The sequence below is a fragment of the Marmota monax genome, unplaced genomic scaffold (assembly GCF_021218885.2).
Source record: "Marmota monax isolate L192 unplaced genomic scaffold, Marmota_monax_Labrador192_F-V1.1 WCK01_AAM20220418_F8-fsc00177, whole genome shotgun sequence".
NCBI lineage: Eukaryota > Metazoa > Chordata > Mammalia > Rodentia > Sciuridae > Marmota > Marmota monax.
In genome coordinates, this window is record NW_026694922.1 from 1 (window position 1) to 121,078 (window position 121,078).

The 121,078-nt window shown below is 36.4% G+C and overlaps 1 long non-coding RNA gene across 5 annotated transcripts; it reads right to left on the minus strand.

Moving 5' to 3' along the window:
* Positions 1–6: 6 nt before the first annotated feature.
* LOC124081130 (uncharacterized) lies at positions 7–102,476 on the minus strand. Of its 5 annotated transcripts, XR_009225210.1 has the most exons (7): positions 102,462–102,476; positions 101,996–102,073; positions 91,227–91,301; positions 18,801–18,853; positions 8,485–8,569; positions 1,437–1,526; positions 7–1,008 (listed from the first exon to the last, which is right to left on the minus strand). It is a non-coding gene; the product is annotated as an uncharacterized LOC124081130 (long non-coding RNA). The 5 variants fall into 5 exon arrangements; XR_009225212.1 differs by lacking the exon at positions 91,227–91,301; XR_009225209.1 differs by lacking the exons at positions 91,227–91,301; positions 101,996–102,073; positions 102,462–102,476 and adding exons at positions 29,087–29,178; positions 83,934–84,127.
* Positions 102,477–121,078: the final 18,602 nt, after the last annotated feature.

Here is a 121,078-nt window from a genome sequence, read left to right on the forward strand (position 1 = left end):
AAAAAGAGATTAGATTAGATTAGATAACACATACTAAGAAAATGGCAGCCACTGACTCATGGTAAATCAAAGAGGATTTGGGTAACTTTTGGACTGGTAAGTAAAATAAATAAAAGTGACAGATCTCAAAGAACCACAAAATGAAAACCAAAACACAATCTGAATGGGATATAATACTGACCTCTTATTAGGTGTTATAATATATTTCTCTGCGCTAGCACTGACATGCAGAAAACCACAATACTAGCAAATGAAGAATGCATTTGTTTTGTGCAAGTACAACTTTTGTGCCTCTGTGGGTTTCATTTAAATCTACTAATGACAGCAGTACACTGAAAGATCCAGTTCACTGAAAAGACCCTCATAATTGAAAAAGGGTAAGTATACCCTTGAGAATTCCTTTTCTTCGGTAATATATGGTCCATTATGCAAATAAACATTGCACTTAACATCTATACTTATACCACTTAGGAGCCATTAGAGTAATTTCATCCTATAATGAGTCTTCAGTGAGCTCAAAGCACATATCATCTGACATTAAGGCCCAGGAAATTAACTCAACTGAAGTAGTTGGTAACTACTAACAATTGAGGAATAAAAGCTTATTCAGACTCTGTACTTTTATAAAGCTTAACATAAGGCATTACTTAGTGCAAATTATTCAGTTTTAACTAAACATTGAACACCTCAGCTGACAACTAAATACATCATTTTAAATAAGGCATAAGAATTGCTGACTAACTAAATGTCCTTCGAGTGCAAAACAGAGAAAAGCAGAGCACACAATGCTTGCACACACCCAAATCTTGTATGTCTCTGAGTACATTACAAAGTTTTTTCAACTTAAACTTTCTATGTCTACCTTAGAGATAGTAGTTAGTAATCACTTACATTAACAAGAGACTCCTTGAACTTGATGTGAAGTCTATAATTTGAAAGGGCAATGATGGCATCCTCAGCACGACCCACATACTCTGTGCTCTCTCCATGAAGTTCAAGGAAAGGAACCTTCAAAATGAAGAAACTCTTCAGAGTTCTGAAGCAATTAAGGCCAAGTCTTTAAACAAAGGTCGGGTGAATAGATAAATAGATAATAGATAAATAGATAAACTTGGATGACAGTGGTCCATTTAAAGAGGATGCACTGTCATCCAAGTTTAAAGTGCAGTACATAAGTAAAGAGGACGAGATTATACCCACCTAATTCAAATATAATTATTCAAATCCTGGACTCCTAAAGGAATGATAGAGAACATCATCTCAAATAATGAATTCTAAGAACATAAGTCTTGCTAGAATGGTTTCCAGCTTGCATTTCTATAGGTATGGCTTAAAAAAAAATATGTTTATAAGTCCATCCCTTTAATCCATTAGCTCTGCTACATCATTACTATGATGCTAAATACATATTACAATCCAAAGTGGCCTATGATTACCTGAAGATTCTCATCCTCCCGAATCAGCTGCTTCCTGGGAAAGATCTGATTGGCCTGAATGCACTCAAGACTGTGCCGAGTCTCTTCATCCTAAAAAAACCAAAAATTTTAAAATAAATAACTTCAAAAACTGCTAGTTATCTATACTTAGTTTTTCTGCCATGTCTTCTCACATAATCACAGTAAGAGCCCAATGACCAAGGCAAATAGGCAAAAAAATGCAAGAAAAAAAAATATTAATTCCCCAAACTGTTCCATCAACATATTAACTGCTACTATGGTTTGGATAAGTGTCCTCCAAAGGTCCATATGTTAAAGGGCTGGCCACCAGTCTGTGGTGCTACTGGGAGGTGGTGGTACCTTTAAAAGGTGGGGCCTAGTGAGAGGAAGTTGTGACAAAGTGGGATCTGCCATTGAAGGAGATATTGGGACTCCAGCCTTTGTGTCACCTTTGATTTTTATGTGAAATTTTCATCAATCGAATCTTGAAAGAATATTTAAGAAAAAGTAAGAACTAAATTTCCCAAATTTGAAACATGTATGAATACCAGCCCTAATTTACTCTGCCCTATATTCCCAAATAAATCTATTTCTGTTAAGGAAATTTCAAAAGAGAACAGAAACTTCTCATCTAAAATGCACTACAATTTAATTCACATTTTAAAAAGTAATGTTACAGGAAGACCCAAAAGAAATGTAATCTGTTAGAAAGCCTGACTCAAAATGATAGTGAAATCTGTTTACACAGATTTTTGAGGAGGGAGGGGAGCAGTGTTGGGAGTTGAACCCAGGACTTCATACATACATACATTTTTTTTTTAACACAACCATTTTTAAAACAGCAAAAACCACATCATGTTCAACTTATAACCACTATTTACTGAACATTTAGCACATGCTACTTATCACAATGTTACAAATCTCCTCGGGGTGGGCGGGGGGAGTATAAACAATACTTAGGATTAGAGTTGCTGTTAAATAAAACCATAAGATTACACTACTTTTATCAGTGTGGTTCTTCAAGTGAAGTCTGCAGATTCTATGAGGTCAAAACCACCTTCACAATAATATTAAGGCATTATCTGCCTTTTTCCTACTGTGTTGACACTTGTTTTAATACTGTAAAAAGAATAAGCAGGGTAAACTGAGCACCTTAGCACAATCAAGGCAGACATACCAATTTAACTAAAAATGACCTTGGAAAAGGCAGGAGAAAATTATATGAGATATTATGGTTGCTTCAAGGAAAAATATCTATGTGACTTTCAATTAACAATGAACTAGCCATTTTTTATGCACAATTTTTAATTGAAAGAATAACTAATGGACAAATTGTGGAAATTAAGACTTGGCCATATGGCAGATCTTTTTTCCAAATGACAATATATTTTTTATGCAAAAATTACAATACTGGAAAACCTGTCATCTGCCACCATGAATTTGATAGCTTTCCAATACTCAAAAATTTTGTGATAAAATCAGTGTGTGATATATCAAATATGTTTTAAAAATTCACTATATGTCAACAGTTGAAAGACCTGCATTGCATAATGAACCTATTATTTTCCTAATGACCAATGTATGATATTTTAAATCATGCATGGATAAAAGTGCAAGATAAGGGCTGGAGTTCAGGGGTAAAGTGCTTGCCTAGCACATACAATGCCCTGGTTTTGATCCCCAGAACCACACACCTGCCAAAAAATTACAAGACAGATCAAAAACAGTTAAAATAGAACAAAGAGGTTCACTTATAGTTTTAGATTCACCACTGCAACTAAATTAAGGAACTACCACTTGTCAAGTTTTGGTGTAGTATTAAAAGAAAATACATGTGATTATCTAAAACACTTCTAAAATATTCTTCGCTTTTCTACTTACTTACATATGGCTGAATTTTCCTCACATTTGAAATAAAACATATTTTAATAGATTGAATGTGAGAGTAGATATGAGAATGTGTCATCTGTTAAACCAAGCATTAAAGAGATCAGAAATATTACACAATTTTTGGATAAGAAGTTATTTTTAATTAAAAATATTTATATTGCCATGTAATTTCATACTTTTAAATGAATTTATAAGCATTTGAGAGATTTCTCAGCTTTAATTTCTATTACAGTAAACACAGCAAACATAACCCACATAAACAAGCCCTCTTGGGAGTCCTTAATAATTTATCAATGTAAAAAGAGATGCTGAGACCAAAGGGTTTCAGAGCTGCTATTCCAGACTGCACTCTAATACTAAGTAACAATTAAAGCTGTATAATTTGAAAAGCCGAACTTGTCCCAAAACTATTCTCCTATTGTTAATCCATGACAGAAAAAGCCACTCAGAATTTAACAATGACCTCAACCATCATTCTAGCAATCTTTGCTACAAACTGACTAAACCATTTTATTTTGAGACATGAGCTTTTTAAGGGCCTTTTAAAAAGATTGATATTTAAAATTTTTAAATAGCTTCAAATTATAAAATATAATTTTACAAATGGTTTATAAAATGCTATGAAAAATTATGAAACTTCCATTTAGTATTAAAAAAATTAAATATACTTTTATTATTATTATAAAAAAATTATTTCCCTAGGATTACAAGCATCCCAGGATAATTGTTAAGAAACTGTTACTGATAATCAAACAATTTTAAAAGCAAAATTATAAAAAAAAACAAACAACTTTTGTTTCTTATGTAGCCAAAATAAAAATGTTTTATGAGGGCTGGGGTTGTTGGTAACGTGCTTGCCTAGTATGTGTGAGGCACTGGGTTCCATTCTCAGCACCACATATAAAAAAATAAATGAATAAAGGTCCATCAATAACTAATAAATTTTTTTAAAAAAATAATTAAGTGATGCACTTTAATAAGGCTAATATGACAGAGCTTAGTGGTCTCGGAAAGAGTAATTACCTAAAGTGTACTAAAGTCTGTAAATGGCTCCACTCCTATAAACACCAAAATAACTTGTTAGATGAAAAATGTTGAATTATGTCCCATCTGATTCAAATGTATGATATGTCAAGGTCATTATACTGTCATGTGTAACTAATTAAAACAAATAAAAAAATAATACCAAAAAAATGTTGTGTTGATCTGTACTATATTATGCCTTTCCACTCATTTCGTTTGAAGTCAATTAATGAGTGAAAGAACAGGGGGAAGTGATTTTTTTAAAAAAGAACCCACTTTTCTACCATAAGTACTGGCTTTAAAAAAAAATCCTACTTTCATTATTAAAAGGTATCTCTTAACTTAAAGAAGGCTAAATGTTTACATTTAAAGGGAATAAAAGGAAAAGAGAGAGAATCCTGAATCAAGAAAAATGTTCTCATGAACCAACAGGGAATAGGTAGGAAATGCTATAAAAGAGGGAGAGGGGACAGCTTTTAAAAATTCTTACCTGAAAGTACACTTTAAACATACCTTCTCAGCATCACATTAACTGGCTTTTTAACTCACATAAATGTATAAGGCCTAAACTTTTACTGTCTTTAAGATCATTTTACAGAGGCACTCATTATTTCTTTATGTGATTCCTTGACGCAGTTTTCCACTGACCCTCAAAACAGCTCAGAATTGAAATAATGTAGCAGGCTTTTTAAAAAGAGAAAGAAAAGGAAAAAGGAAAAAAAGGGAAAGAGAAGCCATTTACCTATTCATTCTTGCTAGCACACTCACTTTGGTGCTAATCCAGACTAACGTACCTAACCAAAGTAGCTACTGAACACTGAAAGAAAATTGTTTTCAACATATGAGAACTGACAATTAAGCCAGCAAGACAAGAACATGAAGTACTTATTTTCAGTTAAATCAAATAAATGCTCTTTTTAAAAAATACTGCCTCAGCTCATATTACCTATAAGGCTTCAGAAAAATGTCCCCCTGGGTTGGGGTTGTAGCTCAGTGGTAGAGTACTTGCCTGGCAAGTGTGAGGCACTGAGTTCGATTCTCAGCACCACATATAAATAAATGAATAAAATAAAGCTCCATCAACCTCTAAAAAAATATTTAAAAAAAAGAAAGAAAAATGTCCCCCTTTATACAGAACTGCATTTAACCTCAAAGATTTAATTAACATTAGGACCAACTAACTGCCTAATTTTATTATAGTCTCTGTGATTTTACAGGTATAAAAGGAAACCCAACTTGACACAGTTAATAGGGAGGGAAACTGGGAAGAGGCAGAACTGGAAAGTAGTGGTGTGATAAAAAGCTGGGAACAGATTTTGCTTAGGCTATATGCACTTATTCATTAGTATTAAAGAATGCATTCCACATTGTTGATTTCCTGGTATTACTCAGGAATGCCAGGTGATGTAGAATCTGGTATTTCTTTGGCTCTACCTAGCTCTGTAAAGTTAGCAGGGTCACTTGCAAAATCCCAAAAAAGGATCAGTCAACCACAGTTTCAGGCCAGTTTCTGCTACTGGCTAAATTATGCAGGTAAGAAAGTTAAGTACATACTTCAGAGGAGAAGTCAACATTAAATATAAATATTTAAAACACATAAGAGAAGACTGCTGACCAATTAAGTCCTATGAACTAAATCTATATATATAGCGTTCATGTTCAAAAAATGTAAAAGTAATCACCGGTCTTCTTACTGTCAGTATTGTCCATACACTATTCTTGGAGCTAGTATTTATAGTCATTGAAAATATATTTCCCTTGCTATAATCCTTGAAATTTGGTCAAAACAATTCAAAGGGCTAGGAAGCACAGAGTAGGAATCAGATAAAACAAGTAGCCATAAACTGATAGTTACTGCAACTGATATGAGAGTTCACTACAAATTCTTTCCTCATATAGTCTATGCTTAAGATTTTCCATACTGAAAATAAAAATATCTTTTCATAATGCCTGGTCTCTCAAAGAGACTTAAATATCATTTTAGATCTTTTAAGATTACAAGAGGCAGGAGAGGATGTTACCTTCAGATTACTACAGAAATATACATCAAAAACAAAATTCAATGCTCCTTTCTTACACAAAACTAAGGATTAAGGACATATAATCTGAATGTTAAAATAATATGGTATATTAAATATATACCATATGAGTGGATCAAAGGCTCAATAACTTGCAACATATTATGTAGCTAGTAAAATGATCTTTAGGAATCCAGTAAATCAACATGGGAAAACGTTTAATGCATTGAATGAAATGAGCAAAAGACTTCATTATGTTATTGTAACTATATATGTAGATATATGAATGACAAGGACTACTTAGGAAAACATACAACCATAAGTTCTGGTGGTAGAATTACAAATGGGAATTTTTAAAAAATTTTATTATAATGTTTTATGTGGGGGCAGGATGCACCACGGTCAAGCTGTTCCCCAACAATCACATAGAGGTGTCTCCAGAGCGTTTCTGCAGCACAGGGGCAGGAAGTACACAAGGAAGATAGTTGGGCACCAAAGAGATCCCAGCAGCACCAAGAACAGGACCATGCTATTTGTTTCTAGCTATGTGGTATAAGATGAAGGACAAAGTCTCCATATAGAACAGATCTGCTTTCATAAGCCCATAATTTGACAAACATTAGCATTGGCATAGCATACCATATAAATACAAGGCAAACACTTTTTTCAATTCATTAAAAACTGAGACCCAGCACCACAAAAAAAAAAAAAAAAAAAAAAAAACTGAGACAGTAGCAGGGTCCATATCATACAACGGTTTTGGGGTATTGTGAGCAAGAAGAGCATCAAATGATTTACTTTCAAGGATTATTCTGGCTAGTGAATCTAGGTAGGGAATAGTTTAGACTATTGGGAATGAGAAAGAAACAATAGTAAAATAAAATGTAGTCTAGAGAATTAACAGTAAAAGTTCATCAATGTTTGGGTACAAGAAATTAGAAAGTTGTAATGCCCACAAACTAAGAAAAAAAGAGTTTACCTTTAAGAAGGGAACAATTACCTTTCTCCTCTTTTTCGTATGACATTTCTGCACAACTACCTTTTTTGTTTTGTTTTACTATGTTTTTAATTTTAAAAGCATTTTCCATACACATCCCTAATGAAGCTTGAAATTAACATGGTCTTTTCAATTCCTTTTTTGTGCACCAGCATAAAACAGTTTGGATCTAGGAAACACCATAAGGTAGAAACAGGACAATATTACAGAGAATCATTTTTCTCTTAAGATCTGAAGTGCTGTTTATATGTCCTCAAGATTAATAAAAATGTAGTTGGCTTGTTGCTCCATCTTCTCTGCCTTCCCTGGACCCTAAATGGTCCAGAAATCACTGAACTGTCCATGATATGTTCTTTTCAGTCAAAGATTCAAGCAGGGGAATGCAGATCTGCTGCCCTACTACCGAACCAAAATACTGCTTTGAAGAGACATAGATAGGCTGGGGATGTAACCCAGCGGTTGAGCACTTGCCAAGCATGTGCTAAACCCCGGGTCCAATATCTAGTACTACTGAAGGGCAAGAAAGGAGGGTCGGGGGGAAAGAGAGCAAGACTCATAGGAAATATAGGGAATTGCTTTGTGAGGTAACGCATGTTAACTAGCTCAATGTAGCCATTCCACAATATATACACACTTCAAAGAACATTGCACACAATATACATAATTTTGTCAATTAAAAAAAGTAAAGACTATTCAGATGAAAAAATCATTGTCACTATATCCTACTTCCTAGAAATTTCTTTTTCTCTCTTTTCTTTTTTCTTCTTTTGGTACTGAGGATTGGGCCCAGAGCCTTGGGCTACTATTGAGCTATACTCCAGCCCAGTTTCCTAGAAAAGGAATGAAAAACCTAGAGTCCAGGAACCATATGTTATTCTTTGGTTCCATTCACTAGCTGATTTAAAATGAGACTTAGTGTCCAGGTCACAGAATTCAAGTTAAGAGAAATGAGACTGCTCCATACACTGGAGTACCCTATCATTACTAATAATAAAAGAGAGATTCTAGGGGAAAGAAAAATGATTTCTAACAAAAACAGAAATGGGTAAGTATGGATTAGTGTTCAGCTGAATTGTAAGAATTGAGTTCAACTCCAATTTTCTTATTTCCTTATACTTACCATGACAGGAGGCCCAGATTAGGAGGAGAGATCCCCGTCCCTTCTTCGGTGTCTGGCAAAGCTCTTCTTTCTCTTATGCTGAGATCTTTTATTTAAAAGAGAGAGAGAGAAAGAGAAAAAGAGCAAAATTGGCAATAGTTTTCCCCTAATTGGTATATCCTAATTAAAGGGACTGCACATATACAAACTAAAAAACTGAACAGAATCACTCAAGAAAAAGTTGAATGTCACCCTGTCAGTTCTCACTAGTCAATTCCAAACTTGATAATGCCTTTGTAAAAATATTTCTGGACTTAACCTAGTTCTGAAAAAAAAAAGTAGCAAATGCTAACATTCTTACACTGATAGTTGTTTAAAAAAAAAAAAAAGGCTAAACCTTGGATGAAAGTAATAATTAAAATCAACCTGCAAATGAGAAAACAATATTCTTATAATTTTCAGAATGTTTGCTTCCCATAGACAGAAGATCCATACAAACATAATTAGCAAGCAAAATATGAACAACCTGTTTGTTATTCCAATATTCTATACTCACCTGTGCTAATACTTCCTATCTATCTATCTATCTATCTATCTATCTATCTATCTATCTATTTATTTTTGGAGTGACAGGGAATTGAGCCCAGACTGTTCTCTCACCAAGCTATACCATTACCCCTTTTTATTTTTTGAGATGGGGCCTTGCCAAGTTGCCCAAGCTGGCCTCAAATTTGTAATCCTGGCTCTTGGGGAGGATCTCCCGTGTACTACAGTGCCCAGCTCCTCTTACCTGTTTTATTAAGAACAAAAAAGAGAAAGGGGAAGAATACCCTACTAGAAATGCAAAGATAGGCTATTAAAGTATTATCTTAAGTTGTTTTTTTCTTTGAATAGATTAGTCTCATGTAATTCTGATTTGCTAAAGTTCAAAAAACAGAGGCTATCCTGGTTAATATTCAATATAAACCATATAAGACAGTGTAAATGACAAAACAGAGGACAGTGTAAATGACAGAACAGGGGACATCAAAGAAATAGCAGGGTCCATATCATACAACGGTTTTGGGGTATTGTGAGCAAGAAGAGCATCAAATGATTTACTTTCAAGGATTACTCTGGCTAGTGAATCTAGGTAGGGAATAGTTTAGACTATTGGGAATGAGAAAGAAACAAAGGAAGAAACAGTTGGAAGGTAACTGCAATGATCCAGCCAAGAGACAAGGTAATAGTAATGGAAATGGTGGGATGTTGCTAGATTCTGGATATACTTTGCAAGTATCATCTTCAGGATTTGAGCTCATGAATTAAATGTAAAAGAAAAGGAAGTCAATTTTTTTTTTTTTTTTGCCCCAGCAACTGAAAGCAAGGATTTACTGATGGGGAACATCCATGCAAAGACGGGAGTGAAGAAACAAAGGAGAATCATAAGTTCTATTTCAGACGTATTACATTTGAGATGCCCAAATATCCAGTTGAAAATGCCAAGTAAAGTGCTAGATAAACCAGACTAGAGATCTAAAAGATGGAAGTCGGAAATATTAATATAAATGTGGGAGACATTAGTGTGTGAACAGCATTTAAGCTGTATAAGTATAAAGAGAGGCCATGAAGATCAAGGACAGGAGCTTGATATAATCCATTGTTTAGAGAAAAGACCACAGGGTTCAGTAATAAGCCAAGTCACAGTCATCATTCTTGACATTCCTTCAAACCCACACCAAATCTTTGTGATTTGATAATGACCCAAATTGGCATAAAATTATTTCCTTTGTTCACTCCAATAAATATACTCAATACCTACTATATTCCAGGCATTGCTAGGCTTTAGAAAGACAACTGTGCATAAAAAGTCAAGAAGCGGTCTTCCTCAAGAGAAACAAACAGGATCTAATGTTAAGTAGTTAGCTGATAAATGCTACAAAGAAAACAGAGTTAAGGGTAAGAAATAACAGAATATGGTACTTGAAATAGGAAGTAAAGATGTTGTAAGAGGGAAACTGTTAGAATTAAAAAGGAGAGAGGTATTATGCACAGTGGCCTACACCTATAAACTCAGCAACTCAGGAGGTTGAGGTGGGAGGACTGCAAGTTTGAAATCAACCTCAGCAACTTAGTGAGCCATAAAAAAAACCAATGAGCCAGATGTGGTTGTGCACGCCTGTAATCCCAGCACTCGGGAGGTTAAGGCAAGAGGATCGCAAATTCAAAGCCAGCCTCAGCAAAAAAGCCAGGCACGGGGCTGGGGATGTGGCTCAAGCGGTAGCGCGCTCGCCTGGCATGCGTGCGGCCCGGGTTCGATCCTCAGCACCACATACAAAGAAAGATGTTGTGTCCGCCGAGAAATAAAAAAATAAAAAATAAAATATATATATATATAAAAAAAAAGATAACCTAAATAAAAAAAAAAAAAGCCAGGCACTAAGTAACTCAGTGAGACCCTGTCTCTAAATAAAATACAAAATAGGGCTGGGGATGTGGCTCTGTGGTCAAGTGCCCCTGAATTCAATCCCTGGTACCCCCACAAAAAATAATTATGAAATTCTATCATTTGCATTAATATGGATCAAACACAGGACATTACTTTAAGTGAAATAATTCTGACACAAAAAAAGACAAATAATGCATATTCTCACTTACACGTAGACTCTAACAAGTTGATCTCCAAGAAACAGACAATAGAATAATGGCTAACAGAGCCTAAAAGGTGAGGGAGAGAGGAGAGAGGATGGTTAACAGGTATACAGAGGTAAAACTAGATAGGAGGAGGAATAACTTCTAATGCTCTATAGCACCATATGGTAATTGTGGTCAACAACAGTTGATTATATCAAAATAAAGGATTTAGAACACACAAAGTTCCCCCCCACAAAGAAATGATTAATGTCTGAGGTGATAAATGTCAATAATAAGTCTGATCTGATCATTACATATTGCATACATGTACTGAAATATCACACTGTGCAGACTATACTCCATAAATATGTTCAATTACTATGTGTCAATTTAAAAATACATACGTTGAGACTGTTATAGAGAAACATTTTAAAGAATTGAAGTTCTGGACATCACAAAACCAAATTTATTGTTTATACAATAAACACCAATGTGCACTCTGTGTCTGTGTGTGTGTGTGTGTCGAGGGGGGGGGGTAATATAGATTGAACCCAGGCTAAGCAAGCACTCTATCATTAGGCTACATCCCTAGCCCCACCTACCCACCCACCCCCCTTTTAATTTTTATTATGAGACATGGTCTTGCTATGTTGCCTAAGCTAACCTAGAACTTGCAATCCTCCTGCCTCTACTTCCCAAGTGGCTGGGACTACAGGCTTGCACCACAACACCCAGCACATTTAGTGTCCTTTAAGGTTTATTTTCTTCCCCAGAAAAAAATGCACAGAAAACTCATACAGGCATCACAGAGTAAGATGACCAGCTGAACTGTACTCATCTAGTGACAATTCACTAAAATTAAAATTCCAATTACAAAGTAAATTGTTGTAAGAATTGTAATGCATTCTTCTGTCATATATAAATAAAATAAAAAAGTAAACTGCTGATCAGCAGTTACATCATATACACATATGCTAACTTTACAGTTAAGGCTAAATTTTTAGTAAGCATGGAAATAATCACAATGAAGATCTGCCACTTAGCATTAAAAGACTAAATCAATTTAAAAAGTCTTCATCCAGAAGTGATGCCTTTGATTTCTGTACCAAATAAAGACTTTGAAAACAGCGTACTACACTGCAGGCAGTCAAAAATTACCCAAGAACCTATGTCAGATAGTTTGATATGTACTGGTTCTTACACTAATGCAGTTTTTGTTCCAATGACAGACAGAGAGAGATAATAATTACAAAGTGTGTTAAATGTGATGAAGGAAACAATTAGGATGCTGAGACAGAGAATGAATAAGAAGATCCAAGAGACTACATCAGAAAAGCTTGCTTGGATGTGGGGGGGTCAAACTTCTGGTATAGATAACGGCACAGTATTCCAGAAAGACTGACATATTTAAAGAACTAAAAGGAAGAAATCATTCTAGCTAAAATATATTGAATCAGAGTGAAAGTAGCCCAATTTAAAGTTGAAATGTATAAGGAAAAGATCATGTAAAGATTATATTCCAAGCACAACAGGATACCATTTACAGTTTTAAACAGAAGAGTGACATGAAGATCATGCTGACTATTGTGTGGTGAATGGATTAAAAGACGGAAAGAATAAAGAAGACAATCGGGAACAATTACTGGAAGAGGATGGTGTTTTGATTTAGAAGAGTGGAAGTACAGACAGAAGAAAGACAAAGATCTGAAAGGTATTTTGGAGTATAAAAACATAACAAAGGTAAAAACATGGATGTAGGAGTTAAGGGAGAGTGGAGAATTTACAATTCAAGAAAGAAAATAAGTAGATAAGGTAAAATCAGAAAATCGGAAGTGCTGCTTTAAGAATTTGAGAAAAATTTAAAATTGCCATAGGAATTCCAAATTCACAAGTAAAAGCCAAGATCATGGGTAAGTCTGCAACCAATCTGAATTAAGAAGTTTTTAAAGGTTCCTTTTAAAACTACAAAGAACAGTCATGAACAATCCTTAGGAAATATTCAAGGGTCATTGCAACACCTCACTTGCATAACTTGGGCCGCATTGTGGTAGTTATACTTTCACCACAAAAGAAAGAAGTTGAATCATTACTGTTAGTCTGATAAACAATTAAGACATGTGAATTTGCTTAGGTCTAATAGTAATGGATGGTCCATGTAAGAAATTTTAAAAATAGCTATAAAAGGTAAACAAATACCCTCTTATGATGCTGGTGGGAATATAAAATGGTACAGCCTCTTTGGAAAATAGCCTCATATTTCCTCAAACAATAAAACAGATTTACCAATTGACCCAGCAATAGCATTCCTAGTATTTATCTGAGAAAACAAAAAAGTATGAACACATAAGAACTTATACATACATGTTCTCAGCAACATTACCGAAATAACCAAAAGGTGGAAACTATTTGTTCAACTATATGAACATTTGGATTAACAAAATGGTATCCAAACAATGGATTATTGTTCAGTCTTAGAAAGGAATGAAATATTGATAAACTTTGAACACATGATAAAAGAAGCCAAACACAAAAGACTACATGCCATAGCAGGATTATGTTTACATGAAATGTCTAGAACAAGGAAATTATACAGAGATAGAAAATTAATTACTATTTGCTTAGGGCTGGGAGAGATGGAGGGCAAGAGACAGTGACAGCTAAGGGATATGAAGTTTCTTTTCTGAAGTGATGAAAATGTTCTAAAATAGGCAAGTGATGGCTACAGAATTTTGTGAATACACTAGAGTCACTGAATCCTATACTCTACATGGTGAACTACACAGTATGTGAATCTTCCCCCCCAATCCCACAAACCATCTTGGGAATCAAACCCAGGGATTCTCTACCACTGAGCTACATTTCCAGCGCTTTTCCATTTTTACTTTTAAGACAAGGTCTCACTAAACTTCCCAGACAGATCCCAAACTGGCAATCTTCCTGTCTTATCCTCCAAAGTAGCTGGGACTATAGAACCACACTCGCCAGAATTATATTTTAATAACTGCTTCTTTTTTTTTTTTTTTTTTTTTAATATTTATTTATTTATTTTTAGTTTTCGGCGGACACAACATCTTTGTTTTATGTGGTGCTGAGGATCGAACCCGGGCCGCACGCATGCCAGGCAAGCGCGCTACCGCTTGAGCCACATCCCCAGCCCTAATAACTGCTTCTTAAAAATCAAGAAGTTTGGGGCTGGGGTTATGGTTCAGTGGTAGAGCACTCATCTCACACGTGCGAGACCCTGGGTTCAATCCTCAGCACCACATAAGAATAAATAAGTGAAATAAAGATACTGTGTACAACTACAAGTAAAAAATGAATATTAAAAAAAAAAAAAAAAAACCAAGGCTGGGGATGTGGCTCAAGTGGTGGCGCGCTCGCCTAGCATGTGGGGCACTGGATTCAATTCTCAGCACCACAGAAAAATAAAGATATTGTGTCCACTTAAAACTAAAAAATAAATATTAAAAAAGAAGTTCCCTTCTCGTTGTTGCTCCTCAGTTCACCTACACCTATTTATAACTACTTTTAACTACTTGATACTTTCATCCAGATAATTCTGTATGCATATAAAAAAATACAATCTATTCCAAAAAGGGGGATGGAGGGAATGCCATTCTGTTCTTTAATTTCTTCCATTAATATATAGCAAATCCCTCCTGCGTCAGTATGTGTTTTTCGATGGCAGCTCAGTATTCCATCATATCCTAATATGAAACAGTATAATCACATAAACTGGTGAGATATTTAGGTTGTTTCCATCTTTTATTTTCAAATACTTATTTTTTAGTTGTAGTTGGACACAATACCTTTATTTCACTTATTTATTTTTATGTGGTGCTGAGGATCGAACCCAGGGTCTCGAACATGCGAGGTGAGCGCTCCACCACTGAACCACAAAGCCAGCCTCTCCCCATCTTTTCATTATCACCAAAAGAGGCACAACAACCATTCACAACTAAATTCCAATCAAGTCACTATTTCTGTAGCCTTGATTCTTAAAAAAATGAATTTACTAGATGAAAAGATCTAAACTTTGTATGGAGAAGGATGCACAAGAGTTATTATTGCCAAAGACTGCATATACTTACTCTTCATCCACACAGTCAACAACTTGGTAGAAGTTTTAAGTCCTCTGTAATTTTAAAAGTTAAGAATAACCAAAAGCATCACCTGTATTCATCGTGAAGCATGTTCATATGTATACAGGAAAATGATAAAAAGATTGTTAACAATGGTTATCCCTTTAGGAAATAGTAAGAACAGAGACTTAGGTTTCATACTTTTATACATTTACATTTATCATTAGGAAAACAAAATTTTCCTCTAAAGTTTTTAAAAAAGAAACTCAAAATAACTATTTAATAAAAGGTTATCATTTAACTGATGACAGAGTGTGAAGATAATGACCTCAAGAAAAAGCAATTAAGTCTGTAAAGCAATGGCTCTGAGGGCAGGTAAGATACAAGTCCTGATTCTGCCATATACAGGTTGAGTATCCCTTATTCAAAATGTATGGAACCACAAGTGTTTGAGATTTCAGAATTTTTCTGATTTTGGAGCATATCAAACTTCCAGATTAGGTCTGCTCAACCTGTTCTAACTCAATGACCTTGAAGGCAAGTCATGATACTTCTTTTACACATGAAGAAACTGAAGTGCAAACGATAGAAATAAAAGCTACATAAAGAGTTGTAAGGACCAAAGGATATGATATATATGATATGCTCAATATTAGTGCCATTTAATTATATGTACATTTAAAATTAATACTGTTTACATGCAATCCTATATATGAAATAGTTCTATCTAAAGATTGTACTTCATTAAATAAAATATTCCATTATAAAACAAATAACATGGACAGGACAATTCCCAAGTATCTTTATCCACACATATTTGTATATGTGTACACAGTTATTTTCTTTGAACCTTAAAGGGTTGCATATACTACCATGTTTATTTAATTCTTACTACTTTCAGTGTATATTTCTCAAAAGCAAAGAAAATCTTTTGTATAACCATAGCACTAGTTTTCAAATTCAGAAAATTTAACACTGACATAACACTTTAATCCACCACCTCTATTTTACTTTCTTTTTTTAATATTTTATTTTTGAATTGTAGTTGGACACAATACCTTTATTTTATTTTTACATGGTGCTGAGGATCGAACCCAGGGCCTTGCATGTGCTAGGCGAGTGCTCTGCCACTGAGCCACAATCCCAGCCCTCTATTCTACTTTCATCAATTTATCTAATTATATCTTTTATAGCAAATCTGCACATTCCTCCTGCCCCTGTAAAGGATCCATTCCAGAATCACATTGGATCCATTTGTCATATGTCTGGTCTCCTTTTATCTGAGGCACATATTAATTAATTAATTAATTTTGGAGGGAGTACCAGGGATTGAACTCAGGAACACATAACTGCTGAGCCACATTCCCAGCCCTATTTTGTATTATTTAGAGATAGGGTCTCTCCGAATTGCTTAGTGCCTCGCCATTTCCAAGGCTGGCTTTGAACTCAAAATCCTCCTGCCTCAGCCTCCCAAACTGCTGGGATTCTATAAATCCAAGCAACATTTCTGAAATCACCTATAGAATGGGCGGCCAAACCCAGTATTCATTGTTTTGTAAATGTCTTTGATGTTTTTCTGTAGATTGATTTTAAAGTTAAAAACAAATAAACATTTACATTATGATACTGTAAATATTAAACACTGAAAACCAACCAATATCTTAGAATTATACTTCTTTTTCTAAAAAGAAACCCTTTCTCTATAAAGCAACCCCTTTAAACAAATGAAGGACAAGATTCCTATCCCAAGCATCAAGTTCAAATTTCTCTTTTCTTAATATATGTATGCGAATTTGACAGTGGTAACTCACAGGCTTCTCTGAGTTCCAGCAACAGTACCCATTCCAGGATTCAATTAACAGAAATCTTTATGAAACTGTTATTTCAAGCATTTTTTTAAATATATATTTATTTTTTAGTTATAGATGGACACAATATCTTTATTTTATTTGTATGTGGTGCTGGGGATCGAATCCAATGCAAGCGCTTTACCTCTGAGCCACAGCCCCAACCCCAATTTCAAGCATTTTTAAAGAAGAAATTACTCAATTCCTCACTTAAAAACAAAAATTCACACTTGCAAACGGTAACAATTCAACCAAATAAGATACTGAGCAACTTGGACTACAAAGACATTGATTCTATACTGTATAATACTTGCAAAGAAAGAACCACAGTAAACTAAACCAAAGGTTATGATACCCAATTTCTACTCAAACCAATCTATTCTCCTCCCTCCTTACCAAAATCAAAACTCTAATCAAGAGGGATTTAGAGTGAGAAGGCACTAGTATCCAGGACTTGGGTGAGAAGTATATAAACTGATAATGCAAACACAAAGTTAGTGCTTGCCTTTTGGCATTTGTAGTTCTGAGGAGCTGACAGATGTAACTAATAAAGCAGAGTATGAGAAGAGATAAAGAAATATAATTCCATGGTAATGCAAAAGACAGAAAGATTCTGACCTGGGCATTCAAGGAGGGCTTTGTAGAAGACTTGAGCTTTTAATTATTGAACCAGCAAGATTTTTTTTTTTTTGGTACCAGGGATTGCACTCAGCAACACTCAACCACTGAGTCCCATCCTCAGTTCTATTTTTTTTAAGAGAGAGAGAGAGAGAGAGAATTTTTAATATTTATTTTTCAGTTTAAGGTGGACACAACATCTTTATTTTATTTTTATATGGTGCTGAGGATCGCGAACCCAGAGCCCTGCGCATGCCAGACAAGCGCGTTACCGCTTGAGCCACATCCCCAGCCCCTATTTTGTATTTCACTGAGTTGCTTAGGGCCTCACTGTTGCTGGCTTTGAACTTGTGATCCTCCTGCCTCAGCCTCCCGAGCTGCTGGGATTACAGGCATGCGACACGATGCCCAGCCAAACCAGCAAGATCTTGAACTATGAGACAAAGATTGAACAGAAATGGTACATATAGCAGGAAAAAAAACAAAACTGAACACTGAACAGTATTAAAAAGACAGGAAGTAGGCAAGTGTGTTTATAACAAGAGTCATCCGAGGTACACAGGGAAGAAGTTATTAGCTATAGAACATTTGTTCAAATCCATCTCTAAAGAGCCCTACATGCCATGCTAAGGAGTTGGATCCATGTTCTAGGGCAATGATAAGCCAAGACAATGGTTTGGATTTAATAACTTAAAAGCAAAGCACAACTTTTCAATGAAAGGGAATTATAATTCCCTAAATTAAACAGATTTATAAGGCTATAATAAAGATACAGTAAGGGACAGATACCGCCGGCTTAATATCCACACTGGAGAAAGATCTAGAAAAATCTTTAGAACTTGTTTTTCTAATTAAACTTCACACTTGTACTACTACCTCTAGTATTAAGAGGCATTAATTATCATATAAATATATACCAATTTTAAGAAAATTCAAAGAATCAAGTTTTCAATTTTAAAACTCCAGATTGGTAAGGGCTGTTTATTTTAGAAGAAATACTTGCTGCAACTCATTAACTTTCAATTTAAAAACAAATTTCCAGGCACAGAACATTACCACAATTACATATGGAAAAAGTAACTCTCCCTGTATCCTAGTGAAGGAAAAATAAAATAAAAATTACACACACACACACACACACACATACACACACACACCACGGGGGGGTATAACTTACCAAATGAAGTTTGTACTGAGAACTTTTTCTATCAGAAGGTTTCACAAGGAAATCTGCAAAAGAAACACATTTTATAATGACAAATATTTTAAAAATCAAGATAGATTTCACTACCAGATTTTTCTGTACAAGTTAGAACATATGATGGATTTTTCTTGCTGCAATAAAGACTGTTCAGAAAACACTCTTTATTGCAGCAAATAACCACAAATTTTATAATATTTAAATCACAGAATTAAGACCCAGCCAGGCCTTCGCATGCCTTCTGCAACAGTAGAAATACACAAAAAAGAGCTTTCCAGGAACCTCCTATTTTAGGGCATTTCTTCAGTCAAGAAAGGATCATTTCTGACAGCTTGTCAGGGAAATCTCCGCAACTTAAAAGAACAGGTACGTTAAAACTAAGGTCACAGCTACTCTGGTTTGGACTTCCTAAAGTTTTTGGTACATATAATTGCCTTCTACCAATGAATCTTTTTTAAGAAAAAAGAAAGGGGCACAAAGAATTTGTTCTCTACTAGGCAACAATTCTGACCTTTACAGAAATAAAAGACCTAATTGACCTAATTCCTTTGTGATTATTTCAATATTTATAGACACAATTCTTTTGACATGATGGTTCAAGTGACATGAAGTCATATATGTGAAGAAGAATGTAATGAATATTGAAACTCTAAAGAATCAGAAAAAGAACTATTTCATTAGAAAATGAGGGTGGAATTCAAGGAAGCTAGCCAGCTATGTACGATATTCTAGTAACCTCCCAAGAAGATATATGTCCATCAGATAATTAGGGTTGTGACTCGGTGTGATGGTGCACACTTGTAATCCCAGAGGCTTGGGAGGCTGAGAGAGGAGGACTGGGGGTTCAAAGGCAGCCTCAGCAAAAGCTAGGTACTAAGCAACACAGTGAGATGCTGTCTCTAAGTAAAGTACAAAAAAGGGATGGGGATGTGACTAGTGGTCAAGTGCTCCTGAGTTCAATCCCCAGTACCTCCCCCCCCTGCAAAAAAAAAAGATAATTGGGGTTGTGGGGTGGGATTAAATTCAACACAAAATCACTATATCTATTCTAAGAATTATCTGACATGTTTTAGAAATTACTTATTCTGTCAGAAATATGTTCATTAAGTGTTCATGTAAAATTTCCACATGAAATTCCAAGAAATGAACCAAATAAAAAGATTCAACGAAAAGGCTGAGACAGGTAGGCTTCAATTACAGCAAAGAATCTTCTTCCCAATAACCAAAATCAAACATCTTCTTGACTGGAAATAAGCATATCACTGTGAAACACCACCAGCAAAATACATTGCCCATGTCTCTAAGGACTATTTGTCACATAAGGGCCATGAGTCTAAAAGAAGCTCGGTGGGAGAGAAGCGTGAGGCCCTGGGTTTGATCCCCAGTACCACATAAAAATAAACAAATAAATTAAAGGCATTCTGTCCATCTACAAAAAGAAAAAAAAAAAGGTGACGAGCGCCTTCCTATGATAAAAGTCAGATGTACCTCAAAGTAGTTATGTTTGGGGGCCTTGAACATAATCTTAATTTTAGAGCTAGAGAATTTAATATGGTTATGTTGGGTGAGGTAGGGGTTAATTAACTCTTAAAGTTACTCTTAAGTTCCATCACAAAGGAATACAAAAATTAAATCCTTCTGGCCAGATGCAGTAGCCAGCAGCTCCAGAGGCCAAGGCAGGAGGATTGCGAGTTCAAAGCCAGCCTCAGCAAAAGCAAGGCACTGAGAAACTCAATGAGACCCTGTCTCTAAATAAAATACAAAATAGGCTGTGGCAAAGTGGTCAAGTGACCCTGAGTTCAATTCCCAGTACCCAAAATAAAATAAATCATTCTGAAGCTATCTGAATTAAGATGTAAGCTTTTTACCATTACATATTACACCATATGAATATGATTTTATCTATTGTAAGAGATAACCCTAAAGAATAAAAATCAACATAGTTGAATATTAAATACTATGACACGAGATATTATCACACAGTTTGATCAGAGAAAGAAACCTAACACAATATACTCAATGAACTCTCTTTCTGGAAGATAATGAGGTTGACTATGAAAGTCACAGAGGCCCTGAGAAGGCCAAGAAGGAATGGACAAATTTAGTATCTACTCAGTATAGTTTGTGATTACCTATGTGCCATCTACTAGCTTCAACAAGGGCAAAGAAGTACACCAATCTGGATGATTTATATAATCTTTTGAAGCCATTACATTTTTTAAAGAATTTAACCTTTTTTTTTTATTTGCTTTTATGTGGTGCTGAGGATCTGACCTAGTGCCTCACCCATGCTAGGCAAGCGTTCTATCACAGAGCCACAACTCCAGCCCCAACTTTTTAAAAAAATTTTTAAGTTATTGATAGAAATAAATGAATAAATAAAGATCTATGTGGTGCTGAGAATCAAACCCAGTGCCTCACACATGCCAGGCAAGTGTGCTACCACTGAGCCACAGCCACAGCCCCAACTTTTTAAAAAACATAAAAACTAATCAGTAAATATAAACAAGGGTCCCTCTCCTGAGAGAACCTACTCTCTCCCTTTACTGTGTCCCCTTCTCTCCTTTCCTATCCTTTCTAATAAACTCATGCCTATTATTCTGAAAAAATAAATAAAACAGGAAAAACTAAAACAAAGGCCAGGCATCCTAAAATGTTTGGGGGGATGGGAGAGGGGGACAGTGGAGAACTTTTTTTTTTTTTAACTGAAATACATTTTGAAAAATGGAGTAATTTTCAAATAGCCCTGTCACTTTTCAAATGCAGGATATTAAGAGTTCAAAACTTTAAGAAGGCAAGCAACATTAAATAATTTTAAAATAATCTTATTTACTGTGGATATGAAAACAAATGGATCTTCTTGCACATGCACTGAATAGTTAAAAAAAAAAAAAAGAGAACAGATTTGGAACACACCTTGAGTGTGGAGGCAATACTAAATAGTAAATCCGGGAATATTAAATTTTAAGAAATGATTTTACAGCAAGGCACAGTGACATAGACCTTAGTCCCAGCTACTTTAGAGGTTAAGATGGGATCACTTGAGCCCAAAAGTTCAGAACCATCCTGGTCAACATAGCTAGATCTTATGTAAAAATAAATAAATAAATAAATTTTTTAAAAGATTAAAAAAAAAAAAAAAGAGCTTTACAACTGCCACTGGAAGGGATAATTTTTTTCTTTTTTCCTTATTTATGTCTGTTAACTTTTTAGATATTCAAAACTAGGATACCTGTAGTAGGTTGGGTAGGATTATCCTTGGTGGAGAGATGATTTAATCATTGGCATTAAGTCAAACACAAGCATTTATCATCTGGGTAAAGCAACTGTGGCTTAAACTTATTCCCTCAAACTCAAGTTTCCTAAAAACCTTTACTGCTTAAGACAAGTATAACTAAAAATACAAACAAGGAGAAAATCAAAAACATTAATGCATTCACCTACTATGCTTAAGTGGTGAAGATTCATGCATTCAACAAATATTTTTGGATGGGAGGTACTACTCCAGACACTGGTGATGCAGCAATGAACAAAATTTAAGTTCTAATCCTTCCACAGCTGCCATTTTACTATCAACTATGATCTCACAGGCATGATTGTTCACAGTTTGACTTTTTCCCCTATTTATACTTTGAAAACAATAAAACAAATTGGCAGTATTTAGTTCAATATGTAACTTTATGATCAGTGTACTACATTTTTCTGCCAGCTGTGGGACACAGATAAGCAGTTAAAACATTATCATTTCCTAAACAAAAAACTACTTCCCTCTCTGGGGCAGGGGCGGAGGTTGGGGGGGCTTATCAAGTTGTCAGAATCAGCTAGACTTCATGTTATAATCACCTTTCTGTACCAAAAGAAACTATAGTGGTACCAAGACTCTTAAACCACTAACATTTATGATAATGTCACTATAATAAGCATAAGCTCGTGGAGCACAATGGCACATACCTATTCTATAATCTCACTTAGTTGAGAGGCTGAAGCAGGATGACTGCAAATTCAAAGTCAATCTTAGCAACTTTACAAGACCCCATCTCAAAATAAAATTATAAGGGTTGCAGGGGCTGGAGTTGTGGCTCAGTGGTAGAGCATTTGCCTAGCATGTGTGAGGCACTGGATTCGATCCTCAGCACCACATAAAAATAAAAATATTGTGTCCATCTACAACTAAAAAAAAAAAATTTTTGAATTAAAAGGGTTGGGGATGTAGCTCAGTGATAGTTGCTGGACTAGCATGCACAAGGCCCTGGATTTAAAAAAGGTAAAAGCTTTGTTTCAACAGATAATAACCAGAAGATCAATTCTGTCTGGTTCTGTACTGCATTAGTGGTGGCCTTTGGCCCACTTCTCATTTACATAAATGGACTTTTTTTTATATATAAAATGTGGAAGAGGTTCTGAACACATTCCTCAAAGAAGGCTCTGCAAGAAAGAGAATTTCAAAGTCAGCTGGTAATCAATGTTTAAGGTCATTTTTCTTCATTTAGCCACTGAAATGCTAGCAAAAGTTTTTCCAAATGTGAACCCCAAAACATGAGAAATTAAACACAAAGTGATCATTGTGCTCTGATATTTTTAGACATTAAGATACTTCACAACACCTTATTGTTTTTCACATCAAGAAATAGGAAGGGGGAAGCCCCTCGTTATCAGAAAAGATTAGCTATGATGAATTCAATAATAACTGGGTACCCTTTAAAACAATTTCACAACCACTTCTCTTTAAACTTAATCCTCATGGCAGGGGCAGGTGAGGGGACATATCAAGCATATATGATGACTTGATCACCAAAACAGATTAAAAAAAAATTGTATGTGATTGGTTTTAAAGTGGGGAGGGTTAAGAATTTTAATTTCATTCTTTGTACTAAGGATTGAACCCAGGGGCGCTTAATGTGGGGATGAATCACATTCCCAGTCATCCCTCCCCACCTTTGTATTTTATTTAGAGACACGATCTTGATGAGTTGCTTAGGGCCTTGCTAAATTGCCGAGGCTGGCTTTGAACCTACGATCCTCCTACCTCAGCCTCCTGAACTGTCAGTATTACAGGTATGTGCCACTGCACCACGCAAGAATTTTTTTAAATTTAAGAAAGAATATTAAGATAGTATATTCTGACTTGCTCTTTATAATCACTTCCATGTATAACAGGTTCACTTCATACTTGAACTCAAATATATTAAACTATTAATAGGATTATAAGTAAGTTATATAAATAAACCATGATGTTATTTTCTAACTGCATGTCCAGAAGAAAGAACATGGGGTAGGCCTCATTTTACTTAATTAAAAGTCTAATTTTGTAAGGCAGTATTTTAAGTTCACCATCTAAAATAAAGAAATGTTCCCTATCTCCTAGAAGAAGAAGTTAAAACCTTTAGATCAAAAGGAAATATTTAAGTCTTGGTTAATTAAGAAAAAAGATAGGAAATTCAGCAATCACTATAAGTTGAATTAAAAGGCAAGCAGATATGTACAACCATAATGCACCAATTTTAAAATGTGGAGGAAAAAAAACAAGCAAGATCAGAGTGCCAGAGGTAATTCAATACTTGTAATTGCTATGGAAAGATCAGAAAGACTAGCCACAAGCACTGGAAAAAGGTTTCCTGACTTTTGTTCCTTTTACTAATTCCAAAGTCTACTGTGGGAAGGCAAATTCCTGTACACTCATTAATGTCCTGTTACCTGTTCTCAGTTAATCACTGATGAAGAGGAAAGAAATAATTGTGGTTCACAAGCCCTCCCTCTTTCCTCCCTACCTTGATCCAAATCAGAATCCTCACTAGCAATGCAGAGATCAAATCTTTTTTATTCAAATTATAGAAATTCACAGAAACTTAATATTTCTCATTATAATCTTACAATGACTTCTGCCCTCTCTTAACATATATTTAACACTAAACCACTAAATCTGTACTTTTAACACTAGGAGGCAGGATGGACAAAGTTTGAATTTTCTTGGATTAAAAAACCAAAATGACCACTTCCGATGAAAATAAGTCATTTTATAGACTCTCAAAAAAAAAAAAAAGTTTCTTGCTAAGGTGTAAATTAAGAGCTCCTTTGTTCTTTTGTACTCAACAGACAAAAATTAACCAATGAGATAGGTAATAAACACCAAAAATTTGAATTTTTTTTTAAAGAAAGTCAACTAAAACCCTAGGCAAAATTTATGATTAAAAACATATCAGGGCTGAGGATATACTCACTTGGCAGAGTGCTTGCCTCACATGCACAAGGCCCTGGGTTCCATCTCCAGTAACACACACACACACACACACACACAAAATCAATGTCATATTGAAACCTAACAAATTTACACTGCTCATACCAATATGCTTTGGTTCTGAATTCTGCCATAAAGTAACAAAATAATCTCCAAACCCCACTCAACGTTCCCCTTTCATCTCAGTTAACAGGTTTCTTTTCCAGAAAGATAACCTAATCTGAAAGTCAGCTTGCCTTAGGAACTCAAAAGTATGCCTGTGTATAAATAAGCATGTATTTCCTATTTTGCCTAGATATCAGCAGTTGTCTATTTTGTTGAGATAGTAAACATCAGTTTAGGAAAAATTTGGAAGGAAACTACACTTGAAAAATAGCTATCAGTACCCCACACCTAACCAATCTATACATTGTTTATGGGTATATAAATATCTTAGTAGGCATGCTAATGTTCCTCTCTTTTTTTTGGTAAACAAACAGACTCTTAAAAGTTGTGGCTCCTTCTAGTGGGTTTTATGCAGAGAAATAGGCATCAAAATGAACAAGGACCTGAAAGCTGAATGAAAATGCAGAGTCATCCTTTAAACACATGATTTAACATCAAAAAGAAAAAACATTTCAATTTTTAAACACTGTTATCACAATTAAAAACTACAGGGTCTGGGGCTGTGGCTCAGTGGTAGAGCACTTGCCCAGCATGTGTGAGGCACTGGGTTGGATTCTTAGCACCGCATATATAAATGAATAAAATAAAGGTCCACTGACAACTAAAAGGTATTGAATTAAAAAAAAAAAAAAAAAAACAATTATACACCTCCACCCATCCAGGAACTAATTCAAAGAGGAAAAACAAAATTCAAAACACAAAGGCTGTGTGAAATGAAAAGTGCCTACCTACTCTTTTACTAAATAAAATTTATACTCTGGAAATTATGTAGGGGGCTACTCTTATTTCTGAAAATAAGCCAATAAAAACTCAACCTTAAGTAGCCACATACCACAGTGCAGGATCTGTTTACATAGTGAACTCAAATACTCTGGGTGCTGGGGATCAAACCCTGGACCCCGAGAATGCTAGGCCAGTGTTCTATCACAGAGCTACATCCCCAGTCCTCAAGTGGGCTTTCTCAACAGTTCTCCTTAGATAATTAAATAGGCAAGAGACAGAAACTGTCAACCTAAATACCATCTTCAACTCAATACATTCCTAGAAAAAGACCCACCCTTTTAAACTAGCAATATTTATCTCATGTAAACAGAAGGATACAAGTAACTGCCATCTATACACAGGAAAAAGTTAAAAAGAAGAATTCATCAACATAAGAAAAGGAAGGCAAAATACTAAATTAAGCAAGGGCTAATAAAAAAGTTGGTAAGTGGGCTGGTGGGGTGGCTCAGTGGCAGAGCGCCTGCCTCGCACATGTGAGGCAATGGATTCGATCCTCAGCACCACATAAAAATAAACAAAAAATTAAATAAATAAAGATTCATCTATACTTTAAAAATAAATAAACAAGTTGGTAAATACAAGGGATTTCTCTCTTGTGCTTTTAAATAACCACACTTAATTCAAGGAAATTCCAAAAAGCCTAGGTTCAAGCTGAAGACAAAAACCAAACTTTGACTTTAAAAACATTCTTAAACCATCATTTTGTTTAATCCATTAACCTGAAAGAAGGGAGCTTAAAAAAAGAAAAAAAAGTCTACTAGTTAAATCATTTACGTTCATACTAAACATTTAACTACTGGTAAAAGAGCTTCAATAAGATCAATAACTTCTCAAATATTCAGTTTCAAGAGAATTTTTTCTACTCACATAGAGTAATCTGAGTATACTGTTCATACAGAAAAAACATAAATACTATTTAATTGTTTACAGAATTGGAATTTGTATTTCCAATAGTCATATGAACATAACTACTGGTAATATCACATGTTCCTAAGTCAACCTGAGCCTCTTCTTATGTTTCCTGAATTTTCCAACATGAAAAGTTTGTCAAAGGAGATTATATCTGAAAGCACAGAAAAGAATAAAATTCAGTTCTCTATTAAACATCATTCCTATGATTGAACATATTATATACTACTTCTGTTTTTAGTCAAGACACACACACACACACACATAGAAATAAAAGAATCTTAAGAATTTATGCTTCTTTTCTGATGATTTACATCCAACAGTTTCCTGACTTACATTTAAGCTAAATCCTACATTCTATAGTTATTTTTTTCAATAGAAATACTCTATTACTATTTGCTTCCATGTTGTGGTAAACATGCCACTGGTGATATCTGAGATAATTTAAATGGAACATCAGCAAACCCTTTAAAAGAAAAAAAACTATATATTTAGGCAAATGAACACTGAAAAAAATTCTACATTTTATTGAATCTGAGATGTCACTGAATTCAAAACACCATTAAATTCTTACTCCACTAAGGAAGAAAAAATTCGCCATTTCAACTCCAACCATTTGTAAGATGTATTCCCTTTGGGTATACAGATACTGCAAAAAAAAAAAAAAAAACATGTAACTTATATAGTAGTGAGAGGTTTAGAGGACACTGTTCTATATGCTAACACAAATTCTTCGGATATAGAAACTGCTATAACTGTATTTCCTCAGGATGCTTTCTGTGTTCCTTCTTTTATCTACATGAGACCTATTTTTCCAGCCCATTAACTATCAAAAAATCACTCATAAGCAGGCCTGACTGGGTCACATGTGTGTCAAGTCTTCCCTCACAATTTTCTCTTGAGATTTTTAGCTACCAAAGAGCTCCCCACAGAACAATTCTCCTCTAGGCTGTCAACCTAGCACCTCCAACTACATATTTCCTAAACAGAATACATATCCTGCCTCTCTTCCCTACAAAAATTACCTTTCCCACATAGTGGAACGAGATGGACATCATTACCCTAGGTACACATATGATTGCACAAATGGTGCGTCTCTACACTGTGTACAACCAGAGAATTGAAATGTTGCGCTCCATTTGTATAGGATGGATTGAAATGCATTCTGCTCTCATGTACAAATAAGTAGAATAAAAATAATAATTTTAAAAATTAACCTTTCCCACTGGGATTCAGTCATTCTAGCTCTTCCAGGCTAGAAACCATTTGACTCTACTTCCAATAAAATCTGATACCAATTTCCACTGCTTTCTTTGAAATGTTCAATTTATAATTTCCATCTCACCAATTTCTATGTCACCACTCATTACCACTTGGTCTAAACAAATTGATTCTCAAACATTGTTGAATTAAATTTAATGACAGCTTAACTACCATTACAACTGAACTTACAACGAAACTGGTTCTGATTAATTCTTCTTTTAACATCACCTAACATATCTTGTCAGTAGAAATTTCTCTAAAGAGTCCCTTCTTTAAAACATGACCTATGGCATATCCAGATTGACCATGAGGCTGCTTTAAAATTTTTTACCCATGAGCTTTTCTCAATGCTATTACTTTTGCCTGATTTATACATCCTACTTTATTCTCATGAATAAGTCCTTATAATACTTCAATTCTTGACTTGAAAACTACCATCCCTACAAAAGCTTCCCTGCAGAGTTCACTATGGAAATTCAATAGAATTCATTTTGTTTATAAGACTTACTACATATTATCATAATTATTTACATTTCTATCTGTCCCACTTAGATAGAAAATGACCTGTCTAGAATGCAATCTAACTCAATATTTGAATCCAAGGGCATAGTGCTATTTCTTAAACATGAGGTATAGTAGATAAAAAAGAGCACAGATTCTGGCATCAAGATGGTTTGGGATGTGAATTATGGTTCCAAAATTTACTTATGTCACTTTGGGAAATTCATTGAGTTTTCTCACCTGTGAAATAGAGATAATATTATAACACAGAGTTATTACATTAATGTCTTCAAATCAATGATTAATGAATATAATTCTATTGAAGAAGAATAACTCTTTTCATATAAAAATAAAGATTTAGGCAAATAATAGAAATTAAAATTAACAAGGGCCTCTATTAACCTACCCATTCAACAGATGTCTCAGACACTCCCACTGTCCATTTAAAGTCTCTAGGTTCTAGATTGTACCATAAATTCTTTCTTCACATAGAATAAGCTGTCAGGAAAGATTAGTTAAGTTTCCATTATTCATTATAAACTTTAAAAGTCCAAAATAATGAGATAATATGTAATTTGTTGAAGCAAAAATTTTAGTCATAGGTATCCAAGGCCAAATAAGATATCACTTAACCAAGTAAGCCAAGCAACATTAACCACTATTCTCTACACATTCTCAATTAACTCTCAGGGTATTGTAGTATTCTTATAATATTTGCCACAATCCACAACAAGATCTCCCCCAATAAAGGACCTTCCCTTTCAGCAACAAGGTCTTCCTCAAATAAGGATCTTACTCTTCTCTAGGACATTCTATGTTCATTCCAAATTCCTTGCCATTGTTTATGCTATTTCCTATATACCCAGACTGCCTTTTCTCTACCAACCAGATTTTCATACCTCTTCTAGTATCCCAAGCCACTAAACTTTTACTGTAATTTTGCAGGTACATATGATTTAGCATTCTTATCTTTATTCTCCCTCATTCTTTTTCCCTCCCCACCTCCAACCCAAACAACTACAAGCTCCCTCAAGAGGTATGCAAGATGATTAATTAATGAAATAATATTTAGCCTTCTTTAAGAGTTCTAGGATAGATATTCAAAATTCCTCTCATACACAATTAAAAATACCTATAAACCAGGCATGGTGGCTCATACTTGTAATCCTGGCAACTCAGGAGGTTGAAAGGAGGATCAAAATTCAAGACCAACTTAGTGAGGCCCTAAGCAACTAAGGGAGACCCTGTCTCAAAGTAAAAAAAAAAAAAAAAAATTAAAAGGGTTGGGAAGGCTCAATGGTAGAGTACACCTGGGTTCAATTTCTTGTTTAAAAAAAAAAAACTAGAGATATAGGTGCTGGGAGAAGTAGGACACAATTATAATTCTAGGGGGCAATTTAGCAAGACCCTGACTCAAAATAAAAAATTTTAAAAGATTTTTTTAAAGACTGGGGAGGTAGTCCATTGCTAGTAAAACATCCCTGGGTTCAATTCCCCAGTACTATTTTAAAAAATAAAAATAAGGGGCTGGGATTGTGGCTCAGCGGTAGAGCACTTGCCTAGCATGTGCAAGGCCCCTGGGTTCGATCCTTAGCATCACATAAAAAAAAATAAATAAATAAAATAAAGATATTGTGTCCAACTACAACTAAAAAATAAAATATTTTAAAAAATAAAAATAAGAAGCAGCTACAGGTGAAAATTCTCATCATAATCCATAGAACTGGAGAGCTTTCTTTCTTTAAATATATTTTTAGTTGTAGATGAACAATACCTTTATGACTTTTATTTACTTTTAAGTGGTGCTGAGGATAGAACCCAGTGCCTCATGTGTGAAGCAAGCGCTTCACTACTGAGCCACAACCTCAGTCTCAGAAATGGAGTGCTTTCTACTTTTCATGTTCTAGCATTAAGCCAATAGATAATATATGATCATAATTAAAAATAAACTATCATTTCTCTAATATGCCTAAAGATTTTAAGAAATGGAAACCAGGCTGAAATGTTAGTCCTCATCTTTTTTTCAGTAGTGGCTTAAAAAAAAAAAAAAACTGTCCTAACTAGTATTAATAAAATACCATTTTTATAAGGATGGCCTTTGTAAAGATAAAAATACTTTTTTAAAACAAAGATATAGAATATGAAAGTTACTAAAGTAACAGCAAGATGGTGGTCTTATTCCTCTCTAAACTCTATGAAGCCACCATATAAAATTAGAAGGCCTTACAATCTTGCTCTGATTAGACCATTCCTTTTTATGTTCCACTCTTTGGGCAACAAATTTGCTTCAGCTCAAAAAATGACTTCCGCTGGGCATGCTGGTGCACACTTGTAATCCCAGTGGTTCAGGAGACTGAGGGAGGAGGATCAGCCTCAGCAATGTAGTGAGGACCTGAGCAACTTCGCAAGACTGTCCCAAAATAAAAAATAAAAAGGGCTAAGGATGTGACTCAGTGGTTAAGTCCCCCTGGGTTCAATCCCTGATACCCCACCACCACCAAATAATAATAATAATAATAAGACTTCCTGTCCCTATCCTTTCTCAATCTTCCTTGAATTGACAAAGGACTATAGTCTCTTTCAACTTAAGACAACTTTTCAATCTTATGTATTTATTTAATGCTTTCTGGTAACTGGCAGAGAACCTGAAAGGTACTATATCCACATGAATAACTGACTCCACAGCATCAGAAAGCATAGTAATCCATGATATGCTAGCCCCCACAAAAAATAATTTATATCTACTAAGTTTTTTTAAATATAAAAAATACACTTTTATAAGAACAGAGACAAAAACACTCCCAATCAAGCAACACACAAGCTTAATTTCACATTAACAATCCGAGTGTAACCAGCTATAAAACTCGTATTATTGGCAGTTACCTTTTATTAAGCACTTCCCAATGTCAAGCACTCTTGAAAGGCTTTTCTCTCTCTCTCTCTCTCTCTCTCTCTCTCTCTCTCTCTCTCTCTCTCTCTCACACACACACACACACACACACACATATATTATAATATGTGTTATATTCCCATATTTAACCCCACAATAATCCTATAGGGTAGTGTTCCTTATTTACTATTTTCAGCTGAAAAAAATATACAGAAGGAAGTAAGTTTCCTGCCCACATCAGCTAAGTAGAAAAACAAGAACTCAAACACAGGCATTCTGGTTCCATAATTTATATTGTAAACTCATTCTATTCCATACCACTCTCATTAAGTAAGTTCACTGTTTTGGCTAACCTTGACATTAAGTAATACTGCTCACAGAGAAAAGCAAATAGGAAGCCCTTAAATATTGACTATAAATTTCTTATACACACACACACACACACGCATATATATATATAATGTATGTACACTACATATATTATATATATGTATATGGTAGTTGGATACAATACCTTTATTTTATTTATCCATTTTTATGTGTTGCTGAGGATCAAACCTAGCACTTTGCACATGCTAGGCGAGCGCTCTACCACTAAGCTTCAACGCCAGACCCTACATGTCCTACTTTTATTTATACAGATTCATTCTCCCACAAAACAAGATTTTCATCAATAATTTACTATCATCCAAAGTATACTATTTACTATCTATCTTCCTAAAATCCTATACTCTTTACAATCCCTTCTCATTTGTCAGATAATTCTGAACTAATTCCAAGAGCTGACTAATTATCTGTGAACGTAATGAATATAGTCCCTATTTTATCATCTATATCACTGATAAGAGGATTAAATAATAGAGAGTCAAAATGTAATCCTTTTATAAAACTAACCCATATCTTTCTCCCACCCATCTGAAAAAAAAAAAAACAGTAACAATGAAAGTCACATACTGTTATGTTTGGACTATTTAGCAATAAGGTATATTTTCATCCTTATGGATGAGCATGCTGCTATCAATAATTAAAACCTTTCCTAAAGTAAAAACATATCCATTGCTTGTCTCTGTTGCACAGATATGTTACCATTATAAGATATGAGGTCAAACAAATTGTATTTCAAAGTTATATGGTTTATTATTTCACCTTTAAGGTCCTAAAAAATTTATCATTTAACCAGATATCTTTTTCCAAAAACTTTATTAAGAAATAACTGACAAACTGCACATATTTAGAGTGTACATATTTCCATGTTTAAACTGTGGTAAAACATGTCTAATATTTACAATTTTAAACTATACACTTAAAAATGGTTAAAAGTTTTAAGTACATTCACACCACTGTGTAACCACTGCCCCTATCCTATTTCCAGAACTTTTTCATCATCCCAAAGTGCAACTCTACACCCATTAAATTATAACTTCACATTATTTCTTCCTCAGTTCCTGGTAACCACCATTCTACTTTGTTTCTATGAATTAGTCTATTCTAAGCTTGTCAAATAAGTGAACTAATAGTATTTGTTCCTTTACATCTTTAGCTTTCAGCATTATTTTCAAGGTTCCTCTATATGTAGCATGTATCCGCATTACATTCTTTTTTCAGACTGAGTATTATTCCATCCCAAAAAAATATACCACATTTTGTTGGTTAATTCACCTGCTGATGGACATTTAGGTTCTACCTTTTGGTTACTTTGAATAATCCTATGAACAATGGTGTCCAAAAATCTGTTTGAGTTACTGATTTCCCTTCTTACGTTACCCATACCAAGAAGTGGAATTGCTGAATAATTATTTTACCTATATTTTAACTATGTTGTTTTCTATTGTTGAACTGTAGTTCTTTATGTAGAATAGATATTAATTTCTTGTTAGATACATTAAAAAACATAATTTGCAAATATTTCCTCTTTTGATTTGCCTTTTCACTCTATTAAGTACCTGGTGATGCACACAAGTTTCTAATTTTGATGAAGTTCAATTATTTTTTTCTTTTGTTGACTGTTTCTGGTGTTATATCCAAGAAATCATTGCCAAGTGCAATGTCATGGCAATTTTCCCCTATTTTATCCTAAGAATTTTATAGTTTTAGCTCTTGTATTTAGGTATTTGATTCTAATTACCCAGCTACCTTTAAAAGCCCACATACCATGCTTTCAAACAGGTGAGACTTACTAGAATTTGTTATAGAAAGAGACAGGAAGGTATGTATACAAAGATGTTAAATTTTGTTCTATTTATGATTTTTAAATGGAAAAAGGTAAATCTCTATATTAAGACAATGGAATATTATACCCTTCCAAACAAAGGAGTGGGAAATGACCCAGGTTAACCAAATCATAACCTATTCCCTTGACCATATCACCCAGAAGGGAACCAATCAGAATCCTTCTCTTCTAGAACTATGGTTCCCCAGTTGTGCACTAAGGCACACTGGGATACTACAGTAATTTCACAGGGACATTACAGGACTGCATTAATTTTTTAGGGAAAGAGCAATAATTGACATCTACTGGATGATACAAACTACATCTGAGGTAATTCACAGTTTCAAAATTAGCTCACAAAACATTCTTTTCAATAATATCATTTCCTTGAGAAGCTGGGTTTTTAGTAGCTGATCTGATAAAAAGCAAGTACCCCGTAAAATCAATGTGGAACAAGAGACTGAAGTACTATTGTCCAATATGATTCCAAGGATATAGAATTTGTACAATATCCAACAGGCACACCAATGAAAAATTTTTGTTTCAAAATATGTGTATTAATTTTTCAAATAGCTGTTATTAGAATATGAATATTTAAGTTGTTTAGGCCTCACTACTTAATAAAAGGAACTACTAGTTATTTCTTTGGTTTAGTGATGCCACTGAAACAATTAGACACTAGGAGGAAGAAGAGAATTTGAACTGTACATCACAAACCAGGAGAAGCCTGAAAGAATGGCACCAATGCCCTGAGAGATGCAAACCTATCATATTTGAGACACTACACCTCCACTTCTAGTCCTCAAGAATCCCAAGCTGCCTGTTTCAGTTCTTCTTTCAATTATGTAAGATGTTTCAGTATGGTGCCAATAAATCCATCATTTCCCCTTTGGTTTATATGTTGAAGCTCTTGAGTTTGTCATCAATAACAAAGTCCTGAAAAACAAACCATATCTGAATCAAATGTATCGGGTTTTATAAAAACAACCAGAGACAGGATTAGAAAATTACTGTAATTCCAATACAAATCTTTGTTTACTATTTTCTGTATCAACTAAACACAGGATACTTTTCCTATCTGAATGCATCACAAATTTTAGTTTTTAAAGTTATAGAATTTTTGACAAAAATACTCATTTGAATAAATTTTTATAACCACGGTAATGTAAGTTATAAATTATTTTCTCCTTACACTAACATTAGAAATCAGGATTGGGGGGTAGGACAGTGGTAAGAGTGCTCACCTAGCATGTTCAAGGGTTCAATACCTGGGTTTGATACCCAGCACAGAAACACAGAAAAATAAATGAAAAGAAGAAAATTAGGCAATATTCTAAATGATCCAGAATTCTAATCTACTCAAAAATTATAGCTTCAAAGAACAAAAACAAATGAAACATTCTATGATACAAATATTAAAAGAAGTCATATATTTTCTTAACATTTAAACAACTCATTTCCAGAAATAAATTTATGTGAATACTGTATTGACTTTATGGAGAAATCTGCTATCATTATAATTCACACACAGTGACTTCAGCAATGAGCATACTTTATATATAGTCCATTCATTTTAACTGATGATCATTCATTTTAACTGATGATCACTCATTGTAAATTATGACTGAAATAAAACTGTATTTAACAAGTACAAGTAAACATGTCTAAAAATGAGAAAACTAAATCAGAAATCTACCAATTAAAAATACAATTACAACTAATCTAAGAGTTTGTACAGATTTACTAACAATACAGTTTTATTAGGATGAAAAGTAACTTCTTAGCTAGCTAATATGTCACAAATCTACTCTTCTGATATTCCACCTGGTCACACTAGCTTAAAAAAAAAAAATCCTAACAATTAACTTACTCTTTATGTCCATCTTGAAGAACACAATCTACCATTTTGCTTCCCTACAGTATCCATATTCATTTTTATCCTGTGTGTTCATATTCCTTGTTCAAAAAAAGTTGAAATTTCTCTAACTGATCTGAGACACTTTGTATGTATTCAGGTATTTGGCACTCCTCTGTAACATCAAGTGTAAATGTTTTACCCCCATAACTTATATTTGACTGTATTTATATTCCCCCTAGACAAATGCTTATGTTTATGGAGCACTGTTTATAATTAATTGCCTACTTATATTATTTAAATAGTTAAAATTTAAACATTTAAAAAAACCTTCCCTAAGAGTAACTGTAATCTTATATGAGACTGACTAAAATTTCTAGGGTGAAATATACAGGTCAGTGTTTTAAAGTTAAATAGACATCTCTGAAGACTATCATTAATACATATTTAAACCTCCCCAAGAAGGAAACTGGGTTATTCAACCTATTGGGTTGTAAAAGTTCCTACAGGTCTAAAGATGAAGAAAGAAAGAGAAACAAACATTAGACATTTACTTGAGAGAAAAAAATAGATGGAGAACAGAATTCAGTAATCTGGATTATGTTTGAGGTAAAGCAACTGGGGTTTGTAAACAGTCCATTAGTGTCTTTATCTGTCAGGCAAGAAGAAAAGGGGGGAAATTAGAGTAGGAAGTGAAGAAAGAAGGGAAAATCCAGCTCCCAGGGGAAAAAAAATAGAATAAACTGATCTTTTTATCATGTTATCTATGCACAAATTTAGGTTAATCATTTCTCCCTCCCCAATGCAAACTATGAGTTTCCTAGTTATCCAATAAACCTCTGCTTTTAATCTTCTCCATGCATTTAAATCAGTTCATACTGAACTACTTTTATAAACGTTGTAACCCTAATGCTTTGACAACCTATTTTCTAAATTATTCCTATGCTATCCAATAAGCAGATATAAGGGCCCCTCCTAGTTTCTTTAAAATTTTACTTTCAGAGTCTGGGGTTGTGGCTCAGCAGTAGAGTGCTCACCTAGCATGTGCGAGGCCCTGGGTTTGATCCTCAGAACCACATCAAAATAAATAAACAAAAATAAAGTATTGTGTCCAACTACAACTAAAAAGTAAATATTTTTTAAAAATTCTAATTTCATTTTGAGATTTCATGTAACCTGAACAGAAAAATAATTTGTCAAACATTATTATAAAATATTTTGGGTTACCACTGGAGTGAAATGGCAATTTTCAGTAGATTCATTCCATTTTCATTCCAGCACTGCTGCATGTTTCTCCTGCTTCCATTCTTTACCTAGTGCTTCTCAACCGAGTAATAGAAGGATAAAGCCGCTTTTCAATTCACTATAAAACTAATATTATATAAGTTGAAATATCTTTGATCTCAGGATGAAGTCAAAAAATACACTTGGTCAATATTTCACAGACTACCTAAACAATACACTTCGACCTCTAACATATCCATTTACACAACCCTGACACCAGTGTATCTTATAACTGGAGGTAACTCTCTTAAACTCTACCCAAGTAGTTAAAAGCTCAATTTTTCACTGAAATTCATACACACAAATCTCATTACAGAATTCCAAGCAGAAAGCCAAAATATTGGTTATAACACTTCCAACAAAACCAAAGTACAGGCTAAATATCCCATACCCGAAATGCTTAGGAGCAAACATGTTTCAGATCCTGGAGTTTTTCCGAAATTGGAATATTTACATAGGCTTTACTATTTGAACATCCCTAATCTGAAAATTAAAAATCTGAAATACTCTCCTATCTGAAATGCCAGCAAAGTGTCAAACTTCAGAGCATTTTGGTTTCAGATTTGAGATTCTCAGTCTAAATCAAATCGGCACTCCTGTGGAGGACAAGATGCTGAATTTTAAAAATCAAATATATTTTAGAATACATATTTTAATATATATTAAAAATATATATTTTCTTAAAAACAAAGATCTGCTGGGCATAGAGGCACATGCCTGTAATCCCAGCAGCTCAGGAGGCTGAGGCAGCAAGTTCACAAGTTCAAAACCAGCCTCAGTAACTTAGTGAGGCCCTAAGCAACTTAGCAAGACCCTGCGTCTCAAAATAAAAAATAAAAAAGGGCTGGAGACCTGGCTCAGCGGCTAAGCACCCCTGAGTTTAATCCCCAGTACACCAAAAAAAGAAGAAAAAAAAAATTCTATGAGACAGTAAGCTCTTACAAAAAATCAAATTCTTGATATATGGAAGGAGAAAACCCTACTCAGGCAAGTTCATCACAAGGTAATACTAAAATCTTCCCAGATTTTCAAAAATTTAAAATATTGAAGATAGCAAGTGTTTATGATGATGTGAACCAAGAAGAATTCTTTTTTAAAATATTTTAAATATTTATTTTTTAGTTGTACACAATACCTTTATTTTGTTTATTTATTTTTATGTGGTGCTGAAGACTGAACCCAGGGCCTCATGCATGCAGGGTGGGCACTCTACCCCTGAGCCACAACCCCAGTCCAAGAAGAATTCTTATATACTGCCATTGGAAATGTGAATTAACAAAACACTTTGGGAACCAACAAAACATGAAAGTTAAAGATAGATAAATACTGCAGTCTCGGACTGGGGTTGTAGCTCAGTGGTAGAGCACGAGCCTAGCACATGCAAGTCCCTGGGTTCAATCCTCAGCACCGCATAAAAATAAATAAATAAAAGTACTGTGCCTAACTACAAGTAAAAAAATTAATATTTTTTTTAAAAAAAGAGAAATACTGCAGTCTGGCAACTCTGTTCCTCAATAATACACTGAGAATTTACATGAATATTTATAGCAGCAAACCTAGAAACATCCCAAATGTCCAACAACAATAACATTAACAATGTGTACTATACGTTGTATCTCAATGGTAGAGCACTTGCCTAGCATGTGTGAGGCACTGGGTTCAATTCTCAGCACTGCAAATAAATAAATAAGAAATATTGACAGCTAATTTTTAAAAAAAAAAAAAAAAAACTAGAGCAATATGCAACAACCCATAGACACATGAAAAAGAAAAATATATACAGTATGTTTTTGTTCAAAAACAAGAAAAACTCCTCTTTGTTAGGGATGTACACAAGGGTAACAATACAAATAAAAGCTAATGATTAAAAAAAACACTAAGGACAATAGTAACTACTAAAAGAGTAAGAGAGATGATTTACAAAGAACAGAGATGGGTTAGTCTTCTTCTGATTGCTTGGCAGTGACATAAGTATTCACTTCAGAATCGTGCACTACACTGTACATCTGCATTTCATGCATTTTATGTTACACTTCACTATAAAAAGTGTTCTAAAAAAGACAACTTGGGAAAAGAAATAAATGCATGGGAATGATAACGAGTTTGTGATGGCATAAGTTTTGGAGCAAGGGAAAGATATTTAAAGGCTTCAACCAATTCTAGAAGAAGAACAGGGTTTAATTGGTTGGAAGAGGGAAAAAAGCAAATTGACTTTCAAGGCAACAAAGCAAAGCAGTTCCCAAAACTTTAATATGCCACAGAAGTAAGAAATGGTGCCTCATTTCCAAAAGTCATATTGCCAGAAGCCACAGATTTCCTAAGGATAATAGGATTCTTTTGTAAGAACATAAATACTATCCTCCTCCAACTCAGTTCAATATCTCCCAATGCATTCTGTATCTCCTTATGGGTTATAAAGAAAAGACAGCAAACTCAAGATTTTTTGTCCCACAGTGATCAGAAACATGACTTCAAGTGAGGATACATGGTGTAGAATAACGGTGTAGAATAAAACATCACAAAATTAACATACAAGTCAGAAAAAAAATTTTTTTTACCTGAAACAACAAGTTCTCATGGTAAACAGGATACATATATGAAGATAAATACATTAATGCCTGCCTTCTCTGACAAGCTCATCTTGCTGAACACACTTCTCTCCAAGACGTCAGGCAAAATTCCTTAGAAGAGCTGAAACCATTACTAACTTTTACATTTATAGGTACTAAAAACAGTGGCAAAGGTAAACAAGAAAAACACTTATGGGCTGGGGCTGTAGCTCAGTGATAGAACATCCGTCTCACATGTGTGAGGCACTGCGTTTGATCCTCAGCACCACATTAAAAAAATGAGTAAATAAAGATATTGTGTCCATCTACAACTAAAAATATAAATATATTCTTAAAAAGAAAAGAAAAACACACTTATCTTTGGGCTCACAAATGAATAAAATCGTATTCTCCTTAGATATAACTAGAAGTACATGTATGATTACCAATCAGAGACTGATTTCAGAGAGGCCTTAGACCTACTGAAGCATCGATCCAGCAGAGAATGATGCCAAATTAAGAAGTATCAACTAAAAAACAAGCTTTTGAGAATGTATACCATCATTCAATGACTTTAAATCCTTTATATATACTTATGAAATACATTTTGATGTCTACTTGAGATCAAGAATTATATGTAGTAATATGATTCACCTACTTTATATCCTACGGACTAGCTTTTTATTTAAAAAAAATTAAACGTTATTTGAAAGAAAAAAGTAAACAAGCACAAAAAGGAGAGAACAAAGAGCTCCTGAGCCTCAGAACTATGATCAAAGACAGTGGATGTCTTGGTACTCAGCAGGCATTCAACTGATACTCACAGCCATTTAATGTGCCAGGAGCTGGGGATATTGCTCAGTAGTATAGTGATTGTCTAGTCTGCAGAAGGCCCTAGGTTCAAACACAAAAAAAAGGTTAAAAAAAAAAAAAAGGGCTGGGGATGTGGCTCAAGAGGTAACGCGCTCACCTGGCATGCGCGGGGCGCTAGGTTCGATCCTCAGCACCACATAAAAATAAAATAAAGATGTTGTGTCCACTGAAAACTAAAAAATAAATATTAAAAAATTCTCTCTCTCTTATCTTTTTAAAAAAAAAGTCAACATCCTCCAAAGAAATATGATTCAGCACTGCTAAGGATCTTAAAATTGCAAATCCAATTGAGATACAAGATAAAGCTAAAACATTAGTAGAAATGACTACCAAGATGATATAGAAAAAAGAAATAACAAAAGCTTAATCTAATATCAAAACTTAAACAACAACAACAACAAAAAAAAAACCTCAACTCAAAATGGATCAAAGACCATAGAATTTAGACCTGAGACTATACAAGTCCTAGGAAAAAAACATAGCATCAACACTCTAAAGTTCAGGAAATAATGCCATGACTTAATAAGTGTAACAGCATCAAATTAACAAGCTTCTGTACAGCAAAGGAAACAATAAGGAATGTGAAGAGAACCTACAGAATAGGAGAGAAACCTTTGCTAGCTACAATGACAAAGGATTAATATCTAAAATATAGAGACAGCTCAAAAAACTTTACATCAAAAAAAATAAATAACCTACTTAATAGGCAAATGAATTAAACATACTTTTCTAAAGAAATACAAATGGCCAACAAATATGTTGAAAAAATGTTCAACATCATTAGCAATTAGAGAAATGAAAATCTAAAACTACATTGAAATTTCATCTCATACCAGTCAGGATGGCAGTCATCAAGAATAAAATAATAAATACTAGAGAGACTGGAGAAAAAAAGAACACTTTTACACCATTGGTAGGACTGTAGATTAGTAAAACCACTATGGAAATCAATGTGGAGACTCCTCAAAAGACTAGGCATGGAACCAACATATGCCCAGCTAAACCACTTTTCAGTATTTATCATGAAGAATTAAAGTCATCTTACTACAGTGATACATGCATACCCGTGTTTACAGCAGCACAATTCATAATACCCAAACTATGGAATCAGACTAGGTATGCATAAACAGAAGAATGAATAAAGAAAATGTGGTATATGTACACAATGGAGCTTTATTTGGCCATAAAGAAAAATGAAAATGTCACTTGCAGGGAAATGGATGGGACCAGACACTATAATGTTAAGTGAAGTTAAACTCAGAAGGTCAAGTCTTATGTTTTCTCTTATATGCAGAAGCTACAGAGGGAAAAGGGAAACAAAGATGGAATAAATCTCATAAAAATCAAAAGAGAGATGGGTAGACAAAAGGGACCGATGGGTAAGAGGTGGGGAGGGAAGGAGAGCAGAAGTGCTGGGAAATGATATTGGCCAAATTATATTGTTATATTGTGTGCCTGCACAAATATGTAACAATAAATCCCCTCATCTACAACAACAAGGCGCCAATAAAAAATGTAGTGAAGCCGGGCAAGGTGGCACACACCTGTACTCCCAGCAGCTCAAGAGGCTGAGGAAGGAGGATCTTGAGTTCAAAGCCAGCCTCAGCAACTTAGCGAGGCCCTGAGCAACTCGGTGAGACCCTGTCTCTAATAAAATATTTAAAAAGGGGTGCTGGGGATGTGGCTCAAGGTTAAGCACCTCTGAGTTCCATCCCTAGTACCAAAAGAGTGGGGGGGGGGATATGGATTAAGGTCTTTTTTATTAATATTTATTTTTTAGTTGTAGTTGGACACAACACCTTTATTTATTTATTTTTATGTGATGCTGAGGATCGAACCCAGGACCTCGCACGTGCAAGGCAAGCGCTCTACCGCTGAGCCACAACCCAGCTCAAGGTCTTTTTTTTATATTTTTTAATATATATTTTTTTAGTTGTAGGTGGACACAATACCTTTATTTTTATGCAGTGCTAAGGATCAAACCCAGTGCCTCACATGTGCCAAAAAAGCACTCTACTCCCAACCCACAGCCCCAGCCCCCACTTTTTTTTTTGAACCCTGTTATAGACAAATACTAGAAAAGATGTGCTCTCAGTTCTTTTTCTGATACTCAGTATCCTGAAAATTAGCTCAGCTTTGGGAGAGCCCACAGGTTAGAAGCCTGAGTAGTATCAATTCTCAACAGAGAAACCCATGTAGTTACCAACAACATGGGTAAATAAAGCCTGGTGTCAATTAATTATTTTTGCGTAAATTATTGTCCTCTGTAAATCTTGGTCATTTAAAAAAAATTGACAAGATTTGTTTATATACAGCAGGGAAAACAATCCAAGACAGACATCACTTTCTAGCTACTCTTCTTAGAGCCTGTTTATTTCAACAGCTAAGACAATCTAATCTAGTGGGAGAAAGTCAGGAAATCAGGTTTTTCATTAAACTTTGAGGCTCACCATCCTAAGCTGGCATCTAGTACAGGAAAAAACGCCAAGGAAGGAAGGAAGTCTATTTGCCCTGCATTACTGGGCTGTAAGTTTATGTTGTTATGGGCACCAGCACAATAGAGCAAAAGTAAGAGCAAGGAAGTAGAAGCTGACTGGAGAAGATAATTTAGTCCATGTGACCAGCATATTAATAAGACTGAAACTACCTAAAAGTTCCTAAGCATACCCAAATAATTTGACTTTTCCCAAAAATTAACTACTGGATTAGGGTTGGTACTGTAAAAATAATACACAGGTTAAGGGGTCTTTCGTTTTTATCTAATCTAATCTTGGTCCACATTACAAGTACAGGCTTACAAAATAGAAAGAGATACCAACCTATCTAAAGGATTTCAGAATGGATAGCTGATTTGGTCTATATCTTCTGAACTTTTCTTCTGGAGAAAAAAGTATTCTAGAAAATAGTAAACTTCATCAGAAATGCAAATTATTTTACAAAAGTCAGGACTTAAGGCATGATCCCCCAATTTACTTTATTCTACTCCCCACAATTTATGAAATTATATTACTCCTATTCTTTACATCTTTAGTCTTGTGGAAGAATATGATTTCCTCTTTTACTCTGCATTATCACTTCACTTTCTGTTGTTTTAAAGCATTCCTGAGGAATTCTAGTGTTCAGAAACTGAAGACATACACTAGTATTTTAAATAATCTTGTCTTATAAGATACTTGCACAGCTTTAGAGTCAGCCTACCTGCCTCAAAACTCAATTCAGGCACTTATTAGTTTTGCAAAGTTGCTAAGTCACTTTTTCTTTTTCATGATTCCAATGGCAACAGTATCTCATAATGTTGCAAGGAATAAGTGAGCCGATATCCACATATTTTAGCTATTGCTACTATTGCCCTGTTGTGGATCAGTAACTAGTTAAACTATACACTTTGTAGGTATCCTTTTTGAGCTCTCAAAACAAATATAATCATCCCCCTTAACAGCCTAATTGTAGAATCAATAATTAAAAGCCTTTTAAAAAGTGTTTATTGTAGAAGAATCAACTTCTAACTTCACATGAGAACTACAGCTAAAATATACATAGAAATGCATATAAAAACTATGTAAATACTATAATACATATGCTTAATAAAACCTATTCTAAATAAACAAAGATTACTTTGTTAATCAAAATCAAACTCCAAATAAATATCATTATGCTTTAACTTTAGTTTAAATCTAGTATTTACTAAATTATGTACCAATCACTGGGCTATGTACTTTACACACAGTATCTCATTTAATCCTCATAGGGTTGTTGAGGTAGGTGCTACTTATCCCCATATCACAGAAGAGGCTTCAGCTTTCCAAAGAATCAAGTAACGTGACCAAGGTCATAAAGTTAGTATGTTTCTAGATTCTTATATATCAAAAAAAAAAAAAAAAAAAAACTCCCCAAGATGTGAAAATATTACCTGCATGCCCTACTTTCCCTCTAAACCAATGACAGGATCTTTTCAAATTCTCCAAATATTATAATCTATAACAAAATTTTAAAACTTAGACATGAAGGAAAAGAGATTATTGTTATCAGTTTTACATTAAAATGTAAATGTGACAAGGGAAAATACCAGAATTTATACATATAAGAGGAAAAACGGGTTCTGAAATATTCAGACAGGGTACCACCTTCAAGTACTTTAATACAAATACTAAACATACTAAAAATTCTGATGGCATATCTGAGGTACTATGTGAAATATTTTGCCAACTCTGAGGAATATCTAACATTTAAATTAAACTATAAAAAAACATAAAGAGGGACTGAGGTTGGGACTCAGTAGCAGAGCACTTGCCTAGCTCGTGTGAGGCACTGGGTTTGATCTTTAGCATGACATACTAAAATAAACAAATAAAATAAAGGTATGTTGTCCACCTACAACTACCAAAAAAAAAATTAAAACAAAAACAATAAAGAAGTAGCTATGATTATATAAGAGAATGTCTTTATTCTTAATAAATATATGTTCAAATAATTACAGAAAAAGGACACAGTGCCTCCAACTTATTCAGGAGACAAAAATGGAGAGAAATGCATAGGAAACAAAATGCAAGCAACTGGTGAAGAGCACTGGGAGGTCCTTGTATTATTTCTGTAACTTATACTAAATTTTAAATTGGACTCTAGCAAAAACTTTTTTTAACCTGAAACAAATATGACAGAAGGTAAATATTTGTTAAATTAAGTTATAGATAGGTACATGAACATTCATTACATCACATTATCTTTTTCATTATTTTCCTTATGATAAAGAAAATCCAAATGATAAAAAACTTTATACTCTAGTTCCAGTAAAATATACTCTGACCATGAGGAATGTTACTTAGGATGATGCTATTCATCATATGAATTATAATTTGCCTTCCTCTGATTGTAATTTTACTAATAGGTTAGGTAAGCCCCTATTTACAACTGAAAAAAAGAAATATCCTGAAAAAGACTTTACTATAAACTGAAAACCGAAAACCAAAGGTTTTATCATGATAGAAGACAACAGTATGTTCTGACTAAGAAAGAGTGAGAGGAAATCTAAGAATCATTCTGTATCCTAATATGGATATAATTACATGCCTCTAAACATATGTAAAATGATACACAAAAGGTTTTACTTTAAGAATACTAAACTTTGTGGATATTACATCACATTATTGTGCATAAGTACTTAAAAAACATAGAACTTCTTGGTTCAAATCCCAAAATCTACAATTCAATAAACTGAAATAGATTATATGAGCACTCAGATTTATAACCAGTCCTTGTAATTCTCGTCAACCTATCTCTGAGTTTTGGGGGGTTTGTTTCATTTTGGTTTTAGAATCATCATTTCAGACTTTTGAGTAGGAGGCATACAGTAAGATCAAGGTACTTGCAAGGAAGAATGAAGAATTGGCTGTCAAGAGTTCTGACCTAATAACATGAAATCTTGATAAATCTGTAAAATTAACTGTCTTACAAAAGATCTAGAAGTGTCCACCAACAGTTGAATGGATAGAGAAAATGCAATGTGTATATATACAATAGAATTGTATTTTAACCTTAAAAAAAAAAAAATACTCAGCCAGGCACAGTGGCTTATACCTATAATCCATGTGACTCAGGAGGATTGCAAATTTGAGGCCAGCCTTAGCAATTTAGCAAGGTTCTAAGCAACTCAGTGAGACCCTATCTCAAAATAAAAAATAAAAAGGGCTGTGGATGTAGCTCAGTGATAAAGCACCCGTGGGTTTAATCCGTGGTACAATTTTTTAGAAAAGAAAGAGTGAGAGAAGGAGGAGATGAGAAGAGGAGAGGAGAGGAGAAAAGGCTAGGATTACAGGGGTGGGCCACCATCCCCAGCTGCCACATGATCTTAATCCTGAAATTTTAAAAAGTTATCACAGAAGGAACAAGTAGAATGGTGTTTACTAAAAGTTTAGGTGATTAGGAAGGAGAGGCAGATGGAAGATGTTGGTCAAAGGCTATAAAATTCTAGTTAGTTAAAAAAAAAATCTAGTTAGATAGGAGTTTTGGGGTTTTTTTTGTTTGTTTGCTTGTTTTGTTTTGTTTTTTAATGTCCTGAATGGGCAAATATATAGAAACTGAAAGTAGGTAAGTAGTTGCTTGGGGCCAGGAAAGGGTAGAGTACCTGGAAGGAAACACAGTCACTACTAATGGTTACAGAGTTTCATTTTTGGACAATAAAAATCCTAAAGTTGTGGTGATATCTTTCCAATGCAGCAAACAAACTAGAAACCACTGGCTTTTACATTTTGAATTGGTGATATATTAATATATTATTTGTGAATTACATCTCAATAAAGATATTTTCAAGGGAGGGTGCTAGGAATCAAGTTGGACATACTCCTCCTCTCCTTCACTGCCTCAGTCACATTCTGGGCAAAAAATAAAAATAAAGGTCCCTTAGTGCCCTTGGGGAAGACTATAGGAATAGAGCATTATGTTTTAAAAACATAGCTTTGGCCAAAACTTATTACAACATCACTTTGAATGTTGTCCTTTGTTCAAATATACAATATATACAGGGAAAATATAAGCCTAAAATGTATTTAATGGTTAAATAACCATGAAACTAACTTTTTCAAGGCAAGTATGGAAATGGATAGAGGTAGATTATTTCTGCTATCTTCCTTCCCCTGTCCTATATCTCATTTCAGAGATTCACTGTTAACCTTGTTATGTCAGTATTTCTACTGCAGAATTTAACACAAAAATTTCATCTAATAGTGAAGTAAGATTACCAAGCCACCATTCAGAAACAACTCTTAACTAAGAAAATTCAAGATTTAAACCAATAATTCTTAAAGTTAATAATTTTTAGTTTATGTTCTTAATAACAAACAATATAATCACAAACCCAGAAGTTGTTATAAAAGATCTGGAAATAAATATTTCTATTAAATTCTGTAAGAAGGGAAAAAAAAAACTAACCCATGGCAACAAGGAGATCACATCAGTAATTCACTGGGGCAGGAGGGAGAAATGATAGCCAATGGGCACCTGGAACCTGTTAGCAGTGATGGGAATATTCTGTATCTTGACTGGGCAATGATTTTACAAGTGTATACATCTCTCAAAAAAAGTTAGGTGAATGTTGTTATATACAAATTTACATTAATAAAGTTCACTTGAAAAAGTAAAAATATGCAGATACAAATCAAGCTTCAAAATATTATCAGGAAATTAAATATTAAGAAACAAATTCGGGCCTGGGGTTGTGGCTCAGTAGTACAGCCCTTGCCTAGCATGCATGATGCAGTGGGTTCAATCCTCAGCACCACATAAAAATAAAAAGAAATAAAATAAAGGTATTGTGTCCATCTACAACTAATTTTATGTGTGTGTGTGTATGTGTATATATTTTTTTAAAGAAAGAAACAAATTCAATGAATTTAACTTAAATTAAAAGGCAATCTGTATGGAGCCCAGTGTTTCTCCCAGAGTCATTTGGCCCTCAACTATTTGCCCAACTATAGTAGAAGCATTTCAGTCAAAATATAAACCTTTCCTTTAAGCATTAGAATACTTTTAAAATGATGTCTGGGAAAATACCAAATGCACACTTTTCTAACCCATCCACAAGAAAATAATCTGAAGTATATCCATTAAAAATTTTCATCTGTTCCATGACAAAGGAAAAATACTCAAAAAAGTCAAAAGAATACTGGGGAATGATACTGGTCATATATAATGTGCATGTATAAATATGTAACAACAAATGCCACCATTATAATTATAATGCACCAATGACAGGATTTCATCCTTTCTTATAACCAAATAAAATTCTATTATGTACTCATATATCATATTTTCTTTATCTAGTCATCAGTTGATGGACACTTAGGCAGATTCCATTTCTTAGCTATTATGAATAATGCTGCAAGGAATGTGAGATTGCTATACACTTTCATTCCTTTTGGATAGGTTAACCCATAGTGGGACTGCTGGATCTTGTAGTAGTTCAATTAATTTTCTGAGGAATCCCTATACTGTTTTCCATAATGGCTGTGGTTCCAGGCTCAGAAAGACAAATACTGCATCATTTCATTTATATATGGAATCTAGAAAAAGTGATCTCAAAGTTGAGAGTAGAAAAGAATAGCAGTTACTAGAGGCAGGGGAGAGAAAAGGAGAGATGAAGAAAGGCTGGTCAGTAGGCACTACAATACAGTAAGACAACAGAAATAAATCCTGGTGTTGTACTGCTCAGTAGGGTGGCTACAGAAAACAATATTATACTGTGCACTTCAAAAATTCTAGAAGACTTAAAAAAATGCTAGAAGAAAGATTTGAAACATTTTTGCCACAAAGAAATGTCAAATATTTAAGCACATAGATAAACTTACCCTAACTGAACAAAACACAGCATATATATATATATATATATATATATATATATATATATAAACATCACATGGTAACTCATAAATATATGTGCAATTTTACTTGACAACTTAAAAAAATAGTTTCTAAAACCACTAAATATAGTTGGGCATGGTGGCACACACTTGTTGTCCCAGGTACTCATGAGGGCAAGGCATCAGGATAGCAGGAGTTCAAGGTCAAGGCCAGCCTGAGCAACACAGCAAAACCCCAAACTAAAAAATGGGACTACGCCTGGGAATGTAGCTCAATGGTAGAGCAAGCACTTGCCCAGCATACAATTTCCAGTACCAACCAAAAAAAAAAATTTTTTTTTAAATATTCTTAGCCAAGCATAGTAGTAGTACAGATCTGTAATCCCAGATACTCAGGAGATTAAGGCAAAAGGATCCTGAGTTCAAGGCCAGCCTGGCAACAAGTAGAGACCACCATATTAAAAAAAAAAAAAAAAAAAGAAGAAGAAAAAGAAAAGATACACATTTATTAAGCATTCAAAAAAAATAAAAACAAAGTTGAATAACACACTTTCCAATTTCAAAACTTATTACAAAAGACAGCAATCAAGACAATGTGGTGCTAATATAAGAATAGACATGGATCAAGGGAATAGAAGTCCAGAAACAAACCCTTACATATATGGTCAACTGACTTCTTACAGGAATGCTAAGATAGCTCAATAAGAATCATCCCATTTTGGTTTTTTTTCAACAAGTGATGAATAACATAAAATTAAAAACCATTATATAAGGGGCTGGGGATGTGGCTCAAGGGGTAGCCCGCTCGCCTGGCATGTGCGGGGCGCTGGGTTCGATCCTCAGCACCACATAAAAGTAAAATAAAGATTTTGTGTCCACAGAAAACTAAAAAATATTTAAAAATTTTTTTTAAATTACAGAAGAGCAATATATGAACAAAAACTTTTTAACTTTTATAAGAAAACACAAGTAAATTTTTTAAATTTTTTATTTATATATGACAGCGAAATGCATTACAATTCTTATTACACATATAGAGCACAATTTTTCATATCTCTGGTTGTACACAAAGTATATTCACACCAATTCTTGCCTTCATACATGTACTTTGGATAATAATGATCATCACATTCCACCATCATTTATAACCCCATGCCCCCTCCCTTACCCTCCAATCCCTCTGCCCTATCTAGAGTTTGTCTATTCCTCCCATGCTCCCTCTCCCTACCCCACTATAAATCAGCCTCATTATATCAGAGAAAACATTTGGCATTTGGTTTTTTGGAACTAACTTCACTTAGCATTATCTTCTCTAACTCCATCTATTTACCTGCAAATGCCATGATTTTATTCTCTTTTATTGCTGAATAATATTCCATCGTGTATTTTATATATGCCACATTTTTTTATCCATTCATCTATTGAAGGGCATCTAGGTTGGCTCCACAGTTTAGTATTGTGAACTGTGCTGCTATAAACACTGATGTGGCTATGTCCCTGTAGTATGCTGTAGAAAACAGGAGTAAATATTTATGACCTTGGATTCAGCAATGGTTTCTAAGATATAAAACCAAAAGGGCAAGATACAGAAAAAATAGATAAATGGATTTCATTAAAATTGTTTTTGTGCTCCAAAGGTCATAATCAAGACAAAGGAAAAGTCCACCCAAGGGTAAAGTTTTGGGGTTTTTGTTTTGGGGGATTTTTTGTTTGTTTTGTTTTGGGGTACTGGGGACTGAACCCAGGAGTGTTTAACCACTGAGCTACATCCCCAGCACCACACCACCACTCCTTTTTTTTTTTTGAAACAGGGCCTTGATAAGTTGCTGAGACTTTGAATTTGTGATCCTTCTGCCTCAACCTCCAGGCTTGGACCACAGTGTCTGGCAAGCATTTTTGTCTATAATAAATAACTCCTAAGACTCAACAATAATGTTTCAAAGTTTCCAATTAAAATATAAGCTAATGATCTATACAGACATTTTTCCAAAGAAGATATACAAATGGCCATAATCATTAAGGAATTATAACTCAAAACCACAAATGGGATATTTCAAAACCACTAGGATGGCTAGAGTCAAAAAAGACAAATAGGGCTGGAGATACAGTTCACTGATAGAGGGGTCAACCCCAGTATTACCAAACAAAAAAAAAAAAAAGTTTTGATTTAAAAAAATGTAGTCAAGGATACAGAGAAATTAGAACCCTAATATATTGCTGATAAGACTCTGAAATGGTATAGCTCCATTGTAGAAAAAAGTCTGGTAGCTCTTCAAAAAAATTAAATGTATAATTACCATATGACCCAGTAATTTCAACCCTAGATATATACCCAAAATAACCAACAATGTGTGTTCACACAAAAACGTGTACATAAGGTTCATAAAAACAATACTCATAATAGTAAAAGAGTAGAAATAGCCAATAAATGAATAAACAATGTGGTATATTGATAAAATGGAATATTATTAATCAGACCTTAAAAGCAATGAAGTACTGACAAAACACTTCCACATGGATGAATCTTACAACATTATTCTAAGTGAAAGGACAGACAGAAAAGGTCACATACTGTATAATTTCATTTACATGAACTATCCTAAACAGATAAATCCATAGAAACAAAAGCTCAATTTGTGGCTACCAATGATAGAGAGGTAGTAAACTGGAGTAACTAGCATGGAACATTTGGGGAGTTCTAAAATCAGTAATGATAACTGCAGAGCTCTGAACATACTAAAAAAAATTATATTTTCTTAAATAAAAACAAAAAAGTAGTATTTTTACATTCTTAACTTTTTTCCTTTTCTTAAAAAACAGAATTTACCCCTTTGAAGTGTGTTTGCAATTATCAAGGCTCACAACACCTTGAACCTCCATATTTAAACAAAACAGGAGACACAAAGTTACATCAGCTTCCAAAAACATCAACAAACTAAAGAGGAACTGGGGATGTAGCTGTAGTACAGCATGCACAAGACTCTGGGCTTGATTCCTAGCATGACAAAAAAAAGGAAAAGGGACAAATGTTAAGCCTATTCCTAAGAAAACCAAATCAATGATAAACATCGTATGATAACCAAATAAAATCTAGCAATTCTATTCATGATACAAAACTATAAAAGGGGGAGCTGGGGATACACACACACACACGAAATTAAGAAAACAATTCCATGTACAATAGAATCAAAAAGAATAAACATTTAGGTATAAACTTACTGAAGAAGCAAAAAACTAATTCATTTATAACTATGAAATGCTGCCCAAAATTGAATATACAAATAAATGGAAAGATAACCATATGAAGATGTCAATACTATCCAAAGTGAAATACAAGCCCTATCAAAATTTCAATCATGGGCTGGGTTGTAATAGAGTGCTCAGTGATAGAGTGCTTGCCTAGCAAGTGTGAGGCACTGGGTTCAACTGTCAGCATCACATATAATAAAAATGAAGGTTCATCCACAAATAAAAAAAAGTACATATTTTTAAAATTTTTTCAATCATTTCATTTTTTTGCAGAAATAGATAATTTCATCCTAAAATTTATATAGAATTTTCAAGGACTCTATATAGCCAAAACAACCATGAAGATCAAGAACAATGTTAGAGAATTCATGTTTCTTGATTTCAAAATATACTAAAGCTACAGGTCAGTCAGTCAAGTAGTATTGAGGTAAATAGAGTCCTTGCTCATGTTAGGCAGCTGTTCTAGGTTCCCTCCCCAGCACCACAAAAAAGTAAAATAAAACCAAACCAAAAAACAGTGTGAAAGGTAGTGTAGACATATAAACAAATGGAATAAAGTATAAAGTCCAGAAATAAACACTTATACAGTAGTCCCCCTTGCCCAGTTCACTTTCTGTGGTTTCAGTTACCTGAGGTCAACCACAGTATGAAAATATTAAATATTAATATTAAAATTCCAGAAACAATTCACAAGTTTTAAATTGCATACTATTCTGAATATTATAATGAAATGTCATTTCTTTTTTTTCTTTTTTTCAGAATATCATTCTGTCCCAGGACATGAATCATCCCTTTGTCCAGCACATGCACTATTTATCCTTCAGTTAATTAAGAGCTATGTCAACCATCAAATCAACTATTGCAGTATCACAGTACTTGTGTTCAAGTAACTCTTATTCATAGATGAACACTCACAAAGACTGTCATTCACCTCACTTCATCTCATCACAGGTACTGCATCATCTCACACCATGACAGGAAAGATTAGTACAGTATAGGAAGAAAACCACACTTCAGTATACTGTTATTAACTGTTCTATTTTATTATTATCAGTAATCCCTTACTGTAGCTGTTTTATAAATTATCATACAATTTTGCACAAAATAGGTAAAAACAATGTAAATACAGGGTTTTGTACTATCCACAGTTCCAGGCATCCACAGGTCTTGGAACATCCTATCCATGGATAAAAGTGACTACTAGGGCTGGGGATGTGGCTCAAGCGGTAGCGCACTCGCCTGGCATGCGTGCGGCCCGGGTTCGATCCTCAGCACCACATACAAACGAAGATATTGTGTCTGCCGATAACTAAAAAATAAATATTAAAAAATTCTCTCTCTCAAAAAAAAAAAAGTGACTACTATATGATCAAACTATTTTTAACAAAGATACCAAGACTATTTGGTATTAAACAATCTTTTCAATAGTCCAGGAAAATTGCATGTGCCTAAACACAAGAATAAAGTTGAACACTTCCCTTACACCAAATACATAAAATAAATCAAAATGATCAAAGACATAAGCATAAGAGCTAAAAATTTTAAAACTCTTATAAAGAAACAGAGGAGGGGCTAAAGTTGTGGCTCAGTGGTAAAGCGCTTGTCTTGCATGCATGAGGCCCTGGGTTGGATTCTCAGCACCACATAAATAAATAAAAGGTATTTGTGGTCATCTAAAAATTTAAAAAAAGAAAGAAATGGGGAAAGCTTCATGACACTGCATTTAGTAATGATTTCTTGAGTATGACAACCAAAGACAAAATACTGTAATAAAAGTAAAATACTGTAACAAGAGTTATATGAATATGGTTTCTTCTCTTCTTGTTCTTATCCTTCCTGTCATGATATGAGCTGATACAATGTCTGTGTCACGAGATGAAGAGAGGTAAATGATAGGTTTTTGTGATGTAATGTTAGGCTATAGGTAAAGGTTACTGGAACATAAGCACTGTGATACTGCAACAGTTGATTTGCTGGTTGACATGACTATTAAGTGACTAAAGGACAAAGAAAAATAAACTATTACTATCTCACAATGAAAACCTTTAGTGTCTCAAAGAGCACTATCACAGAATACAAAGGCAACTCCACAGGAGAAAATATGTATCTGATAAAGGATTAATATCCAGAATATAGTTTAAAATAACTCATCAACAACAAATACAACTCAAAAGTGGACAAAGTACTTTGTTATGGACTTTGTGCCCCCTCAAATTTCAAATGTTGAAGCCCTAATCCCTAATGTGACAATATATTTAGAGGTAAAATCTTTAGTTACAATAAAGATCATCCAGTTGAGTCCTGATTCAACAGGATTATTAAGTTTATCAGAGATGCCAGAAAGCTTGCTCTCCAAGAAGAAAGCCTGACCAAAAACTGAATATTGTCAGAACATTAATCTAGAACTTTTCAGCCTCCAGAACTAAGAGAGAATAAAGTTGTTGTTTAAGCCACCCAGCCTGCAGTATTTTGTTTTGGTAGCCTGGAAAACTAGCATAGATTTAAACAGGCATTTTTCAAAGATATACAAAATGCCAATATGTGCCAGAAAAGATGTTCAACACCACCAGTCATCAGAGTCACGCAAATCAAAACCACAATGGGATACTACTTCCCATCCATTAGGATTGCTACTTTTTTTAAAAAAATTAAGGATTTTTAAAAATGTTGGCTAGGATATTAAAAAAAACTGCACACTGCTGGTAGAAATGTAAACTACAGTCACTATGGAAATGACAAGGATATTTCTCAAAAAATTAAACACAGAATAACCATATGATTCAGCAATTCCACTTCTGGGTATATACCCAAAAGAAATAAAATCAGGAACTTGAATAGATATTTGTAACTGGATGTTCATAACACCATTATTCCCAATGGCTAAATGGTTTCAAGTATCCATCAATGGATGAATAAAGAAACAAAATGTGGTACATATAATAGGTACTATTCAGTCTTTAAAAGAAGGGTAATTCTGACCCATGTCACAATATAGATAAATCTTGAAAACTTTAGGCTAAGTGAAATAAGCCAGTCACAAAACAACAGATACTCTAGGTTTCCACTTATACTGAGATACTTACAGTAGTGAAGTAGTGAAAATGTGAATGGTGGTTGCCAGAGATGAGTGGCAGGGGAGAACAGGCAATTAGAGTTTAATGAGTCCAGAGTTTTAGTTGAAAAGGATGAAAAAGTTCTGAAAATGGATGGTGGCGAGAGTTGTACAACAATTGAATGTACTTACAGAACTATACACTTGAAAAAACATAAGTGAATTAAGAATTTTGGGAAATAAATGAGCAATCCATTAAAAAAATAATAAAATGCTAAGCATTCTCAAAAGAAACTCCCCAAGTGACAAACTGAATATTCATTAAGATATTATAACATTTTTTAAAAAGATATTATAAATTATTACAGGCTACCCAAGCACCTCAAAAAAATAAATAAAAGAGACACCAGAAATTACTAAATTTCTGGGGCTGGGATTGTGGCTCAGCAGTAGAGCACTCACCCAGCATGCACAAGTCGCTGGGTTCAATCCTCAGCACCACATAAAAATAAATAAAGGTATGGTGTGCAACTAAAATATTAAAAAAAAAAAAAAAGAATTCCTAAATTTCTAAGGTTTGTGTGTGCAAGCATGCATGTGTGCTAAGGATTAAATCTAAGGCCTTACGCATCCTTATGCATCCTAAGCATGCCCTCTACCTCTAGGCTATATCCCAAACCAACCCTCTAAGCTTTAAAAAAAAAAAAAACCACTTTAAAATAAGCAAAACTGATGGACTGATGATGCAGCTCAGTGGAAGAGTGCTTGCTCAGCATAAACCAAGACCCAGACTCAATCCTCAGCACTGCAAGAAAAAAAAGGCAGCAAAACCTTAAGAAATTAAGCAGCCATTCAGATATGTTCAAAGAAGACTTTTTTTGTGTGGGGAGGGTACTGAGGATTGAACTTAGGGGCACTCAATCACTGAGCCACATCCCCAGCCCTTCTGGCCTCAAAGAAGACTATTAAAAGGCAAAGGAAAATTAGAAGGAAAAGCAAAATCCTAAAGCTTACCTTTGTATTTTGTTAGTATCAATCTTTAGGCCAAATGTGAGTTAACCCTATGCTTTACATGATGTTTGAGCAATTTCTACTCTATAGACAATTATTTATATATAGTTTAAAAAAAAAGCTGAGTCATTGGTGCATGCCTATAGTACTGTCAAATTTGGGAAGCTAAGACAGGAAGATCACAAGATGTCAGAGGCCATCTCAAAATAAATAATAAAAAGGGTTTGGGATGTGGCTCAGTAGTAGAGCACCCCTGGTCTCAACCTTCAGTACTGCAAAAGAAAAAAAAAATTTTTTTTTAAAGCTTTGTAGTGTGTGGTGGCCTGTAACCCCAGGAGCTTGGGAGGCAGAAGGATGGCAAGTTCAAAGTCAGCTTCAGCAACTTAACAAGACCCTAAGCAACTTAGTAAGACCCCATCTCAAAATAAAAAATTAAAGGCTGGGGATGTGACTCCGTGGTAGAGATTCTCTTCTTCCCCATTCAAAAAGTTTAAATATTTTTTACAAGTTTCTATATCAACCATATCATTTTTGTTATGTACATGCCCCAACAAATATAATACAACATTCAAATATTCTAAATACCAGTAATCTTTCAGGTACCAAAACTGAATACACAAATTTAGCAAGATACTGTTTATTAAAATTCCATATCCAGCTGGGTGCAGAGGCACATTTATAATCCAAGCAGCTTGGGAGGCTGAGGCTGGAGGATCACAAGTTCAAAGCCAGCCTTAGCAACTTAGTGAGGCTCTAAGCAACTCAGCAAGACCCCTTCTTTAAATAAAACATTAAAAAGGGCTGGAGATGTTAAGCTCCCCTGGGTTCAATCCCCAGAACCACCCCAAAAAAACAAAATCCACATCCATCTAGACTTCAACTTAAGCACCTTGTGTTCCTAGAGTCTTTAATCTCAGCCATGAATTTTCTGTTAGGCTTATTTTTTTATATAGTGTGCAAAATGTTCTCTCTAGCCATACATGGTTTAACTAGCAGAAATGATTCACTTTAATTAGCACAATATGCAATGACCTAATAATTTTTTTAGCTAATAATAAAAAAACTAATGTGTTCATAACTTATCTGATTAATTTTTATTTTTATTTTTTGGGGGGTGTGCTGGGAATTGAACCCAAGGGTGCTTTACCACTGAACTACATCCCCAGTCCTTTTTTTTATTTTTTATATATTTTTAGTTGTAGATGAACACAATAACTTTATTTTATTTTACTTTTATGTGCTTCACATGCAAGGCAAGCGCTCCCCCACTGACCCTACAACCCCAGCTACAACCTCAGCTCCCTTTTTATTTTTTTAAATGATTTTTTGTAGTTGTAGATGGACAGAATGCCTTTATTTTGTTATGTGGCACTAAAGATCAAACCCAGTGCTTCTCATGTGCTAAGCAACCACTCTGCCACTGAACCACAACCCTGGCCCAACCCCTTTTTATTTGTTGAGACAGGGTCTCACTAAGCTTCAGAGGCTGGCCTTGAACTTGTGATCCTCCTTCTGAGTCACTGGGATTATAGGCATGTGATACCACATCCAGATGATTAAATTCTTAACTTCCTTACTCTTAAAAATAAAAAATAAAGAAGTGTGGGGTATGGAGGCACATGCCAGTAATCCCAGCAACTTGGGAGGCTGAGGCAGGAGAATAGAAAGTTCAAGACATGCGTCAGGATCTCAGCAAGGCCCTACTCAAAAATTAAAAATTAAAAGGGCTAGAGATGTGGTTAAGCCCTGGGTTCAGTCCCAGGTACCAAATAATAATAATAATAATAATAATAATAATAATAATAATAATAATAAAAGAGTAAAATGTACATATATGGTCATCATCTAACATCCTAGTACAGTTAGATATTTCAAATACACTATAAACATAATTTTACTTGAGTTTGAGTTTAATCTAGAAAAATATTTTCTAAAGATTGAACTAAAGACTGGAAACATGTGAATATAAATTAACAGTCCAAATGTCTTAATGAGCAAATATCATTATTTTAAGAAGATAACTGTATTAATCTCTTGACAAAATATTCCTTTCTCCTTTCTTGTATATAAAATTGGACAGTTTAAACCACTTCATTAGATACATCAGTGAGAAACCCATGGCAAGACAAAACATCATTTACTTTTAAGTATGTACAGTTATGGTACTAAGAATAAAAGTGCTCCATGTCAAGTGGTGGGGCCTCGAAACCTCTCCCCCAGAAAAAAAGACAGGAAACATAAAATGAGATAATTAACTTAATGAGTCAATGACTATTAGCAAAACTATGTAGTCACATATTTGTCCCAAAAACATTAAGAGCAATAATTTTAGGTTTTTACCTTATACTATGTCCCTGGAAGAAAAGAAATAAGACACCATAACTAACTACATTAAAACAGACAAATCTTTGTATTCTTATAAGCAAATAGTATTTTTGTACTTAAAAAATGCTATGCCTTATAGATTCTAATCAAAATTCCCTTTACTCTTAACATTTAACATGATATATTCCCTTTAAATTGAGTTGACTAAGATTTTGGTAAAATCCCCATGCCAAAAGAAGGTAGAAAATTATCGACTATCCAGAAAAATCTACCTACTTGATGCAAAAAAAAAAAAGCACCTATACTAGAATATTATTTTCCAACTCCTATTCCTTTTCCTTCATAGGCTACATTATAGTGAGAAACTACACCTTGTTCAACAATACATCCAGAGTCTACCGCATAACAGTTCCTAGTCAATAAGTGACACAGATAAATATTTATTGTACTAACAAGCCTAAGCTAAGTCTTGCAAAGGAAAAAGGTAATGGTATCAAAGAGAAGATGTTTCAAGGCAAGAGAAATACTTCAAAGAATTCCTACCTGCTAATTAAATAAGATTTTAAATTTCAAAATTAATTTGAATTCATGGAAGCTATGGAAATCAGATGATCAATGTAGAGATGCCTGGTTAACACCATGGACTTATTTTTCAGTACAAGAAAAATGTTATCCAGGCATGCATTAGGAGATTGGTATAAGAAGAACTATCCAGGGGCTGGTGATGTGGCTCAAGCGGTAGTGTGCTCACCTGGCATGCGCGCAGCGCTGGGTTCGATCCTCAGCACCACATACAAATAAAGATGTTGTGTCCGCCAAAAACTAAAAAATAAATATTTTAAAAAATTCTCTCTCTCTCTTTAAAAAAAAAAAAAAAAAGAAGAAGAAGAAGAACTATCTATCTCTGAAGTACCAAGAGACAAGTACAGATAATGCTCTCCAGCTTCAGGTTTTTCTGATGCCAGAATAACACCAGCAGTTACTAATCTTTTCTAAATTAAACACTTTAATTCCTTGCACTAACAGTATAAGACATTTGATAATTTCAGAGGGAAAACCATTTTACAGTTTCAAAATATATAAGCAACTTCCCTTTACTAAGTGATCCTTCAACAACTATTCAAAACCCATTTAATAGCAAATACTATTTACTCATAAGATCTTCCAGCTACCCAAAGATCTTACTTACCCTTACATATTGTGAATATGTATATTTGCCTATAAATGACTTTTTACCAAGACATTTAAAAAAAAGTATTAAGTAAAAGCACAATACTTTTATAACAATATTAGTTGCCTAGAAATAATGATGACGATAAAATGAGGGGAAGTTATTTGTCCTCATTTGTCAATATTTAAATGCCAAATGTGGCACAAAGATTTGTTACAATGAAATAAAATAACTGGTAAAACAAGCATGATTTATTAGGCAGATGAAAACCACATGTTATGATTATGAATTCTCAGAGGTATGTATTGCAACGCATGTGAATCCCAGTGTAATTTTTAAAATCTTACCTGAAGGGTCTTTTCTTAGATGATGAGTAGAGACTGGGTTAATTCTGCTAAGAAAACAAAACTGAAGCCTATAAACCTAAACAATGCTCCAACTAGGAGATACCTCTAGCAACACTTTTTCTTTATAATTTAATGCCTCCTTTATATAAAAATTAGCCATTTTCAATCATTTTTCTCCTCCAATATTAGAGCAGATTTTTAAGAGCCTAGTGCTCTTAAATTATTTCCATATTTTAGTGAATATCAGGTGGTTAGAGCCAATATAAAATCTTATTAAATGTGCTAGAATATTATTAAACAAGAACACAATAAGATATAATCTCATTACTCAATTTTGGATTAAAGTTCAAACTACTCTAGGTATAGGGGCCAGTGAGACAGTTCTGGTTATTGACTGTAGGCATTAAAATGCAACTGGTAAAATAGTACATTCAGAGTACTATTTACAATACTATTAGGAAGGCTAACATTTCTTATTTTACATAAAATCTAGTAGTGAGCAATTAGAACATGAATATCGGCTATACCAGGACAAGTGCTGTTAGAAGGCTACCTACAAAAATACAACCTGTAAGATTAAAGTAGTCTGACCATGATGGAGTAACTTGAGACTAGACCTCCCCATACTATAAGCAACTAAAAAATTGGCAAAATATATGGAATAACCATTCTTAAATACTGAATAATAGAAAAGAACTGTGATTCCCGAGAGAAAACAAATTACCTTAGCCTTAAGAATGTTCAAGCTTTGTGCTCTGAGGCACTTTCCAGACTCCAGCCAGAAAGGGGAAATCTGGGAATCCAAGCAGAGCAGAAACCAAGTCAGAAACTCTAATGAGTTTTGGAAGGCTGTAATTTGTGGGACACCCTTTTATCTTTAATACTTAAACTAGCTGCACATGTGATGGGTGAGATTCCATGGATAAAGAAACAATCATTAGGTAACAAGCAACTACTTGAGAACTTTAAACTTAATTATCAAAGTCAACACAGACATTTTGGTTCTGACCAAAGATGTTTTATTTAGCTCAGGACATTCAGCTAAGACCTTAAAAACTGGGCTAAACTAGCCCTATGGCAAACTCTAACAAAGTTTTAATAAAAACTTTTTTCCAGGCCTACTCTAACAAAGTTTTAATAAAAATAAGCCTTGAAGAATTCAGATAAATGCATCTTTTCCTCTTTAAGAGGCAACTGTTTAAAACAAATAATAATAACAATGAATCATGGTTGTTAATGGTTTAGATATTAGATGATCCCCAAAAGCTCACCTGTGAGACACTGCAAGAAGGTTTAGAGGTGAAATGATTGGGTAATGAGATCCTTAATCTAGTCAATGCATTAATCTCCTGATAGGGATTAACTGGGTGGTAACTGTAGTTAGGGTGTGGCTGGAGGAGGTAGGTCTCTGAGGGTGTGCCTCTGGGATTTATATATTTTGTCTGTGGTGAGGGGAGCTCTCTCTGTTTCCTGGTACCATGTCCCCAGCTGCTTTCCTTTGCCACACTCTTCCTCCGTGATGTTCTGCCTCACCTCAGGCCCTAAGGAATGGAGTCAGCCACCTTTGGACTGAGACCTCTGTAACCGTAAGTCCCAAAATAAACTTTCCTTCTTAAAATTGTTTCTGTCAGGCCTTTTGGTCACAGAAGTGAAAAAGCTGACTAAAATATACCGGTTTGTAATGTATCTAAAAATAAAATGCAAAACAATAGGAAAATGGACAAGAGGTGGGAAAACAGAGATACACTACCATAGAGTTCTTATTTAATACATGAAGTAGTATAGTTGTACTTAAAGTAGGTTGTGCCTTTGTAAATGCTATAGTAGTCATGGAAAAAATAAAACAGGGCTGGGGATATAGTTTAATGCTAAACATGGACTCTACTACCGGGTTAATTAAAAATTACAATTAAATATAGCTAATACAGTAGAGGTGATAAAATGAAATATTCCAAAATACTTAATCAAGTCCATGAGAGAAAAACAAAATATATGAGATAAATAGAAAGCAAATAGCAAGCCAGGTACAGTAGCAAACATCTACAGTCCCAACAACTAGGGAGACTGAGGCAAGAGGTTCACAAGTTTGAGGCCAGCCTAGACAACTTAGTGAGATCCTTTCCAAAAGGGCTTGGGAGATATGGAGATGGGGCTCAGTTCAATGTTTAAGCTTTACTGGGTTTCAATCACCAGTACAAAAAAAAAAAAAAATACCTCCATCATTACTTCACTCATTATACAAACTTTAATTCAAAGTGTTTCACAGACCTAAATGTAAAACCGAAAGTTATAAAAAGTTAAAAAAAAAAAAAAATAGCCAGGTGTGGTGGTGCATTCCTGTAATCCCAGCAGCTAGGGAGGCTGAGGCAGGAGGATCACAAGTTCAAAGCCAACCTCGGCAAAGGCGAGGTACAAAGCTACTCAGATCCTGTCTCTAAATAAAATACCTAATAGGGCTGGGGATGTTGTTCAGTGATTGAGTACTCCTTAGTTCAATCCCAGTTTAAAAAAAAAAAAAAATCTGGAAGAAAAATAAAGAAAACATTAGTGACCTTAGAAACAAATCCTTAAATAAGATACAAAGAGTATTATCTACTGTGTGTGTGGGGGGGGGGGATGTAAAAAACAGCCACTTGGACTACATAGAAATTAAATTGTTTTGTTCTCTAAAGATAATATTAAGAAAAAAGAAAACCACAAACTATGAGAACACATTTGCAAAACATGTGATTTCCAAGACTGGTAATCAAGAACTTACATGGAGCCAGGCACCATGATGTACACCTGTAATCACAGGAGCTCAGGAGGCTGAAGCAGGAGGATCAAGTTCAAAGCCAGCCTCAGCAACTTAGGCCCTAAGCAACTTTAGAGGCCCTGTCCCTAAAAAAGGGATAGGAATATGGCTCATTAAGTGCCCCTGGGTTCAATCCCAGGTAACAACAACAAAAAAAAAAAAAAAAAAAAACCCTGCAATTTAAAAATAAACAAAAAAAACCTATTCTTTTTTAATATATCAATAAGCACATGAAAAGATGATCATCATTAGTCTTTGGAAATTACAAATTAAAACCATGATGTTATATCACTATAGGCCCACCAGTAACTAAAATTAATAAAGGCTAATAATACCAAGTGTTGACAGGATGCAGAGTATAAGAAATTCCTCAGAAGTTACTAGAGAATGCAAAATAGGTGGTTTATTTTGAAGTTAAAGTTACAGAGGTACACTTATCATGCAACCCTGTAATTTCTAGTCCTAGATATTCAACTAAGAAAATGAAAACCCATGTCCCTCCCAAGAACTGTATGCAAATGTTCATAGGAACTTTATCCAAAACTAGAAACTGCCCAAATATCCATCAACTAGTAAACAGATATAGAAATGTGAAACATCCATGTAATAAACTCCTACTTAGCAATTAAATAAAACAAAGCACTACTACTTTCAATAACATGGAGGAATCTCAAAGTATTAAAAGAGGACACACACAAAATAGAACATCCTGTATGATTCCAATATGACATCAACGAAAAGTAAAATTTGTACAAATCATACCTCTCTAAAGTTGAAATTTTGTTTAAGATTTAGCAACAAAGAAGTCCAAACATACATGCATGCTCAGGTAAGACAAGATTTTCTCTGTATCTTACTTATAGGACCTATAAGAAGTTAATGACTTGTCAAAATTATACCTTTAGTAACCAGAGTCATATTTTGGGATACAGACCACTTTACTATAAACATAATCTTGGAATGTATGCTTTAGAAATGACCACAAAGGTGTGTATAACTAAAACCTTTTCAACAGAGCACCAGGAACCATATTTAACCCACAGCAACGCATTAAAGTTTCAATTTCCATAGGGACAAACAGTAAAAACTGGATAGTGTGGCATAGACATATCAAATACCTGGCTTACACATTCTGTTGTCAAGGGTCAAGTTTGTTTTGGGACTGAAATAGTTAAAATTAAAAATTCATATTCACCACAACTCCTACTCATTAACCACATTCATCAAAGACTTCCAAAACAGTCCTGAAAGTTTTGAGCAGTATAGTCCCCTTATCTGTGATTTTGCTTTCCAAGATTTCATTACTCAGTCAACCACAGTCTGACATTTGGGTGCAATGAGGAATTAAGATATTTTAAAAGAGAAAACATTCACATAGTTTTACTACAGAATATTAATGGTCTTTTTTATCATTAGACTTGGTTGTTAATCTCCAATTGTGCCTAACTTATAAACTTTATGATAGATAGGAAAAGCATAGTTATATATAGAAGGATTTGGTACTACATGTGGTTTCAGCAATCTACTGGGGATCCTGGAAGATGTATACACTGTGAATAAGGGGGAATTACTGTATTCATTTTCAGTTCCCACCTCATGTGTTACCCTCAAGCAAATAGTCAAGTAATAGAAGCAGCAGATTTTCTAAGTCAATATGTCGTCAGCTTATTAAAAAGCAATACAAGAAAGCTGATCATAATACCTAACTACATCAACATGAACCAGCCTCAGCAACTTAGGCCCCAAGCAACTTTAGAGACCCTGTCCCTAAAATATATTTAAAAAAAGGGATAGAAATATGGCTCATTAAGTGCCCCTGGGTTCAATCCCAGGTAACAACAACAACAACAACAACAAAATGTCAATCTAAAGAAAACAAAAATTTTTCTTCACTTCTGTCACCAACTCCTCTCGCAGAAGCCTAGCATTTAACCCAGAAGGAGACAATATGACATCCAAGAAAAGTAAAATTTGTACAAATCATACCTCTCTAAAATTGACAATCAATTACTAATGGTTTCCCAATGTCTACCAAACTTAGCTCTCTTCTGTCATGCTTTTCACCCAGGTTTTCTTACCTCCTTTCTGCCCCTCCTATAGCTACCATAGCTACTTTATTTAAAAATAATAAGCCACACATGGCAGTGCACACCTGTAATCCCAGCAACTTAGCAGGCTAAAGCAAGAGAATCACAAATTCAAGGCCAGTCTCAGCAAAAGATCCCATCTCAAAATTAAATAAGGACTAAGGGATGTAGATCAGAAGTAAGGCACCCTGGGTTCAATCCCCAGGCATAAAAAAGATATTTATACCTAATCAATGAAATTATGAATATCCTGACTTTATCTCTTCCCTTCTCTTTAAAGGAACTTCCTACTCTGTGTAAGTATATAGAGAAAGGAATACTGGTACATTATATATTCCTTATAAATAATTTTTCTTCTAAGCAAGGGTCATTAATAAATGAGATGCTTTATTATTTCCATTTCACTGATTCTGACTATTAATTCATATATAAGCTGAGTTTACCTTAGTATGTTACCCTGAGATTAAAATCCAGATTATCTTTAAATACTTTGGAAGCCCAGTATAAGAATTCAGATTAATATAGGATGTACTAGAAGTTTCAAATTAAAGTGAAAGAAACCCAAGTCAAACTCAAACAAAATCAGAACTTATTGTCTTACAGGATTTGGGGGTGGTGCATAGAAACAAAGAACTAAAGGCCTCAGGGCCTCAAAGGCTCAGTGCCATCTCCTCATTTTCTCATCTAATGCTCCTCTTTCCCTTTTTGTCCTCATTCAGAACAGGGTGAAGGTGTGAGCAGTCTGAGCTTCAGGAAAAGGAAAGGCTTGCTCCTGTTATCTGTATCAATACCAGTGAGAGGGAAAAAAAAAATGCCTACTGGCCCTTAGTGACAAATGCCAATCTCTTCTATCACGTTACAAGGAAAAGCAGTACAAAACTGGCCACATCTGACATACATTTTCAAGTTATAAGGCAACAGAAATTAGGAATGGGAATCTTTGCTAAATAATCTAAAAGTGAAAATTTCCCACTATATAAATGTTAACTTTTTTTGATATCATAACTAGAGATAACAATAAAACAGAACAATTATGTGAATAAAAATTATGTAATAAAAAATCTAAAAAAAAAAAAAAAGATTCAGTGAATACTATATTCCTTTTACTGGTATAATTAAGTGTTAAGAAGGGACCCCTAAATGTTCAAAAAATCTGGTTTAAGAATGTAATCTAGGGGCTAGGATTGTGGCTCAGTGGCAGAGCACTTGCCTAGCATGTGTGAGGTACTGGGTTTGATCCTCAGCACCATATATAAATAAATAAAAAGTAAAGGTACATCAACAACTAAAAAAATTAAAAAAAAAAAAAAAAAGAATGTAACCTAGAAAAACAGATGAGGTAGTGCACACCTGTAATCCCAGCAGCTGAGGCAGGAGGACTGCAAGTTCAAAGTCAGCCTCAGAACTTCAGTGTCTCCCTAAGTTACTTAGGTCCTCTATCTTCAAATAAAAAAGGGCTAGGGAAGTGGCTCAGTGGTTGCCCCTGGGTTCAATTCCTGGTACCAAAATAACAACAAAAAAATATAATCTAGAAATTAGTAATAATCTACTAATTATAAAAAATAATCTAACTCCTGATAATAAACCACTTACCTATAATTACAGAAAAGTCTAACACAGTGGGAGAAAAGGGAAAATGTGCATTAAAAAGTCAATTTAGTAAGCTTATATATGGTATTTTAGCCAAGAGAAAGGGAAGACCCATTTTTAAAATTTTAGGGCTAGGGGTATAACTCAATGATAAGGCCTTGACCAGCATGTGCAAAGCCCTGGATTTAATCCCTAGTACTGAAGAAAAAAAAAAAAAACTATTATTCCTTAATTACAAAGTTCTGTTACATTCTGAGTAAACCCTGTTTACCCAAAATTAAAAAATAAATGAAGAGCTGCAAATACTATAAGGGAGGAGTCAAGGTCTTTGCTTATAATAATTTTAAGCCAATACACACCGAACATTCTATTAAGTGCTTCACCATTTATTGGTGATTTAATCTTACAACACTACTATATGATAAGTAATATTATTATCCTCATTCTACAGAGAGGAAAACTAAGGCACAGAGATAACTTGCCCAAGTCATAAAGCTAGCTAATAAATAATTTACAGATGCAAGTTAAATCATATAAGAAATTAAGTAGAAATAGCATAGATGGGGCCAATTCAAAAGCAAAAGAGCAAGACTGGGTGTAAATGTGATAAATGGCTTGCCCAGCATGTGCAAAGCTGTGGGTACATACCCAGAACCTAAAAAAAAAAAAAAAAAAAAAAAAAAATTTAAAGATGGGGGCAGGCTGGGGTTGTGGCTCAGCAGTACAGCGCTCGCCTAGTGCATGCGAGGCCCTGGGTTCGATCCTCAGCACCACATAAAAATAAATAAAGGTATTGTGTCAACTACAACTAAAAAAATAAAGATGGGGGCAATGACACTATCTCAAAAAGGCTGAAAAAAATTTAAGAGAAATTATACGGGATTTGTAGTCTCAAATGCTACAAAGTAGAATGTTTCTTTAATTTAAAAAAAGCATTTTTAACTACCATCACCGACAAACTCCCACCCAAACCCAAGGCCTGGTGTATATTAGGCAAGTACTCTACCACTGAACTACATCCCAGCTCCTTCTAATTTTATTCTGAGACAATACATCACTCAGTTTCCCAGTCTGGCCTCATATTTGCAATCTTCCTGTCTCAGCCTCCCAAGTGTCTGGGATTATAGGCATGTGGACCACCATACCTAGCTCACTTTAAACTTTTTTGTTGTTGTTGTTCTAGGGATTGAACCCAGGAGCACTTTACCATAGCTACATCCCAGCCCTTTTTATATTTTATTTTGAGACAGGGTCTTGCTAAAGTTGCTTAGCACCTCACTAAACTGCTGAGACTGGTCTTAATCCTCCTGCCTCCTGAGCTACTGGGGTTACAGATGTGCACTACCATGCCAGCTCACTTTTAACTTTTGAGAAGCACATTCTGGAGAAAATATTGAAGACTTTTTATTCCTAAATATTATGCTTAAGAGAAAACAGCAAATAGCTAAAAGCAATTTCCACAGTATTCTATATTAAAATACTATCATGTTTAACACCTTTTATTGAAAAATAGTTCTGTAATAAAATGAGTCAGTCTGTCACTGTGGCATATTCACTTAGCCTTACCTTGAAAAACATTTTGAGGTAATTTAGGTGATTTCTTATCTTTGAGGACAACTTTGGACATGAAAAAGGCATACTTCTGCTATTTTCACTTACAGCCAATAGTTTAGTGATCTTTGGAAGCAATTATAAAACATTAGTTGACCACCTAGAAAAACTGGTATGAAACTGGATTTACAAATGGAGCTGCAATCACTAATCCACAAAAACCATCAGAGTTAGCAGGCATTTCACAGTATTGAAGCAAGTTCACTTTCATACTATCTTTTTACTTCTAAAACATGCAATGCTAACAGGCAAAGGAACTGTTCCTCAAAACTGAACTGATATTGGTCTTGCTTTGGTTTCTTCTGGTCTAATTAGGAAACAGTAGCTGTAGTGTCTGACACAAACATGATACTTGTGCTTACTACTGAGCTAAGTATATTCCCTTAGCTCTAGAAAACTGATACACATTGAGCTTCTTTAGTTAACCCTTAGCTATTCCCATCCAGACCCAGAAAAGGAAAAAGGCATATCAGGCACTGAAGTCTCACAGGGTCACCACCATTCCGACTTCTCAATTTGTTCCCCATCCCCCAAATTTTACAAGATCGTCAGGGAAAAAGTTTTACTTGTATCCCACAATGGACATCCTTCCTATGTACCATTACTCCCAGGAGGTACAAGCAAGATCTCATCTTGATTTCTTGGCTGCCTTTCACTGATGTAATCATAGCAAGAAGCTTTGAAACGCGATCCTGGCATAGGTCATTCCCTTCAAAGTGTCTATCATTACTTCTTGGTGAGTCAGCTTCTGGACTACTGCCCATGTGCTTTTTGCTAGGTTTATCATGAAACTATACTTCAGTAAGGAGCTGGAATATGGCCAAAACACTGCATTTCAAAAGACTCAAAGTATCTATTATAGAAAAGATAGGTACATACCCAAGCAAGCCACTCACGTTTTAGTAAGAGATGAGATTCTGAATAATACAAAAGTTATATGTCATCATGTTAAAAGATTCTCTTATATGCAAGTATCAAAAAATGTTCTATAAAAACTCCTGATTGGGCTAGGGATGTGGCTCAAGTGGTAGCGCGCTGGTCTGGCATGCGCGCAGCGCTGGGTTTGACCCTCAGCACCACATACAAATAAAGATTTTGTGTCTGCCGAAAACTAAAAATATTTAAAAATTCTCTCTCAAAAAAAAAAAAAAAAAAAACTCCTGATAATTTTCTTTGAGATTTTATACAAGTGGGTACATGTAAATTTTTGTATATCATTGAAGAAAGAAATGTCACCTTAATGTTTCTATATCAAGTAATAACACTGGAGGAAAAAATACATACTTTGTTGTACATTTTTAAAGGGATCTGTTTTAAAATTTTTTAATTCTTAGTTTTGAAAAGATAAAAAATTGCTGGGAATAGTGGGAGGGATGGATGTACTTCCATTGAGCAAGACTGGGAAGCTCCTTACTCTGAATAAAATAATAGATAGTTGATGCTTTCAGGTGTACAAAGTGAGATTAAATAACTACTCATTTGTTTACTATTATTCATATCTTTCAGAAGACCCCAAAGTTTTTCCTATAAACTTTAAAAACTGCCAGGTGCAATGGTAAATGCCTGTAATCCCAGCAGCTCAGGAGGCTGAGGCAGGAATGCAAGTTCAAAGCCAGCCTCAGCAACTTAGGGAAGCCCTAAGCAACTAAGCAAGGCCCTATCTCAAAAGAAAAAATAAAAAGGGCTAGAGATAACACAGGGCCAGGTGCAGTGGCACACACCTGTAATCCCAGTGTTCCAGCAACTCAGGAGACTGAGGCAGGAGGATTGTGAGTTCAAAGTCAGCCTCAGCAACTTAGCAAGACCCTGTCACTAAATAAAATACAAAAACAGAGCTGTGGATGTGGCTCACTGGTTAAGTGCCCCTAGGTTCAATCCCTAGTACCAAAAAAAAAAAAAAAACCTAACATGGGAGCAAATACTCTGGATAAGTCTGAACTTTCAAATACTCAGAGCTTGTTTCAGGCTTATCAGTAAATGCCTGTGTAATTATTTGCGGAGTGGGGGGGGAAACCTAATATATATGAATTAAGATACTTGCTATAATTTAAAATATGCTTATGCAGGGTTTTGGTTCATAAACTTAAATATGCACTGAAAGGCCATAAAAAGCTGCTTCAATATCCACATGGAGTAAGCTATACAGATACAATAATAAAGATGCAAATTCAAGGACACTTAGGATACATAAAATATGTAATTTTTTTTAGTTGTAGATGGAAAAAATACCTTTATTTTATTTATTTTTATGTGATGCTGAGGATTGAACCCAGTACCTCACATGTACTAGGCAAGCGCTCTACCACTAAGCTACAACTCCAGCCCTAAGATACGTAATTCTATTTAGCAGTATTATATTAAAGGTAAGACATTCCCTAACAAGTAAATTCAAACAACTTGCCTTTAACTTACAATGTTTGAAAGAACATTACCTTACACTAAGGAAATATTTTATCCAAATATATAATAAGCACCAAATAGGATAACCTTGTAGCTTTTATTTCAGATTCCCTAGCCTTTAAGATTTAAACACACTGAGCTGAGGATTTAGGTCAGCGGTAGAGCATACGCTTAGTATACTCAAGACCCTGGGTTCAATTCCCAGCACCAAAAAAGAAATAAATAAATAAAATTATAAATGGTAAATGACCTCAGGAAGAGGGCTGGGGCTGTAACTCAGTGACAGAGCACTGGCCTAGCACATGTGAGGCACTGGAAAAATAGACAGAATGCGTTTATTTTGTTTGTTTATCTACAACTACAAAAAATTTTTCTTAAACTCAGGAAGTTATTCATACACCTATGAAATTTTAAGGAAATGGATCTGCCTTTTATTTATACTAGAAATGTGCTTTCTGTATAAGCATCTTAATTTTATTCCAATATAACAAATAGCTCTAAGACCATAATATAGGGAACAACGTTTTTAATATTTTTAGATGGACACAATACCTTTATTTATTTATTTATTTTTAAAGGGGGGGAGGGAGAGGGAGGGAGGGAGGGAGGGGGGGGAGAGGGAAGGAGGGGGGAGGGGGAGAGAGAGAGAGAATGAATTTTTTTAATATTTATTTTTTAGTTTTCGGCAGACACAACATCTTTGTTTGTATGTGGTGCTGAGGATTGAACCTGGGCCGCAAGCATGCCAGGCGAGCGCGCTACCACTTGAGCCACATCCCCAGCCCCCTTTATTTATTTTTAATGTGCTGAGGATCAAACCCAGTGGCTCACGTGTAGTAGGCAAGCACTTTACCACTGACCCACAACCTCAGCCTAGGGGCAAACATTTTTAACTGAGATATGACACACATACAAAAAAATGTACATCATAATTACACAACTCAATGATTCTCATAAACTAATCACAACCATTAAATCAACAACCCTGATCAAGTCATTACCAGGACCTCTGTGATCTCCACTGTTCTCACTACCAAAGACAATCATTATTCTGACTTCCATTCCCATCTAATCATTTTGTCTGTCTTTAAAACTTTATTGAAATGGAGCCACATCTTGCAAATATAATGCATTTAAGTAAGTAAAAAAGTAGTCCTATCAACACTATCAAACATTCAAATTCTAGGCTGTGGTTATAGCTCAGGTAGGCATGTGCAAGGCAATGGGTTCGATTCTCAGCACCTCATATAAATAATTAAAGATCCATCAACAACTCAAAAAAAAAACTAGGAAAAAAATTCAAATTCAAATCATGAATTATTCTCAAAGAAAACTATTTTTCAAGCAATAAAATATGTAAAATATTAACTTAAAAGGCAAATACAATATTGCTGGCAATTCCTCTTTCCAATTAGATTTCTAAGAAATTCCCAAAGCTACTTTTAGTTTGAGAAAACAAAGATACCCAAATGGTCTCAAGAAATATATTAGTCTTTCATAACTAAAATGTAAATAACTTTTTTAAAGACTAGGGAAAAAAAGGATAGAGAAGTCACAAAAATATTTCATATTACAATTCCATTAAAGAATTGTCATCAATTAACTACAGCCAACACTGAACAAGATGAAAAAAAAAAACATACAATTCTGAGTGTTTGAAAAACTAGCCAACATACACAAAGCCCTGGGTTCCATCTCCAGTTCCAAAAAAGGAAAAAACTACACTATATAATTCCAATAGCATTTTAATAGCACTGCAATGAAATTTTTAAATAACTAAATGCTTCCATTTTATCTTGCCAACTGCTATCTACATCACTGTTTCATTTTATGATTCCATAATCAGCACTGTCCAACATGGTAGCCACTAGCCACATGTAACTATTTAAACTTACATTAAGGGGCTAGGGTTGTGGCTCAGTGGTAGAATGCTTGCCTAGCATACATGAGGCACTAGGTTCAATCCCCAGCACCACATTAAAAAAAACTAAATAAACAAAATATAGGTATTATATGTTTTTTAAAAAAGGAAAAAATAATAAACATATTAAAATTAAATGAAAATTTAAAATTGAGTCCCTTGGTTGCACTAGCCAAATTCCAAGTGTTCAATATGTACTAGACACCATGGATAGCAAACATTTCATCACAAGAAGTTCTACTGAACAGCACTAGTTTCTACATGTGCTATGTTACCTCCTACTTACTTAGCCCTTAGTGACAAATGACCAGTATGGATCACCAAATCCAAAATCTTCTCATCTCATGTCTCATTAATCGAATATTAAACCTTCCATTTTCTCCCATTACTCCCCGCAAATGTGGTCCTCAACTTGCTCTTTTAGGTTCAAGAGCTCATCCAGACTAGGATTACCATTCTTCCTACCTCAAACCTTTATTCTATTCATTTATTTATATGTGGTTCTGAGAATCGAACCCAGTGCCTCACACATGTGAGGCAAGCGCTCTACCACTGAGCCACAACCCCAGCCCAAAAATTCCAACACTTTTACAAGCTTATCTTCGACTCCTTTATCTTATCTTCTATTCAACAAAACTAAAATTTTCCCAAACATAACTTTGTATGCCTTATCTATATAAACCAAGACTCCTCCTAGTCTCTACCATATAATCTTAATACATTAATTGTCTTATATTATGAAGCTTTCTATCTCAGCAGCTCTTAGATACCCCCCTTTCTGAACAGACCTACATGAACCGGGAATAGTACAAATAAGTAGTTAACTTTAATATAAAAGCATCAATAGTTGTCAAATGCAAAAAAAAAAAAAAAATTGTTGGGCTGGGGTTGTAGCTCAGTAGTAGAGTGCCTGCCTAGCATGTGTGAGGCCCTGGGTTGGATACTTAGAACCACAAAAGTAAGTAAATAAATAAAGGTATGGTGTCCATCTACAACTAAAAAAAAAAAAAAAAATCTTAAAAGTCAAATGTAATTCTATTCCCCAAGAAATTACTCTGTAAATTTTTCTAAATTTAAAAAAATATTTCCAATTTACCCTTAAGCCAGGATTGTAGAATTTGGAGAAAAGAGGAAAATATACTTTACAGACTTTTTTTTTTTTTGGGGGGGGGGGGTTGAGGGGGTATCAGGATTGAACCCAGGGGACACTTAATCACTGAGCCACATTCCTAGCCCTTTTTATTTTTTGAGACAGGGTCTCGCTAAATTGCTGACACTGGTCTCAAATATATAATCACTGGGATTACAGGAGTGTGCCACCATACCCAGCACACTTTATCAACTTCTATTACGGATTTATTTTTAACAAGCCTGTTATTTTTTTTACCATAAAGTTCCTAGGTAGCTGGAGGTATAGTTCAGTGGTAGAGCACTTGCCTAGCATGCATGGAGTTCTAGGTTCAATACCCAGCATTGAAAATATATATTTCTCTCCAGTCCCCTCCCTCCCTCCCTCTCTCTCTCTCTCTCTCTCTCTCTCTCTCTCTCTCTCTCTCTCTCTCTCTCGTGTGTGTGTGTGTGTATTTATATATATATACACACACCCCAACCTAACTCCTAAAAATGTATGCTGGTGCTACCTTTATTATCAACTAGTCTTCAATTATAATCTTATTCTTTAAAAAATAAATAAAAATAAAGTAAGGGCAGGCATAGTGGTATTCCCAGCTGAACTAAAGGAGAATGATTGAAAATTCAAGGCCAGCTAAGGAACCTTATCTCAAAATTAAATTTTTTTTAAAGGACTAGGGATGTAGCTCAGTGATGGACTACTTGCCTAGCATGCATAAAGTCCTGGGCTCCTGCCCTAACACCATACAAAAAGAAAGAAAAAGGATAAAGTAAGGGTAGAAAATTACAACTATTTTAACATGGAAATCTAACCCTTTTGAATATGTCATCCATTCACACCAGTATTTATGGCACTATAAATGTACAGTAACAGCAAAAGCTGACAAGCTCTAATCATTTAAACTCTAAAGAGCTCCCAAAAATATTACCAGATGAGTATATACAACTCCCAGATGCACCTTAAGATCAAAACTTCAATGAGACCATACTGTCTTAATAAAATTGTCTGTCCAAATATCTTGCAATTCGTATTACATATACAAAATTCATATCACATCTGAGCTGAGTTGTGGTAACATCACTTGATATTTTAAATACACACAATCTACATAATTTGCTCGAGTTAGTTATAACTCAGCAAGAGAACTGACTTAGACTGTTTAGGCTGAATCCTGTGTTGACCTAGTTCATAGAAACACATTTTTTAATGTATCATTCAATCAGCCTATTAGGAAGAAAAAAAAAAAAAACACATTGAAAGTCCTCTTGGGTTTAATTGTGATCAAAACCCAGACCGTCTTCAGTCAGAGTGGAGTTTACAATGAGAAAGTTCAAATCAGCTTGCCTGCCCCATTCCTTCCATACCACTCCTACAGCTAGCTGCCTCTCTGCTTAGAAACTGGAGCCAGTTTTACCCCTTTCTCACTGGTGACTGACTTAAATCTTCATAAGATACCCAATGAAAACTGAAACCTTCAAAATTCACTTTTTCCGAACTATAAAGTCATACGTGCTTATTATGGGAAACTGTAAAAGAATATGAAGCAGAAAAGTCCCCAGAAATAATCACTATTAGTATTTCCTCTCATGTCTTTCCAGGGTTACTCCTGTGTATAAAAAGTACGGTAATTCACTTTCGAACAGGATTTTAAGTAATCACAGAACAAGAGAAAACAGTATACTAGTTCTTTGAAAGAATAATTTTCTTCAGTGTTTACTGAATAAGTCAAAATCATGTGTACAGGTAACTGAAGAGAATAAGACAGATAAGGGGAATCATACTTGCTCCTTTACATTCATTCACCCCATGGCAAACTACGGAGTCCATATTTAGAGAACCAGTATACAGGGCTGGGGATGTATCTCAGTGGTAGAGAGAGCTCTTGCCTGGCATGTGCAAGGCCCTGGGTTAAAAATCCCCAGAACTACAAAAAAGAACCAACTAACTGAGTATGGTTTCCTTATTGAGTAGTAGTCCACAATATAAATAATATTCATATATTCACATACACACTCTTGCCAATAAGAGGTAAAAATTACATCAATACTAACTCTTTTGTCCCTTGAAAATATCTTAAGAGAAGGTAAAAGGACATCTACAAGTTCAAGTCAGGCGCCAGTGATGCATACCAGTAGCCCCAGCAACATGGGAGGGCTGAGGCAGGAGGATGGCATTTTCAAAGTCAGCCTCAACAACTCAGACCCTATCTCAAAATAAAAAGGGCTGGGTATTGGCTCAGTGATTAAACACTCCTGGGTTCAATCCCTGGTATGAAAAATAAAGGATATCTGAAATACTGGTCTAAAATTAATTAATATTTTCTGTTCACATCACATGAATACTCTAACCACAGAAAATTTAATTGTTAATATAACACTATAAACTTATTTACAGGAGTAAGTAAACATGTAAGAGTTTAAACAGTACATAAATTCTGTAGCTTACTCTGTACCAGGCAGTGTATTAGCCCATTAAGTCCCACATTTTCAATTCTGCAAACATACTTATTTCAGTTACCATAAGTGGGATACTTGTTTTGTTGCTCAATCTAAGTTTTTTGTAGGTGTTGCACATCTAGAAGGATGGGATAAAATGGGTTAAGTTCTAGGGAGTGAGGGAGAGAAGAGCCTTACTTCTGAAGTTTTGAATCTACCTCTTTAAAAATTTTATCATACCCTCTACATGTGGCCCTAAGCAAGTTATAACATTCCTTGCAAAGGCTGGTCTCAAATATGTGTGGAGAGCTAAGAAGATACATATAAAAGTGCCTTATAAATCATGCTACTATAGGAAAAAAGGGATACTGGCCTTTTGTCCAAAGTACTGTGTGTAGTAAATCGTACTGAATGTAGTAAATCATCTTCAATATAAATTATCTCATTCCTTTTGTGTGTTGGGGGGGGTGGTACTGGGGCTTGAACCCAGGGCCTAATGTATGCTAGGCAAGTGCTACCTACCCCTGAGTTATATCCCAGGCCTTTTAATTTTTTATTTTGAGACAGAGTCTCACTAAGTTGCCAGGCTGGCCTTGAACTTGCAAATATTCTGCCCTAGTCTTTCAAGTAGCTCTAATTACAGGCATGTCCCACCACACCCAGCTCTCTCATTTCTTTTAATTGGCACCAAAAAAAAAAAATTAAAAAAAAAAAAAAACTGAAGTTGCTTAATAATCTCTCTCCATAATCTCTAATATATTAACAGCACCTTTCTTTGATAATGACCCATCCAAAATAACTGAAAATAAGTTTCCAGAAACGTATTTTTTCTACTTTTAAAAGAGGGGGGAGGTTGTAGCTCTGAGGTGGAAAGCCTTCCTTTCACATGTGAGGCACTGGATTGGATCCTCAGCACTACATAAAAATAAAAGAAAAATAGTGTGTCCTTCTATAACTAAAAAGTCAGTTTCTAATTTAATAACTTATGGGGTAGGGCACAAAAGCAACTAATTCAAACTTTAAAAAAAAGTTACCTTTTAATCTAAGACTCATCATGGAAAGTTTCAACCCAAGAAAGCATTCTTGAAATGTTATAGGCTCAGCTCTTCCAAACAGAGTTGGAGTGACAGGTTAATTGTGGTACTTTGCAAGCAAAGGAAAGCAAGTAGTAATTATTCATCCTTCACTCAGTCTTTAAGACCTCAGCTCTTAAAAAACAGGGACATAAAACTAAACTTCTTTCTATAAAGCAGAGATTTTTAAGAATATACTCCACATAAAATCAATTCTTTTTTAAAAAATATTTTTAGATATTTATGGACCTTTATTGTATTCATTTATTTATATGCAGTGCTGAGAATCAAACCCAGTGCCTCATACCTTGATAGGCAAGCGCTCTACCACTGAAGCAAAACTCCAGCCCTCAATTCTTCATATCTAAAAGAAATAGAGTAATTATTTACATTGTTTCCTAGACTAATATTGGTCCTTTTCAAATTCAGCTATCTCAACAAAGACAAAAAGTATCAAGTAAGTGCCTTAAATTTATATTTGTTCTTATCACAAATATAAGTCTCAAGAGCATGGGACACTTTAAAGACTATCATAATCCAACTAAACAGGATGATCAGTAAAACTAGTAAATACCAAAAAAATTCAGTGATCCATAAAAACCCATTATTAATTCTTTAATTATCCAAATGTAAATTTTACGTATCCAAAGCAGAGTATAATATACCTCAAGGAGTACCAAGATGCTCCACTGGGGTAAAGGAAGAATTTTAATTCTCATCCTAGTTAATTTTTTGGCTTATTATCTATAAAATACACAATAATCGGGTACTATATGTATATTCTTATAAAAATACTTAGGACTGAGGATTAATAATTTTTTTATTACTGATGGAAAGAGCAATCAAAAAGTTTGGAGATCACTGATCTTAAGTACTCCTTTGTTTCTTAAACTTTGTGGAGGAGGCAGATAAAAGAATTAACTGTAGAGTAAGTCCTGATGCTGAAAAAAACAACAGGAAAACTAACCCAAACTATTTTAAACTCCCAACAAGAAACTAAAGATGGTAAATCACTAGAAAGAATATATGGAATTGGGTACTAATGTGCTATTTGTGGGATTTTAAAATAGATATCATATCTATAGGGTATTCTGAGTGTACACAAATTTAAAACATACATACCAGAGACTGGGGTGTAGTTCATTAACAATGTCTGCTTATTAACATATGCAAGGCTCTAGGATTATTCACCAGTTTAAAAAAAAAAGAAAGAAAAAAAAAAGAAAAAAGAAATCCATATACCCTCTGAACTAAGTCCACTTTTAAATATTTATCCTTAAAAAGAAAAAAAAAATCCACAATTGGGCTGGGGTCCTAGCTCAGTGGTAGAGCACATGTGAGGCACTGGGTTTAATATTCAGCACCACATAAAAATAAATCAATAAAGGTATTGTGTATCCATCTACAACTAAAAAGGTTTAAAAAATACCACAATCATATAAAAATGTCCAAACACATTCATCACAACACTGTTTTAAGAAAAAAAAAAAGTTGGCAATGTCCACTGACATTGCTATAAACTATAATGCATCCATAACAAAAATATAATGCTTCCATATTACAAAGCACTACCCATTGAGGGTATATCACATTAATGTCACAAAGAAAATTGTGTTGTTTTGTTTTTGTTTTTGTTTTGCACTGAGGATTGAACCGACCGGTGCTTTACCACTGAGCTGAATCCCCAGTCCTTTTTATTTTTTATTCTGAGACAGGGTCTCACTAAGTAGCTTAGGGCCTCATTAATTTGATGAGGCTGACCTTGAACTTTTGACCCTCCTGCCTCAGCCTCTGGAGTCAATGAATTACAGGTACGCACCACCACACCTGGTAAAACAGTTCTTTAAAAAAAAAAAAAAAAAAAACTTCAATAGATAATGAATAAGAAAAAATTAAAACACCAAATATTAATCGTGGAATTAGCCATCTCTACTTTTTTCTGTGTTATCTCAACTGTTGTTTTTTGGTTTCTTGTGGGTATTTTTTTACAGTGAATACATATGATAGGTTTCATAATCAGAAATAATTTCATTTTTAAATTTAAAATAAAATCAAGTTAAACCCCTGTATCACTTCCAAAATTAAAAACAGTCTTCTTTCCAATGTGGTTTGTGGAATCAGTATAAATACTTAACAATTACATATTTGGTATACCTTACAGAAAAATAATAGGCAAGGAACAAAAAAAGAACAATCTTATTTTTAAGCTAATCATCATGTCTTAATACCAATTCTTTCCAATTAAGTCAGGATTTCTCAATACTTAATTTAAAAGTTAAGATATATACACTTATAATTTCTTCATATTTTGTCAGATTATCAATCTAGGAACAATGCAGAGAACTGAATGAACTTTCACTTCTCTTCTGCAACTAAATTACAATGCTTTAGTTAATAAATTAGATTTGAACCTTAGAGAAATAAAATCAGAAAATCTTACAATAGAATCATTCTGAACAGTGTGTAAAGACTTAAACAGGTACATAATAAATCTAAACCTAGACATATCCAAGATGCTGCACTGCAAGAGCACCAAGACGATACCTCTGAAGTTAACAATACTCCATCTTAAGGGGAAAAGTGTTTAGGAATATTAGCATAATTTTTTAAAAATACTGTTTAGTTGTCAATGGACCTTTATTTATACATGGTACTGAGAATCGAACCCAGTGCCTCCCACATGCTAGGCAAGCCCTCTACCATAAGCCACAGCCACAGCCCCATACTAGCATAATTTTATGTGCTAACTTTGTTTATAAAGTTGTTCTAAATCAACAACTTAGAACTATGAGATATTTCATCATTAACAGAATAGATTTAATATAACTCAACCTTACAATTTTCTTCTGACTTCATTTGTTTTGTCTTACTATTTTACAGTCATTCCATCTGCACTGCCAAGGTACCATGCTTTCAAAGTTTTACCACACAAAAATAAGAAAAAATAATTTTTTGGAGGTATTAGGAATTAAACCCAGGGTTCCACACATGTAGGCAAGTACCCTACCACTGACCTATATCCCAGCTCCCCCACTTTTATTTTTTTTTTTTTTGAGACAGGATCTCACTAAATAACCACAATGATGTCATTACTCTATGACACTGCCACCTGTCATTTAGACAACACAGTTCTAAAACTACATAAAAAGTGTTGAACTCCTTACCCCAAACACCTTCTATCACAGCTCCAACATAAGAAAATGGGTGAAATGTAGCAAATGTACGAGATATCCCAGATACCCCTAAAGTCTCTGCAACACTGACTATTTCTATTAGCAGTTGCAAGTGCTGAAAGTGTCTACAGAGCACAGAAGCCGAAACTGTTTCTGTTGCCCTATCAATGGCATTAGGAAATTCTGCACTTAACAACATATACCACATTTACTACTGCTTCACAACTCAACTCTTCCAAGAAAATAAAATAGGATTCTAATACCATCCTCCTACATATTTAGATTGCTTTTCATACACACCATTCCATTCGATCTTCACTGACAACCTGCAAAACAAGCAGAGAGGTTGCTCTTTCTCCTTTTACTAATGAGGGAACTGGAGCTCAAAGGGGTTATGTGGCATTCCAGAAACAGAAGGCCTAGTAAGGAGCCCAATCTAGACTTGAACCCAAGGCATATTGATGAACCCACTATCATGCTAAAACAGTTTTCATCTGAATATCTGCTATAAATACAAACTTAAAAGGTATATCAAGTTTCTGGATACAGTACAAAAATGAAGACGAAAGTATGATACCAGTATTAGTATCACAAAATTAAGATTAAAAATAGCAATGACATGCTAATAACTTTGGTAGCCTCTAAAATTACCAAGAGTCCTAGTTCAATTCAATACAAATGTGATACCATACTTTGTCTTAAACTGATGTTTTACCAATTATAAATTTATATATAAATTCACCATAGAAAATACAGAACTGGGTGGTCTGTAAGAAACAACTCACCACATAAATTGCACAAACTTCTGCCAAACCATTCTTATGACTTCACACCAAATTATGAAGTTCCCTATTTGAAACCGATCTGATTTCAACACTAAATGAATTACAACAGCATAAGCATGTTGTCTCTAATACTTACAACATGCACTCAATTTCCAGAACACTTTTGGACAATGTATAAAATCTGCAGGTTAAAAGCAAAACTCAAGACAAATACAGTTTGTTTCTTTAAAATGAAAGATTACCTACATGAGATGAATACCAAACTAGAAATTATTAAAGATGTGCAGAATCAGGCTAGTCAATGAGTCTAGGCCCTTAATTGCATACATGAGGAAACTGAAGCCCAAAGAAGTTAAGTGACATTCCCAACAGCAATTAATGACACAAATTGAATTAGAATTTAAATCTGACTGCCAATCCAGAGTTTCCTATGAGTTCACACTACTGCTGCATTTAATAAAATTGCTTTTTTTTAAAGTCATTGACACCTAAAAAACATAGAACACCCAAAGACTCAAAAACAGAAGACAAAAAGAAACTGAGGCAGAAGGATCACAAGTTCAAGGCCAGCTTGGGCAACTTAGCTAGACCCTATCTCAAAATAAAAAGGGCTGGAGACATAGCTCAGTGGTAGACTACCCCAGGGTTCAATCCCCAGTACCAAAAACAAAAGCCAGGAGACAGGATGGAAACATAATCCTTTGAAGGAACACCAAAAGTTACAAACAACAAGGACTAAAAACAGGTTCTTTAATCCAATGCAAGATATCAAGTAGCTTTTAATAACTAATGCTATCAACCACCATAGCTATTTTTTCCCATACCTACACTATATATTTACTCAAAAAATATGTGAGGACATAAAATATGCCAAGAACTGCTAAGTACTAGGGACACCAAGGAACAAAACAGATACCATCTCTGACTCTGGAAGTGAACAACTAAGTGCATCTCTCTAAAAATATTTCTGACAGGAAATTTACCAAACTCTTCTACTACACAACTGTAAGAACACTTCCACCTCTCTCAAACTTATAACAACCTCACCACCCCCCCTTTGAATACTTCCTTTAGTAACTTGGGATTCCACTTTACCACAGAAGATATTAACCAGGACTTAAACAGATTTTAACTGACTTTACCACCCTTTACAGCCTGGGGCAAATTTCAAAAACTTCCTGAAGCACAGTAAACCTTCCTAATTCACAGTTCTGGTCTCCAATAACTGCTAACACACCCATTCTGCCCTTCACTTTACCAGAAACCTGAGTCAGATGGTTTAGAAGCAAACATGATGTTAGGATGGCAGAAAGCAATTTCAATACACGCTTCTATGAGCCAGAAGCAAACTTAGCTTCTTTGCTCTGGATTCTCTATCTCTGGATATGCCTCCAGTTAAGAAGCATCTAATTTAATTAAATGTATTCCTAATGACTTGTGAACCAATACTTCTTGGCAACAAACCTACTTTCCCTACATAAATCTACTGTATTTTTAAGAGATGTTCAATTTGCAATTTCCAGTTTCTCATGCATTCTCTTCTTCCCAACCTCTCAAATTCTTAAAGATATCTATACACAATTAAAAGGGCTCTCTCAGAAGTCAGTTAATTAATAGGAATTCTTTAGAAAACCCAACCTAAGGCAGTTCACATACCTGGATGACCTGAATCATTCAGTGAGCTTTGTAATGATAGGTTCCCAAGCCCCATGCTCAGATTTTAATTCACCAGGTACTGCATAAGTCCCTGCAATCAGCATGTAAGACAGTCCACAATACTTCTAGGTAGCCACTGAACTAAAGAACCTGGCCGACAACTTTTCCCATGGTTTGCCATTAAGTACAAGTGAGGCTACACCACCCTGGTTGCTGGTCATTCAAATTGCTCTGGGTCACTTGAAAGAAGCCTTCGAAGGCAACCAATTTATTCAGTCATTCTGTAAATTTCCTACCTATCCAAGTCATAGACCCTAGAAGGGAAGACTACCAACACAGCTTACTCAGTCTCCAAGCAAAAAGAACATGTCTTTTGCCCTATGGAAACGGCCCTGAATCTAAAAGGGAAAGGTGCCCCTCACTTCTCCATGGACAAATCACAAACATTTTACATTAAAAAAATAAAAATAAAAAATCTCCTGGAATTCAACCACAGCCTCTAAAGGAATCACTGTTCACGCTAGGAGAAACTAAACTGAACCTCAACTAGAATATGTGCACTTAATTTTTAACATGAAAATAAGTATGTCAGAAAACAAAGTGGACGTCAAACAGTAAGAATTTAGCCCTGCGTCTGGAGACGACACCAGAACATCAATATCTAACAGTAGCCCATGTGCAAAACTCACAAGATTATCAAACTTCAGAGAACCCATTAAAGTGACCATAAAATCTACCCCATAATTTTAAGATAAGGTTTCCAGCCCAAAGTACAACCAAGAATATCATCTTAGGGGTCCTGAGATGTAAACATCCAGCACAATTTCTCCCCAAGAAATAACACTGTAATCTTTTGTGGAGCTGTCTGACCAGTGTTTCTGGAGCTCCTCAACCGCCCCCGAACTATCCTTCCCACCCAAGTACTACCAGGTCAGGAGGATGCCCTGCTGCAGTCAGGGGGCCACTCCTCCTTCCCACAAGGCCCGGGCCCGCACTGCTCGCCTGGGGCTCCTAAGGTCCCCAACCTCCGGCCTCTCCACACAGTCTCCACAAAGCCAGGGCGGGAGGAGGGACGCACACCCACCTCCCGGGGTTCGGCCGGCATTTCACCGGGCCCCAATGGCAGCGCCCCACTCCAGGAGCCCCACGAGCTCGTCCTCTCCTGGACCGGGAAGGCCGCCACGGCCCAGGACCCCGCCTCCCTCGAGCCTAGGGTCTGGGGCGAGCCGGGTCGCTGGGCTCCCACTCCCCGCGCCTCCCCCTGGCGGCGGCAGCCACCCAGACCGCCTCTCCCCGGGCCCTGCACACCATCCTCAGAACCCCGCAGGCCGACGCCTCCTCAGAGGGTGACAGCCACAGCGCCACGGCCGAGGCCGGCCCCTCCTCCAGCTCCTTCTCACCACCCGAGGAGACCGGGGTGGGCTTCTTACCAGGGAGCAAGACATGGCGAGGCTCGGCACGGCACGGCCTCCTCCGCCACCCCCACGAGGCTCCCAGCCAGGGCTGGCGAGGGGGCAGCGCCTGGGCCGCAGGAGCGTCTAGTCCGGCTGCACCGCTGCCGCCGCCGCCTGCCACCGCCTTCTCACAACCACAACAACATGGCGGCAGCGGCCACACAGAGCGCGCTCCCGATGCTGAGCCGGGACGCGAGCAGGAGCGCGTGCGCAGGCTCCAGCGCTTGGTTGAGGAGTAAAGGGGCGGGCCACCACGTGTCTGATGGGGCGTGGCCTAGGCCTCTGACCCGCCCCTTGAAGTGAGCGGGGGGGCTGTAGACGCGCGTAATGCCAGCTACTTGGGAGACTCCTAGAGAAGCCCAGCCGAGAAAGAGTTAGACCGATGGGACAAGGGCAAAGGTAGAACGATGACAAATCAGAAGAAAATCAAATGTGGACCTACAGGTTTTTGGGAGGCATCTTTTCCTGACTCTATAGTCCTAGGCAGTCCTTCTGCTCACTCTACAGAATAGTGGTATCTTTTACCTGCAGGCATAGCAGGATAAAACTAATTTCCTATAATGCTTGTAAATATGGTGTGGTTAGAATACAATCAAACTACCTCAACCTCAGCTCCTGGTCAAAAGCACAGTAGAAAAGACGTGAGTTTTCAACAAAAGCAAATGTCAAAAAAAAAAAAAAAAAAACTGGAAACTACCCTGCAAAAGAATTACACATTCCAAAACTATATTACCTCATGTCCTAACAGATTCAACTCCTCTCAAATGCATTTTAACATTATGCCTTTGATTTTTTTTGGGGGGGGAGGTGAGGGGGTGGGGATAACTGGAGAATAAGTCAAATGTATTTGTTGCATTATTTCCACAGTACTTTCTGAAATTATTTTTCAATGCTTATCGTCTTTTACCCTACTAGAATGTAAGAGCACTTGAAGATAAAGAACTTGTCTTGTTTATCACTATATCTCCAGCATCTAGAATTGTGCAAGACAAGTAGTAGGCAGTTGGATTTCACAACTAAAGGATAACATTTATTTATACAATTCATCTAATTGAATCTTCACAACTACTATAGGTAGATGCTGTTGTCTCTATTTTATGGATGAAAAAAGTGAAAACTAGAATAGGTTGTGTTTATTAAAACAAAATTCAAACCCAAACCCAATTAACGACAAAAACTGCCCTCATTCACTCAATTGTACCATCCACTACATGACATAGTCACCTAAAATAAAATTTCAAGTAAAAGCCAGGCATGGTAGTGCACACCTGTAATCCCAGTGGCTTGCAAGGCTGAGGCAAAAGGATCAGGAGTTCAAAACCAGCCTCAGCAACTTAGCAAGGCTCTGAGCAATTAAAAAAAAAAAGGGGGGGGTGCTGGGGATGTGGCACAGTAGCTAAGTGCCCTGGGTTCAATCCCCAGTACAAATACAAAAGTAAGAAATTAACATTACCATTCAAAATTAGGAAAAATGGCTTACTTTCAGAGAAACTGGTGACTTCCTCCTTTCTGATAACTAGTATTAATGCCCCCAATTGTGTCTCTCTTTTCATCTTGGCTTCCAGACAGCCTAGAGCTAAATTTGCGGTCCAATAGTGTCCTCTTGTTGGTCCTTAAAGTCATCTCCTGCTTGAAGTGTGTGTGTGTGTGTTGTATGTGTGTTTTCCCCAGGATCATACCCTGAGCTTTTATTTATATGTTGCTGTTCTGCTTTTTCCTTTCTGTATAAGAATATAGCATTTCTTTTTCTTTTTTTTATCTTTTTTTAATGTTTTCAGATGTTGATGAACTTTTATTTTATTCATTTATTTATACGTGGTGCTAAGAATGAAATCCAGTGCCTTACACATGCTAGGCAAGCACTCTACCACAGAGCCATAACCCCAGCCCATCTTTCTTTTTCTTAATGGAAAAAGAAATAGTACATAGAATAGATGAATTACTTAAAAAACAACAACAACAAAGTCTTTTCCCACGTATTTCTCCCATTTCTAAGTTTCCCTCAGTCACTAAGTCCCCTGTAGGCGGAAATTCCCTGCCTAGCCCTTTGCTCACAGGCTTTAGGATAGACTTCCACAGGTAAGGAGCCACTGATTAGAATGAAGGTAGCACCTGACATCAGGGCAGCCCATCCTTAAGCTAGCTAGCTCCCAAAGAGGTGACTCAGGACAAAGTGTTCAGCCAATAGGCAGTGAAAATCTACTCAGCCAATCTCAGAGCTCCCAGAAATCCACTTGAAGCAAAAGTGTTGGCATGTCACTTTCACCTCTGTTTAAAAAGACAGACTATAGCTGTGCTTACCTTTTAATCTGGGCTAAGGAAATCTCAACTGAATCTTCAACCAGTTTTTAGAACATTTGGAGCAATCTCTCTGTACCCATGAAATCACAGTATTTGGCCTGCTCTTTATTTCCCACAAAACCTAGCATGGATTGAACCTTTCAATGTGCCCTGCACGAATGCAAGCACTTTTCATGTAAAGGTCTGGACTTAAACCTAAGCAATTTGACTGCAACTACATGCTTGTATTCATACAAGGCTTCATCCCCACTGTGGTCCACCTGCTCACCTTTAAAACAGACATTAGTAAGTTTTCTCTAAGAAAGAGAAAACTGCTTGCATGGCCTTGAAAGCTCGTTTCAGGGGAGTTATGGGTAAAACTCAGTGGTAGTATGCATACTCAGCACACACCAGGCCCTGGGTTCAATCTTCAACATTAGAAGAATGGGAGGGAACCTCACTTCCCTTTTCATACACCTCAGTTTCCTCATCACCCTATTCAGTTGTTAGAACTATCTTGCTTACCTCAAAGAAGTATATACGGGTTCTTTGAGGTAATGAATTTAAAACATTTTGTACCCTATGAAAAAGCTAAACCAGCAGAGAGGATCTATTTTACTCTGGTTGAAGACAAAGCACTGTATACCATGAGTTAAGAAAAGAGGGGATGCTGGGTCCGGTGACACATGCCTGTAATCCCAGTTCAGGAGGCAGAGACAGGAGAACCTCAAGTTCAGCAATTTAGCAAGGCTCTAAGCAACTCAGTGAGACCCTGTCTCCAAATAAAATACAAAAAGGGCTGGGGATGTGGCTCAGTGGTCGAGTTCAATTCCTGATATCAAAAAAGAAAAGGTGGAGGGGGAACCCACCCACGTTCAGTGAGGGCATCTTCTCATTGCCTCATTCTCATGTGAAGGGCTCCGTTCACCCATCTGACCTTCCTCTCCTCCTATTAATATCCTTTCGGCCTCACCTCCCCCCTACTCCACTCTCACCCCGGGCCACTATATTCAAAGCTGAAAAACGTTCTTCCAGCTACTCCAGGAATCTTTGAAGTAGTCTAAGATAGATGGAAAGATGATTGATGGAGAACAGAGTCATGCAATGCCACTGGAAGGCAGAGGTCCCTCAGCCCCCCAAAATGCAGATGTCCCAACCTTAGCTCCTTCTGCTTAATGCTAAAAGTGAGCACTTTGTATGGCTTATCCCCAGACTCCTTCAATGCTGCAACATAACCTGCACCTCCAACTCAGCTAGTAAACAGGGGTAACTATGGCTTTCAGATATTAAAGAACAACTTGTTTGGGGAAGACAGAAACGAGAATTAAATAATATCTCTGTGATTCAAAATAACATTACTGTCTACTGCTAGGGTGGGTCAGTGCAGCTCCAATTCAGTGTTACAGGAGTGATTCTGTAGACCACATGTCCTTAGGGATCCCTGAAACCCTTTCAGGGGTCTACATGGATCAAAACTGTCTTCATAATAATACTAATACATTATTTGCTTTTTTTACCATGTTGACATTTGTAGTAATGATGCAAAAGCAGTGGTGGTAAAATTTCTGGAAGGTTATCACAAATCAAAGTGATGGTACAATATGTACTAGTAGCCATTGTATTCTTCACCAGCATGCATACAGTAAACAGAATGTCAGTTTCACTTACGAATGTACTTTATAAAGTAGTTTAAAAATACATAATTTTATTAATTCTAGATCTTTGAATACATGTATTTTTCCTATTGTGTGGAATGAAATGAAAATTACATTCAAAGCATTTTGGTCAATTTCTTTATTGAGTTGAAATTCACATAACAGAAAATTAACCATTTTAAGGCAAATAAATCATTGGCATTTAATACAGTCACAGTATTATGCAACCAACACCTCTATCCCATTCCAAAACATTTTCAACACTTCAAAATAAAAAACTATGCTCCATTAAGCAGTTATATTCTATGCATAAAGCACTTTTGCTGTGTGCAGAAGTAGATAGTTGTCTCAAGAAGAAACACTTGTGCAACTGTTTGAGCTAGAGTTCCTTCAGGGAACTCTATTTTTACTTGAAAGAATGGTCAATATGAAAACTATAATTATTCAAGCCAGGTGCAGTGGCACATACCTATAATCCCAGCAAGTCAGGTGGCTGAAACAGGAGGACTGCAAGTTCAAGGCTAGCCTTTTATTGTGAGCAAAAGTGTCTCACAATAAAAAAGGCTTGGGATATGACTCAGTGAGAGAGTCAATGCCCAGTAGAGGGAAAACAACAGTTATTCAGGTTGGGTATTTGACAGATAATTTCTCAAAAATGAGAAAAGGAAGTAAGTTTGTCACTTCAAAATTCAAGTTTAATTTTAATTTTGGAAAAACTGAATGTCCTACCATGACTCTCAAGATTTATAAAGTCTAGATGAGTAGTGATATTAGCAAAAATAAATTTTTGATATCAAATAATGATATGTGCCAACATTCAGAAGGGCTAAATAACCCAGTGAACAAATATTTTCCACATGACCAAGTCATGATGTTATCAAACCCTGCATGAATAAAAGATCCATTCCAAATGTAAGATAGGCCAATAAATTTTTAGTGCAACTGAGTACTAAAAATTGATTGATAGGATTTATCCAACTGAAATTTAAAAAATCTGTTAAACATTGTTATAATGTCACGAGAGAATATTCACGATTACCTGATTTGTATGAGACTTGATTTTTTTTCTTTTTTATTTCTTTTTGGTACTGGGATTTAACCCAGGAACAATTTACCACTGAGCTACATCCCCAGCCTTTTTATCTTCTATTTTGAGACAGGGTCTCACTAAATTCCTTCAGGCCTCCCTAAATTGCTGAGAATGGCCTTGAATTTGCAATCCTCCTGCCTCAGCCTCCTGAATTGCTGGGATTTCAGGGATGCACCACCACATGTAACTGAATTTTCTTCACCCACTTTAACCAAAGTAAATTGCTACAAACTAAATGCAGAAGCAGATATGATAATGCAGTTTTTTAATGAGTCTTATAAACATATAGAGCTGGTTGAGTGCTTGCCTAGCTTGTGAAAAATCCTGGGTTCAAGACATAGCAATGCCAAAAAAAAAAAAAAAAAGAGGAAGGAAAAAACCCATGAGAACAAATGGGTAAAACAAAGCCATTCTTCTCAATTTTTTTTTCTGAAAACATAGTTATTTTATGTGAAAATATGTTATTTATATTAAGCCATGGATCTATAATGTTACTTTTATTTAATTCTGTTTGTTTTGTTTTGTTACCAGGGATTGAACCCAAGGGTGCTTAACCATTAAGCCACAACCCCAGCCTTTTCTATTTTGTATTTTGAGACAGAATCTTGCTAAGTTACCTAGGGACTCACTCAGTTGTGGAAGTTGGCTTTAAACTTGTGATTCTTCTGCCTCTGCTTCCTGAGCCACTGTATTACATCTCTGGTATGCACCACTGAGCCTGGCTTATTTTTTATTTTGAGACAGAGTCTCTCTAAATTGCTTAGGTCTTCCCTAAATTGCTGAGAGGGCTTTAAACTTGTGATCCTCCTGCCTCAGGTCCCTGAGTCGCTGGGATTATAAGCATTCTCCACCATGCCTGGCTATTTTAAAATTTTTTTTTATAATGTAGAACCCAGGGCCTTGAGCATGCTAGGTAAGCGCTCTATCTCTGAGCTATGCCCCCAGCCCAATAATGTTTTTAAAATTTTTTTTTAATTTTTTTAGTTGTAGATGGACACAATATCTTTTATTTATTTATTTTTATGTGGTGCTAAGGATCAAACCCAGTGCCTCACACATGCTAGGCTAGCACTCTACCACTGAGCTATAACCCCAGCCCTTAATAATGTTATTTTAAACAAAATATTAGCCTACTGAACACAGCAGCACATGAAAAGGATCATTCATCATGACTAAGTGACATGAGTCACTGGGATGCAAGTATGATTCAACATATGCAAATCAATAAATGTCATACACCACATTAACAGAATGAACAACAAAAATCATATAAACATCTCAATAGATACAGAAAAGGCATTTCAAAAAAATTCAGCACGGAGGCTGCTGTAGCTCAGTGGCTGAACACCTGCCTAGCATGTGTGAGGTACTGGGTTAGATCCTTAGCACCCCATAAAAATAAATAAATAAAATAAAGGTTAAAAAAGAAGAAACATACAACATATGTCCTTAAAAAAAATTCAGCATCTTTTCATAACAAAAAAAAAATCTCAACAAACTAGGTATTTGTTTTCTTTTGTTTTGGGTGGCAGGGATTAAACCCAGGGGTGTTTAGCCACTGAACCACATCTCCAGCCCTTTTTTTAGAGTTTGAGACAGGGTCTCACTAAGTTGCTTAGGGCCTTGCTTAGTTGCTGCTATTGGCCTCAAACCAGCAATCCTTCTGCCTCAGCCTCTTTAGTTGCTGGGATTACAGGTGTGTGCCATTGAACTCAGCAGTAAAAAAGAATTTTTAATGCTGAAATTTGTATGGAACCACAAAAGACCCGAAAGAGTTAAAGCAATCTCTAGCAAAGAGAACAAAGCATCACACTACATATTTTCAAAATTTACTACAAAGCTATAGTAGTCAAAATAGATCTGTGCCTGGACAGCATAAAAAACACTCAGACTGATAGAGCAGAATAGAAATCCCACAGACAAATTCATATATTTACAGACCATTGATGGCAAGAAAACAATGGGAAAAGGAAAGTCTTTTCAGTAAATGGTGCTAGGAAAACTGGATATCCATTTGAAGAAGAATTAAATTAGACCCTCAACTCATATCATATCCAAAAAAAAAAATCTCAAAATGGATTAAAGAATTAAATGTAAGTCCTAAAACTAAAACATCTTACAAAAACATAGGGCAAAACCTCCATGACATTGGTCTGGCAATGATTTTTAGATATGACCCCCCCATAAAACACAGGCAACACAAGCAAAAACAAAAAGACAAAGCTGCACAATCCTGGCACCTACCTGTAATTTCAGTGACAGGAACCTGAGGAAGGAGGATTGCTAGCTCAGGGTCAACCTCAGCAACTTATCAAGACCCTGTCTCAAAATAAAATATAAAAAGGGATGAGGATGTAGCCACCCCTGGGAACCAAAAATAAATAAATAAAGATAAAAATAGAACTATCAACAATCCCACTATTGGGTATATATCCAAAGGAAATAAAATCCATATACAACAGATATCTACAATCTTAGATTTATGTGACATTATTCACAATAGCCAAGACATGGAATCAAACGAAGTGCCCAACAGTGGATGAATGAATAAAGAAAATCTTGTATATATACACAATGGAATATTATTCAGCCTTAAAAAAGAAGGAAATCCTGTTACTTGTGATGACATGAATGAAGTCAGAGGACATTATGCTAAGTGAAATAAGCCAGGCACAGAAAAAAATACAGCAAGAACTCATTTACATGTGGAATCTAAAAAAAGTAAAACTCATAGAAACAGAGTAAAATGGTGGTTATCAGGGGCTGGGGGTGAGAAGATAGAGAAACTATTGGCCAGGGATTTAAAATATCAATTATACAGGAGAAATAAATTCAAGCAGTCTAGTGTACGTTACCATGACTACAGTTATACAGCATACTATATTGTGTATAGTACATTGTATGCTATATTGTAACAATATATTGTGTAAGAAAGTAAGTTTTAAGTGTGCTTACCACAAAGATAAGCATGTGAGCTAATTGCATATGTTAAACAACAGTTTGATGTAGCAATTCCATAATCTATACCAAACTATCATGTGGTGCACCATAGTTTTTATTTATCAATTAAAAACAAAAAATATAAAACTATATGAAAATGCATTCAAAGACAATATTATAACATTCTAGGGCTGGGGTGTGGTTCAGTGGTAGAGCATTTGCCTAGCAAGCTCCAGGGCCTTGGGATGGATCCCCAACATAGTAAAAAATAACAATAATAATAATATTGAAAGAGAAGACAGGCATTGTGGCACATACCCGTGATCCCAGTTATTCAGAAGGACTGCAAGGTTATGCTTAGTGAAATAAGCCAGGCACAGAAAGAAATACAGGTACTGGGTTCAATCCTCAGTACCCCATAAAACTTATTGAGACCCTGTCTCAAAATAAAAAAATAAACAGGACTGGGAATGTAGCTCAATGGAATAGTACTAGCTTCGTATGCATGAGGTCCTCAGTTCCATCCCAGTACCACATAATAATATTGTAAGGGGAAGGTGTTACAGAAATGTACCAACCAGTTAATTAAAAATAGTATGCTAAACACTTTTACTTTGTAAATTTAATAAACTATTTAATATTGCCTTTTAATTCCTACCAAGATAATATCCATTAATATAACTGATAACAAAAGCTCTTTAGGGTCTTCAATAATTTTAAAGAAACCAACAAGTTTGAGAACCACTACTGTAGAATAGTTATTCAAGTTTTCTAACAGTCAAGTCATTTTTAATCAACATAGGGATTTTTAAAATTTAAATAGCTATATTTAACGTATATTTAGAAAAATGTAACTGTGGAGAGCTGCTCTGAATGACCACACCTTCCAGTCCTGAAGCACGAGGCTCTGACCAATCACTACATTTTGTGGTGACTTGGGGGTTGTCCCAGCTTTGATAGCAAGGCGGGTCTTCAGGTGTAGGTGTCACCCACAGAGGTTGAGCTACACTCACCTATTATATATTATAAGGGGAGACAGGCAAGGTGGCATATAATCTCAGTTATTGTAATCCAACCCCTTGCCTCATTTGAACGGCTTCTTCCCAATAAAAGGTTTCAGCACGTGCTTCCCTCTCTCTTTCCACAGACCCCTAAGGTCAGAAAAGCTGTCATAGGACCCAAAGAAAAAGGAATTTCTCTGTCTCTGTGTGATTATTTCGTGCCAACTCAGTTCACCTGGAGTGACCTTGAGTGTTTAGTCGTCGAATGTGACATATAACATCAAACTTAATATCACAGATATCTTTGCTGAGGATGAGGCTGAAGTTATTTACATAAAATAATGAATTGATTTAAAGGAAAATATGAAGTAAATGATAGTATAAAACAGATTATGTCCAAAATTCATGAAGCTGGTACCAAATGACTGGACTTTAGGAAACACTCAAACAGTGATCGAGCTTTTGAATTAGACCTGCCACCATTTCTAACTGTGTGGGGGGCTTTCATCTGAAAAATATTTGATTGGCTCCAGGTAAAGTGGCACATGCCTGTAATTCCAGCGACTTGAGAGGCCAAGGCAGAAGGACTGCAAGTTCAAAGCCAATCTCAGCAAAGGCAAGGCACTAAACAACTTATGAGACCCTGACTCTAAATAAGATCCAAAATAAGGCTGAGGATGTGACTCAGTGGTCAAGTGCCCCTAAGTCCAATCCCTAGTACCCCCCAAAAATAAAACAGATGATCGAGGGAATGAAATGTGTTAACGAATGTACAGTGACACTACTAGATGTGATTCCCATGGTCCTCCCAGGGAAAGGCAACTGACAGTCCAGTAACAGGGAAAATCTGCTCAAGTAGGAGGTAGGAGACCTGGGTCACTAACTGACACAACTGAGCTTCTGACTTACTGCCTGATCTGACCTCACCCTTAGGGCTTCAGTTTTTCCATCCAGAAAAGAAAAGTAAGATGTCATCCTCTCTCCAGAGCCTCCCAGTTCTACCAACCATCCTCTGATTAAAGGATAAGCCTTACCTTGTTTGATGATTGCATCACAGAGTGACAGAATTGCAGCTGGAAAGGACTCAGGAGTTCCAAATATTTCTCCTTGGCATCCCATCTTATTTCATAAATGAGGAAACTGAGGCCCACAGAGACTAAACAACTTGTTTATCAATATTGTTGAGTTGGGGAAGGTGGCAGGTTCTGCACCCAGGGTCTAGTGAGGAAATGAGAGTGCTTCCTCTTTGAGAAATAACTTCTTTGGTGTTTGGTGGTTTAACCACTACAGGCTTTAAATACTCGGCAATTCCACTGGGAATGCAATTCTCAGTTTAGCCTGTGAAAATCAATGCTCTAGGGGTGGGAACACTGGGTTAGCAGGCTTGATGGACTGCTTCAAGTTACTAACTAAATCCACCTTTAAAAAGATACGGTGCCCCCTCTAAATTCCCCAAGGAAAGGCAGAGGAAATGAAATTGGCTAAAAGAGATCAGAAGGGAGGGGTCTGAGGGTAGCACTTTCTTCTTTCTCTTCCTTTCCATTTGTCCTCCCTGACTTCTCCCTGTCCTTTCCCTCCCTCCCTCCCCAATGTAGGACAACACACCCCTCTCAGCACCCCACTTGCTCTGCCCAAAGCCTCCCTGCAGCCTGGGCCAACTCACCAGCTACAAATAGAATCAGAACCCACCGAAAATAGCTCCTCTTCCCTTCTGCCCAGAACTTCCAAGTGCTTGCTAGAACACCCTGCCCTCACTGAGCAGGCCTCAAGCAGTGAACTCAGGTAGAGAGGTACACTAAGCCCAGGGATAGGGATCATCTCAAGAACAACCACCCCAATAATAGCTGACTCTTGAGTGTTGTCTCAGTGCCAGCACCATTGCAAAGACTTTCCGGATGAGGAAGGTCCAATGGTACAGATGAAGCTCAGAGAAGTAAAGAACTTGCTCAAGGCCACACAGCAAGTGAGAGGTGGAGATGAATTCCAAATCCTCCCTGCAAGAGGATTATAGTTCACAGTAAACCACTACAATGCACTTCATGTCTCCATGCAAGGACAATTAGTCCCAGATCCATGAGGCTGGAGTAAAATCTCCAGGCCTTCCTAACAGCCAGGGAAACTGAGGCCCAGAGAAAGGAGTCTTGCCCAAAGGCAAGCACTTAGTAAATGAGTAAATCAAGCACCCAGGTTTCTTGGCTCAGAGGCCAATTGTTTTTGCAGAGGTTGAGGCAAACAGAGATTCCCTTGTTCCTTTTATGTGGAAGCCCTATGGGTCTTTTTTTTTTTCTTTTTTAACTTTTCAACCTCCTTCCATTTCCCAACAGAGCAGAGAGATCCTGTCCCCCCACACACACACTCCCCACTGCCCCCTCCCTGGCTCCCAGACACCAGTCTGGCAGCCAGGCATCCTGAGATTACCTCTTCTTCCCCCTCTGCTCAGGGTGTTTAATGTTCTAGGGGAAGAAAGCAAACAGCAGGGCATAAATCACGGGTGACACAGGCTGACTTTCTCCTTTGCTGAATATGAAGCAGACGGGACCCAGCAAGGAAAGAGAATTAGCAGGGATTTGCTGGCTCATTTAAATCCAAGGTCCAAGGGCACTTGCATTTCTCCTACCCTTGAGAGCTAGACAAATTTTCTTTTACTCCAAGATCCCATTTGTTATAAAATAATTCTTTGAAATAGTCTTGGCCTTTTGCAGTGAAGACAAAAAAAAGAACAGAATAAGGCCAAGGAAGCTATGCTGGGGGTGGGGGTGGGGGTAGGGATTAAGTTATTTAAGAAATCGTTGAGAGATATGAGAAGAGTCTAACACCTAATATAAGAGCATCTTGATTCCATTTTCAGCCCTATGAACTCTGCAATGCTGCCTCAGTTTCCCCCAGTGTGTCTGGGAACCAAGAGTCAAAAGAGATACATACACTCCCTCAATTATTTATTTTTTTTCTTTTTGCAGTGATGGGGATTGAAGCCAGGGTCTCATGCATGGTAGGCAAACACTCTACTACTGAGCTTTACTTTCCACCTTCAGTCAATCTCTGCTTGTTGCAAATATCCATTGAGCACTCCCTTGATTGAGCACCAGGATAAGCTCTGCCCATGCAACAGTGAACAAGACAAAACTAGTCCCTTCCCTCCTGAGACAGAGCCTTGTTGTCAAGACAAAGTCAACAGAAGCCCAGGTAAGGGTTCAGATGGAGAAGATAGAGGATTTATGGCAGCAGTGATATAAAGAAACCTACTCCAGACTTATGGTGGTTCGGGTAACATTCATGTAGAGACTGGTAGGATTTGGGGGGCAAAAGTCAAGGGAAAAGGTGACTCAAGTGGAGGGCATAGTACATGCAATGACCCAGAAAGAAGCACAAGAAAGCTGGCCTATTCCCTGAACCAACCGAGATGGGTGTTTTTACGCATCTTACTGTGAGGCATTCTCAGAGGAGAATCTTATTGAAATTCTATGAGTTAATGCTACGTTAATCATAGCATGCGAGATATCATAAGGTTACATTCTTTTCATATCACAAATTCCTTCATCAGCACCTCTAGGAACGAACCCTGTCCCAACAAGTCTCTGAATGTTGATGGATCCTTTTATTGCACTTCTTCCATCAGTCTCCCTGGGTACCAAATTCCTCACTTTTTAAAAATATTTTTGTAGTTGTAGATGGACAGAGTGCCTTTATTTTATTTGTTTATTTTTATATGGCACTGAGGATTGAACCGAGTTCCTCACGCATGCTAGGCAAGCGCTCTGCCACTAAGCTACAGCCCCAACCCAATTCCTCACTTTTTAAAGTCAAATTTTCTAAGAAGTGACACACTGTCTTCCTATATCAGGGCATATGTAGCATAAAAGGGTATGATGTGGAGGCCTTGTTCTTTCTGGGAAATTACAGAATTATGTCCAACTATAGATAAAAAATAAAAGTCATTGTGTATCCTTAGTCCAATACTCTGCAGGAAATGTGACTCTAAAGACAGGAACCAGGTGCTCAGTAATATATCTAGAAACTAATCTCTATTTTCCACCAATGAGGCTAAGAAAGGCTAATGATTTGCTCTGTTTCCTTTCAAAGAAGTGACTGGGCCAGCTTTCAAACCCAAGTGATTGGCCTGTGACTTCAGAGTTTCCCAAATGTTTCTAAGGCATAATATTGCATAGCTATCCTCAAAATAAACAGAATGGAAAAAGAGTTTACCAGTTGAATAAATTTGAGACATGTTGAGTTTAACAAAGTCGCCAGGTTTTTTTTTAATTGCTGCAAAACTTCTCAGAGCTTTGAGGTACTGATATACATTGCAAGATGTTTAAGAGGCGTTATAGAATTTGTAGAATTTCTAGAACTCATTTGAACCAAGGACACATTGCTCTTGGGCAACTTCTGGGATATGGAACCTACTCTAGGAAACACTGCACTAATTATTCCATGATCCTATAAGCATTTATATCCTTATTTATAAAGGGAGTCCACTCTACATATTTAGATAGATGAGTGAATATATAGATTGACCACTGCCTTGTTGTGACCTCAGGTATATAACATCCTCTCCTTTTGGAGCCTCAGTTTTTTCCTCTACAGGGGAAAGCAAACTTTTTCTGTAAAGGATGAAATAATATGTGTTTTAGTCTTTGCAGACCACATAAGTCTTTCTTCCTTACTTCCTTCCTTCTTTTCCTCTTTAAAATGTAAAAGCCATTCTTGGCTCTCAGGCTAAGAAAACAGGCTAGAGAGAAAGAAGAACAAGAGGATTTGGGTCTGAGCCATAGATTGCTGAGTCATGCTCAACGCACTCATCTATCCATGTATGAGGTGTGAGGAAATTTGTCGGGTATCCTGCATTTTGTTATGTTTTTGATCCACCTTTAAGCCATCTTAGAAGGCAGACACCAAGTTGTACCCCCTCTCTATGAAAAAGATGACATCCAGAGAATGAAAATAATTCTCCTGATTTTCAGAGTAACTAGAATGACCAGAGGAGTTTGGAATGAGGACCAGTCCTGAGGATAAATCCACCAGACCCTGATGCTTTTTAGAAAAGATGTCAAACCTATAGTGTATACTCCAACATCTCTGTTATTTCTATGAGGCAAAGATTTAAAAGCAGTAGGTTGGGGACTTATGGTGTATTTCAGTGGTAGACCACTTGCTTAGCATGCACAAGATGTACAAGGCCCTGGTTTGGCTCCCTAGCACCAAAAAAAAAAAAAAATAGTGGTACCCTTGATTGGGACTCAACAAGGTTGATTGTCAGCTGGATATAGTGGTGCACGCCTGTAATCTCAGCAACTTGGGAAGCTAAGGCAGAAGGATCTCAAAATTGAGGTCAGCCTCAGCAATTTATCAAGGCCCTAAGCAATTCTGTGGCAACTGGCTCAAAATTAAAAGGGCTGGGAATGTAGCTCAGAACCTGTTTCAATATATGCTACCAACTTGAACTACTTCCTGAGCCTATGTTTGAATGACCAGGGCACTCACAGCCAATTTCTTCCACTTTCATCCTTAATTACATAGAACATTAGGTTGTTTGATAAATGTTTAACATGTTAGTCTTTACTCAGTCTTTGTATGGATCGATTTGTGTTTTGTTTATCCGAGTTCAATATTTGAGGCAAAATTCCTTTGGGTTCTTGGCTGCTCAGAAATAGACTCACATAAATATGGCCAATTGGTTTTTGACAGGTGCAAAAGCAATTCAATAAAGGGGAAAAAATAGCTCTTTTAAAAAATAGCTTTTTAAAAAAGTGATGTCAGAGAGCCCAGTGCAGTGGTGCATGCCTGTAATCCCAGCAACTCAAGAAAGAGAGAGAGGAAAAATGAAACAGCAGAAAACAGAAAGAACAATAAAAATTATTCTAGAAAAGGGAAAACATAGCCGGGCTAGGTGGCACATGCCTGTAATCCCAGCAGCTCGGGAGGCTGAGAAAGGAGGATTGTGGGTTCAAAGTCAGCCTCAGCAACAGCAAGGTATTAAGCAATTCAATGAGACCCTGTCTCTAAATAAATACAAAATAGGGCTAGGGATGTAGCTCAGTGATCGAATGCCCCTCCCCAGGTACCCACTCCCCCCAACACAGAAAAAAAAGAAAAAGAAAAGGGTAAACACAAGAAGCATAGTAAATAGAAAACATAAAATAAAGTGGCAGGAACAAATCCAAATTATAAATAATTAAATGTGGCCAGGCAGTATGACATACCCCTATATCCCAGAGATTCAGGAGCCTCTGAGGAAGGAGGATTACAATTTTGAGGCCAGTCTCAGCAGCTGAGTGAGCCCTAAGCAACTTGGTGAAACTGTCTTTCAAAATAAAAAATAAAAAGGGCTGGGGATGTGGTTCAGTAGTTAAGTGCCCTGGGTTCAATCTGCAATACCAAAAAAATTAAAATGTATCAGAGCAATTGGACATCATAGCAGGGGAGAAAATTATCTAGAACATATAAAAAAATTAGCTCAACATCGATCTAGAAGTAAAATGTAAAGCATAAAACTATAGAACTTTTGGGGGGAAAATAAGAGAAAACCATAGAGATCTAAGAGTAGGCAAAAAAAGTTTTAGATTTGACATTAAAATTACAACTCAAAAAAAGAAAAATCAATATATTGGACCACATCAAATTTAAAACCATATACTCTGTAGAAGACTCTGCAAAGAAGATGAAATAGCAAGCTACAGACCTGGAGAAGATATTTGTAAACTACATATCCAATAAAGAACTCTTAAAAACTCAACAGTAAAAATCAAACAATCCAATTAGAACATGGGCAAAAAAACATGAATAAAATATTTCACAGAAGAAAATGTACACATGAAAAGATGTCCAGCCTCATTAGTCATTAGGGAAATACAAATTGAAACTACAATGAGATACAACTACAAACCTATCAGAATGATCAGCAAGAGGGAGGAGAGGAAGGAAAGAAGTACTGGAGTCAGAAGTGGAGCAAATTATGTTATATGCATTTGTGAATTTGTCAAAAGGAAGCCCATTATTATGTATAACTATGATGTGATAATAAAAAAATCATTTTAAAATTTAAAATTAAGTCATCAGAATGGTTAAAATAAAAATAACAATAACACTAAATGCTGGTGAGGTTACAGAGAAACTGGATGATTCATATGTTGGTGGGAATGAAAAATGGCAAGATCAGTCTGGGGGTGCTGGGGTTGTGGCTTAGTAGTAGAGCGCTTGCCTAGCATGTGTGAGACACTGGGGTTCAATCCTCAGCCCCACATAAAAATAAATAAAGATATTGTGTCCATCTACAACCTAAAAACATATTTTTTTAAAAAATATCACTATGGGGGCTGGGGATGTGGTTCAAGCGGTAGTGCGCTCGCCTGGCATGTGTGTGGCCCGGGTTCATCCTCAGCACCACATACAAACAAAGATGTTGTGTCCGCCGAAAAACTAAAAAATAAATATTAAAAAAAATCACTCTGGGGAAAAGTATTGCCATTTCTTACAAAACTAAATATTTATGTAGAGCAATCTTAGTCTTGGGCATTTCTCCCAGAGAAATGAAATACAATGTTCACACAAAATCTTGTACATATTGCTAATAGCAGTTTTACTCATAATAGCCCCAAATTGAAATCAACCTTGATATTCTTCAACTGGTAAATATAAATGAGTACATTGATTCCACAGAATGCCACTGAGCATTAAGAGAGAAGCAACTAATAATGCCTGCAACAATAGTTTCAGATCTTTGTTGGATCTTATGGAAATTATGCTGTGTAAAAAAGGCACACACCTGTAATCCCAGAGGCTTGGGAGGCTGAAGCAGGAGGATCTCAAGTTCAAAGCCAACCTCAGCAATTTAGTGGGGCCCTAAGTAACTCAGCAAGACACTGTCTCTAAATAAAATATCAAAAAGGGCTGGAGATGTGGCTCAGTGGTTAAGCACTCCTGAGTTCAATCCTCAGTATCAAAAAAAAAAAAAAAAAGCACTCTCAAAAGGCAACACACACTGTATGATTCTATTTATATAACATTATATTACATAATATTTTTTGTGTGTGAGGGGGAACATGGTTCTAGGAATTAAACACAGAGTCTTGTGCATGCTAGGTAAGCACTATGCCACTGAGCTACCTTCCCAGCTCCTACATAACATTCTTGAAAGAACAAAGTTGTACAGTTGTAGAATAGATTAGTGGTTACTAGGAATTAGGCTGTGAGAAAAGGAGAAGGGTTACACACAAGGCATCCTTGTGAGGGAAGGAACTGTTTTGTATCTTGACTCTGGTGGTGGTCAAACAATTCTACACATGTGCTAAAATTACATAGAAATACACACACATACACACACACACACGCACACAAAGATATATATATAAATGAATGCATGTAAAACTGATGAAACCTGAAGCCAGATGTGGTAGTACACAGTTGTAATCCTAGTGCCTCAGGAGGCTGAGACAGGGAGATCACAACTTCAAAGCCAACCTCAGCAACTTATCAAGGTCCTAAGCAATTTAGCAAGACCCTGTCTCTAAATAAAAAATAAAAAAGGACTGGGGATATGGCTCAGTGGAAAAGTGCCCCTGGGTTCAATCCCACGTACAAAACAAAATAAAACAACAACAACAAAAACCTGGTGAAACCCAAATAAGGTGGATGAAATATATCCAATGTCAATTTCCTGATATTGTACTATAGTTATATAGATAGTGCCACTGGGGGAAAAAATGGGCAAAGGGCATAAATTGCTCTGTGGGATTTCTTACAACTGCATGGAAATGTATAGAGATCTCGAAAAAAAAATTGTTGTTGTTGTTTTTGCTTGATTTTTAAATTCCTTTGAGTTCTTGACCCAAAATGGTTCATTCCATGGCTGAAGGTGTGTTTGCCATTCATTTGTCTATTAAAATCTCACTTTGGGACTGGGGTTGTGGCTCAGTGGTAGAGCACTCATACAGCATGCGAGGCCCTGGGTTTGATTGTCAGCACCACATAAAAATAAATAAAATAAAGGTATTGTATTCAACTACAACTAAAATATATATATATATATATATATATATATATATATATATATATATATATATATAAAAAACTCACCCGATAACTTTAAGCAAAGTCTGTGTCTGTCAAGCATTGGACTAACTGCTGTCCATACATCACCTCTCTTAATAGAACCTAGGAAGAAAGGAAGCACTGTAATTATGTTTCCATTTAACAGATGAGGAAACTGAAGTTCAATAAAGTCAAGTCAAATGCTCCAATCCACATAGTGATTAAGGGTCAGGAACAAAACCAGAGCCTCTGAGGCCAAGTCCCCCGCCCATAATCTTTGCATTACATTCTCTTCTCTGACTAGATGCTGTGTGACATTGGATTTTGGCCTAGATGAGCACTGAAGCTGAGACAAAAGGCCAAGGCTCTCATTTTGTATAATTCTTCTAGATTCCCCTAGACCATCCCAATTCCCAAGATTAAGTTCAAGTCCTAACATCATCACTTGCCAGCTACATTCGTGGCCTTAAAAAAGGCACATCTTGAACTAGGCACACGTAGTAGCACACACCTGTAATCCCAGCTACTCAGGAGGCTGAAGCAGGGAGATTGCAAGTTCGAGGTCAGCATGGTCAACTCGGGGAGACCCTGTCTCAAAATAGAAAATAAAAAGGACTAAGGATGTAGCTCAGTGGTAAAGTATCCTTAGGTTCAAACACCAGTTCTAAAAAAGAAAAAAAAAAAGTCACTTCTTTCTAAGCTTCAGTTTCCTCACCCTTAAATCAGAGCTCGAAATTCCAGCATTGTCAGTGGATCAAATGAAGTAATGCATTTCAAAGGGCTTTGGACACACCAAAGGGGGCAGTTATTATTAATAACAGGGCACCATGAAGTAAATTCTAAATATAGGCCACTCACTCCTATTTATCTTCTGGTTTGATGGCAAATGCTTTGAGGGCTTGGGCTGAGTTTTAACCTTTTATTTTATCCTAACTTCCTTTATAAAGTGATCCAAAAACTGACAGTTTTCTAAAAGATCTTGTTAGTTGTGATGTTGGTAGAAATGTGACCAGAATGCAAAAAAAGGCAAGGTATTGAGAGTAAAAATGAAAAATCTTATAGTTTAGCAGCATTTTTCTTATAAACTAAAGAGAGCTAAGAAAAGGTCTCAGCCAAATATTGGCCCCTGAATTTCCTGCTTTATAACCCTAGGTAATTCCTTGTTTTCAATTTTGGAAGTGTGGGTTCTATCTTTTCAGGGGCATGGAAGAATGTGAAATTTGCTAAGTACTTTGAGGTACAACATGTTCTTGCTATTTATACCAACCAGGACCTGTGGCTGTTTTTTGGGCAACATTTTTCCACATAAAATCAACTTTTTTTCCCCTTTCCCAGTTATGACAACCTTGCAAACTCTCAAACAAATTCCTCAGTTTTATTACTAATGCCAATAACATGGACTTTAAAAACTGCCTTTCATCTCCACATCTTAAGCAACTTTGCAAACAGTAATTAAAGATAAACACCCTGGTGAGGGAGGAGGCACCTATTATTCAGCCCATTTTCCAAACAGGTAAACCCAGACTTACAAATTAGAGGCCTGACCATTAGGTCACCAGGAATTAGAACAGGGAGGAGAGTGGAATTAAGAATTCTGGATTTCCTAGCCCTTGGATTCACCAAGTTGTGGGAAGAAACTATGAGAAGCAAAATGCAAATGCCCCCTCATAGTAGGTGTTCACTGGAGTGTTTAGAGGGATCAGAAAAGAGGAAAGAAGTAAAACTCAATGATATAAGAAAAGAAAGGGAGGGAGATGGACATCTGGGGAGGACACAAGAAAACCATGAACATATGGATGGATGAAGGGCCTGAAACCACTTAGAAAATACTATAAATATTTGATTCATAAATTTGGTTGAAGATGGAAGGAAAATAATTGAAAGGGCAATACGTTTAAACTACATGATTTTAAATGTAAAGTAAGAAAGATACATGTTTTCCCCCCTTAACTTTGTAGTTCAAAATAACTATATCAGGGTGCAGAGGCACATACCTATAGTCCCAATGGCTCCAGAGGCTGAGACAGGAGGATGGTAAGTTCAAGGCCAGCCTGGGCAATTTTGGGAGACCCTGCCTCAAAATGAAAAATGAAAAGGGCTGGAGATGTAGCTAGTGATAGACTGCCCCTGGGTTCAATCTCCAGTTCTGCAAAATAAATAAATAAATAAACCATAAAAAATTATTGAATCATAAGAAGTTTGCAAAAATAGTGCAGAGAGGTTCTGTGTGCCCAACATCCAACTTCCCCAGTGGTTAAAATCTCACATAACTTCACATGTTATCAAAAACAGGAAATTAATTGTTACAATACAATTAACAAGACTACAAGACCTTACTCAAATTATAAAAGTTTGGAAAGCATAATATGTTTAAAATTTTATTTTTATGCATAAATTGCAGAAATTTTAATTATACAACCTGTGTATAATTGTATAGCGTGGATGTTGAGTGTCCTCCATAAGCTTATATATTTAAGATTTGGTCCACAGGGCCCTAGAGGCAGTGATCTAGCCACATGTGTTGGCACACACCTATAATCCCAGCATTCTGGAGGCTGAGGCAGTAGGATCACAAGTTCCAGTGGAGCCTGGGCAATTTAGGGAGTAAAAAATAAAAAGGTTTGGGATGTACCTCAATGGTAGAGCACTCCTAGGTTTAATCCCTAGTGGGGCCTAGTGGGAGATCCTTAAGTCACAGGGGATATGCCCTCAAAAGTGATTATGGGACTCCAACACTTTCCTTTTTCCTCTTCTCTGACTCCTGAGGATGAGGTGAGAAATTTTGCTCTGCTATGGTCTGGTCATAACATGCTTGTTCATCAAAGGTCCAAAGTAATGAGGTCAATTGATCATGGACTGAAACCCCCAGACCTATGATCCAAATAAACCTCTTATCTTTATAAGTTAATTGCTGTAGGTGTTTCATTATAGTAATAGAAACCTGAGTAAGACAACATAAATCAATTTTATGTATGTAAACACCCATGTAACCAACACCCATACCAAGTTATAGAATGTTAATATATTATTATTCTCATGCTTGAAATGATCTATCTTTGTTTTTTTAAGTGTGTATTTGAGTTGGTTTGGGTGTTGCTTTTCTTATTTTGTTTTGTAGTGTTGGGAATGGACGCAGGGCCCTGTGCGTGCCAGGCAAGTCCCTGCCACTGTACTATATCCCCAGCCCTATGATTTTTTTTTTTTTTTTTTTTTTTTTTTTGCAGTACTGGGGATTGAATCCAGGGCCTCATGCATGCTAGGCAAATGCTCTGTCACTGAGCTTTTTTTAGCACTAGGCATCAAACCTTGATAACATGAGAAGTTATGTGAGATTTTACCACTGGGGCTTCATGTATGCTAGGCATACTATATATTCCTTTTTATACCTGGCTTCTTTCACTTAACATTGTGTTCATGAGACCCATTCATGATTTGACATGTAGTAGAAATTCATTTGTTTTCAGTGTTGTTTTGTATTTTATTAATATTTATCTGTCATACTGGGGAAGAATATAAGGGTTGTACCAATTTTGGGCACTGTAAATAAGGAAGCTGTGAATTCTTATATATATTGCTTATTGGACCTAAATACTCATTTCTGATGAGATCATATGAAGGACAGGAATTGTTGGTCTTTGAAAAAACTCAGCTTTGGGAAAAACTCCCAAAAGGTTTTCCAAAGTGGCTGTATACCACTAGCAGCATGAGAGTGCCATGGGTGTATAAAATTTTATGTCATTAAACTCTAGCAAATGATTGAACGCAAGTTTAACTGTGTTCTATTTGTGTTTCCGAATCTTCATTTAAAAGTGTTTTCCTGTTCAGAATGAAAAGTGGAGGCAGTATCTAATAAATCTCAAAGGCTCTGGAGCATAAAGGTAAGATCACAGGTCAGAAGGTAAGAAACTAGCGTTGTCATTTCATTGGAAGACTTGGTGCCTTGGTTTACTTATCTCTAAAAATAACATAGATGGACAGGACTATTTCTAAAGTTCCTTTTAGCTCCAAAGGTCATTATTCCAACATGAAGTATGTGGATGTTGTAATGTTAAGTGAAAGGGTAGAAAGAGCATGCACTACTAGTTGGGAAAACATTTTCTACAGGCAAGGGCTCAAGGAAAAGGAAAAAAAAAAACCAACAATGCTTATATTATTAGAGTGCAGCATATTTCTTTTCTTCCTGTTTTAAATCTGTGCTTATGTGAGTTTTAAGATATTTGTATATGCAAATACAGATTTTTTTTTTTTTGGTACTGAGGGTTGAACCCAGGGCTGCTCAACCACTGAGCCACATTTGCAGGCCTTTTAAAATTTTATTTAGAGACAGGGTCTCACTGAGTTTCTAAATGCCTCGTTAAGTTGCTGAGGCCAGCTTTGTACTCACAATCCTCCTGCCTCAGCCTCCCGAGCCAGTGGTATTACAGGCATGTGCCACTCTGCCCAGCATCAAATAGAGATTTTTTCAATTAAAAGTTTTTTTACAATACTGGAGAGTGAACCCAGAGCCTTATATATGTTAGGCAAGCACTCTACCACTGAGCTAGATTCCCAACCCTGCAAATATATATTTGACATGTTAATATGCCATACCAACATATAAATTAATTTTCACTTTTATATATCATATAAAACTGGATATTTAATTACATCCAAATATAATTTCTACTTGAATTCTTAGATACTTTGAAGTCTCCTAATATTTATTCAACAAATATTTACAGAGTACTTTTCCTATGCTAAGCACAAGGCTTGGCCCTGAGGGCCCAATGGGTGAATTAAAAATGGTACTTGAAAGTCTAGGAATTTATCACTTGCTACAGGAAACAAATACATAAACAGATGGATACAAGGTAATATGGTAAGGTTTATTTTAGGCAACTTATGTACTTACAGGAGGAAACTTACTCAGTTGGGAAAGGTAAGGAAGATTTCCTAGAGGAGGTGGCACTTAGACTTGAAAGTACTATTGTTGTTTTCTGTTAGGGAACTAGAGGATTGCCAAAAGATAAGAAGCAGAGGCTGGGGTTGTGGCTCAAGGTAGAATGCTTGCCTTAATTGTATGAGGCACTGAGTTCGATTCTCAGCACCACATATAAATAAACAAATAAATAAAGGTCCATCAACAACGAAAAAAAAAGAAAAAAAGAAGGCAACAAGAATTTGGACTTTGGGCCTCTTTGGCCATCAGCAAGGAGCAAGCAAGATTTGAGTTCAGGGGCTGGGGTTGTAGATCAGTGGTAAAGTACTTGCCGGGCACATGTGAGACACTGGGTTTGATCCTCAGCACCACATAAAAATAAACAAATAAAATAAAGGTATTGTGTCTATCTACAACTAAAAAATATTGAAAAAAAAAAGGATTTGAGTTCAGGACAGGTAACCAAGGGCCCTACCAGGAGGAGAGCCCACTAGGTACTGGGCAGGAGCTAAAGAGTTAAGAAAAGGAGGCATTCATGCAAAGAGTACCAGTAATTGTCAGTGGGCATCTGGAGAAGAAATGATGCCCAGGAAAGCAGGAAGCAGAGATGTATGGTAATATGTCTGTAGCCAGTCAGAGAGAGACAAAATCACTAGAGACAGGGTGACAATCCATGATCCAGCCTCCGATCTATGTGAAAGCTGCTTTTTGCCTTATCATTGGAAAGCCACCCTAAGCAAACTTGGTGCTCAAGTAGCATCAGGAACATGTTGGTGTTCAAGAGCTTGGCTGGAGGTGGGGCAGCCTTCCCTTGTTTGGTTGGTAATATCCTGATAAAGTCTTTATGCCTGCAGTCAGTCCCTGACAGCTTCTCTGGGCAGCAGTTCATCTTGGGACACTTCTACTATCAGCCTGCCCACCCCCGGACACAGCAGCTGGCAGGCTGCTGCCTCCTGCCAGGAAAGGCCTAGGCCTCACTAGGATTCCAGAATCTTTTATTTCATCTTCTGACTATAGCATCTTCTGAGTGTAGTCCCTGATCAGAAGGTAAGAGACCAATGTAAAGCCACAAAATTTATTATTATACATATATATGCGTGTGAGTGTGTATGTATTTCCAGTACTGGGGATTAAACCTAGGACCTTATGCATAATAGGCAAGTGCTCTAACATCAAGTTACACCCACGACACCCTCCCAAAACTTACTTTATTTATTTTTCATGTAGCATTTAAAAAATATAAAGACAAATCTAAATCTCAGACTAGCTAAGTCTTTAACTTATTTTAGATTCCCCTAAAAGTAGAGTCTGAGACAAAGCATTCCATGTGCATAGTTTATTTAGAAAGTAACTCCAGGTAGCAGAAGTAAAGGACAGGCAAGGAGCAAGGACCAGGATTAGTTGGTGCTTTGAGTGGCCCTGATATGGGTAACTAGTAGCACAAACCCTGGAAATGGTCTAAGATGACTATGGAAATATATCTTGGAAACATGCACTCTAAGTAATAAAAGATTGCTGGGTACAGTGGAGCACACCAGTAATCCCAGTTACTTGGGAGGCTGAGGCAGGAGGATTATAAGTTTGAGACTAGCCCTTAGCGAGACCCTCAGCAACTTAGTAGACCCTGTCTCAAATAAAAAAACAAAAAGAGGGGACTGTGTTTGTGGCTCAGGGGTAGAGCACTTGCATGTGTGAGGCACTGGGTTCAATTCTCAGCACCACATATAGATAGATAGATAGATAGATAGATAGATAGATAGATAGATAAAATAAAGGTCTGTCAACAACTAAAAAAAAAATACTGGGATGTAGCTCAGTGGTAACGCACTCCTGAGTTAAAAATCCTCAGTACCAACAAAAAGAAGGACAAAGCATTTATCCATCGCCTCCTATCCCCATCGGTCAAGAATTGCCTCATGAGGTATTGATTAAAGTCCCCTACTTCTTAATTGCACGTGGGTCAGTGTTAAACCTGGCAGGTACCTCACACCCCTGTGCCATAATATGAGAGGCAAGTTGCTGTCAAGTTGAACCTGAGAGCACCTTCAGCAGGATAAAGTAAAAGGTGAACCCAAAAGGATCAAAGTAGTGCAGAAAAGGTGTCTGACCTGCTCTATAGATGTACTAACATGCTCCACTATGGCCCTTTCTTGACCCTATGCATTGGACACATTTTATTCTTGCCTGCCCAGCATCCCCTTCTCTGGTAGCATCATCTGTGTTTGGGGATTAGGAAAACACCCACCCCTACTTTCAGTCCCTGTGGTTGAGTGAGGTTGGCCTCCCCATCTCCCCATGACCTCAACTCTAAGGGTTGATCAAGTTTCAGGTTTAGCCAATCAACACAGTCTGTTCCTCCCCATAAGCTACAATGATTGGTTCAGGAACTATCACTGTATCCTGTCGGTTCTTAGGTCTTCATTTGTTTATCTTACACAATCACATACTTATAATTCCATCCCAAGTTCCAGGACTGAGACCTTATAGGCTTAAACCAACAACATACCCATTCCACAGAGGGTTTTGTTATAATTATCATTGTTTTGTTTTCCTTTTGCAGTAGTGGGGATTAGACCCATAGGCATTCTACCACTAAGCTACATTCTCCAGCCCTTTATTTTATTTTAGTCTAGCTAGATTGAACAGGCTAGCCTCAAACTTGCAATCCTCATGCCTCAGCCTCCAGAGTAGCTGGGATTACAGACATGCTCCACCAATCCCAGCTATTCACTGAATGGAGACACTAATTTTAGAGTTGGCAAGTGACCAAAGTGCCCCAGCCAGTGTGACTCTTGGGACTCTCCCTTAAAATGCTGGAATAGGTCGGGCATGGTGGTACGCCTGTAATCCCAGCTTCTTGGGAGGCTGAGAAAGGAGGATCATGGAGTTCAAAGCAAGCCTCAGCAATGGCAAGGCACTAAGAACTCAGTGAGACCCTGTATCTAAATAAAATACAAAATAGCACTGGGGATGTGGCTCAGTGGTTGAGTGTCCCTGAGTTTAATGCCCAGTACTCCCCCCACCAAAAAAAAGAATGCTGGAACAAATGTGTTCCTTCTCACTGAAGGAAAGGAAGCCCATAGTGCCAACTGCTATTGCAAGGCATACTAGGATCCCAAGGTAAACCAGTTGAATCCCTCATTATCTATGGTACAGAAATATTTGGACCTGGACAACATGGATGAGTCATTGGATCAGCCAAACCTGAAGCTCAACCTACTACTTCTGGACCTCCAGTTACATAAACCAATCATTCCCTTCCACTATTTAAAGCAATTTAAGGTAGACATTCTGTTATCTGTAGCTAAATGCAATCTTAACCAAGGTCTGAACTTAAACATGAGAGAGAAGATTAGTTCATATAATTTTTTTTTTTTAAAGCCACAGGGTAGATAGAGACACTCTGAATCAGCTAAACTTATCTGTGATCTCACTTGATTGCCATCTCACCCTGGTAACAATTACTCTGATCCCCTCTTAACAGATGAGAAAAAAAAAAAAAAAGACTCAAAGTAAAGGCACCTACCCAAAGGTTCTCTAAGTAGGAGCAGTCTTGCCCAGGGGACTAGAAGACACTTGATAATGTGTAGAGGTATTTTTGATTGTCATAACTGGGACAGAGAGTGGGGGACCTGTAGTGGGTAGAAGCTACTGGTATGTAGAAATGATATTCAGCATTCTACAGTGCACAGAACAGTCATCTACGACAAAGAATGATACACACCAGAATGTGACTAGGGCTGAGGTTGAGACACAGCTTGACTAAGCCAGAGTCACTTGAAAACAAGGCTCATATTTAAATTCAAATGACTCCACTGAATCCTGCTTGAGCCCACTCTGGATGTGCAAAGCAGCCCTGTGCCAGAGCCAGCTACAACTGCCAGAGCCAGACAGGAATTCTACAGCTATGGCTCAGGGAAGTGAGAAGCCTGCAAGCCAGAGGATAATGGAGTCTAGCCACTTCAGGGGCACACTAATCCTGTGCCAACTTCATTCTCAGTCAAGTGCATTCCAGGGTGAGCCCCTGATGGATTCTTGCATAATTTCTTGGCCCTGGTGGCTTGTGCCTCAGGGGACCTGGGGAGGTCTGTGGCTCCATGCCCAGGGTCTCAACTCAATTTCTACCTGTTTGCCTGGCATTTGCTGTATGAAATTGGAAATTAATAATTCATCTCACAGGATGAATAATTCAATAAAGAGGACAAAGGGCCACCAGCAATAGTTGGCATCATAAAACCAGTTCATTTTTTTTTTCTTCTAAAGAGGGAAGGAAAAAGAAACTCGACAACTACACTGGTCTCTGGATAAAAATGACTCCAATATCATGTATGTAAAAAATAGATAGATAGATAGATAGATAGATAGATGACTACAACACTGGACAATTCAAACAAGCCCTTTTGGGGGGCATGGGAGTTGATGGAAACATCAGGGTTACTAGAGGGAATTCAGGACTGCACCCACCACATCAATCAACTTAGATCTTTTACAGTCCAAACTCCAGCTTAATTGACACCTATTCCAGGAAGCTCTCCCTGATATCCCCAAGCAAATGAAGCTGAAAACTCATTTGTCTCTGATCCTATGTGTTACTTTGCCCTCACACTAAGCTATGTTCCTGTCACCAGAGATTCTTAGACTAAAAGGGAAGAACTTCAGCAGAGTGCCAATGTAAAGGGTAATGGCATTTGGGGGATGCTTCTTTGAGGATTGGGTAAAGGCCTTACAGCCTCTCTACTGAAATGTGTTCCCCAATATATCTACTCACAGTTCAGGGAATCTATTCACAATAGATCATGGGATCATCTTCTTGAACCTGAGTTTAGAATTCCTGCCTCATAGGAAATCTCCTGTTAAGGAGGGGGACTATGGGACATGAATAAAGGTTTGTGTCCCCCTCCAAAATTCTGGTGCTGCCAATGTGATAGTATTAAGAGGCGGGGCCTTCAAGATGATTGAGTCATGAGGTTTCTACCTCCATGAATAGGATTAGGTGCCCTTATTAAAGGGCTTGATGGAGCTTAACCATCTTGCCTTCTACCCTCTGCCATGTGAGGAAACAGCATTCAGCCTCTCCAGAAGATGCAGAATCCAGGCATCATCTTAGAAGTAGAGAGCATCCTTACCAGATAACCAAACCTGCTGATACCTTGATCTTGGACTTTTGAGAGTCTAGAAGAGTGAGAAATAAATTTCTGTTTTTTATGTATTACCTGGTCTTAGGAATTTTTTTAAAAAAAATTTTAGACATTGATGGACCTTTATTTTATTCATTTATTTATATGTGATGCTGAGGATTGAACCCAGTGCCTCACACATGTAGACAAGCGCTCTACCACTGAGCCACAACCCCAGCCCTCAGGAATTCTTTAACAGCAACAAAAACAGATCAAGACAGCATGGAAAACAGGTCAGTCTCTCAGCTTCACACCTCCTTACACGGTCTCAGGGCCAAGGTATTTTATTTTGTTTTTTTATTCTTGTGTTATTGTTATACATAATAGCGGGGTTATGCATACATGCATAAAATATAAATAGCTCCATTTCAATTCCCTGTATTTCCAAAGCATTTTAAGGAAGTAAATAATCAGGAAGAAACTATTACAAGCCTGCTGTGTGACCCTGGGAAGTCATTGCTCTATAATGTCTTTAATTGGAATTGGAAGAATTGGTCCTGGCCCTTTGATTCAATCATTCACTCATCCAACAAAGATTGATTGATTGTTTGATTTTGGGATGCAAAAACCCCAGGGCCTTGAACATGCTAGGCAAGTGCTCTACCACTGAGCCACATCCATATTAACTGTAAAGTATTGGTGCCAGGTACCAAGCTAATCACTGCGGATAGGGCTGATAAATAAAATAGATGAGGTCCTTCACTTGTCAGAACACAGCCTGATGAGGGAGGCATTCATTAAATAATCATGTAGTCAATGAAAAAAATGATAAGCTGTGACCAGTGCTACACAAGGGGAGTGGAGGGAGCTAGCTAAGACTGTGTATGTCCAAAGAATGATTATGGCCTGGGGAAAGATGAGATGAAGAGGAGGCTTGATCTTGCAAGGAGGGCAGAGGAAGCTGCAGTGACTAGTGCCTTGAAGTGTGAGGAAGGCATTGGACTTAAGGAATTCAAGAGTTGGAGCAGTTGCATACTGAAGTGCTCTGCAGATAGCGTGAGCCCACAGAGTAGGCCACAGGAATAAGAGAAAGTAGGTTTCTCTCTTTTCACAATGGTCAAGGCATATCTTCCAGTAACATCTTTTCATATTCTCCCAAGGGAATCTTTCTAAAGAGCTGGCAACATTCCACTGGATTTAAATCCCATGGTTTAATGGCAAAAAAAACCCAAAAAATAAACAAACAAAAAAATCACCAGAATTGCTGGAGGTGTCTTGGAAATCCTTTCTCTCAGACTCCATGTGAAAATCACAAGATATTACCAAATAAAAGATATTTAATTTTTTTTTTTTGTACTGAGACTGAACCCCAGGGTTCTTAAACACCGAGCCACATTTCCAGCCCTTTTAAAAATTTTATTTAGAGCAGGGTCTCGCTGAGTTGCGAAGTGCTTCAGTAAGTTGCTGAGGTTGGCTTTGAACTTACAATCCTGTCTCAGCCTCCTGAGCCGCTGGGATTACAGGAGTGTGCTACCACACTCAGCAAGATCTTTAATCTTTTTTTTTTCCTTAAGATTTTTTTTAAAGATGGACGCAATATTATTCTTTCTTTCTTTCTTTTTTATGTGAGGCTGAGGATCGAACCCAGTACCCCACAAGTGCAAGGCAAGCGCTCTACCACTGAGCTATAACCCCAGCCCCAAGATCTTCAATCTTTATGTGAAGCAATGATCTCCCTGTCCCAGCCCCCTCTGCTATTTAAACCATGTCCCAACCCTTGAGGAACTGTTCCACCTCTTGGTTCTGTGGCTCTTTTGTCCCACACTAATGATTATGGAGAGACCAGGACACACCAATTGCCACTTTGATGGGTGGTCTGAGTCTCCAGGCTGCATGGGGCAGACAGGACTACCCTCTCATCTCCCTGGGTGTGGCTTAAGGACAGATCCAGCAGAGAGACTTCAGTTTCAGTGCCCATTCTACCCTCCAGCTGCTGGGTGACTCTGGGCAAGTCCTATCTCTGCTCTGGGCTTCATTTCTATCATCCATAAAATAAAGAGTGCATTACATGTTCAATAAGATTCTTCTTCAACTTGGGGATCCTTTGCCTTCTAATTTCTCAAATGTGTTAACTTGGGGACTACTTTTTTTTTCATCTTTCTGTTGTTCACAGACCAGCGACGGGAGGCAAGAAGACAATGACTATTTGAAAATTATAATGAGCTGCCTTCAAATTAAACCTCCCTCCTAAGAAGCAAGGAGGACTGGTTTTAAATTGTTTATCATTATCATCATTTAACACAGTTTTCTCACTAAAACCCAGAGGGGTGAGGGAGAATGACAAGCAGATGTTTTTTTTTATTAGAGGCCCTGGGGGATGATTTGAGACTTTCACTGCAATGATCATTCTCTAGATTCTTCTGGAGTCAGCAGAAGCTTTGATGAATCAACAGAGGGCAGGGGGATTGGGCAGACTCAGAGCAGAGGCCTATTGAAAGAAAGCCTGGCTTAATGGAAAACTGCTGGGGACAGCAGTTGCTGGCTGGGGACAGTGTGGATTATGAAACTAGTATATTTATGTAACACTTTGAAAAGAGATTTCAACTGCCATTATTTCATTTTCTCATGAGGATATTTTTTTGCCTGATCTCCAAACACTCTCACCTCTCGCATGAATCCTCTCATTCAGTAATCTCCCTGGCTTTGGTTGATTGCCTGTAAAAATGACCACCAAAAATCTATAGAGACAGAAAGCCGATTGGTGATTGTACATGAAGGGGGAGGAGGAATAATGCCTCTCCCTATGAATCAGAGCTGGCCTTGGTTACTTGCTTTGACCAACAGAATGTGGAAGAAATGATGTGTGAGTTCCAGAGCCTACGCCTAGAAATCTGGCAGCTTCTAATCTTACCCTCCTGGGGTCCAAGTCACCATGTAAAAACTCAGGCTTGGTTTCTTAATCTCAGCACTATTGAGATTTGGAGCCAGACAATTGTTTATAATGGGAGCTGTCGTCGTATTATAGGATGTTTTACAGCATTCTTGGTGTCTACCAACTAGATGCTCCTGGTTTTTTTTTTTGTTGTTGTTGTTGTTTTGTTTTGTTTTATTTTTTGTTTTGTGGTGCTAGGGATTGAACCCGGGGCCTTGTACATGCAAGGCAAGCACTCTGCCAGCTGAGCTATATCCCCAGCCCAATGCTCCTGTTTTAGCAACCAAAAAATGTCTTCAGACATTGCCATGTGCTCCTGTAGGAGAAAATCATCTATGCTTGAGATTCACTGCAGTAGTATACTGAATGATGAGGGGCCATTTACTGAGCTTCCCTCTGTTATAGACATCCCTGCTGCTAACGGACACAAGCATGAAGCTTAGATGTTCCTTTAAGCCTCCACTGAGCACCCAGTAGAATGTTAACTAAGTGATAAGCACAGCTGATACCACCTGAGACAGAACTGCTCAGCTGAGTCCAGTCAATTAAAGAACCGTGAACAATAATAAACCTTTGTAAGCTACTAAGTCTTAGGATACCAATGCAGCAATAGGTAACTGCTATCCAGGCCTAGCTCCATTCTTGTTACCAGCCTTAGCTACTGGTGTTATCTTTCTAAAATATCTTCCTGAAATTTCTTTGCTTTATTCAAAACCTCTGGGGCTTCCCCAATATCAACTCTTTAGCACAGTCCACAAAAACCTGTAATAATCGGGCCTCTCTTTAAGATATCATCATTCCCTGAGATTCAAACTATATTCATTTATGCAATTTCCTGAATGGTCCATTTTTTTTTACACCTCTGGGTCTTCTTCTAGATTCTGTTCCTTGCCTGTTTGGCTCTTCCAACCTGTAGTTCCAAGAGTCACTAAAAACTCAGATTAAACAATATCCCCTCTAGAAAGTCCATATATATATCCCTCCACATGAAAGGCTTTTCCCTTTATGACCTTGAAACACAAAAACACATCTGTCACCCTACTTCTCAAACCTGTGTCATGATTCACATTTTATTCACATTTCTGATTAGATCATGAAAACCTTAAGGGCTAGAACTAAACTATTTTCTTACTTTTTACATAATACTTGGCACATAGTAGGTGCTCAGTGAATTTTGGTGGAGTGGATAGATATAAGTTAACAAATAACTACTATTCCTATGATGCAGACAGAAAATTGAAACTCAAGAAAGCAAGCAGCCCAAACTGTAGATAGGGCAGAGGGGTGGGAGGGGAAGGGAGGGGACGGGGGTTAGCAATGATGGTGGAATGTGATGGACATCATTATCCAAAGTACATGTATGAAGACATGAGTTGGTGTGAACATATTTTATATACAAACAGAGATATGAAAAATTGTGCTCTGTATGTGTAATAAGAATTGTAATGTGAGGCTGAGTTGTAGCTCAGCAGTAGAGCACTTGCCTAGAGTAGGCGAGGTCCTGGATTTGATCCTCAGCACCACATTAAAAATAAATAAATAAAGGTATTGTGTCCAACTATAACTAAAACAAAATATTTTAAAAAATTATAAAAGAAAGAATTTTAAAGCATTCCACTATCATGTATTTAAAAAACAAAATCAATTAAATATTTAAAAAAAGAAATACCAGTGTCTCTGACACTTCCCATCCCATCATTTCATTCACAGTTAAAAAAGCATCAGCCAAAACAAAATAATAAATAATGCTGTTTAAAGTGAGGTTCTCAAAAAAGTAATAAAAATAAACAATTTTATAAAGTGAAAAAAAAAAGGCGAGCATCCTATCCAACTTTGCTCAGTGAATAGGATACACATCTGGAATTAACACACAAGACCAGTTGAAGAATACCAATTGGTGGGAACCAATTCACTAATTCCCAAGAAGTTCAATCCACAAACTAACATCTTTCCATTCCTATATAGTGACTTGTGATTCCCACTATTCCTTGTGATTATGGACTTGAACATTATGCAAATTTATCCCTCCTACTCCACTGGGTACCAGTCATAATCTTCAGAAAATGCTGATCAATTAGACACAAGAAGGACTGAGCATCTAAAACTGGTATTGCAAGAGAAGCCCAACTCAAAGTGGCTTATGCAAAATAGAAATGAGAAAAGTCTAGATGGTGTCTGATTTCAGGTGCATCTGGATCCAGGTCTCAAGTATGTCATCTCTCTCTTTCATTCCTCCCTGCCCCGCCCCACAACCCCTTTCCCCACCTGTTTCTTGTTATTTTTCTCAGTTCTGCTACCTTTATGTTGGCTTAATTTTTAGATTCCAGGTAGTGGCCTTTGGTGATTCCAGGTTTAATTTATTCTTAATACTGCATGCATCAGAAATAGAGTTTCAATTTAACTTTGACTCCAAATAAAGATCCCAGAACTGGGTATCAGTGGATAAATTTTGATTATGTATCTATTCTTGAGCCAATCACTGTGACTGAGGACTTGGAATATGCCAATTGGCCAGACAAATGTTAAATCATGGGATAGCCCACTTCTAAGATGGTTCCCATTTTTTTTTGTTGTTGTTTTGTGTTTTGTTTTTGGTACCAGGGATTGAACCCAGAGAATTTAACTGCTGACCTATATCTTCAGGCATTTTCATTTTTTATTTTGAGACAGGGTCTCACTAAGTTGCTGAGGCTGGCTTTGAATTTGCAATCCTCTTGTCTCAACCTTTTGAACCACTGGGATTACAGGTGTGCACCACCACATCCACATCCAATGATCTTGCCTTTTGATATTCATACCTTTGTATAGTCCCCTCCATTACTGAACCAAAGCTGGTCTATGTGACCAATAAAAATATGGCTGAAGTAATTGTGTGTGACTTCCACAGCTAGGTCATAAAGGAATTGCTGCTTTTATTTTGATCTCTTGGCTTGTTCCCTTTGAGGGAAGCCAGGGACATTCAAGTAGCTCCGGGAGAAGAGCTGAAATGAAGCCTCTTGCCAACAGCCAGTACCAGCATGTCAGCAACATGATTGATTGATCTACCTTGAAAGACATCCTTCAGCTCTGCTCAAGCCTTCAGATAACTGCAGTCACAGCTGACATCTGATTGCATCTTCCTGAAGGACTCTGAGCCAGAACCACCCAAACAAGCTACCCTGGAATTCCAACCCAAAGACACCATGTAAGATAATAAATTATTAAAACCGTTTTAAGCTACTGCATTTGGGGATGATTTGTTGCATAGTACTAGATATCTAACAAAACTCAAATCCCTAAATTCTGGATGTGTTAGTCATCTCTCTGTTACTAAAACAAATACCCGAGACAATCAACTTATTTTTACAAAGGTCTACTTTGGCTCATGCTTTTGGAGACTTCAGTCCATGAGCAATTAGCCCCATTGCTTTGAACCTGTAGTGGCATATCATGATTAGGAACCAAAAGAAGAAGAGGAAGAGACTAGGGTCCTACAGCCCCCCTGTGAGGGCATGCTCCAATTAACTAAAAACTCTTACTTAAGGTTCCACTACCTCCCACTAGTGCCACCATGGGGGACTAACACTTGGACCTTTAGAGACATTCCAGATCCAAATGATAAGACTAGTTAAGGAGCCAACTTTCTCCATGTGGACTGAAGTGGGAGGGATGGTTCCCTAAGGAGAAATCAAGTACTATTGGTGTGAAAATTGGAGAAATTAACACAGGATGGGCCACACAACGGCCAATCTCAAAAGTGCTCCATAAACACACACTTGCTAAAGGACTGAAAAGCAGAGGAAAGCAACAGTAATCCATCTGAGGTGACTCAGAGTGCCTGGGCCAGGAAGGACTCAGGCCCACATATTCTTATACAGATTTTCTGGTTCCAATTACTGACAGTTCTCTTCCTAGTTACTTTAGATTTGGTTGCCTATAAGCACCATGGATGCTCCCCTCCTTTGCCAACCCTAATATTTGCTTTTAAAGTAAGTTACTTGTTGTTTTTCTTTTCATCTGGAGAAAAATTCAGGCCAAGAGATTCTTCAGCCTGAATAATTTGCATGTAAACTTTATGCATGGTTTGAGCCTTCTCCTATTAAATTGGCTTTTTAATTTAATTTCAGTTGGACACGTTAGCTCAGACAATGATGTCTCCTTTGTAAGCTCACATTCCTTATTAATCTCTTCAGGCAAAAGAGAAAGATAAAAAAAAATGTAAGGGTTGGGCTTGGTGGAAGAGGCTTGCCTAGCTCATGCATGGCCTTGGGTTCAATCCCCAGCAAAAAAAAAAAGAAAAAAGAAAAACTTTTAAAAATGTAAGGAATAAAACTCCAATAGATAAGGAGTTTCCTCTCTCTCTTTTTTTTCTTTCCTCCTTCTCTGGTTCCCTCCCTTTTTTTTTCCAGCCCTTCCTTCTTTCCTATCAAAAATTTTTGAGCCCTACTGTGTGCTTGGCATTGTCTCTGTATTACCTCATTGAAGCCTCTAAAGATGATGAGGTGAGCATTAATGGCCCCTTTTAACGATGAAGAAACTAAGCTATGTTTGGCGAAGTTACTGTTTTATGGGATATATTTTGTCTTTTATAGTCATGTTATTTAGCTCCAAAACTTCAGTGACATGAATATCTTTGTACCGATAGGGAAAAATGGAAATATTACATACATGTTTTTCCAGAAGTCCTATCTATTTTAAGTTTTCCCTGTACCAAAGGCTGCTATAAATGATTTCCTCCCAACTGATCACCAAGACAAAGATTGTGTTTTTTGTGTGTTCAATGCATGTGGTGACAGAAAAACAAAGCCAAAGAGTTCCCGGCACTTTTTTCTGTCCCCTCCATGTCAATAGAAGATCAGATTTCCTGAAAAGAGGAGGAGAAGGAGGAGGAGGAAGAAGAAGAAGAAACAAAAGAGGGAAGAATACATTGTCCTAACACACCTTATGGCGCTTGACCTCGGAGTTCTTCCTGGACTCCAGACCCCCAAATTTGCCTCTTGGAGCCTGGAAAGGCTCTTGGAAAAGCTATGAGGAAGGCTTTGGAACCACAGAGATGCTTATATTCCTATTCTATGCACTTAGTAGCTGTGTGACTCTAATCTAGTCTTTAAAACTCTTTACAGAATGGGGATGATAACTGTTTCTACCTCTTCTAATTCCTATAAAGAGTCAAAGAAATAACATATGTGTAATGCCCAGTCCATTGCCTTGGATGAAGTAAGGGTATGATGGATGTGATCATTACTATCACAGTTGACTTTACCTCCCTGCACCTCTACTTCCTCTGCTGCAGACCTGGGTATGTAATGTCCTGTGTCCTTGAAGCATCGGAAGACTCTAAGATGGCCCTTACTGATCCCCATCTCCTAGTATTTATGCCCTTGTATAATCGCCTGTGGGCAAGGCCTGTGACTTGCTTCTAACTAATACAACATGGCAAAGGTGACACTACTTTCATAATTAGGTAAGCGTGCAACTTCTGTCTTGCTAGCAGATGCTTCCGACTGTTCTCTCAGATTGAGAGCTTTAATAAGCAATTTACTATACTGGAGAAGGCCATGTGATCAGAAACTAAGAATAGTCTTTAACCAAAATCTAAATTGGACTTCAGACCCTCAGTCCAAAAACCCTCAAGGAACTGAATTTGGCCTGTCTTTGTGTATGTATGTGATGCTGGAGATCAAACCTAGGGCCTCACATATGCTAAGCAGGTACTTGGCCACTAGGAACTATATCCCCAACCTGACCATGTTAACTCAAAGGCAGAGTCTGTGTGTGTGTGTGTGTGTGTGTGTGTGTGTTACTGGGGATTGAACTTCAGGATGCTTTATTACTAAGCTACACCTTGAACTTTTCTTATTTTGTCACTTCATTGAACTTTTTTTACTTTGACACTGAGTCTCGCTCGTTAAGTTGTCCAGGCTGGCTTTGAACTTGTGATCCTCCGGCCTCCACCTCTGGTGGCACTGGGATTACATGCATGTGTATTCTGCTGATCCTTTTTTATTTTTGGTACTAGGTATTGAACCCAGAGGCACTTAGTCACTGAGTCACATCCTAAGCATTTTTTAATTTTTTCATTTTAAGACAGGGCCTCACTAAGTTGCTGAGGCTGGCCTCAAACTTGCTATCCTCCTGCCTTAGCCTCCTGAGTCACTGGGATTACAGCCATGCACCACCAC